This window comes from Acinonyx jubatus, chromosome E3, assembly GCF_027475565.1.
Source record: "Acinonyx jubatus isolate Ajub_Pintada_27869175 chromosome E3, VMU_Ajub_asm_v1.0, whole genome shotgun sequence".
Lineage (NCBI taxonomy): Eukaryota > Metazoa > Chordata > Mammalia > Carnivora > Felidae > Acinonyx > Acinonyx jubatus.
The window spans coordinates 18,999,208-19,121,103 of NC_069398.1; the positions used below are offsets into that span (position 1 = coordinate 18,999,208).

The following is a 121,896-nucleotide window of genomic DNA, read 5'->3' on the forward strand; positions in this document are numbered from 1 at the left end:
GTTCTCCTAGTATTACTGTGTGAATTCACTAAGTTAACTAGCACAAACTTCTTAGAACAGTGCCTGGCACAGAGTAGGTGCTCAAAAACTTATTGCTGTCCTGATCGGTGATGCCTTTCTGATCAGAAACTCTTAGAAGCAGATCTTAGAGCTCAATCAAGGAGAATGCTTACTTACATGCCGTTTGTTGGGAAGGCACGTCTTCCAAAACAGACTTTGAGGTGAGGAGCACATATCTAGTGGCACAGAAGGAAGAAGGAGCCTGAGCCAGTGAAGAACACAGATTAAGAGCCTTCTTCATCAGACAGATCAGAGTTTAAGTTTGGTCTCCACCAACCAGCTCCGTGAATTTGGTCTTTAGCTGGTTTCTACTTTCCAAAGAAAATGACAGTTCCAGCCCCCAGGTTCATTGTGATGGTTACATAGAATGATGCAGACAGAGGGTACTTAGCACAGAATCGAGTACACAGTGGACGTTCACTAAATGAGAGTGTTGTTACTGATCGCAGTGGGAAAGATTATAAACAGGTTCCTTACTTCAAGATGGGTAGGTTGACGTTCAGAGAAATTTATATGATGTATGGAGTTAGAAGAAAGACATACATATTTGGAAAGATTTAAAAAATAAGCTTGATTATTTTTTATTCTTTTTTTTTTTTTTAATTAGAGGTGGGAAGAGAGGAGCAGAGGGAGAGTGAGAGAGAATCTAAAGCAGGCTCCACTCCCAGCATGGACCCCCACGCAGGGCTCAATCCCATAACCCTGGGATCATGACCTGAGCTGACATCAAGAGTCAGACACTCAACCAACTGAGCCACCCAGGTGCCCCTAAACTTACTATTAGAACACTCTTAGATGTACAAAAAAAATGGCAAAGATAGTAAAAGAGTACATAGATTTTTTTATATCCCCTAAACTCAGTTTCCTATATTAACACCTATTAACATCTCACATTTTTAAAAAATTTTTTTAAATGTTTGTTTTGAGAGAGAGAGAGAGAGAGAGCGCATGCAAGGTGGGGGGGGGGGGGGAGAGGCAGAGAGAGAAGGAGACACAGAATCCGAAGCAGGCTCCGAGCTGTCAGCACAGAGCCCGACACAGGGCTTGAACCCACTAACCATGAGATCATGACCTGAGCCGAAGTCGGACACTCAACCAACTGAGCCACCCAGGTGCCCCAACATCTCGCATTTGTTAATCAGTTAATCAGTATTGATGTATTATTGACTTAAGTCCATACTTTATTCAGATTTCCTTAGCGTTTTTTTGTTTTTGAGAGAGAAGGTGTGAGGGGCAGAGAAAGAAAATCTCATGAGGGGCAAAGAGAGGGTGAGAGAGAGAGAGAAGTGGGGCTTGTGTTCACCCAAAGCGGGGCACGAACACACCTGAAGCAGGGCAAGAGCTCACCAGATGTAGGGCTCAAACTCATGAACCATGAGATCATGACAAGAACCAAAGTCAGATGCTTAAACAACTGAGCCACCCAAGCACCCCGGTTTTGTTTTGTTTTGTTTTAATAATTTCATTCATGGGGCACCTGGGTGGCTCAGTCGGTTGAGCGTCAGATTTTGGCTCATGGTCTCACAGGTCGTGATCTCACAGTTTGTGGATTCGAGCCTCTGTGCTGACAGCTCAGAGCTTGGAGCTGTTTTGGATTCTGTGTTTCTCTTTCTCTCCGCCCCTCCCCTGCTCACACTCTCTCTCTCAAAAATAAATAAACATAAAAAAAACTTTCATTCATTTTTTTTGAGAGAGAGAAAGAGGGCGTGAGTGAGCAAGGGGCAGAGAGTGAAAGGGACAGAAAGAGAAGAGAGAGAGACAGAGAGAATCTCACAAGGGGCAGAGAGAAAGGGAGAGAGAGAGAATCCCATGCAGCCTCTGCACTGTCAGTGTGAAGCCCGAAGAGGGCTTAACCTGATGTGATGATCAAACTCATCATGAGATCATGACCTTGGCTGAAGTCGGATGCTCGCTCAACCAACTGAGCCACCAGGCACCCCAGATTTCCTTAGTTTTACCTAATATCGTTTGTGTTCCAGGATCCCACCACAAGGATACCACATTACACGGAGTCATCATGTCTCCTTAGACTCCTTTTAACCATGACTTTTCTAGACTTTCCTTGTTTTTGATGATCTTGACAGTTTTGAGGAGTATTCATCAGGTATTTTAGAACATGTCCCTTACTTGGGCTTGTTGTCTTTCTTAGGATTAGACTGGAGTTACGGGTTTGGGGAGGAAGCAGAGGTAAAGTGCCGTTTTCATCACATCGTATGGACGGTACATGCCTTCGAGATGACTTATCACTGTGGCTGAGGGAGGGCTTATCAGCTTCCACTGCAAAATTACTCTTTCCCCTCTTCTTTGCACATTTTACTCTGAGAGGAAGTCGCTCTGCACAGCCCTTACTATAAGACTTGAGAAATTATGGTCCACCTCCTTGAGGGCAGAGTATCCACACAAATTGCTTGGAATTCTTCTGCATGGGAAAGTTGTCTCTTCTTGCTTTATTTATTTATTCTATCATGTATTTATGCTATGATGGATTCATGGGTATTTCTTTTCTGCTTTAGGCCATACTCCAGTATTACTTTACTTATTACTCCCCAGTTTTCAGTTGGCTCCTATGCCCCTTTCATTGTGGGGCTTTTTGCTTTTTTGGTATTTTTAGCCCAGACTTACTTTTTACTGTTTATCCTTTTGTATCTTTGGGTCTTTGTCTCCCAGTGTATGTATTACTTGTTCTTAAAAGTTAAAACAACTGCCAGTGTAATTAACATAAAAAGTCTTGTAGCTTGTAACAAAAGACAGAGTCAAAAGTGTCCTTCCTTCCCCTGATACCCTCCTGCCTTGCTCCATTTCTCCTTTCCAGAGATACCATGTTGATTTCCTGTTTGTTTCTCCAGCACAATTCTTTTTTTTTTTCCTTCTTTTAAACAAATGTTTACATATAGTACACACTGTTCTGTGTGCTGCTTTTCTCAAGTAACTATCTCTTGCGGGTTATAGCTCGCCTTTGTAAGGCTATACCATAATATATTTAGCCATTCTCCATTAGTGAACATTTAGGTTCTTTCCAGTCTTTTACCACTGGAACAAGGAGTGCTGCAGTGAATACCCACCTCTTTGTATACCTGAGCAAATAAATCTGCAGGATAAATTTCTAGGCAGAGATTTGCTGAGCCAAAGAGTCCATGCTTTCAAATTTTAGATGCTGCTGAGTTCCCCTGCACAAACCTTGTGTCAACTGCCAATTTTCATGCTCAGCGTTAAGAGAGGACCTGTTTTCCCAGGTTCCCAGCACTGAGTTCAAGCCCTACATCAGGCTCCATGGTGACAGTGCAGAGTCTGCTTGGGATTCTCTCTCTCCTTCCCCCTCTGCCCTTCCCCTGCTGTCCAAATAAATAAATAAATAAATAAATAAATAAACTTAAAGAAAAAAAGGATTACTGCTAATATTGGTCTACCTCCAGCACTGACTGCTTGGGTTGCCTATTTAATAGTAAGAATATAATCAATCTCACACTTATATAGAGAGGCAGGCAAGGCTGGTCTGATCATGTCCATTTTATACATAAGTACAATGAGGCACAAAGATGAAAAGGGTTTACAAAATTAGTGAAAAATTCAAGACAGGCAGAGTTTAGGGACGTACAGAATACGATTTTGAATCCTTGCTTTGCAGGCTATTTGCTTTGAGACTTTAGGCCAGTTACCTCTCTGAGCTCGAGGGACAAGGCTTCAGACCTCACAGGGCTTCAGGGATTAAGAGCTGCTGGAAAAGAAGAAGGCCTCCTATAGTGCTTGGAGCATGGCAGCTGTCCAGGAAATAGCTGCTATTAGGGTAATTGTTCTGTAAATGTTCTGAATGATTATAATATTTATGGACTGAGGCATCGCCCGTGTTAGGAGCCGAGGTCAGATGAGAAATCAGGTCTTTGCGGTCTCTGACTCTTTCCCTAATACCAGTTCCTCGCCCTCCCGAGCCCCACTGTGAATGAGGAGGAGAGGCCCTCAGTGATGCAAATGAATGTTGACTTTTCATTAACAAAACAATGAGCCCGCTGACACAGACGAGGGAAATGTTTAAAACTTTGAAAGGAGAAAAATCAGTTCGCAAATGTGTGTTGATATACTCACACCCTGCTCTACTCCTCAATAAACATTTCCCAAGACCTGCTGAGACAACCCCAGGTTGGTCTCCGGTTGAGGTCTCTAAAATGCTCTATGAACTGGGGCCTCACAGTGTCTCAGGCTAATGACGCTAATCCCTCAGGTTCGCTGGTGGGGGGCTTTGAACTGTGTAGGAAGAGCCTGGGAACTCTTAGAAACAAAGCAATTTTTCTTGTCTAAGGAAATCAGTTTATTTTACCCCAAACCTCCCCATCCCACCGTTAATTTCAGGAGAAGCGACTGTAGAGTCCCTGGAGGATGCTGACCTCAACACCTGGAGGTCACAGAGCCACTGTCAGTCTCCTGGGGAAGACCTGGGGGAGGAACATGGGGAGGAACAAGGAATGAGGACACCTACAAGCCATAGTGCGGGGGCGCAGGCCAGGCTGGTTAGGTAAGCCACAGAGAGATACTAAAACAACCCCACAACAAACCAAATACTGTTTTTCATATACGTGAAGATATTCACTACAAGTGTATCCACTAAAGTATTGTTTCTAGAACCTAGAGAATGAAAACAATTCCACTGTCCAAAATGGGAGATTGATTAAACACATCATTTGACATTCACAGAATGAAAGGACCAATATGGCTTTAAAATTTTTTTTAATTTTTAAAATTTTATGTGAGAGACACAGAGAGACAGAGAGAGAGAGAGACAGAGACAGAGACAGAGACAGAGACAGAGACAGACAGACCATGAACAGGAGATAGGGGCAGAGGTCGAGAGAGAGAGAATCTCAAGCAGGCTTCATGCTCAATGGGGAGCCTGACACAGGGCTCCATCCCACGACACTGGGATCACAACCTGAGCCAAAATCAAGTCAGACCCTCAACCGACTGAGCTACCCAGGCACCCCTGGCTTTTAAAAATATAACATAGATCTGGGCGCCTGGATGGTTCGGTCGCTTGAGCGTCCAGCTCTTGATTTCAGCTCAGGTTGTGATCCCAAAGTTGTGGGATTGAGCCCTGCATCAGGCTCCATACTGAGCTTGGAGCCTGCTTGGGATTCTCTCTCTGCCTCGCCACACCCCCCATCCCTTTCTCCTGCTCATGTACTCTCTCTCTCTAACAAACAAACAAACAAACAAATAAAGAGTTTTAAATATATGGTAGATCCTAACATGAAGATCTGGACTAATCTTCAAGATTTATTATTAAGGAAGTGGAGATAGCTTGTGTTCATGGAGAAGAAAACTCAGGATTGTAAAGATACCATTTTCTCCAAATTGATTTGTAAGAGTCAATACAATGCTACTAAACTTAAAACAGGATTTTTTTATGAAACTCAACAAGTCAGTTAAAAAATATATAGGCAGTGGGGTGCCTGGCTGGCTCAGAAGAGCACGCGACTCTTGATCTGTAGGTCATGAGTTCAAGTCCCATGCTGGGTATAGGATTACTTTAAATAAATAAATAAATAAATAAATAAATAAATAAATAAGAGAGAGGGAGAGAGAGGAGTAAAGGGCTAAGAACAGGAAGATGTTTCTAAAGAAGAATAGAGAAGGCTTGTTCTCCCAGGATTGTTAAAAAGCTATAGTAATGAAGACAAGTTGGTGTTGGTAGCAATAGGAATTCACCAAAATCGACTAATGAATGTAAGAAGCTCTGACAAGTGATGGGGGGTGGCATAGCACATCAAAGAAGGGACTATTTGGGGCGCCTGGGTGGCTCAGTCAGTTGAGTGTCCGACTTCGGCTCGGGTCATGATCTCATGGTCCGTGAGTTCCAGCCCCGCATCAGCCTCTGTGCTGACAGCTGGGAGCCTGGAGCCTGGAACCTGCTTCCGATTCTGTGTTTCCCCCTCTCTCTCTGCCCCTCCCCTGTTCGTGCTCTGTCTCTCTCTGTCTCAAAAATAAACATTAAAAAATTTTTTTAAAAAGGAGGGATTATTTGATAAGTGGAATTTCTAAAGGGAATTTCTTTCCAGACTTGGGGTAACAAAGAATCTCTTAATTAAAACACAAAAGAGTAATCATAAAAGAAAATATTAATAAATAAAAATATATTAAAATTAAAAGAATTAAATTATAAGCTACAGATTTGAAGAAGATATGTGCAAACACATGTAATCACTCAAGGATACATATCGAGATACTCTGAACACCTTCTGCAAATCAATAAAGAGCATTAAGCCCGTGAAAAACAATGGGTAAAAAACTTGAATATGCACGTGAGAGAAGAGGAAACACGGTTGAAAATCGCATGAAGAGATCCATGCTCAGCATCACTAGTAATCAAGGAAGTACAAGGCACAACAAGCTGCTTTACTGGTTTATATGCAGTCTGTGGCACAAATTAAGAAGTCAAATAACACCAGGCGTTGGAGAAGAGAAATACGTCTTCGGTACATAGGGGGTGGGAATGTATATCCATTCAGCCATTTTGGAAAGGCAGTTTATCATTTTCTTGTCAAATTGAATACTTACATACTTAAAACCCAGCAATTCCACTCTTGGGCAAATATCCAGGGGCAAGTGTTACACCTGTGCTCCATGAGACATACATATGAATAATCATAACAGCAGTGAATAAATGGCAAAAAAAAAAAAATAATAATAACACACTACCAGCAAAAGAAAGAACTCAACTGCCCTTCAACAGAAGAATGGATAAATACAGGGGTGCCTGGGTGGCTCAGTTGGTTAAGCGTCCCACTTCAGCTCAGGTCATGATCTCACAGTTCATGAGTTCAAGCCCCGCATCAGGCTCTGTGCTGACAGCTCAGAACCTGGAGTCTGCTTCAGATTCTGTGTCTCCCTCTCTCTCTGCTCATGCCCTGCTCACACTCTGTCTCTCAAAAAGTGAATAAACATTTAAAAATATTTAAAAATTGGGGCGCCTGGGTGGCGCAGTCGGTTAAACGTCCGACTTCAGCCAGGTCACGATCTCGCGGTCCGTGAGTTCGAGCCCCGCTTCAGGCTCTGGGCTGATGGCTCAGAGCCTGGAGCCTGTTTCCGATTCTGTGTCTCCCTCTCTCTCTGCCCCTCCCCCGTTCATGCTCTGTCTCTCTCTGTCCCAAAAATAAATAAACGTTGAAAAAAAAATTTTTTTAATTTAAAAATTAAAATAAAAACAAGTTTTTTAATTCAGCACAGCTGATGTTTTCCAGCAGATGTTTGTTTTAAGAGCTTGCTAATTAGTGGTATTGATGAGGGAGGGGCAAGCAGGCACCCTTCATACCCTGCTGGTGGCAGAAAAGTGCAGCTACTTTGGAGGACAATATTTAGTAGTGTCTATGGAAATCTTAGATGCACATATTCTGATCTAGCAAGTCTCTTCCACTTTAAGAATTTTCTTTATAGGGGCGCTTGACTGGCTCAGTCAGTAGAGCACGACGAGACTCTCAATCTCAGGGTCATGAGTTCAAGCGCTATGGTGGGCATAGAGATTACTTTAAAAAAAAAAGAATTTACAGATTCACTTGTACAGCTCAAGATCAAGAGTACAAGGTTGCTCATCATAGCGCAGTACAAAGTTAGCTACACACATGGTATATCCACCTATATTCAGCACCTATTTAAAAGTAAGAGATAAGTCTGTATGCATCAACCTGGAGAGACATTACACCTATTGAGTGTAAAAAGGCAAAATGTAGAACAATATATATAGTATGACATCATTTGCAGGCACAAAGACACAGATACTCATGGAAAATTGCTGAGCAAATGCAAACAACTGTTAACACCGGTACCTTCTGGGGAGTGGAATTGAAAAGGTGAAGGGAAGGACATACTTTCTGTTTTATATTTAATACTGGATTTTATTTTTTATGAACAGCATACACTTATTACTGCTATAATAAAAAAAATTTAGGGGCGCCTGGGTGGCTCAGTTGGTTAAGTGTCCAACTCTTTGTTTCGGCTCAGGTCATGATCTCACAGTTCGTGAGTTCCAGCCCCAAGTCGGACTCTGTCCTGACAGTGTGGAGCCTGCTCCGGATTCTATCTCTCTCCCTCTCTCTGCCCCTCCCCCGCTCATGCGTGCATGCTCCCTCTCTCTCTCTCTCTCAACAAATAAACTTAAAAAATCTAATTTAGAAGTTCAAAACAAAATATTATATGTCAATTATATCTCAGTAAAGCTGGGGCTAGTTCATAAATTATAAAGAAGCAATGTGGTCCACCTGGCTGGCTCAGTCAGTGGAGCATGTGACTTGATCTTGGTCTTGGGGCTGTGAGTTCAAGCTCCATGTTGGGTGTAGAGATTACTTAAAATCTTTAAAGAAGAAGAAGAAGAAGAAGAAGAAGAAGAAGAAGAAGGGTAAAGAGAAGCAAATTTTTTGTTAAGGAAAAACAAATTTAAAGAAAATACAGAAGCATATGAGGAAGAAAAGATGAGTTTTTGCCTTCTTATCCTCAACAAGATGTCACATTTAACAGTTTGGGTTATAATCTTTTAAAAATTTTGTCTGCTTGTGTGTGTATTTATATATTATATATACATATATATGTATATATATATGTATATATATTTTTTTGTATATATATGTATATATATATATTTTCAAAATGAATCATCTAGGGGGTACCTGGGTGGCTCATTCAGTTGAGCATCGACTTTAGCTAAGGTCATTATCTCATGGTTTGTAAGTTTGAGGCCCGCATCAGGCTCGCTGCTGTCAGTGCAGAGCCTGCTTCTGATCCTCTGTCTCTCTCTCTCTCTCTACCCCTCCCCCACTCGAACCCTCTCTCTTAAAAATAAATAAAACATTTAAAAAAATGGAATCATCTATGTTGTTAGTTTTTTTTTACATTTTACCATGTCCACAGTTTATCTCTACAATATCATTTATTTCCAAAACCAGAAATAATTGTACATTTTTCTGATTGGACAAGTGTGATTCACAAAGAAAATATCTCTATAACTGTGTTGCTAAATAAGAAATGCAAGTTGTAGGACAATATGTACAGTATTATCTCATTTTTGTTTAAAAAAAAGGAAGAAAACAGAACGTGTGTGCGTGTGTGTGTGTGTGAGAAGGTCTGAAAAACCAGTCTATGAGGATAGCCATTAAACTCTGTTCAGAGTATTTAAGTGTGGGGGAGATTGTAATGAGGTGGCTTGGGATATTTATAGTGCATTGCTTTCATAATAATGATGCATGTATGTGATCACAATTGTTTTAAAACTTCAGACAAGCATACAAAAATCTGAAATTATCTCTAAATCCTACCACTCAGAGATACCCCCAGTCAATATACTAGTGCACATGCTTTCTTCTTTTCTTCATTGCCTATAGAAACATATTCATCCTCTCAATTTATAAACTGGAATCCTACAAAATATACTACTCAGGAGGCTCCTGGGTGGCTCAGTGGGTTCGGTGTCTGACTTCAGCTCAGGTCATGACCTCACAGTTTGTGAGTTCGAGCCCTGTGTCGGGCTCTGTCCTGACAGCTCAGAGCCTGGAGCCTGCTTCAGATTCTGTGTCTCTTTCTCTCTCTGCCCCTCACCCCTTATGCTCTGTCTCTGTCTCTCTTTCTCTCTCTCAAAAATAAACATTAAAAAAAACCCCACACAACTCTGTGCCCTGCTGTTTTCAATATGTTCCATGTCAGTACATCATTGTAATGACTACACATTATGCCATCATAACAACCATCCCATAATTTAATCATTCGATCCCTTGCTTTTGACGTTTTGTAAACTTTTTAATTGTAAAGTGTAACACACATTAGAAGAATGTATAAAATACATGTATTTTTTAAAAAGAGTAATAATTACAAAGCAAACATTTATGTTACCTCTTCACCAGAAAATTTATTTATTTATTTATTTGAGAGAGCTCGAGGTTGGGAGAGGGGCAGAGGGAGAGACAGAGAGAGAGAGAGAGAGAGAGAGAGAGAGGGAGGGAGGGAATCTTAAGCAGACTCCATGCTCGTTGCGGCACCTGACTCAGGGTTCAATCTCACAACCATAAGATCACGAGCCAAAATCAAGAGTCGAATGCTTAAATGACTGTGCCACCCAGGTGCCTCTAGAAACATTTTAAAATTGTTTTTGGGGCGCCTGGGTGGCTTGGTCTGTTGAGTGGTTGACTCTTGGTTTCCACTCAGGTCATGATCTCACAGTTCATGGGATAGAGCCCTGTGTGGAGCTCTGTGCTGACAGCAGGAAACCTGCTTGGGATTCTCTCCACCGCCCTGCTCCTTCCCTGCTTGCGCGTGCGCTCTCTCTCTCTCTCTCAAAATAAATAAATAAACATTTAAAATGTTTTTTAACTTAGAATGCAAAGTATTTTATTTTTAAACTTCTAAATTTGAAAACAAAACAGCCTCGGTTAAATAATAGTTTTTCCAAAGCTCAATGTGCTCATTTGGAGTTCCATTTTTCTGCTTGCAGCACAAAACAACTTCCTACAACTCCTAGGCAGGAACACTACTGTTTTCGATGATCTGTGATTGGATTAAGGGATCAATCTCAGTTGGTAATATACTTTTTTCCCCCCTTGGTAAGGGCTTAAAAAATTTCCAGAACAGATGCATTTTTCTAGTCTTGCACACAGACACTTTGATTCCAAATGTCTTCTGAGAGGCATATACCATATACAGAAACCCATGTTCGTTTCTCACGTTCACATACTTCAGAAATCGGCGTGGACACACTCACCGTGCTGTGTCCATTCACTAACAGGAAGAACGCCTGATGAGCGTTGAGCTATAAAACCCTCCTAATGATCTTGAGGAGCTCACGCAGGTTGACGTGATCAGGTACAAGGAACTTGGTTCTGTCCAGTACAGGAAGTTGCTTCTCACCCTTGAATCGGGTCTATTATCACCGGGATGTTCCTAAGATGCGGCTCTCGGATAAGTCGGACATGTACTCTTTGTTGGAAGGTGCTGCGCTGCTTGAAGGTCTTCTCCGACGGCCCTGCGCGGGAGGTGAGGTGGAGGGTCCCCGCTCTTCCACGCGGCGGCGGTGGCGCAGACTCGAACTGTTAGAAATTGTTTTTAAGTTTAGGGGCACCTGGGTGGTGCACTGCTCAGGGTGGAGGGATCGAGCCCTGCAACAGGTTCTGTGCTGAGCGTGGAGCCTGCTCAGGATTCTGTCTCTCCCTTTCTCTCTCTCTGCCTACCCCCACTGCTCGTGAGCTCTCTCTCAAAACAAACAAAAAACTACAATATTTTTAAAGTTTATTTACTTTGAGAGAGAGAGTGCGAGAGAGTGCAATGGGGGAGGGGCAGGAAGAGAGAGAGAAAGAGAGAGAGAGAGAGAGAGAGAGAGAATCCCAAGCAGGCTCTGCACAGCCACCACAGTGCCCAATGTAGGGCTGGAGCCTACAGACCTCAAGATCATGACCTGAGCTAAGATGGACTCTCAACTGACTGAGCCACCCAGCACCCCCCCAATTGTCTTTTTAAAACATTTTTAATGTTTTTTTTTAATTTTTTTTAACGTTTATTTATTTTTGAGACAGAGAGAGACAGAGCATGAAAGGGGGAGGGTCAGAGAGAGGGAGACACAGAATCTGAAACAGGCTCCAGGCTCTGAGCTGTCAGCACAGGGCCCGCGGGGCTCGAACTCACGGACCGCGAGATCATGACCTGAGCCGAAGTCGGCCGCTTAACCGACTGCGCCCTCCAGGCGCCCCCCAAAATTTTTAATGTTTTTAATGTTTATTTTTGAGAGAAGGTCAGAGAGAGAGAGAGAGGGAGACACAGAATCTGAAGCAGGCTTTAGGTTCCAGAGCTGTCAGCACAGGGCGGGCGGTGGGCTCCAACTCAGGAGCATGAGATCGTGACCTGAGCTGTAATTGGATGCTTAACCAACTGAGCCACCTAGGTGCTCAAAAATTGTTAAGTTTAAAAAAAATGAGAAAAGCACAATGAACACCTGTGTACTTTTCTCCTAGAATTAACAAACATGAATTCTGTTATTTTTTACTTCCTTTTTTTAAATTAACAAGACAACAAAATATAATGTATTTTATTCTTTTAAAAATTAAACAATTTGTTTTTATTTTTGTAAGTAATCTTTACACCGTATGTGGGACTTGAACTCACAACCAAGAGATCAAGAGCCACATGCTCCACTGACTTAGCCAGCCAGGCACCACAGATTTATTTTATTCTAACACCTTTAAAATTTATTTTTATTTTTTATTTTAGAGAGAGGGGAGGGGCGGAAGGAGAGAGAGAGAGAGAGAGAGAGAGAGAGAGAGAGAGAGAGAATCCTAGGGAGGCTCCACAGTCAGCTGTGTGTTGGACTCGATCCCTTGACCCAGTATCACGACGAACAGAAATCAAGAGTGGGATGCTCAACCGACAGAGCCACCCAAGTGCCCCATTCTAACACCTTTTTTAGAATAAAGTACTTGATGTTCACTCTTTTGTGAATACTTCAATGGACCAAGCCCAGTATTGACCTCAGCTCAATAGTCTCCTTTTGAGGTTTCAATAGCATTAGAGTTGGTCCTTTTAGTGAAGGTTCTTGTGTCTTTCCAACAAGACTTCATTAATCTTTGAAAAATTCTTGCCTCCAGAAGATATTATAGACTCACCTTGTACCTTTCAGCGTTAGTCACAGACTCGGCCTTTTCTGCAACTAGCCCTTATTCCTTTTAGAGACTATAATCTGGATGCTAAGATGCATTGTTGAAGTGCAGAATTGTCAGAATAAATGCAACTTGACAAATACAGGCAAAGTTCTCTTTGCTCTGAGAAATTATTGTGATCACTTTTACATTTCCCTGTTTATCATGAGGGTAACCGTCTTTTCGACATATTTACTGGCCACCTGAGTTTCCTTGCCTCCCAACTGCTGCTTCTTTGATCGTTTTTTCTGTTGTTAAACTTTGATGTCATGCCCAGAGGCGCCAGGCTGGGTTAGTAAACACAGCATAGGACTCTTAATCTCAGGGTCATGAGGTGAGTTCAAGCCCCTTGTTGGGCATGGAGCCTAGTTAAAATAAAATTTGAAAAGTCTCATGTCCTATCCATTTTTTTCCGTTTCTAAATAATGCTGTGATGAACATCTTTGTACATGCATATTTGCTCATCTTACTGACTCATTCCCTAGAGTGAGTTTCTAACATGGAATTTCTGGGGCAAAAGGTATATATTAAATTTACAATTTTTTTCTTTTTAAGAAACAATCTTTTAAAACTCAAAAAAAAAAAAAAAAAAAAAAAGATGCGTACACTCCCCCTGCAGCAGCCTGTGATCGCCTGTCTTCCCACACCCTTTCTAGAACTGAGTGCCACAATTTTAGTTTCCTTCTTTGAGGGTTGGGGATGTTTTCAGTTGGGGTGTTTGCTTAAGATTCAACATGTAAAGTCCCTGCACAGCGTTGGCTGTGTTCTCAAGAGGTCCCAGTCCTCTCAGAGAGAAGAGACGTGTTCTAGCAGCTCCCCACCCTCTCCTAGCCTCCTGGGACCTCAGCCACTTTACAGCTGCCTTCCGGAAGCTCCTCTCAGAGGTCCCCCCGGAAGAGCTGTTTGCTAAATCTGGCAACCCTACCCCCAGGTTCCCGTTCTACTCCCACCTAAACTGCAGCAGTCGCCTCCAGATCTCACCCCTACAGTCCATTCTCGACATGGCCTCTGCTCAAAGCCGTCCTGCTACACTCAGAATTCCATGGGAACTCCTTAGCTTGGCCTTCAAAGCCCCCGCCAAATCCAGGCCTGACCCTTCACTCAGACCTCACTGCCAACTGTTCCCCCTTCCCCTGCAGCCCCCTGGGCCTCCTGGTTGTTTCCTGTTAGGATAAGCTGGGCTGGCCTCAGAGTCTTTGTATTTATTTACCTCTGCTTAGAATGCTTTTTCCCCAAAGCATTCTCTGTTCAGATGTCACCACACCAGAGAGGGCCTTGCCAGACCCCCTTGTCTAAAACAGCACCTCCCATGCCCCAAACCTGCTTTATTTTTTTTTTTCATAACACACAGTACCGCTCATTATTTTATACTTTGACTTGCCTGATGTATTTGTTCTTTGCTTTCCCTCACCAGGAATGTAAGATTGATAAAAGCTGGAACTGAGAGCATTTTCCTGGTGTGTTTTTCCAGTATTATCTCCCTGGTGCCTAGGATGATGCCTGGCACTTCTCAGACTTGGATCTGACAGGCTGTCCTGCACAGCAGTTAAGGGGATACCCGTGAGTCACTCTCTCTGGGTTCAAGCCCCTGCTCTGTTTGCTGCTTCCCAGCTGTGTCACTTGGAACAAATGACTTAACCATCCTTTGTACCATCTGTAAAACAGGGATGATAATCTACTTTAATTGGGTTATTGTGAGGGTGAGGGCAGGCCAAGCTCTGCCTTCTTTTTTTCTTTTCTTTTCTTTTTTTAAAAGTAGCCTCCACATTCAATGAATGTGGGGCTTTCACTCACGTCCCTGAGATCAGGAGTCACATGCTCTACCGACTGAGCCAACCAGGGGCCCCAATTGGATCATTGTGAGAATTAAACTAGTTAAATCATGTAAGAACATAGGCTGGTGTTCAGTGTTTGTCACTATTATAGTTTTTGAGTGGATTTAACACATGGGTTATTGCTATCATACACACATGCAAATATCAACCAATCTCTATCTATTGATATTTAGTATGTACCTGTCACTCCCCCAGACAATGGGTATAGGCTCATACACAGAAGTTAAGACAAATGTGACCTCTCTCTTACCATGAGTCTCTGGAAACTCAAGTAATTATTCCTAGTGTTAAAGTGTTGAGAGGCAACAAAGCACAGAATTTTTCAGGAGATACAACTTAGTCTGAGGGCCAGGAAGAGATTCTGGAGGCAGTGATGTTACTCTGTAAGTTCTGACTGGGTGGAGAGGAAAGAGAGAACCATGTGTGAGGAAGGCCAGAGTGGGGAAGAGCCTATATAGCAGGATGGCCAGTGTGGCTGGAGTGCAGGGGCTGGGAGAGAGGAAGCTGGAGGATCTGGCAGGGACTACCATGCGGTGTTTTGGTGGCCTCAGAAAGGGGTTTCATGGGAGCCATGAAAGGACTCAAAGTTGGAGAGTGACTGTCAGCTAAGCAGTTAGCACAGTTTCCCTGGCTGGTGCTGTTCAATGACCTCCAGAGATCACCTTGTCTAAAATGGCACATCTCCTGCTGCCCCCCCCCCCCCATCTCTGTCTCTCTGCACCTGATTTATTATGTCATAAGCCCTGACATTCTCTCATACTGTCTTATGCTGGTTCTGGATTCACCCATACTGGAATGGAAACCCCCACAAAAGCTGGGACTTTGGGGAGGGGGAGAAACTGGCTGCAGGGAGACTGATTAGGAAGTTGGTGTAGATGGCCCCAGCTCTAGAACTTGTACTTGCTAGGAGGGTTAGGATCAGCCAGCCATCTGGCTGGTAGAGAGCAGGAGGCTAGAGGACTTGACAGCTTGAAGCCTCATTTGCATAGCACTTTACAGAAGACTGAGCAAAAGGCAATTGTCCCTATCAAAGAATGGAGTGTGGAGGCAGTGGAGATAAGGGTAGTGAGGAAGGGGGACTAAAGTCCAGCAGTCTCAAGGTGCCTGGCTGGCTCAGTTGGTGGAGCATGTAATTCCAGTTCTCAGGGTCATGAGTTCAAGCCCCACATTAGCTGCAGAGCTTACTTCAAAGAAAGTCCCAGCAGTCCCAAAAAGCCAGTTCTTGGCACTGTCCTTGCTTTTAAGTCATCAAGGGCTAAGGATCAGGTGTGGGGCTGGGGAGAACTAGAATAGAGAAATATTAAGATGTAACTGACACATCTGGTGGCTGGATGTGGGGCATGAGGGAAAGGGAAGGTGATGGCTAGGTTTCTAGTTTAAGTAACCGGGTGGATACTGGTGCCATCGCCTCAGAGCAGATTTTGTGGTTCAACTCATGAGTTCAGTTATGGATGTATGAGTCTGAGGTGCCTGGGAGACCAGGAGGAATCCAGGAGTTAGATGGGAATGCAAGTTCTGAGCTAGGGAGAGTGCTTGGCTTAAGAGATGATAATTGGAATGCACAGTGAAATCATGACAAGATGCCTTTTTCTTATGAGATCTCTTTAGGCAAATTACCAGAAATGCTTACATGCAAATGCTTTCTGGTTGCAAGCTGGCTTCTCCACTTTACCTACACTGCTCTATAACCCCCAGATACTTCTAGCAATGGAGGGTACCTGTAAAGAAGGGGTCCAGAAGCTAAGCTTCCTTAGCTTCAGGGTATCTGTCTCTGCCCTTGTGGATGTGTTGGATGAGAGAAGGCAATTGAGGGGACAATCTTGAGGAATGCCTACAATTGATGGAGGGGTCCAGGAGAAGTGGCCTGTGAGGGAGACTGAGAGGGAGCATTCAGGGAGGTAGGAGGTAGAGGAGACTGGGGAAAGCTTCACAGAAGGCAAGAAGAATGGCTGTTTAAAGGATCGTTATCATCAGCAATCAACTGTCTGCCAAGTTCTGCTAATTCTTCCTCTGCAGAGTCTCTCCCTCTATCTCCACTGCCACCTCCTGGCCAATAGTCCCCATTACAACTGGGTAATTCTTTTGGCTTCTCTATTTCCAGCCTCTAGTGGAGCCTGGATCATGCCAAACCCTCCTCAACAACTTTCAGTAGCTCCCTGTCACCTCCGAGCTAATCCCCCGCTACCTAGCCTGGCATGCTGGGCCTTTGGCCACCTAGTTCCAGGTGACTTATCTGTCTCAGTCTGCTCCCTCATAAAAAAGAATAAGCTCACATAATCACTATCCCCCCAACCCTCAACCTTGTTGCGTCTATGTCATCTTCCTGAAGTGCCCACCCTGTATGCCTAAGTTTTTCAAGGCTAGACTCAAACGACATCTCATGTACCCACTGGATTGGACCTTACCTTTGACCACCTCCTTTTGTGGCATCAGAAACACTGCCCTGATTTTTACCAAGCTCACAGATCATCCCCCGATGAGACTAAATTCTTGAGAGTAGAGACTGTCATCTTCCCTCCTGTCTCTCCCATTTAACCTGGCACAGGGCCTGACACTCAGTGGGCAGAGAAAATGCTGGTCAGGAGAGCATACCCACTACCACTCGTGTGTAGAACAGGAGGTCTCAGATTCAACTGCCTCCGGGAACCAGACAGATAGGACAAATGCATGAAGTTGCTCAGTGCAAGACAATTGGGAATGGTGGGGCCTATGGCAAATAGGAGTCTTCATTTTTCTGCCTAACGTATTAATAACATTCAGAACATTATATAAATCTGAAAACTGAACTTGACCTGAAGATCATGAGTTTCAGACTCTGAAATATGCGTCCAAAATACACCCCTGCATTAAGGTGGTTCTTTAGAGCTTTCAAAGCAATTTTATATCAACAACTCCATCTCCACCTTATATGTGAGAAAAATGTGGCTCAGAGAAATGAGGTGCTTAAGGAGATATAGCAAGGAATTAATAGCACAAGGCGAGGTCCAACCCATTCAGACTCTGGCCTGGCCTACTGTCTTCTGAAGGTGTTGGGAAGAGGGTCTAAAAAGATGGGCTTCATTCACTTTTTAAAAATTAAGACTAATTTTTTTAGGACAATATTATGTTCACAGCATTGAGGGGAAGGTACAGAGGTTTCCTATATACTCCCCATTCCAACACACGCACTTTTTCTCCATTGTCAACATCCTCCATGACGGTGGGACATTTGTTATAATTGATGAACCTACATTGACACACCATAATCACCCAAAGTCCGTGACTTACATTATAGTTCACTCTTGGTGTTGTACAGTTTATGGCTTTAGACAAATGGGCAATGACTTGTATCCACCATTATGGTATCATAGAGAGTATTTTCTGCCCTAAAACCCCTCTGTCCTCCTATTCATCCCTCCCTCACTGACCCCTGACAACCACGATCTTGTTAGTCTCTGTAGTTTTGCCTTTTCCATAACGTCATACAGTTGGAATGATACAGTAGGTAGCCTTTTCATATTGGCTTCTTTCACTTAATAATATGCATTTAAGTTTCCTTCATGTTTCTTGATGGCTCAATAGCTCACTTCTTTTTAGTGCTGAGTAATATTCCACTGTCTGCATGTATCACAGTTTGTTTATCCATTCACCTACTGAAGGCCACCTTGGTTGCTTCCAAGTTCTGGTATTTGGAATAAAACTGTATAAACATTTGTGTGCAGGTTTTTCTGTGGACAGAAGTGTTTTTTTTTTTTCAACTCCTTTGGGAATAAAAAACGGACCATGACTGCTGGTTTGTATGGGAAGACTATGTTTACTTTTGAACAGTTAAAATTTTTTTTTCTATTGTGTTTTTATTTTTGAGGGGGGGGAGGGGCAGAGACAGAGACAGAATCAGAAGCAGGCTCCAGGCTCTTGAGCTGTCAGCACAGGACTCGAACCCACAAGCCCTGAGATCATGACCTGAGCCAAAGTCAGACACTTAACCGACTGAGCCACCCAGGCACCTGAGTATGTTTACTTTTGTAAGAAACCAGCAAACCATCTTCTAAAGTGGCTGCACTGTTCCCACCAGCAATGAATGAGAGTTCCCACTGCTCCACATCCTCCTCAGCATTTGCTGTTGTCAGCGTCCTGAATCTTGGTCATTCTAATAGACATGTAGTAATATCTCATGTGGAGCATCTTTTCATATGTTTATTTGCCATCTGTGTGTCTTCTTTGGTGAGGTGTTTGCTATCTTTGGCCCATTTTTTAATCAGGGTGTTTTCTTATTACTGTGTTTTAAGAATTCTTGGAATATTTTTGAATATTCCTTTACCAGATGTTTTTTATAAATATTCTCTCCCAGTCTGTGGCTTGTCTTCTTATTCTTTTGTCTTCTTGTCTTTCACAGATATGTTTTTAATTTTAATGAAATCCATATGATCAATTATTTCTTATATGGATCATGCTTTTGATGTTGTATCTAAAAAGGCGTCAAGGGGCGCCTGGGTGGCTCAGTTGGTTGAGCGTCCAACTTCAGCTCAGGTCACGATCTTGCAGTCCGTGAGTTCGAGCCCCGCGTCAGGCTCTGGGCTGATGGCCCAGAGCCTGGAGCCTGCTTCCAATTCTGAGTCTCCCTCTCTCTCTGCCCCTCCCCCATTCATGCTCTGTCTCTCTCTGTCTCAAAAATAAATAAATGTTAAAAAAAATTAAAGTAAAAAGGTGTCAATACCATAGCCAAGGTCATCTAGGTTTTCTCCTATGTTATCTTCTAAATTTTTTTAATGTTTATTTATTTTTGAGAGAGAGAGAGAGAGAAAGAGAGAGAGACAGAACATGAGTAGGGGAGGGACAGAGAGAGAGAGGGAGACACAGAATTCAAAGCAGGCTCCAGGCTCTGAGCTGTCAGCACAGAGCCTGATGCGGGGCTTGTACTCATGGACTGCGAGATCACGACCTGAGCTGATGTCGGACGCTCAACCAACTAAGCCACCCAGCCCCCCCACTCCTATGTTATCTTCTAAGAGTTTCACAGTTTTGCTCTTTACATTTAGGTCTGTGATTCATTTTGAGTTAATTTTTGTGAAGGGATGTAAGGTCTGTGTCCAGACTAACATTTTTGCTTGTGCATGTCCAGTTGTTCTAGCTCCATTTGTTGAAAAGAGTATTTAATTTTTTTTTAATTTGAGAGAGAGAGAGAGAGAGTGAAAGTAGGAGAGAGCGGCAGAGGGAGAGAGAGAATCCCAAGAAGGCTCCATGTTCAGCATGGAGCCTGATGTGGGACTTGATCCCAGGACCCCGGGATCGTGACCTGAGCTGAAATCAAGAGTTGGATGTTCAACCAACCAGGCACCCTGGTTGAGCCACCCAGGCACCCTGGACAGAGTATTTTTGCTCCATTGTATTCTTTGCTCCTTTGTCCAGATCAGTTGACCATATCAATATGGGTCTATTCTATTCCAGTGATCTATTTGGGCTCTCTATTCTGTTCCAGTGATCTATTTGTCTATTCTTTTGCTAATATCACTCTATCTTGATTACTGCAGCTTTATAGTAAGTCTTGAAGTCAGGTAGTATCAGTCTTCCAACTTTGTTCTCCTTCAATAATATCTTGGCTATTCTGGGTCTTTTGCCTTCTGATATAAACTTTAGAATCAATTTGTTGATATTCACAAAATAACTTGCTGGGATTTTGATTGGGATTGCACCAAATCTATAAATCAAGTTGGGAAGAACTGACATCTTGACAATATTGAGTCTTCATCGTTCACTTTTCATTCAACAAGATTTCATTTGGCAAATGGAACAATCTCCTTTTCACAGGATTGTCTGAAATATTTTTCATCATTCAGTAATTATCTAGGGTACTATAAACCTGTGACAATGCCCCTGTTCTCAGGGAGCTTACCTTTTGGGGGGAGGGGAAGACAATAAACAAGGATACAAATAAATCAGTAATTGCAAGTAAGTGTTGTAAAGAAAGCGTGTAATACGGAGTGACTGGCAATCAAAGGGCTATTTAATGTCAGAAACTTCTCTGAGGAGGCAACATTTGAACTAAGACCATCATGAAAAGGGAGAGCTAGCCATGAGAAAAAATGTCAGAGGGAACAATAAAGATGAAGGCTCTGGAAGCAGAAATTGATGGATGTTTTGGAGTAGGGCATGATGGCTACAGTATAGCAAACAAGGGGTAAATGAGGTTTTTTAAAAAAAGTAGGCAGGGGTCCTATCTTGTAGGGTTATTTATTTTTAAAATTTAAGTATAAAATACATGCTTTGAGGTATATAAAGTATACAAACTTTAAGCGCGCAGCTCAGTGAATGTTTACACCTGTATATATACCCATGGAAATGACCTCATCCACATTAAGATGTGGAATAACGGTCAGCAGACTTTTTTTTGTAAAGTACCAGATAGAAAATTGTTGACTTTGTGGGCCTGTGGCCTCTGTTGCAACTACTCAGCTCTGGTACTGTAGCAGGAAAGCAGCTATAGATGCCATGTAAATGAATGGGTATGGTGGGGTTCTGATAAACCCTTAGTTATGGACACTGAAATTTGAATTATGTATATTTTCATGTGTCACAAAAGGAGTTTTCTTTTGGTTTTTCCTCAACCATTTTCAAATGTAAAAACCATTCTTAGACTTGTGATTTAGACTTGTAAGCATTCTTAGTTTGTGGGCTATACAAAAACAAGTGCTAGACAGGACTTGCTCTTTGGACCATAGTTTACCAACTCAGGACACACATTCCTAGTATCCCCCTAGGGAGCTGTGGCTCTTCCCAATTAAAATCCCTCTCTCTCTCAATGGTTATATTTTATTTTTAGCAACATCAATTACTTTTGCCTGCTTGAACTTCATATAAATGGAATCGCATGTGTATACTCTTGTGCCTAGATTCTTCATAATGTCAGCCCTATGGAGATTTTGTCACGACACATAATTTGGGCTTTCATTTAAGTGAGCTAAGATGCCATTTGGGGATCTTAAGTGTGACAGCAATATGATCTGATTTATACATTACGGTCACTCTGGTTGCCATGCAGAGAATGAAGTAAAGGGAGACAGGAGTGGATGTGGGAAGCTCATGGGTAATCCAAGCAAGAGATGATGATGGCTGGCCCAGGATGATAGTCATGGAAATAGAAGAGATTTGAGGTTTATTTTCAGTTTGTGCTCATGAATCCAATACCAGTTATTTTGTTTTTAATCAAGTATTATAATACAAGTAATTCACACTAATAAATTTCCTGAATAATCTTTCTGAGAGTGGCATAGTGAATTTACATGTATAAACCATGTTCCTATCCTCAAGGGGTTAATAATACTTTTTGGGGTGGCGTGGACAGACCATGAATCCAGATACAATGCAATCAATTAGTACTCTATGAAACCCAGGAAGCTATGGGAGGAGTATTAAACCAGCCTAGGGGTGGTCAGAGCAGATCACCTGGGGCTTGTGGCTCTTGAGCTGAATTTTGGAGGAAGAATAGCTGGAAAAGGATGAGAACATTTATGGGAAGGCTCTTCCCATAAATCTCTTATGGGAAGAGATGTGAGAGCTCTTGGTAGCTCAGTGTGGTTCTATGACGGGATCTCAGAAATTTGTAAACTTGGTGTGAAAAAAAAAGACTTTGAACTGGACCTAAGTGGATGGACATTCATCCACTTTTTCAATCAAATTATCTGTCCTGGATGCTTCCGTATGTCTTGAGGCTTCAGCGTAGGCCAGAGGTAGTAAACTGGCAGCCTGTGGCTGAATTTGACTCTTAGATGTATTTTGGCCCCCATTTCTGCAGGGTGACTGGAACAGTCGTTTGAACAGCGGCTGTTCTCTCTGGACAGAGCATGTGGTCTCCAGTCCCTCATATTCCTCACCTGACCCTCTTCACTTTATTTACATGACGTGCCCGGCTCTTTAAGGTTTTTGAACTTTCTTTAAAAAAATTTTTTTTTATTGAAGTACAATTAACATAGAATGTTATGTTTATTTCAGGTGTACAGGTTTTTGAGTTTTCAACCCCTGATCATTGCTGTAAGAAAAATATGGCTCCAAATCAGTGACACAGATTCGATCAACTCTTTGAGTAAAATGGGTTAAGAGCTAAACCGGGTGGACGAAGAGGAGCTGAAGAACTTTTTCAGGGCTTCCTAACCTGACTCTTAGGGTGGGCTTTAGGTGGCAAATTGTGTGTGTGTCTCCTTGTGATTTAGGCTGTGTGGCTGTGAACCCTGGCTTTGGGCTCTGTCACTGGTTAATCTAGGAGCCTCAATTCATTTGTAAAATGGAGCATTGTTGGGATTAAAAAAGAATTAGTGCACAAAGTGGTCTCAACAGAAGGTAGCTGTTATTATTCTTTCCTGGGGTGAGGGTATCTCAAAGGAGTTCTTAACCTAGAAGTTGGCCAACAAATGGCATATAGTTGCTTGGGAGCTATTGGGGATACCACCCTTGCGCAAAACGAAGCAGCTCTCTATAAAGTGGACTGCCTTGGGAATCCAGAGGCCCAAGCTCTACTGCTAATTTGCTGAGAACACCTGACATATTGCTTCAGCTCTCTGGGTGATCTATTAAAAAACGGGGGACTGGTCCGAATTGGCAGCCGCAATGCAGCTCCACAGGAACCTTCTCCGGTGGAGGATAAAGACGCTATGCCGCGGGGCAAGCTCGGAACCTCCAAGCGGACTACAACTCCCAGTATGCTTTGCGCCTCGGGCAGCGCCCTACGCTAGCACGCGAGCCTTCCCGTTCCCCAACGTCCAGTTACTGCCTCTCGCGAGAGGACGGGCCGCGCCGGCGGTAGCGATAGAGGGCTGTGGTGGTGGTGGTGGTGTTGGTGGTGGCGGCCGAGACGGCGGCGGCCATTTTGGTGGGGCCTCGGAAGCGGCGGCGGCGGTTCGCCGAGAGTAGCGTCTCCCATTTTTCCCACCCACCGTCCGCATCTCTGTGCCGTGAGAGGAGGCAGTGGAAGCAAGGCGGCGGCAGTAGCCGCGAGCCCCAGGGGAATTTAAAGGCCGCGAAGGCGGCGGCCAAGAGGGGGCCCTCCCCCCTCCTCGGCGGGGGGGGGGTGGTGCGCACGCCCCCGAGGACGCAGGTAAGGAGAGGGAGACAAGATGGCGGACGCCCCACAGTTCCCCCTCCCCTGACGGGTGACTGCGCGCGCATCTTTCCGCCACCGCCTCTCCTCCCACCTTCCCGGGGTGCTGCGCGCGCACCTTCGGCCGGGGCCCCGGGGCCGGTGCGCGAGGCTGTCGGCGCGCGCCCATAGAGACAGGCTGAGGGGGGCCAGGCCGGCCAGCACTGGGCCCGGGCGCATCTCCTCTCCCCTCACGCCCGTCTGCGCACGCGTGCCTGAGCGAGCGAGCGAGCCCTGAGAGGACGGACCCAGGTGCGCTCCTGCCCGCCCACCAACCCCAGGCACCCCCCCTCCCCAGGGGCGCGCGGGAAGAGGAAGGGGGGCGTGGGATGAGGAGTCGGGGCGCGCGCCCACCATATCCAGTCAGTAACCAGGACCTGGCGGCACGAACCCTCCCTTATGTCAGCCTTTCGCGATCTGGTGTTGGGGGGCTCCCTGACGGGTAGGGATGAGAGACTTCCAGCCTGCGACCCTTGCGTGCGTGGGCTTGGGCTCTGGCGGGAGCCCCCGGGCGGTGCGCGCAGCCGGCTCTCTCCACTTCCAGTCGCGCACGCGCGGGCCCCTCCCCCAGTCTGTCGCGCACGTTGGGTGGGGTGGGAGTCCGGGAGGGGGCGGGGCTATCTTAGGGTTAGTGGCGACTTGGGGCAGAGGTCAGGGGTCACGTTGGGTCACTCTGTTGGGAGACAGCAGTGAAGCTGGGGGTCAAGAGTTCAAGCTTCTTGGATTCTGGTTAGTTCGGGTCCTGTGAATCTGTTGTGGAGGAAGGAGTGAATCGAAGGCTGCTCCATGGTTAAGGAATTTCCTTAAACACTGGGGAAACACTTCCGGGCCTTTGGTGGGTTTACCCTGCCTGTTTCCGGGGCATGGTTCTTTGCTAAGCGGTCTTTCTCTCTTCTGATTTCTCCTCTAATGTCTCCTGCTGCAGTTCTTGTGTTTGGGGAAGTGTCTCATGGCGCAGGTATAGGAGTTACGGGGTTCTGCCCTGAGGAAGGGTGGATTCTGTGATTCTGTTCAACCCACACTGGAAAGGAGAGCAGGCTGCCAGGCAATGTCTTTTTGAGCTTCTGGATGTGACAGGTTTTTTGTTTGTTTTGCTTTGTTATTTACTCTTTTATTCAGTGGTTGTAGCCTTTTACACTTAAGCTTTTTAAACTTTTTTTTTTTTTTTTTTGCTTCACTACAGTGCTCCTCCTCTAGCCAGAATCTTATGTCTCTAGGGAGTTCTGTTTTCGCAAACCGTGATTTTGCTTTTATTTTTCTGAAACATGAGCCTTTCTTACTACTGTTTAATTCTCTTGTTTTCAGCCTTTGATTCGGGTATGTTTAAAAGCTTCAAAAGTTACTGTAAAGAAGGTTTTGATGGATGTTGTTGGTAAATGTGGATTCGTTTCTCACTCTGTTTTCCTTCCTTCTGTTTCAGGCGTGATTTCCCTCAGTACGGCGGCACCGTGGAAGTACAGACTTTCACAGGGGGTGTGGTCTCAGCTCACACAGGTGAGGGTTCATACACCATTTTTTGTGTTGATGCTAATAGGAGAGATACTTGAGATGAGAGAAATTATAAGTCAGTATTTTTGGTTTGATGATATTTGTGCAGCAACAAAAGTGGGAGTGTGGATAGAGAAAGGCCTGATCACCCTAGCCCTACCAAGGAGAGTAGCACATTTTCCTTGGTCTTGGCATCAGACTACCTCAGCTTAAGTTTTTCTGTTAGCTTATTACTGTGTGACCTTATGCAAGTTACTTGGGTCTCTTTGTGTGCTGACTTTCTAAATTATAAAAGAGGGAAAATGTTAGAATGCCTCAATTAGGTTAGGGATCTTTTCTGTATGCTTCTATTCTCAGTATATGGAAGGAACTAAATAAAGATTTATTAAGGTGTGAGAAGTGTTTAGGTTGCAAGATAGTTGTGAGGATCATAGAACGTATCAAGTCAGTGCTTAGGAAAGTATGACACATAGTGGATGCACAAGAAATGTAGACCATAATCATTGTTCATTTATAGATTTTTCAATGTGATTGTGGGGTTTTTTTGGTTTTTTTTGTGGGTTTTTTTTTGGAGAGTTGCTTGCATGTGCGTGTGAGTTGGGGGGAGAGCAGAGGGAGAGGGAGAAAGAGAATCTCAAGCAGTCTCCATGCTCAGTGTGGAGCTTGATGTGGGGATTGATCCCACAACCCTGGGATCATGACCTGAGCTGTAATCAAGAGTTGGACATTCAGGGCACCTGGGTGGCTCAGTTGGTTAAGCATCGGACTCTTGATTTCAGCTCAGGTCATGATCTCATGCTTGGTGAGGTTGAGCCCCATCTTGGACTCTGTGCCGATAGGACAGAGCCTGCTTGGGATTCTCTCTTTCTGTCTCTGCTTCTCTTCTTCTTGCTCTCTCTCTCTCTGTCTCTACAAATAAGTAAACTTAAAAAAAAAAAATTTGGATACTCAAAGAACTGAACCACCCCGGCATCCTTTTTTCCCCAAGGATTTATTCATCTTTTTAAAACCCATTTCTACTCTTTTAACCCTACCTAAGGTGCTCCAGAGGCCGGTGGACCTGAGCGGAGGCTGGGACGCCCTAGTGGGCCCCGGGCCCTGGAAGGCGGGTCCCGGTGGCCGGTGGCCCAGAATGAGGCCAGCTCCCAGCATGCCCTGCAGCCGGACGCCAGCCCCTCGGCCAGCAGCAGTGGTGATAACGACCCAGTCATTCTTCAGGCGTCCAAAGAGGAGCCTGGGAGTGGGACCATGCAGAGCAGCCCCTCCCCTGCTCACCCTCAGCTCCCAATCCTGCAGACACAGGTTTGAAAGTGGGGAGGGTTCCTTCTCTGCTTCTGCTTTTGTAAACTATTAGCTCGGATGCAGAAGAAATACGGCAAGTTTTAGCCACATTTCCATGATCCTAACTGTGTTTGGAAAATTTTTGGTGGTCAGCTTGACCATCAAGCCTGTTAGATATGTTCTATTTGACATTTAGTGTAATGTTGATTTCTGAGTTTGGAAACCCTTTGTTACCTGAAAAGGGTTGAATTAGGCCAGGTTGGATATGGAGGTTGAAACCACGTGCTCCTAAGACTGTGAGCTTTGAGAATAGATAATTTTTTAGAAGTTGGAGCAACGTAAGCATTATGGATGATGTGTGGTATTTCTTCTTTTGTCATACCAAGGAAGTGCAGGAGTAGAAGAAACATGGATTTTGAGACCAGACATAGCTAGGTTTGCATAGAGTGGCTTTTGATGGGTATGGATTTAATACTTACAATTTTTCTGTGTACCTGGGAAATTTTGTGACATACAGTTGTTTGTCATTTAACTGAGGTAGGAATTTTAGTGGCACCCTGTGAGGCTAATATGCTGGAGTGATTTTTATGAGTGTCCTCACTATCAGCATTTAAGTGAGACCATGTTCTCTACTTATTATTGTTTGTGCAGTACCTTGCAAAGTAATAGGTGGGTGTTTGAGAACAGTTACCAGCTCCTCTCTCCTTCCCTTCCCACCTTCCTGATAAAGGAAACTCCCAAGATTGATGAGGAACCTAAAGAGGTTTAGGTGATCTTCGTTTTTGTTTTCTAAATGTTTATTCATTTTTGAGAGAGCGTGAGCAGAAGAGGGGCAGAGAGAGAGAGAGACAGAGAGACAGGATCCAGAGTGGGCTCTGTGCTGACAGCAGCAAGCCTGATGTGGGGCTTGAACTCATACGAGATCATGACCTGAGCTGAAGTTGGACGTTCAACCAATTGAGCCACCCAGGCGCCCCTGTTGTTGCTTTTTGAACATGGTGATAACTTAAATTTATTTTAATAGGTGAATCTGCCATACTTGCTGTGTAAATGAGGGAAGAATAGAGAGTTGTTTATGTGAGTGAAATCATTGAGGCTCTGAAAGGATCATTAGCGTTTGAAGTTATATGCTGTAATATTATTCTTGAATTTGGGAACTGTGTAAATGTCAGGCTCTAACTCCTCTCGCATGCCAAGTATCTGTGAACTTGGCTCTGTTATCTTTAACATTTTATGAAAAGATCGTCCCAAATATTTGTGTTTATAAAAATGAGGTTGATAATTTACTCCGTAGTTTTTTCTTGTGAAGATAGAATGAAATAATATGCTTAGAACTTCTGGCACAGTGCTAAGCATTCATTTTATTTATGTTTTTCTAGATGGTGTCGGACGGCATGACAGGCAGCAATCCTGTGTCCCCTGCCTCATCCAGTTCCCCAGCCTCTAGTGGGGCAGGTGGCATCTCTCCCCAGCATATAGCTCAAGATTCCTCTCTGGATGGACCTCCAGGGCCCCCAGATGGTGCCACAGTGCCCTTGGAGGGACTCAGCTTACCCCAGGCTGCTGACCTTGCTAACAAAGGCCCAAAGTGGGAGAAGAGCCATGCTGAGATTGCAGAGCAGGCCAAGCATGTATGTATTGGAAATGCCTATGAGAGTTTTTGGGAGTCTTCCTTCTTTAACTCCTCTGTCCCATGGGCCCTTTACATTTCTTTCCTTGTGGATTTAGAGTATAGGCTTTGCCTTAACTTACATGATCTTGAGCAAGTTGTTTGATCTGAACCTAATTTCCTTTTCTATAAAGTAAACATCATGTAATAGTTCATGGACTTATGAGGTCTGTGTTAAAGGAGAAAATACACGTAGAAGTGCTATGTCAAATACAAAGCTCTGAACATTTGCTGGTTTCTGCTTCTCATTTCTGTCCTCTAGCCCCTATTATTTACCCAGCAATAAGTGTAGTCTCTGAACCAGCAGCATCAGCATCACTTGGGAAATTAGAGATGCAAGTTTCTTGGTACCTCTCTTCTACCTATCCATTTAAAGCTTGAGGGGTAGGCTCCAGCAATCTGACTTAAAAAGCACCCCAGATGATTTTGATGCATGCTTAAATTTGAGAGCCATTGGTCTAATACCCAGGTCTTTCTTAATGTTTCCTTCACTGTCAGGCCATTTAGTTCCCTGTCTCCTTTCTGGCTGTGATTTCCTCTGATTTAGTTTTTGTCAGGAGAGGCCAAGCATAATAAAGGCAATTGTCTTGAGTTTTTTTAAGTTACTTCTGTTAAGTAAAAAAAGTTTCAAGTGCTTTCATCGTTTTGCTTATGAAATTTAACCATTATAGAAAGTTAATTTTTTTATCACAAAAACTGTTGTTAATCTTTTAGTATTTTCACAAAAAAGTGTACATGTTATAAAAGTATTTTTCAAAAACAAACAGGATTGTGTATGTGGGGCTTTGTAACCTATTTCTAAGCATGAACATACTCTTGGGCAAGCAGATTTCTACAGTGATGAAGATCCTTTCTATCTAGTCTGTAAGGAAGCATATACTCCTTGCTTCTCTGGAGGCTCCCCATGGATTTCATTTTTCTAAGTCTTTCCAATATTCAATTGTTTTTTTTTTTTTAACGTTCAGTTTTATTTTTGAGAGTGAGCGGGGCAGGGGCAGAGAGAGAGGGAGACAGAATCAGAAGCAGGCTTCAGATTCCCAGCTGTCAGCACAGAGCCTGATGGGGGGCTTGAATTCACAAACCACGAGATCATGACCTGGGCTAAAGTTGGACGCTTAACCGACGGAGTCACCGAGGTGCCCCATGTCTTTCCTATATTCATGGGGTGTGGAGATTGAGTGAAATAATGGAAAGAATATGAATTCTGGTGTCTAGAGTCATTTAGATGTATTTTGAATTCCCAGCTCTTACCACTTTCTGGTTGTGTGATCTCAAGTAAATTGCTGAATCTCTTTGATTTTTTTTTTTTTTTTTAATTCACCTGTGAAGATTGTAATACCTACCTTGTAGTATTGGTATGTGGACTTAAGACAGACATAAAACACTCAGTTCAGACCGTGCCTGTAGGTAATCAGTGCCCAGGAATTCACCTATGTTCCTGAGGTGGACTTTATGTCCAGTAACTTGATTGACCTAGCTCTTCCTCATTAGGAGGCTGAGATTGAGACTCGGATTGCTGAGCTGCGGAAGGAGGGTTTCTGGTCACTGAAGAGGCTGCCTAAAGTGCCCGAGCCTCCCCGCCCCAAAGGCCACTGGGACTATCTGTGTGAGGAGATGCAATGGCTCTCTGCTGACTTTGCTCAGGAGCGTCGTTGGAAACGGGGTGTGGCCCGTAAGGTATGTCCTCAACTGAGCCTACCTTCCATATTTTTTTTCTAGGTTTCCTTTTCCTTTATACATGGGTTTGTTGGAAGGCAACCAAACAGAACAGTGTAGGGTGCATATTAATGTCCATAGTCTCAAGAGGCAAGCTCTGACTTCCCAAATGTCTTGGACTTGATTTTTGTTTTTGTTCTTGACGTGAGGAGGGGATAGGAGACTGGCCTTGGAGTTTTCACTCTGGTTCCTCATTCCCACAGGTTGTGCGCATGGTCATCCGGCACCACGAGGAGCAGCGGCAGAAAGAAGAGCGGGCTCGGAGGGAAGAGCAGGCCAAGCTACGCCGAATCGCCTCCACCATGGCCAAGGACGTCAGGCAGTTCTGGAGCAATGTGGAGAAGGTCGGCAGCAGGGATTGGGAAAGGGAAATGCCTTAGGTGTCCTAGGTGGGTAGCATGGTAGCAGAATGGTCGAAACTTTTCCTTGAGAGAGTGAATATTCTAATTTCAAGCAACTCTAATGACATTTCTGGTTTGTATTGGATGTCTCTAGTGTTGAGTGCCAAGAAGAAAGACAGTGGAAAAATATGGCCCTGCCTTTGGGTAATATTAATAGGACTTTTTGATTCCTCTAGGCCATCTGTCCTTTGCAGGGCATTCAGCATGCTTTTTCTAAACCTCTGCTATTTACCTGCTTAAATGTTTACATCACAGTTCTCAAATTGTTCTTATATATTGTTTGTTGTTTCTCAAGTACTACCAGGTTTCTTTCTGTATTTTAGTTTTGTCTCCTGCCAGCTCCTTAACTTCTCTTTTCCACTTCAATTGTTCTTTTGTTTTGTACATTTCTGGTAATTTACCTATGGTCTTTTTGCTGCCAAGCAATGCCTTTCTTTTCATTTCCACTTAGGGAACAGGTACTTAGTCTTTAAGATTCAGCTCCAGATACACTTGTAAATCTTCCCTGCTGCCTGAAGTTAAACTGGTTCTTCTCTTTCTTGTGCTCCCTTTGTGCTTTCGTCAAAAGCACCTTTAGGGTCATTTAGCTCTTCCCTCTTGGAAAGCCAGCTCAGGGCCTAGCATAGAGGAGGCTTCCCTAAATATTGGATAAAAGAATACATGAATATTTTAGTGACCGTCCATTTCATGCTGTGGCAGGTGGTGCAATTCAAGCAACAGTCCCGGTTGGAGGAAAAGCGTAAAAAAGCTCTGGACCTGCACCTGGACTTCATTGTGGGGCAAACTGAAAAGTACTCAGACCTTTTGTCTCAGAGCCTCAACCAGCCACTAGCATCCAGCAAAGCTGGCTCTTCCCCTTGCCTTGGCTCTTCCTCAGCTGCCTCTAGTCCTCCACCCCCGGTTTCCAGGCTGGATGATGAAGGTGTGTGTCCTCTTTGGCTCTGTTACTCTTCCTCATGTACCCTTTCCAGAGCTGAAAACCCACCCTGTGGCTTGCAGGGCCCCGTGGACTTTGTGACCTTGTTCTCCTGCTATAGATGGGGACTTCCAACCCCAAGAGGAGGAGGAAGAGGATGATGAGGAGACGATTGAGGTTGAAGAACAACAGGAAGGCAATGATGCAGAGACCCAGAGGCGTGAGATTGAGCTGCTTCGACGTGAGGGAGAATTGCCATTGGAAGAGCTGCTCCGTTCCCTTCCCCCTCAGCTGCTAGGAGGGCCTTCCAGCCCCTCGAGAACCCCCTCATCTCGTGACAGTGACACTCGAGATGGGCCTGAAGAAGGTGGTGAAGAAGAAGAGCCCTCTCAAGTGTTAAAGGTATAGGGAGAATGGGTAGAGGAAGGGCTCAGAGTGGGAGCAGAGGTAGAGGTTCAAGGACTGAGTTCTGGTCTGTAAGGTCATTTGTGGTTTTCAGGAGTCCTCCCTGGTTAAGGGCGATTGGCTCTCATTTGGGGATGGATATGGAAGAGCCTGGGTTTGGGGCAAGTTGTATTTTGAGATGGGCATTTCCTAATGCTGTAATGGAAGAGTATACTGTACTCTTTAATTGCCTCATGGTCTTGAAAAGATAACTCTGGTTCTTGCCACTTCTGTGAAATGGTCCTAATACTCCCTATTGGTTTGTAGGTTTGGACCTGGGATGATAATCTTGAAGTCTTTTCTGGACCTAAGCTCTCTCTTTCTCCATATGTGTGAGCGCATGGGGATGGTGTTGGGGGCCTTATCTAGCACTTTCACAGGTCCTCCCCCAGGCAGTGGGGCCAGGATTTGGTAGCTGGTGCTGAAAGAAAACCCTTGATTGCATCTTTGCCCTGGTACTGTGCCAGTGGCAGCTGTCACTCAGTGGGACAGATAGACTGTTCTGTGATATCATGTTCAACATTGTACCTTTCTCCTGCTGCTCTAACCTTAGGTCTTCTTCCTTTTTATCTTTTGCCATACAGGTGAAGCCCTCACCCTCTGTCACACAGCGCAACAAACAACCCTGGCATCCAGATGAGGATGACGAAGAGTTTACTGCCAATGAGGATGAAGGTCAGGCTTGTTCTCTTTGTCCTGTTGCCCTTTACTCTTTGAATCGTCTGGACCTACCGTTTCATGTTTTCTCTTGTCTTGCACTGGGATTGTGTTCTATGATTCTGTTGCCATTGATTTTGCTTTATTCTCTTTCCTAGCGGAGGATGAAGAGGATACTATAGCAGCTGAGGAGCAGTTGGAAGGGGAGGTGGATCATGCCATGGAACTGAGCGAGTTGGCTCGAGAAGGTGACATTCAGCAGACGTTTACTGAACATCCATTTGGTGTCTCCTCTGTGCAGAGTGCCAGGGATAAAGAGATGAATAAGACACTTTTTATCCCCCTTGGAGGAACTCCAGGTCTAATGACAGAGACAGATGTCAACAAGTAATTATAAATAGAATTTGAGGACTGGTTGTGATGAAAGTTTGAACAAAGTGATGTGACAGCTTAGTGGAACTAATGTAAGAAGCTTATTTGACTTGAACCTCAAAGAGAGATTTAGTTTGATATTATCTTTCACAGTGGGAGGCAGCAGCATCCATGGTTCCAGCCCAGGCTGTGGGGCTTGGCTCTAGTAGCTGGTGCTGAAAGTAAACTCTTTCACCTCCCTTCAGACCTGGGCCTAGTAGTGTCTATAGAAACTTAGGTAAAATGATCTGGCACCACTCAGACCTCCCTTTCTCCTTTGCCCCCTTTCCCTTGAAGTTCCCTAAAAGCTTATTCTTCGTTTCTTCTCCAGGTGAGCTGTCTATGGAGGAGCTGCTGCAGCAGTATGCAGGAGCCTATGCTTCTGATGCCTCTGCCCCAGGCTCTGGGAGTAGTGAAGAGGAAGATGAAGATGAGGTTGAGGCTAACAGCTCTGACTGTGAACCAGAGGGGGCTACAGAAGCTGAAGAGGTTCCTCAAGAGGATAGTAGCAGTCAATCAGGTGGATGTGTGGTCATGGGCACATCGGAGGGGAGACACTGGAGGAGTAGGTATGGTGAGCACTTAGCCTTCGTTTTGTGTTTTAGAATCTGCTGAGGAGCAGAGCGAGGAAGAGGAAGATGAGCATTCAGAAGAGGAAGAAACAAGCGGGGGTTCAGAATCAGAGGAATCTGAGTCTGAGGAATCTGAGGAGTCTCGATCACAGAGCCAAGCAGATGAGGAAGAGGAAGAAGATGATGACTTCGGGGTGGAGTACTTGCTTGCCCGGGATGAAGAGCAGAGCGAGGCAGATGGGGGCAGTGGGCCTCCCACCCCAGGGCCTGCCACTACTCTAGGCCCTAAGAAGGAAATTACTGACATCGCTGCAGCAGCTGAAAGTCTTCAGCCCAAGGGTTATACCTTGGCCACTACGCAGGTATTCCCAGGCCCCAGCTTCTGTTTTCTCTTATCTTGACTTTGCTATTTCTCAGCGACTGATACCTCATTTCTACCCTGATGCCTCTCTCCCTCCTACCAGGTGAAGACCCCCATTCCCTTGCTCCTGCGGGGCCAGCTCCGAGAGTACCAACACATTGGGCTGGACTGGCTGGTTACTATGTATGAGAAGAAGCTTAATGGTATTCTTGCTGATGAGATGGGGCTAGGCAAGACAATCCAGACCATCTCCCTACTTGCCCACTTGGCCTGTGAAAAAGGTAACAAGGCAGGGCCTTTCGTCTTGGGCTGCTTGGCCAGCTCCCTGCAAAGCTTGTTTAATGGTGACCCTAGCTGCAGGATGGTAAAACACTCACTGTTTTGCTGCTGTCCTAGTAGCTTCATTGACTCTGGTTAGTAACTATAAAGATGTTCGCTTAAGTGCTAGGATTCTTAGGAAGGACCATCAGGACAGAGTGGTCAGGGTTATACTTCAGGAACCAGAACAGAACCCCAAAGTTTGGGGCACCTGGGTGGCTTCGTTGGTTGAGCGTCTGACTTCGACTAGGTTATGGTCTCGTGGCTTGTGAGCTTGAGCACCATGTCAGGCTGGCAGCTCAGAGCCTGGAGCCTGCTTTGGATTCTGTGTCTCCCTCTTTCTCTCTGCTCCTCCCCGCTCATGCTCTGTCTCTCTTTCAAAAGTAAACAAACATTAAAAAAGGAACCAAAAACTCCCAAAGTTATATTTCCTTACCATCTCTCATTCTTTTTTCTTTTTCTTTTCCTGCTTAAAATCTTTCTAAGTTTATTTTGTTTTTTTAACTGGAGGTGTAATTGACATACAACATTATGTTTCGGGTATACAACATGATTTTTTGATACTGGTGTGCATTGTGAAGTGATTAGTACAGTAAGTCTCGTTAACATCCACCACCACACGTAGTTAACAAAAATTTTTTTGTGTGTGATGAGAACTTTAAGATTTACCCTCTTAGCAACTTTGAAATATGCGATCCAGTATTATTAACTATAGTCACCATGCTGTACATCTCTCATTCTTTTGCTAAACAGGTAACTGGGGTCCCCATTTGATCATTGTCCCCACCAGTGTGATGCTGAACTGGGAGATGGAGCTGAAACGGTGGTGCCCCAGCTTTAAAATCCTCACTTATTATGGAGCCCAGAAGGAGAGGAAGCTCAAGCGGCAGGTTTGCCCCTCCATGTGATCACTTCCCCCTGAATGATTGCTCTTTTACTCTTAGGCCCTTTCCTCAGAGGAGCTTTTCCCCCTACCCTTTCTGTTGCTCCCTTCTGCTTCTGGGACTTTGTCTTTCTCTCAGTCTGATTTATGTTCCTTGAGGACCTTAGCATATCTTCCCTTTCTCCTTTCTTTTCTTTTCACCCCACTATCTGGTGCTTTCTCCTAATACCTTAGGGCTGGACCAAGCCCAATGCCTTCCATGTGTGTATCACGTCTTACAAGCTGGTGCTGCAGGACCACCAGGCCTTCCGCCGCAAGAACTGGCGCTATCTCATTCTGGATGAGGCTCAGAACATCAAGAACTTCAAGTCGCAGCGTTGGCAGTCATTGCTCAACTTCAACAGGTAGAGATGGAAATGGGGGTTTGTAGGAGGGTTGACTTGACCTGAAGGGTGGGATGCTTGGAAGGTTGGGGCCTTGCTGACCATTTTCCCTCTAATTTCCTCTGTTTCTTTGCAGCCAGAGACGCCTACTCCTCACAGGAACTCCCTTGCAGAACAGCCTCATGGAGCTGTGGTCTTTGATGCACTTTTTGATGCCCCATGTCTTCCAGTCTCATCGCGAGTTTAAAGAATGGTTCTCTAACCCCCTAACTGGCATGATTGAGGGCAGCCAAGAGTACAATGAAGGTCTAGTCAAACGTCTCCACAAGGTGGGGCCTATAACAGTTTGTCAGGGGTATTGGGAATAATGAACGAAGGGCAATACCTAGAAAACCTTTATGGAGAGAAAGTCAGTGCTGGTCTAAATTCACTGTTGTCAAGTGACTAACCCAATGTCAAATTGAGTGGCCTCATTTTAGTCATCATTTTACCTGTTTTTTCCTAATGGTGACATTTCTGTCTTTATTCTCTGAGTAGAATGACACTGCTGATCAGTCTTGCTTAGATTTTTTCGTTGCTGGGCTTTCTTCAGCTTTCATCGGGATCTCTTTTTTCTTTGTTTTTGTTTTCTTTTTTTCTTTTGTCTTCTCTGGCTCCTTTTCCTTTGTCCAGCTTTTAATATTCTCAATATTGTCTCAATAACATCTCAATATTCTTATTTTTATTTTTTTCTCAATTGACATATCTTAAGGCCTAAAGATCCTCTGTGTATTTTTATTCTCGTGACTCTCTATACCAGTCAACTTGTATTTAAATTTGACTTGATTTCTTTAATTGAAAGTTTCTCTTGAACTCATTCTGTTCTAAGTCAAACAATTCAAGTCTTATAACCTACTATATCTACTCCATGTTGTTCAATCATACCATCATTTTCGTAAATTAAACTAGAAACCAAAAGGTTGTTTTTAATTATATCTCTTTCCTTCATTTTATTCCTATTTTTCATTTCTTCCATAGCAATTTAAAGACTATGTCCTAGGGCTCCTGGTGGCTCAGTTGGTTGGGTGTCCGACTTTGGCTCAGGTCATGGTCTTGGGGTTCATGGGTTTGAGCCCCACATTGGGCTTCATGCTGGTGATGCAGAGCCTGCTTGGGATTCTCTCTCTCTGTACCTTCTCCACACTCCCTTTTTTGAAAATAAATAAATGAACATTAAAAAAATTTTTTAAAAAAAGAATAAATACACATAAAGACAATGTCCTCTCCGGTTTTACGTCTTGGGATTTTCAGATTTGCTTTTTGTTTTCTATGGTGTAGTCACTGCCACAATTTTTGGTTTCAGCTTCTCTCCTGGATTTACTTTCATAATATTGCAGATTTATAGTTATTCCTTGAAGTGTAATTTGAGCCATCCTTCTTGCAGAGTTAGTTGCTCTGCCCTCATTGTTTTTGTAATAATTTTTTTTTTAATTTTTTTTAATGTTTATTTATTTTTGAGACAGAGAGAGACAGAGTATGAACGGGGGAGGGTCAGAGAGAGAGGGAAACACAGAATCTGAAACAGGCTCCAGGCTCTGAGCTGTCAGCACAGAGCCTGACGCGGGGCTCGAACTCACGGACCGTGAGATCACGACCTGAGCCGAAGTCAGACGCTTAACCGACTGAGCCACCCAGGCGCCCCTGTAATAATTTTTTTAAGGTTAGTGTCGTCATCATCATCTTTATGCATATCTCCTTCAACAGGTAGTAAAGTCCTGGGAAGAGGGCTTACTTTTGACTCATCTTTGTGTGATTGGTTCCTGGCATGCTTCATGGCTTCATGAGTGTTTACTGAAGGGTTAAGCCAGTGCTCTGCTCGTCATCAGGCCAAGACCCAGCTAGAGGGGCTAGGTTGGGGCTCAGTGCCCATTTTTCTCCTGTCAGCCACCTGCTTATTTGCTTTTAGGTTTTGCGGCCTTTTTTGCTGCGCCGAGTTAAGGTGGATGTTGAGAAGCAGATGCCTAAAAAATATGAGCATGTTATCCGCTGCCGGCTCTCCAAGCGCCAACGATGTCTCTATGATGACTTCATGGCACAGACCACGTAAGGGAGGACAGAGGGTGGGCCCTGTGATGCTGTGTTAGAACAGATGTGACTGTCAGGGTGCTTCATGTATTTTTTTCCTCTCTCCCAGAACTAAGGAGACACTAGCCACAGGCCATTTCATGAGTGTCATCAACATTTTGATGCAGCTGCGAAAAGTCTGCAATCATCCAAACCTGTTTGACCCTCGACCTGTTACCTCCCCCTTCATCACCCCAGGAATCTGCTTCAGCACCGCCTCTCTGGTGCTAAGGGCCACTGATGTCCATCCCCTCCAGGTAAGTAGTTGCGCCCAAGATAATTGGCCCTATTCCAATCCTGCATCTTTTTCTTTAGGCTGCCGTCCGATCTTTTGCATCCTTACCTCCCTGTAATCTCAGCACTATTCCCTCAGTTTCATTGTTTTCTAGCTGTGTGATTTTTGGGCAGGCTAATTATTAATCTCTAACCCTAAGTTTGCTTGCCCTTGAAAGTACTGATTACAAGGTCTATTATCTGTGGTATGTTTGTGAAAATTGTGTTAATGTTTTTGGAAGTGCCTAGCATATTAGTAATACTTACAATGTTTTGTTTTCCTGTTCCTTTCCCTCTTTTTGGTTGCTTCCCCCCCCCCAACATTTGGTTTTGTTACGGTAAAATACACAACAGGTTTTACCATTTTACCCATTTTTAAGCATATGGTTAGTGGCATGAGTACATTCACATTATTATGCAACTACTGCCACCATCCAACTTCAACACTTTTTTGATCTTTCCAGATTGAAACACCATACACATTAATAGTAACTCTGTATTCTCCCCTTTCCTCCAGCCCTTGGCAGCCACCATTGTACTTTGTAGAAGTTTGACTATTAAATAGAATCGTATAGTATTTGTTCTTTTGTGACTGGCTTATTTCTTTTAGCAAAATGTCTTTCAGTTCCATCCACGTTGTAGTATGTGTCAGAATTTGCTCCTTTGTTTAAGTTGGATAATTCTGTTCTGTATCTTTGTGTATCTATGTGTAGTCACACATATGTGTGTGTATATATATTGCATTTTGTTTATTTGTTTATTCATCAAGGGACAGCTGGGTTATTTTCATCTTCTCATTATTACAAATAATGTTACTGTGAACGTGGGTGTACAAATATCAGTGTGAGTCCCTACTTTCAATTCTTTTGGGTACATACCCAGACATTAAATTGCTGGATCATATGGTAGTTTTATTTTTAATGTTTTGAGGAATTTCCATAGTGTTTTCCATAGCGCTTTCTCCATTTCACATTCCCACCAGCAGTACACAAAGGTTCTAATTTATCAACATCATTGCCAGCACCTTTTATTTTCTGTTTTATTATAATAGCTATCTTTTTAATGGGTGTGAGGTGAGGGTACCTCCTTATGGTTTTGATTTGCATTTCCCAATGATTAGTGATGTTGAGCATCTTTTCATGTACTTACTGTATATTTCCTTTGGAGAAAGGTCTACCCAAGATATTTGCCAATTTTTTAATTGGGCAATTTTTAAATTACACTTAGTTGAGTTGTAGGAGTTCTTTATATGTTCTGGATATTAACCCCTTATGAGGTACATGATTTGCAAATATTTTGTCCCATGCTATGGCTCGTCTTTTCACTCTGTCAATAGGATCCTTTGATGCAGTGCAGTTTATCAGTTTTTTTTTTCTTTTGTTGCCTGTGCTATTGGTGTCATATCCAAGAAATCATTGCCATATTGGTCCCTTTGACACCATGCTTTTGTGTTCCTTCTTGTACCAGCGGATAGACATGGGTCGGTTTGATCTTATTGGCCTGGAGGGTCGTGTCTCTAGATATGAGGCTGACACATTTCTACCCCGGCACCGCCTCTCCCGCCGGGTACTGCTAGAGGTGGCTACTGCTCCTGACCCCCCACCCCGGCCCAAACCAGTCAAGATGAAGGTCAACAGGTACCAGGGCTGAGGGATAAAGGGATGGGTTCCTAGAAAAAGTGGCTAAAGCTGGCTGGGGGCAGAAATTGGGGTGGAAAGGAGAGAGTTGGAGGTTAGGCTGGAATGTTTATGTGGGATTGATGCAAAATACTGTGAAGGATTTGGGGGAGAGAATAACTAGAAGAGGGAACTGGGAGGGGCCCTCATGTTTGTCACTGATCTTTCTCCATTTCTTTGCTTGGTGCTTTTCAGTCATCTCAAGTTTCTTTCCCTTTTTCTCCTTTGTGTCCTTTCCCTTTACCCCCTTTGCTTTTGTTACCTTGTCATATATTTCTGCCTCATTTTCCTTGTTCCTTTTTTTCCCCCTATACCTTATTCTCCTTCTCTCCCTACCAACTTTCTTCTTTTTGTCCTCATAGGATGCTGCAGCCAGTGCCCAAGCAAGAAGGCCGGACAGTGGTGGTGGTCAATAGCCCACGGACCCCCCTGGGCCCTGTCCCGGTCCGACCCCCTCCAGGCCCTGAGCTCTCCACCCAGCCCCCACCTGGCCCAACCCCCCCAGTGCTGCCAGCACCACTGATGGTGTCAGCCTCGCCTGTTGGGCCCCCACTTATTCCGACATCGCGGCCTCCTGGCCCCGTTGTGTTGCCTCCACTGCAGCCAAACAGTGCGCCTCTGCCCCAGGGTGAGTTACCAGGGGGCTAAGATGCTGGGGAGTACCTCATGTATATTATTCAGATTGGGGAAGAAATAATGAAATTGGGAGTGATGAGGAAGCTGGATTGGAGATAGGTGTGCTGTTTGATGGGTTGGCAGCGTGCATGGAGGCTTTTGGGAGCAGGCTAAGGCTCTAGTTAGGGTATATCTGACAGGTGTTTGCTTTGTGTCTACAGTGTTGCCATCCCCCCTGGGGGTCCTGAGTGGGACCTCAAGGCCTCCTACACCAACCCTGTCCCTAAAGCCAGCCCCACCTGCTCCTGTTCGCCTAAGCCCTGCCCCACCTCCAGGCTCATCCAGCCTGTTGAAGCCTCTGACAGTGCCACCGGGCTACACTTTCCCTTCTGCCGCCACCACCACCTCTACCGCCACAGCCGCTGCTCCCACCACGGCAGTGCCGACTACTACTCCTGCGCCACAGCGCCTCATCCTGTCTCCTGATATGCAAGCTCGCCTGCCCTGTAAGTTCTCAGGAGTCTGTGAGTGAAAGGCTTGAGATGGCAGGAAGGTTTATGTGCCACAGGGTTGGAGAAAAGCCAGGAAATGTGAAAGAAAATTTTAGGTAGCTAATGTACATAAAGCATTTTGCCATATGCTGGAAATTCATAATCAAGTAAGAGCTGTCGAGTCCTGAGGCTGATAAGGGAGATGACACAGAGATGTGTAAATTGTGATAAACCTAGCAGCAGAAAGTTATTTGAGGTAAAAGAGCAGCACAGAGTTGGGAGTGGTGATAAACTCAGCATGGTGGCAGACCATTAGAGGACGTAAAGGAGATTGCTAGGCAAACAAGTGGGATCGGAAGGAGTAGCACATCAAAGGCTGAGTTTGTTGGAACCTGATAAATTGAGGGGGAGGATTGGAGGAATTGGAGGCTTGTGCCTCATCAGGTGAAGGGGCATTAGGATGACCCTTGTTTACATTAGACTCTTTCTTTGTTCCTAGCAGGCGAAGTGGTCAGCATCGGGCAGTTGGCCTCACTGGCACAGCGTCCAGTGGCTAGTGCAGGGGGAAGCAAACCTCTCACCTTCCAGATCCAGGGCAACAAGCTGACTTTGACTGGTGCGCAGGTGCGCCAGCTTGCTGTGGGGCAGCCCCGCCCGCTGCAAAGTAGGTAAAACCCACCCCCTGTCCTGCCTTTTTTCTCCACTTCCTTGTCTCTGTTTTTGTTGCTCTTTTCAAACGTCAGCCTTTATGTTTCTTTCCCTAGCTTTTGGTGGGTGGGGCCCAGGGGAATGTTTGGAAGGGGTCTTTTGAAAAAGGGATGAGGTCATTCTAGAGAAGTTATCCCCTCTCTGTTTTTTCCTTTTCCTCTTGCCCTTGCCTCTACCCTCCTCAGGCTGATAGCTGCTTCTCTTTCTTTCTCTCTTCCCTTAACCCAGGGAATGTGGTGCACCTGGTGTCAGCAGGGGGGCAGCACCACCTCATCAGCCAGCCTGCCCATGTGGCTCTCATCCAGGCCGTGGCCCCGACCCCTGGCCCCACCCCTGTCTCTGTGCTGCCTTCTTCGACCCCCAGCACCACCCTTGCCCCCACTGGCCTCAGCCTTCCGCTTGCTGCTAACCAGGGTGAGGCGCCTGGCCTTCCTATTTACTTAGCCCTTGCTGGCCTTGGTCTTTTCAGGCATGCCCTGGGCTACTGTCTGTCCAGCCTTCCCTCAATGTTGTTTTCCCTTGTCAGTATCTCCACTATCTGTCTGCTGCCCTCTCCTGCCCCTGGACTTCTTCCATCCTTTGGGTCTCTTGTTTCTTTTCTACCTTCCCCTCAATGTAGCTTCCTCTTGCAGTGCCACCAACCATGGTGAATAATACAGGCGTGGTGAAGATTGTAGTGAGACAGGCCCCTCGGGATGGACTGACTCCTGTTCCTCCGTTGGCCCCAGCACCCCGGCCTCCAAGCTCTGGGCTTCCAGCTGTGTTGACTCCACGCCCCACGTTAACCCCTGGCCGGCTACCCACACCTACCCTGGGTACTGCCCGAGCCCCCATTCCCACGTCCACTCTGGTGAGGCCCCTTCTCAAGCTGGTCCACAGTCCTTCGCCTGAAGCCAGTGGTGAGTCCAGGTGGCTTAAGAGCAGATGTTTTTGCCAGGAATGGAGATAGGGTGGCCCCGAGGGGTTTCTTAGTCACAACAGATTCCTTGTTTAACAGCAGACTGACTTGCTTTGTAGTAGGCCCCAGAACTAGGCTGCTGAGCCCTTGCCTCATTTTAGAATTTACTTCTTAGAACATTGGAGGGAAAGGAAATGTTAAATTGTCAGATTCCTTGAATCTTTGACTTCATGGTGTGGGAGTGAATGTTTTCTGGGAAACATGTGAAGTGTGGGGGTAAGGGAAAAGATAATAGGGCAAGAAAAGAATTCTGGGGCTAACTCATGCTCTGTCTCCACAGCTTCAGCACCCGGAGCTGCTCCCTTGACCATCTCTTCTCCTCTCCCCGTGCAGTCCCCACTCCCTGGGCCAGCTTCTCCAATGCCGGTTCCCAATTCCTCTCCCCTTGCTAGTCCTGTGTCCTCTACGGTCTCCATCCCAGTGTCATCTTCACTTCCCATCTCTGTCTCTACCACACCTCCTGCCCCGGCCTCAGCTCCACTCACCATCCCCATTTCGGCCTCCTTGCCTGTTTCGGCCTCTGGCCCGGCTCTGTTGACCAATGTGACTCCAACACTGGCACCTGTTGTCTCAGCGACTCCTGGACCTCCCTCTTTGGCACCAGCTGGGGCTTCCCCATCAGCGTCAGCTTTGACTCTGGGTTTGGCCACGACTCCATCCCTGTCTTCATCTCAGGCAACTGGTCACCCTCTGTTGTTGGCTCCAGCCTCTTCACATGTTCCAGGGTTGAACTCAGCCATGGCCCCAGCATGTTCACCTGTATTGGTACCAGCTTCTGCTCTGGCCAGCCCTTTTCCGGCAGCACCAAATCCAGCTCCAGCTCAGGCTTCCCTTCTGGCTCCAGCACCTTCTGCATCTCAGGCTCTAGCCACCCCTCTGGCTCCCATGGTGGCTCCACAGACAGCAATCCTGGCTCCTTCTCCAGCTCCTTCTCTGGCTCCTCTTCCAGTCCTGGCCCCATCGCCAGGTCCTGCTCCTGTCCTGGCTCCATCGCAGACTCCGGTTCCAGTTCTAGCTTCTTCATCTACTCCAGGAACTCCTTTAGCTTCAGCTTCTTCACTGGTGCCAGCCCCAGCTCCTGTGTTGGCTCCATCATCAACTCAGACTATGGTACCAGCCCCTGTTCCGTCACCTCTCCCAAGCCCGGCTTCTACACAGACACTGGCCTTAGCCCCAACTTTAGCATCCACCCTTGGGGGCTCATCTCCATCTCAGACCCTCTCTTTGGGAATGGGGAACCCTCAGGGGCCTTTTCCAGCTCAGACATTGTCATTGACTCCAGCGTCATCCCTAGTACCAACTCCAACCCAGACACTGTCTTTGGCACCAGGACCACCACTGGGTCCATCTCAGACGCTGTCTCTGGCTCCCCCTTTGACGCCAGTTTCTCCAGTGGGCCCAGCCCCAGCTCACACGCTGACTTTGGCTCCGGTATCGTCATCTGCTTCACTCCTAACCCCAGCTTCAGTGCAAACATTGACCTTGAGCCCTGCCCCAGTTCCGGTGCCCACCTTGGGTCCAGCTGCAGCCCAGACTCTGGCGCTGGCCCCAGTCTCAACACAGGCCCCAGCTTCCCAGGCATCTTCCCTTGTGGTTTCGGCATCTGGCGCTGCTCCCTTGCCTGTCACCATGGTATCCCGGCTGCCTGTTCCCAAGGATGAGCCTGAGACACTGACGTTGCGCTCTGGTCCCCCCAGCCCTCCTTCCACTGCTACCTCGTTCAGTGGTCCCCGGCCTCGACGCCAACCCCCACCACCACCTCGTTCCCCTTTCTATCTGGTAAGTTTTATTGCCTCAAAGGAGAGGGAAGGCAGTTGGGTTTCTTTGGAGTGTTGGTAGAGTGGATGGAATAGAATAGTGTCATTTTTATCTTGGTAAATTACAAAGCCTAGTTTTGTAAACCTGATGCTTGAGTGTGTGGTTGGACAAGTCCCTGGGCCTGTACTCTTATCTGTATAATGGGAATAATAATCCATATTCTGGCATGGTGGCTCAGTTGGTTAAGCGTCTGACTTTGGTTCAGGTCATGATCTCACCATTTGTGGAGTCAGGCCCCACATCAGGCTCTGTGCTGACAGCTCAGAGCCTGGAGCCTGCTTCGGATTCTGTGTCTCCCTCCGCCCCTCCCCTGCTTGCACTCTTGTGTCTCTCTCAAAAATAAACATTTAAAAAATAATAATCCATATTCTGCCTTTCTCAGAGGGGTACCTGAGGACCTAATGTGCCTTTATTTATTTATTTTAAATACTTTTAAAATTTGTATTTATTTTGAGAGAGAGATAGCATGTGCACAAGGGAGGCAGAGAGAGAGGGAGAGAGAGAATCCCAAGCAGGCTCCATGCTGTCAGTACAAAGCCTGATGTGGGGCCTGAACTCAAAAACCATGAGATCATGACCTGAGCCAAAATCAAGAGTCAGATCCCCAACCAACTGAGCCACCCAGATGCCTCCCTAATGTGCTTTTACAACTATGAATTACTGATATGTTCAAGGCTGTCTTGTTATTATTGGGCTTTTTGGTACTTGCTCACTGTCGAGTTAGTGTTGGCATCTAATTGCCCCATCTTGTAGATGAAGAAACTAGGCCACTATATGATGTTATAAATTATAAAGGTTACATGAGTTGTGAAAACTCAGATGTGCTGACTCTGTTGCTTTCTCCTTTCCACACAGGAGGCATTCCCCAGAGATAGACTTTTTTTGGTTGCTAGAACCATTGTGTTTATTAAGTATTTGAATTTCTGAGGGAAGTCATGGAATACAGTTCCCTAAAGATGATCCTCTGAGTGATGGTCATGTTTTTTTTTTTTTTTTTTTTTTTTAAACCTTCACGGCTGTTCCCTGTCCTTTCATGAGCTTTGTGATAGCTGTTTTTTTTCCTGGTATATGTATGGTTCCGTATATGTTTGGTTAAGTTCAGCTTACAGTTCAAATGAGAGTAAATAACACAGGAACTAACAGGAAAAAAGATCTAAAAAATCGTTCCAGGCCTTCTTTGTCTTTTTCTTCTTTTCTTTCCTTTTTTTTTGTTTTCTTTTTTTAAGTTTATTTATTTTGAGAGAGATGGAGTACAGAGGGACAGAGGGAGGGGTAGAGAGAGAATCGCAAGCAGGTTCTGTGCTGTCAGTGCAGAGCCCGCTGGAGGGCTCGAACTCACAAATTGTGAGATGATGACCTGAGCTGAAATCAAGAGTCAGAGGCTTAACCAACTCAGCCACCCAGGTGCCCCTCCCTTTATTTTCAGAGCTGCTTATTCTTTGCCTTAGCCCCAGTCGCCCACTCCATCAGTGCCACTGACTCCACCTTTCATCTTTTTCTAATGCTGTCAGGTTGGTCTGGCTTGTTCAAAGTAGAAGAGAGCTAGATTCTTGCCCAAGGATGGTAACCCTATGGTCTATGTTAAATTTTGTTTGCTCTGCAAGTAGGTAGAAACTTCTTAACGCTTTTTTTCTTTAAGCAGCTTGAGATAAAGATTACATACCATACAACTAATCCACGTAAAGTGTACAGTCTAGTGGCTTTTAGTATATTCACATACGTGCAACCATCATTGCAGTCAACTATAAAACATTTGCATGTTCCTAAAAAGAAACCCCACACCCTTAGCCATCCTCTTCCAGCCATTCCATCTCTCCTAACCTTTGGCAACCATTACTTTCTGTCTCTTTAGATTTGCCTATGGAGTCGTATGGTGTATGGTCTTTTGTGACTAGCTTTTTTCATTTAGCTTAGGGTTTTTGGGGTTCATCCACATTGTAGCATACGTTGGTACTTCCTTTTTTTGTTGTTGAATAATATTCCATTGTGTGGATATACATTTAATATGTCTATTCATCAATTGATGGGGTCGCTTGGATTATTTTTACATTTTGGCTCTTATGAATAATACTGCTATGAACATTCATGTGTAAGATTTTGTGTCTTTCATATGCTTTCAGTTCTATTGGATGTATGCCAGGAACAGAATTGCTGGGTCAGATAGTAACTGTGTTTAACTGTTTGAGGACTACCAAACTGTTTTTCAAAGCAGCTGTACCACTTTACATTCCCACTGGCAGGATATAAGGGTTTCAAGTTCCCCACATTTTTGCCAACGTAGCTATCCTAGTGGATGTGAAGTGGTATCTTGTGGTTTTGATTTGTGTTTTCTTTCTTTAAAAAAAAAAAAAAAATTTTTTTTAACATTTATTTATTTTTGAGAGACAGAGAGAGACAGCATGAGCAGGAGAGGAGCAGAGAGAGAGGGAGACAGAATCTGAAGCAGGCTCCAGGCTCCAAGCTGTCAGCACAGAGCCCGGCATGGGGCTCAAACTCACAAATTGCAAGATCATGGCCTAGGCTGAAGTTGGATGCTTAACCAACTGAGCCATCCAGGCACCCCTTTGATTTGTGTTTTCTTAATCGCTATCGCTAATGATGTTGAGCATCTTTTCAGTGGTTGGCCCTTGTGTATCTTCTTTGAAGAAATGTTAGATATTCAGATCCTTTGCATTATTTTTAATTTTTTTTAATGTTTATTTTTGAGGGAGAGAATGCAAACAAGAAAGAGGCAGAGAGAGGGGAAGACACAATTTGAAGCAGTCTCCAGGCTCTGAGCTGTCAGCATAGAGCCTGATGCAGGGCTCGAACTCATGAACTGTGAGATCATGACTGAGCCAAAGTTAAGCCAAAGAATGCTTAACCAACTGAGCCACCCAGGCACCCCTGATTTTTATTTTTTAAATTTTTATAATTTTTTTGAATTACTTTTTTTTTTTTTTTTTAAGTAATGTCTATACTCAATGTGGTTTTGAACTCAAGACCCTGAGACCAAGTGTCACATGCCCTACTGACTGAGCCAGCCAGGCACCCCCGACCTTTTTAATTGGGTTATTTTTATTTTATTTTATTTTATTTTATTTTATTTTATTTTATTTTATTTTATTTTATTTTATTTTATTTTATTTTATTTGAAAGAATTCTTTATATATTCTGAATACAAATAGCTTCTCAGAAGTATGATTTGCAAATTTTTTCTTCTTTGCTACTACTCTTGAGACCCTGGCCTGTTCTGCTAGGATGCTTTCCTTTTTCACTTTGATCACCAGGAGCCAAGAGGTCAAGTTTAAAGGGAATAGTCAAGAAGGGAAATTTGGGACACTACTTTTATTCAGGACTGTCTGCTAGGATCCAGCCTCCTTCATCTGTTCATTCTAATAACAACTATTTATTGACAGCCTACTAGGTGCCAGATAACAGTTAGATAGTGGGTGAGAATAGCAAAATCAAATATGTTTTGTGTTAATATGGGGCTACAGTTTCGTGGATAGAAAACATTAATCAAAGAATCATACAAATGTGGTAAGTGCTGCAGAAAAGAGTTCTGTCACAACCTGTGAAACCGAAAACGCTAGTGATGGGGAAGAACTGGATCAAAGTTCTATAGATTCCTATCTGCCAGGGCACTCCCCTTTTCTCTCTTAGGGTGATGATACCTAGATGTCTGATTAGCTGTTGCCATCCTACCCCATTCCAGTCTGGCCCTTGGCAGAAACCTGCCATGGATTTGATTAGCCCCTCTGTGTCCTGGTCAGGAATTTGAGGAAGGCTTTTAATAATTGTTTTGGATCCACTTCAAGGAAGTAAATTAACTTGAGTGTTGCAGAGTTATTTAAGAAAATTCCCAGAAATCCTCTATTTTATAAGCTTGTTCGATATGCAGGTCTTAATTTTAAATATTCAGGCATTCTGCTTTGGTAGCGTACAAGGGAAGATCAGTTTTTTCTTGCAGAGAAGTTACTTCATTTAACCTTATGAGAGGTATAACATTCATTATTGACAACTTGGAAAACCACTAAAAACATAACGTAATTTTGAGTCTTACAGTTTACATCAGTTATGGTTAATTCGGGGAGGAATGGTCAGGTTTTCTGTGAGGATACTGATTACTTTTTCTGTGTGTGTGTGTGTGTGTATTTTTCCTCATCCCAGGACTCTCTGGAGGAAAAGCGGAAGCGGCAGCGGTCTGAACGCCTGGAACGGATTTTCCAACTTAGTGAGGCTCATGGGGCCCTGGCACCTGTGTATGGGACTGAAGTCTTGGATTTCTGTACCCTGCCCCAACCTGTCGCCAGCCCCATCGGCCCTCGTTCTCCTGGCCCCAGCCACCCCACCTTTTGGACTTATACCGAGGCTGCCCGCCAGGCTGTACTGTTTCCCCAGCAACGACTAGACCAGCTGTCAGAAATCATTGAGAGGTTGGCAGGGCTAAGTGTTAATGGGAAGCGGGTCTTGGGGCCTCCGAGTGGATGTAGTGGTTAGGGCTGGTGAAGGTGCACTTCTGGGGCCTTTCACAATTCCACCTTTTATACTGCTTGCCTTCTTTCTTCACAGGTTCATCTTTGTCATGCCTCCTGTGGAGGCACCTCCCCCTTCCCTGCATGCCTGCCACCCACCTCCTTGGCTGGCCCCACGTCAGGCAGCCTTCCAGGAGCAGTTGGCCTGTGAGCTCTGGCCCCGGGCTCGCCCCTTGCACCGTATTGTGTGTAACATGCGCACCCAGTTCCCTGACTTGAGGCTCATCCAGTATGATTGTGGTAAGTTCATTGTCCAGTGAGGATCCCTTGACCTCTTCCCCTCTTTTAGTAGCGATACTGCTACTTCAGAGAGCTGCTGTACATGAGGTCTTTGTGAATTTCATTAAACATTAGACAGTTGTTCAGGTTATGCTTATAGGCAAGACAGAGAAATGTAGGCCTTTATGCTATATTCTTGGCATTTGTGCATTTGATGAAAGTTGAAAATGTGTGCTAACTCATTTATTCATTGATTCAGTGATTATTTTGTGAATATCTGTTGTATTTTGCTAACCATTTGGGATACAGTGACAGATAAGATAGTACAACAGAGTTTTCAGATTCGTGGGGAAAGGTGTGTGGTGGTACAAGACTGCATGGTAACCAGTTTTTCTTTTGGGAAAACACAAGGAACTTTTTTCTTGGTTTTGGTTAGGATGCATTTGACTGCAAGTAAGAGAAAACCGACCAATAGTGGCTTAAACCACAAGAACATTTAGTGTTTACTTAATGAGAAATTCTGAGAATAGTGGTTTATGACTGGCTCAGCTTACTGGTGTTTTCATGGACCCAGGAACCTTCTGGTCTTTCTCCATTGCTTATCATCCTTAGCTTTTATCTTTGTAGTCTCATGTTTATTTCTTAATGGTCTTACCATGGCTGCCATAACTCCAGGGAGCACAGCAATGCTTTGAGCAAGAAGCAGGGGTTGAGACAAAGACTCTAAGCAAGTTTCTCTTTTTTGGGGGGTGGAGGGCCGAGTTCTCCCCGCTGACTGTGCTTCACAACTCATTGGTTTGAATTGGGCCATTTGCCCATCCCTAGATTAATCACTAAAAAAAGGGAAATGGCAAAGAGGAACTGTGGCTCATTTAGACCAATCATGATTTATCTTTTAGGATTGGTTGGGGCTCTCTGGGATCAAGGGCTCTCTGCCAGGTGTCCACAGTGTTAAATCAGGTTCTGTTAAGCAAGAATGTCTTTTGGACACAGGAGTGAATTGTTTCTGCCACAACGCTGCAGAGATATTTCTTTCTTTTAAAAAAAAATGTTCATTGGGGCGCCTGGGTGGTTCAGTTGGTTAAGCATCTGACTTCAGCTCAGGTCATGATCTCATGGTTTGTGAGTTCGAGCCCTGCTCTGGGCTCTGTGCTGACAGCTTGGATCTTGGAGCCTGCTTCAGATTCTGTGTCTCCCTCTCTGCCCCTCCCCTGCTCATTCTCTCCCTCGCCCTCTCCCTCTCTCCCTCTCTCCCTCTCTCCCTCTATCTCTCTCTCTCAAAAATGAATAAAAGTGTTTATTCACTTTTGAGAGCGAGAGCACAAGCAGGGGGAGAGAGAGAGAGGAGAGAAAGAGAATCCCCAGCGGACTCCTCGCTGTCAGTGCAGAGCTCCACAAAATGTGAGATCACAACCTGAGCCAAATCAAGAGTTGGACGCTTAACGGACTTGAGCCACCCAGGCGCCCCTTAATATTCCTGTAGTAACGTTTTTTGGGAATTTCTTAAATGCTTTAGAACATCAGACAACAAAATTTTTATCAATGTGTACTCAAACATTTTATTTTTTTAATATTAAAAAATTATTTTTAATGTGTATTTTTGAGAGTGGGAGAGACCGAGCATGAGTGGGGGAGGGACAGAGAGAGAGAGGGAGACACAGACTTGGAAGCAGGTTCCAGGCTCTGAGCTGTCATCACAGAGCCTGGCGTGGGGCTCAAACTCACAGACTATGAGATCATGATCTGAACTTAAGACGGGTGCTTAACTGACTGAGCCACCCAGGCACCCTTCGATAAATATTTTAGTAAAAAAAATAATTTTGTAACGTATGAACCCATTTAGAGTAGATCAATTGAAAGTCTATTAAAAGCGTTCAAAATGATTAATCAGAAATGTTATAGAAGTTAACTTTTATGTTTGATGGGAGGTTTAACTAGATAACCTCATAAGATCCTCTCTCCCTGGTTCTTATCTCAGTGCTCTTCAGTCCCTGTATGTTAGCCGTGACTGCCAGCTGGTGTTGTTGACATTTGTCCTATAAATCTATCTGTTTCAGCTGGCATAATTCATTGTAGTACCTAAGGATTGTAGTACCACCATTGAGGATTGCTTTTTTTCCCCCATGGGTCTGTATGTTATCCTACCTCTGGTTAGACCCAGAGAAATTAGATCCAAGAAAAGAGCAGACTAAAGAGGGGACTCCTTAAGGGAAGAAAATAAAGTTAAATTTTTGATCTCCTAGGCTAATTGAAACCCTGGCCTAAAGCTTTTATTATCTTTCAACTACAACCTTTCAGTACTAAGTGTTCTCCCTATTCCAGCTTATAGCAAATTCCCTGTACCCATTCATATTTCTTTAGGGAAGTTGCAAACATTGGCAGTGCTGTTGCGACAGCTCAAGGCAGAGGGCCACCGGGTGCTCATATTCACCCAGATGACTCGAATGCTGGATGTATTGGAACAGTTTCTTACCTACCACGGCCACCTCTACTTGCGTCTGGATGGGTCTACTAGAGTTGAACAGAGACAGGTAACCCAGGCATCTGTAGCCCTCAAGGGCTTACTTCAGCTACTGTCTCCCAGAAGGGGCCCCACTAAGCCTTGGGTCTGTTTTGGGGCCTCTGTCTCCTAATACTACCTTTTTTTTTTTTCTCTAGGCTTTGATGGAACGATTCAATGCAGACAAACGCATATTCTGCTTTATCCTTTCAACTCGGAGTGGGGGCGTGGGTGTAAACCTTACAGGAGCAGACACTGTTGTTTTTTATGACAGCGACTGGAATCCCACCATGGATGCTCAGGCCCAGGATCGCTGTCACCGGATTGGCCAGACCCGAGATGTCCACATCTACAGGTATTGCCTAGGCTTCCTTCATGTAGTATCCTCTTTACTGATAGGGTTTTATTAACGTATTTGGCTATTTACACATGCCTTCATCACTCCCTAGACTCATCAGTGAACGGACAGTGGAGGAGAACATCCTAAAAAAGGCAAATCAAAAGAGAATGTTGGGAGACATGGCCATTGAGGGAGGCAACTTCACCACAGCCTATTTTAAACAGGTACTAAGATCTTCCAGCCTATGGAGGAGAGAATTACTTCTGCTTATTAAAGAGGATGCTTTGGCCTCTACCTGCCTTTTCAACTAGTGGCACTTGTGACTATTTCTAAGAGCTGTCATCTCATAGTTGTAGACCGGGGCCCAGCATTCTATTGGCTGACACTTCTTCCTCTGTTCTCTCCAAAGCAGACCATCCGAGAGCTGTTTGATATGCCCCTGGAAGAGCCACCTGGCTCATCTGTACCCTCTGCCCCTGAAGAGGAGGAAGAGACTGTGGCCAGCAAGCAGACCCATATCCTAGAGCAGGTGAAAAAAGAGTGGGCAATCTATAGGGCAGAGCTAATAGTTATGATGTCTATGGTTTCTCAGCCCATTGAGCTTTTGTAGGGGGAAAGGACACTTTTGCTGCTTTCCAGATTACTGTTGACCTTTTCTTTCTTTTTTTCTTTTTCATGTTTATTCATTTTTATTTTTGAGAAGAGAGAGAACATGGGCAAACAGGAGGGGTAGGTAGAGAGAGGGAGAGAGAGAATCCCAAGCAGGCTCCTTGCTGTCAGCACAGAGCCTGATGCAAGGCTTGATCTCACAAACCATGAGATCATGATCTGAGCTGAAAGCAAGAGTCGTAAGCTTAACCAACTTAGCCACTCAGGCACACCCCTACTGTTGGCCTTTGATGGTTGGGAGTAGATTGTTTATTGGTTCACAAGATTTCATAGAAAAAAGGCTTTGGACTCCTCAGTTACAGGTTTGAATTCTAACAGTACTTGTTAATAATTGTGTTTGTTGAGTCAAGTGTGTTTAATCTTATGAGTCTCACTTTCCACTTTTTGAAAGTTAATGAGAAGGAAGTAACTGAGGTTTAAATGGCATAATGGATGTAAGAAGTGCTTTCTATGTGGTGTAACCTCTTATTTTTCAAACACCAGTGCATAGTAGAATCACTTGGAAAGCTTTTTGGTTTTTAATTTTTTTTTAAATAGGCTCTACACCCAACATAGGGCTTGAACTCATGACCCTGAGATCAAGAATCACACATTACACCAATTGAACCAGCCAAGTGCCCCGAAAAACTATTTTATTTTATTTACTTTTTTTTAAAATAATTTATTTTTCAGTAGGCTCCATGCCCACTTGAATGTGGGGCTTGAGTTCATGATCTTGACATTAAGAGTCTCATGCTCTACTGACAGAACCAGGCAGGTGCCCCTGAAGAGCTTTTCATTTAAAACTGTTTTTATTATTATTTTTTAAATATTAAAAAAATGTTTTTAATGTTCATTTATTTACTTCTGAAAGATAGTGTGCTCCTGTGCAAGCAGGGGAGGGACAGACAGAATCCCAAACAGGTTCTGTGCTGTCCACACAGAGCCTGACATGGGGCACAGTCTCACAAACCATGAGAACATGACCTGAGCCAAAGTCAGGAGTCAGACACCTAAGCCACTGCGCCACCCAGGCGCCCCTTAGTATGTTATTTTTTTTAACGTTTATTTTTGTGAGAAAGACACAGAGTGTGTGTGGGGGAGGGGCAGAGAGATTGGGAGACACAGAATCTGAAGCAGGCTCCAGGCTCCAAGCTGTCAGCACAGAGCCTGATGTGGGGCTCCAACGCATGAACTGTGAGATCATGACTTGAGCCGAAGTCGGACGCTTAACTGACTGAGCCACCCAGGTGCCCCAATATGTTCTTTTTTAATGTTTGTTTTTTTTTTTGAGCGAGTGCATGCATACAAGTAGAGGAGTGGGAGAGGGGCAGAGAGAGAAGGAAGACAGAGGATCAGAAGCAGGCTCTGTGCTGACAGCAGAGAGCCCAATGTTGGGCTTGAACTCACGAATCATGAGATTATGACCTGAGCCAAAGTCGGACACTCAACTGACTGAGCCACCCAGGCGTTCCCCCCTCGGCTCCCTGAGAGGTTTTTAAAGGATTGATTCCTGGGACCGCATCTCAGAATATACTAAGTTGTGATTTTGGGGGGCAAGGGCTGGGCATTTGTATTTTTTCAGAAGTAGTAGAGACCATGGAGATGTTTTTTCCCTACCAAGTGCCTTGCCCTCATTGCTGAGCACACTCTAGGTTGCATCCCTTGGTGACTTTGGTATGAGCTTCCTGGATATTCATTTCAAGGAAAAGACAAGATGTAGTGTGTTGTCAAGATGGATCTTGAGGTAAAGAAGAATTGGGGATTTTTGTGTATTTAAAGCTTTCTGGGGGCACCTGGGTGGCTCAGTGGGTTAAGCGTCTAACTTCGGCTCACGTCACGATCTCACAGTTCACAGCTTCAAGCCCCGCATCAGGCTCTGTGCTGACAGCTCAGAGCCTGGAACTTGCTTTGGATTCTGTGTCTCCCTCTCTCTGCCCCTCCCCCACTCATGCTCGCTCTCTCACTCCTCTCTCTCTCTCTCTCTCTCTCTCAGAAATAAACATTAAAAAAATAAATAAAAACTAAAGCTTTCTGGGACTTTTTTTTTTTAAGGTTTACTTACTTTGAGAGAGTGAGAGATCACCACTGGGGGAGGGGCAGAGAGAGAATTCTAACACATCCTACACAATCAGCACAGAGTCTGATGTGGGGCTCGAACTCACAAACTGAGATAATGCATGACCTGAGCCATAATCACTTAACTGACTGAGCCACCCAGGCGCTCCTCTGGGACTGCTCTTTAAAATTATTTTTATTCTTATTATTCACGTATTTATCTTGAGTGAGAGTGCACATGCACAAGCAAGGGAGGGGCAGACTTAAGCAGGCTCCGCACCCAGCGTGGAGTCCAGCTTGGGGTTTAGTCTCAAAACCATGAGATCACAACCTGAGCCAAAATCAAGTTGGACCCTTAACCACTGAGCTGCCCAGGCCGCCCTGGGACTTTTTTTTTTTTTCTCTAGATGTTTATTTTTGAGAGGGAGAGACAGAGGGCAAGTGGGGAAGGGGCAGAGAGGGACACAGAATCCAAAGCAGGCTCCAGTCTCCAAGCTGTTGGCACAGAGTCTGACGTAGGGCTCGAACTCATGGACCACGAGATCATGACCTGAACTGAAGTCGGCCACTTAACTGACTGAGCTGCCCAGGCAGCCTAGGATTGTTTTTTTTGTTTTTTTTTTTTTTTAAAGGAGATCTAAGGCTGACTTGAATGGAAAAGGAAGCAGAGCTAGAGGTTTCTAAAAACAGTTCGTCACTGGTGGGCCGCCAAGTCAAATCTGTTTCATCCTATGTGGAAATACTGCATTGCTTTGGTAACTCTGAGGGCCCAGAAGAGAGTTGAGTTCTGTTGTAAACCTGGTTTGGTGTAAACTTGGCTTCAGATTCTTGCCAGAATCGAACTACAGGATATAAAGTTCTTTAATTTTTGTGGTTTTTTGCTTCCCCACATCCTTGCAGGCACTGTGTCGGGCAGAGGATGAAGAGGATATCCGTGCGGCCACCCAGGCCAAAGCTGAACAGGTGGCTGAGCTTGCAGAATTCAATGAGAATGATGGATTTCCTGCTGGTGACGGAGAGGAGACCGGCCGGCCTGGGGCTGAGGATGAAGAGATGTCCCGGGCTGAGCAGGAAATTGCTGCCCTTGTAGAACAGGTCAGTGTCGGACCCACTAGTTCTTAACCTCACCCTTCTCAGCTTCTTCCTCTGGACCTTGTGATCCTCCTCCTATCTTCCCTGGTGAAAATAATCAAGGGTGATGGGCCCTGGTTGCCAAGTCCCTATGTTCATCACTGCTTCTCCTTCCCACAGCTGACCCCCATTGAGCGTTATGCCATGAAATTCCTGGAAGCCTCACTGGAGGAGGTGAGCCGAGAGGAGCTCAAGCAGGCAGAAGTGAGTATTTCTAGGGGGTGAGGATAGAAGTGGGAAGTTGCTTCTTTCTAACCAGTCCCAGTCTGCTTGCCTCCCTCTGACCACCCACTGTTCGGGCTCTGTTGTTGGTAGGAGCAAGTGGAAGCTGCCCGCAAGGACCTGGACCAAGCCAAGGAGGAGGTGTTCCGCCTACCCCAAGAGGAGGAGGAGGGGCCAGGGGCTGGGGATGAGGTTTCCTGTGGGACTGGTGGAGGCAGTCACCGGCGCAGTAAGAAGGCCAAGGCCCCTGAAAGGCCAGGGACTCGCGTCAGTGAACGTCTTCGTGGAGCCCGGGCTGAGACTCAAGGGGCAAACCACACTCCTGTCACATCCACCCATCATACCCGCAGCACTTCCACACCCCCACGCTGCAGCCCTGCCAGGGAGAGAGTTCCCCGGCCAGCACCTAGGCCTCGACCCACTCCAGCTTCAGCTCCTGCTGTAATTCCTGCCCCAATCCCTGTTCCAATCCCTGCCCCAATCCCCATTTCAGCCCCAAATCCAATAACCATGCTTCCTGTTCATATCTTGCCTTCTCCTCCACTTCCCCCTTCACAGATTCCTCCCTCTTGTTCTTCTGCCTGTACCCCTCCTCCTGCCTGTACACCTCCGCCAGCTCATACTCCACCTCCAGCCCAAACCTCTCTCTCAACTCCTTCTTCCCCTCTCCTGCTTGGTCTACCTTCTGTGCCCGTCTCCCCCCCAGTCACCAACCTCCCCTTGGGCTTGGGGCCTGAGACAGAACTGTGTGCACAAGCATTGGCATCCACCGAGTCCCCAGAGCTGGCTGATATGGCCAGTTCCGAGACTTCCCCACTTACTCTTGTGCCCCCTAAGGATCTGTTGCCAGTTGCTGTTGAGATCCTGCCTATGTCAGAGAAGAACCTTTCTCTCGCCTCTTCTGCACCTAGCCCAACCCTGGAGGCTGACAGCGTCCCCAACGGTCAAGAGCAGGAAGTGCCAGAGCCTGCTGAGGGGACCATCCTCACAGTGCTGCCCGATGGTGAGGAGGTGCCCTCCTGTCTGAGTGAGAGCAATGGGCTGGAGCTCCCACCTTCAGCAGCATCTGATGAGCTACTTCAGGAGCCGTTGGATGCTGACAAGAGCTCAGAAGAGCTGGTGGAGGCCCAGACCCCAACCTCCAGCCCAGAGAAGCCACAGGAACTTGTTCCAGCAGAGGTCACAGCCCCATCAACCTCATCTTCGGCCACCTCCTCACCTGAGAGTCCTTCACCTGCCCGGCCCCCTCGGCGTCGCACCAGTGCTGATGTCGAAATTAGGGGTCAGGGGGCTGGTCGGCCAGGGCAGCCTCCAGGCCCCAAAGTGCTTCGCAAGCTGCCGGGACGGCTAGTGACTGTGGTAGAGGAAAAGGAACTGGTGAGGCGACGGCGACAGCAGCGGGGAACTGCCAGCACCCTAGTGCCTGGGGTCTCTGAGACTGGTACCAGCCCGGGAAGCCCATCTGCCCGCAGCATGTCGGGGCCAGAATCCTCACCTCCCACCGGTGGGCCCTGTGAAGTTGCTCCCCCATCCACACTGCCCACCCCAACCCAGCAACCCTTCATAGCTCGCCGTCGCATTGAGCTGGGGGTGACTGGTGGGGGCAGCCCAGAGAACGGAGAAGGGGCACTTCTTGCCATCACCCCTCCTGCTGTGAAACGTCGGAGGGGGAGGCCCCCCAAGAAGAACAGGTCTCCAGCAGATGCTGGGCGAGGGGTGGATGAGGTACCTTCATCCACCTCTAAGGGAAAAACCAATGGGGCTGATCCAGTCCCTGGGGCTGAGACCCTTATTGTTGCGGAGCCTGTCCTGGGACCCCAGCCTAGTCCTGGGTCCCAGCCTCTTGGACCCCAGCCAATTCACAGACCCGAGCCCATCATCCTATCACCTGTGGAGAAAAGAAGGCGTGGGCGGCCCCCTAAGGCACGAGATTTGCCCATTCCTGGGACCATTTCCTCTCCAGGGGATGGCAACTTAGAGAGCCGGACACAGCCACTCCCGCTACCACCTCCCCTGCCACCACTCCCACCACTCCTAGCCTGTCCCACTGCTACTGTCGCCAACACTGTCACCAATCTCACCATTTCAACATCCCCACCCAAGCGGAAACGGGGTCGACCTCCCAAGAATCCACCATCACCTCGGCCCAGCCAGCTCCCTGTCTTGGACCGTGACAGCTCTTCTGTCCTCGAGAGCTGTGGATTGGGGAGGCGGCGGCAACCCCAGGGCCAGGGGGAGAGTGAGGGTAGTTCCTCTGATGAGGACGGAAGCCGCCCCCTCACCCGCCTGGCCCGCTTGCGGCTTGAAGCAGAGGGAATGCGGGGGCGAAAGAGTGAAGGGTCCATGGTGGTGGCTGTAATTCAGGATGACCTGGATTTAGCAGATAGTGGGCCAGGCGGGTTAGAATTGACACCTCCTGTGGTCTCGTTAGCTCCAAAACTGCGCTCTACCCGGCTGCGTCCAGGGTCTCTAGTTCCCCCACTAGAGACTGAGAAGGTGCCTCGCAAACGGGCAGGGGCCCCAGTTGGCGGGGGCCCTGGGCTGGCAAAGCGGGGCCGCCTACAGCCCCCGAGTCCCTTGGGACCTGAGGGTTCTGTAGAGGAGTCTGAGGCTGAAGCCTCAGGCGAGGAAGAGGAAGGGGATGGGACCCTACGTCGCCGGCCTGGCCCCCGTCGACTTGGTGGGGCCACCAACCAAGGGGACCAGCGTATCCTGCGCAGCAGTGCCCCCTCCCACCTGGCTGGCCCTACCGTTAGTCACAGAGGCCGCAAGGCCAAGACGTGAGTGGGCTGCCCCTCCACCTGGGCTTTCCGCCATGGCCCCTCTCCCTCCACAACCAGGCCTGACTCTGTTAACCACTACTTGAAGTCTTTTGAGGGGGAAAGCCTCCAGGGAGACATAGGGGCCTTCTCCCTTCTTTCCACCAAAGTAGGGGGTAGGCAACTGGTTGTCATGGAAACGGGGCTCTTCATATACCCCCTTCCCTTCCACCCCACAAGGCTGGGCAGTGTTAAGGGTGGCAAGATAGTCTCTGTCCCCACCCCCTTGTACTTGATTCCCCAGCTATCTTTCACAGCCCCCACCTTTAGGGGAAGGGGGAGGGGCTTCTTCTCTACCATGAGTTTTTTTTTTTTTCTTTTTTTTTTAAGAAGAAAAAATAATAAACTTAGTTTCTGTATGAGCATCCGCGTAAGGAGGCTTCTGATTTTCTGGTCTGGTGGAGGGTTGGGTGGGAACTTGGGCATCGTTTTCCTCCTCTCTCTTGTTCTTGCCAAAACCCTAGTACCTGATCTCTAACCCAGAATTATGTGTCTTTGAGGTAGAAATCACCCAAGAGGAGGGAAGATTGGCAAATCTGATCTGGTAGGGTGTCTTTCCCTAAAGTTTCAGTTTTAAGTCACTCCAACTCATACTTTTTCTCTCCTCCTATTCCCTTAGTTCTGGACTTTCCCTCAGAGCTCTCTGATGCCTCAGATTTTCCCCTGCTTTTACTCCTCTTGCTCAGGTGCTTTCACTCCTTTTCCAGAAGGCAGGCATCCTACCTCCAGTTGCTCCATCCCCCTTTTGCTTCCCTCCATCTAGCCAAACTAGTTTGAGTCAGCCACACCCCATTCTGAGCTCCTGGGGCTTTTCAGGAGGTGGCTGGCCACCCAACCCCACCCCTGGGCTTGGCTTGGAGACCTGAGTCAGCTCCTCCACCCAAGCCAAATCAAACCTGAGGCAGGAGCCGAAACTCACAGTCCCTCAAGGCCTATAGCCAGGTAAGAGCCCCTGTTCATTTTTACGTTTCCTTTGATCACTTCTGGACCCTCTCTTTGCATTCCCCCCCAGTGACTACATCTGTGTTTACCTCAGCAGTTCTTTTCCCATACCCACTCTTCAGCCTTGTGGTAGAGATTCTTTGCACTCTTCTTATCTTGCCTTTCCTCTTTCCATCTATCCTTTGTTACTTGTGTTCAGAGAACTGCAAATGGTTCTGTTTTGTGTAGGATGTAGGGGGATGGTTGGAGATGAGGGTGGAAAGGTGGTTTGATGCCAGAGCTCAGAGGACTTGAGAAGTGATTAAGCAAGGCATTGTTATGTAGGTGTCTGTGTGGGTTATGAGGTCAGACTGGTCCTGGGTTAAAATGGAGAGTAGAGGTAGCAGGGAGTCAGCATAGCAAAAGAGGCCCTGATTTACGCAGGTAAGGATTTTCTGGTGTTCAGTGTCCTCAGCTATAAAGAGAACTTGAATGGATAATTTTCCCCTTCCTTTCCCCCATCCCTGTGTTGTCATCCACCGTGTTTTCACATGAAATGATTGCTTTGCTTAAAGTGGGGTATAGGGCTTAGGGTGCTATTTTGTGACCCCTCAATATTCAGGGGCAGCCTCTGAGGGAGGACCTTCAGGAAATTTTAAGCCCTCTGAAATACAGTTTAAAGTCACTGACATATAGTCTGATTCCTAGCAGCTTTTGAGATGGTTTTTCTCCTGCTTGTCAGTGTGCTCCTGTCATTTTCCTTTCCCCTACATGTCAAAACAGCAAAACAGATAATGCGATATTCACACCAGCTTGCCTTTAAAGGCTCCAAATCTTAGGCTGAGAAAAAAGGATTCCGGCCACACATTTCCTTTCTTGGTCTATGAGTCACTGGAGGAATTCCGCATAAGGCAACTTACCTGACAGTTGGGCTAGGTCACGAGGACAGATCAGAGAGAGGGGTGGAGTCTGAGCACGCCAGGCCAATGGCTCAGTTGTTGGGCTTACAAGTACCTTGACTGTATCGCCCACAGGTGATGGAGGACGAGGAGAAGGCAGTGGACACCTTGGTGAGCAACATGGAAGCTGCTCATTCTCCATCCCCCATCCGCTGCTGCTGGCTCCGCCTCCGCTACCTGGCAGCTACTAGCATTATCTGTGGCTGCTCTTGCCTGGGAGTCGTGGCCCTTGTGTTTGCCATCAAGGTGAGGAATGCAATTCCTATGGGAGCAGGGGGGTGGGTGTAGTTAGGCAATGGTTTGGTGTATCTGATCTATATCTACAGTGATCACACAGTTACTAAGTACTTGTCAGAGCTTGGCTCTGGGCCTGCTGTCAAAGGGCTCACCGTCTAATGAAAGAGAGAACTGCGAAAATGGATAATTATGACTGGAATGCAGGTCATCAGTACTGTGACAGAGGAAATACAAGGCATTTGGGGAGCTAGGGAGTGTACGTATGTGTGTTTACATACATGTGTATAGTAGAGTAGGTGACAGGAAAATAACCTTAGGGAATGAGTGACTAAAGGTGAAAGGGCGTTCTAGGTAAAGGGAACAGTGTGTACCTGGACTATTAGTTCTGCATGACTGGACCACTGAGGAATAGTGACAGATGAAGCCAGAGAGCCCAGATTCCCAAGGGCTTCCAATGCTGTGCTTGGAGTTTAAACTTTATCTTCAGAGTACTGAGGAGTACTTTCTTTTTTTTTTTTTTTTTTAATTTTTTTTAACGTTTATTTTTGAGACAGAGACAGAGCATGAACGGGGGAGGGTCAGAGAGAGAGGGAGATACAGAATCTGAAACAGGCTCCAGGCTCTGAGCGGTCAGCACAGAGCCCGATGCAGGGCTCGAACTCACGAACCGCGAGATCATGACCTGAGCCGAAGTCGGCCGCTTAACTGACTGAGCAACCCAGGCGCCCCCTGAGGAGTACTTTCAAGAGTTTTTGGAGAGGAGAGTGACATGGTCAGGCTTATGTTTCAGTGAGATCTGCTCTCAAGGCCTGCATGGAAGATGGATTGGAAGGGGCAGAACTCGAGGCAGTTGAGCAGTGATTAGAGTGATCTGTAGCAGTTGGGAAGAAGCTGTGGAGTTTTGGGGAGGGCTTCACCATTTCCAAACACCTAACCAAAACTGCACATGGACCTTTTGAAAGGCCACACGGGATAACTTAAACATCATGCTGGAATTTTCTCAATCCTAGTTGGATATTAATTATCAGAAACTGTATTCTTATCATGAGAATTTCTGGGCTTCATTAGGTCAAAATCATAAACAGAATCCTTAATAATGAGAGAGTTGAGACTCATGGGGCTAATACGAATGGAGTGTTGTTTGACTGGATGTGGAGGTGGGGGGGGCGGGGCTAAATACTCCAAGATAGCTCGTTGTTTCTTGCCGAGGATTCCAAATTCTGAATGAACCTGGGATGAGTAGAAAAAGATAGGGAATAAAAGGATTGAAAAGTACTTTCCCATATGTGATCTTGTGAGCTAACAATGGCTACTTGGAGAAGTACACAGAGCAGAGTGGGTACTTGCTTTGCAGATGAGGCTTGAGAGATAGACATTGGAAAGGGAGGTTAGGGGTTTGGGTGTCAGGTTTTGAGCCATGACAAGGATGGAGGATTGGTGTGGGACAATGGGTACTTTGGGTCAGAAGCAGGGGGAGAACCTAACCAAAAACCTGCCCCCACAGGCGGAAGAGCGGCATAAGGCAGGCCGGTCCGAGGAGGCAGTGCACTGGGGGGCCCGGGCCCGGAACTTCATCTTGGCCAGCTTTGCCGTCTGGCTTGCTGTCCTCATTCTGGGCCCTCTGCTTCTGTGGCTGCTCTCCTACGCCATCGCCCAGGCTGAGTGACCCTGGGTGGCCTCTGCTGAGAGTCAGCGAGACCTCCTGGATCCTGCAGTGCGGCATTGCTAGGGTCTGGGGCGAGCAGTGGTCCTTCCTGGCTAAAAGGATGGTGCCTCTCTCAAAGGGCTTTGGAAGAGCTCTTCTAGACCTTTCTAAAAGGAGGCAGCAGCTGAGACTGATGAGGGGAGGCCAGCCTGCTCTGTTCTTTCAGTGCCCACCACCTCCTAATTCCCCCAGCCCATCACATCCTAGGGGCCTCAACCCAGAGGTGGGGTTGAAAACCAGGCCTGATTTTATTAGAATTTGTTTTGTAATAAAAAGCTTTTTTAGTGGTGAAATGCTCCTGTCTAATTGTTGTTCCCCTACTTTCCCCGGGTTCTTGGCGAGAGCCAGACTGGACATGTGACCGATGGCAAAATCTGCATTTCCCTTTACCTAGGCACTCCGAGAGAAAGAAAGGATTTTTTTTTTTCTTTCTCTCCACCCCCTCCCTTCTCCTGGTGGTTTCCCTTCTTGGAAACACCCCAGCTTCTCCCGTGCACGTCAACAGAGACCCTGTGGCCAGATAGGAAGAGTAATAGCAGCAACCACTATTTACTGAGTGCTTACTATGTTCCAGGCTGTGTTCTAAGCACTTTATATTTCTTAACTCCTTCAGTCCTCACAGTTAATCGATAGCAGGTACCATTATTTACATTTTATAGCTGAGGAAACAAGCACCCAATGTCATCCAGCTAGTGAGAGGCAGAGCTGGGATTGAACCCAGATAGCTTGCTTCCAGAGTCGAAAGAGGAATGGAAGGGTTGGATAGCAGTCACAGGTAAGTCTCTGCCCTGTGTGTGAAGCTTTGTAGGATTATAATGAATTTTCATATCTTGGGCCTCATGGTAATCTTAAACATATTTTATTTCAAATTTCGAAGTATACATGCAGGAAAATATCCCAAACAAATAGAGTTTATAAACTAACGCAAAGCAAACATCTGAAAATCACCATTCAATCAAGAAATTGAACATTGCCTTTACTCCAAAACCTCCTTTATATCCCTCCCAATACCACTCCCTTCCTTTTTTCCCACAGGTAACTACCATTCTGATAAGTTTGTGTTTTTTTTTTAAGTTTATTATTTTGAGAGAGAGAGGGCATGAATGGGGGGAATGGCAGAGAGAGGGAGAGAGAGGATCCCAAGCAGGCTTTGCACTGTCAGGGCAGAGCCCAATGTGGGGGTCAAACTCATGAAACTGAGATTATGACTTGAGCTGAAATCAAGAGACAGACGCTTAATCGATTGAGCCACCTAGGCACCCTCCATTCTGATTTCTAACAATGGAATTTAGTCTTGCCTGCATTTAAGCATTGTATAAATGGAATCATATGTATTCTTTTCATATCTGGCTTCTTTAACATTATTGCTGAGATTCATTAATATTTGATTCAGCTATAGTTTTCATTACTGTATGGTATTCCATTATATGAATATATTACATTTTATCCATTTCCTGTTGGTGGACTTTTGGGATGATTACAGTTTCGTGATATTATGAATCATGCTGCTGTGGACATCCTTGTACATGTCTCTTGGAGTACATGTGCTCTGGGAATTGAATTTTTGGATTATTTCACCATAATTTAGAGACCAGCAGAGCACGTAAATGAATTAGAGATATTTGTTGCACACCGAAGAGAGAAGATTAAAGAGAAGAAGAGGCACATGATGGTTGTCTTCAGTGTTCTGAAGTGCTCCAGGAAATAAAAGTGAAGAGACTCTATTGTTGGTCCCAGAGGTTAGAGTTACAGCAATGGATAGAAGCCATACCTAGGGCACTGGTGGTCAATCTTGTCTTCACAATAGAACTGCCTGGGGAGCCTTAAAAAGTACTTAATGCCTGGACTTTTGTCCCTAGGGATTCTGATTTAATTGGTGTAAGCTGCTGCCTGCACATCAGTATAACACATTTTAGATTTCATAAAGAAACTTTTTTAAAGGTAATATTTCATTAATCATTTTCAGTTTCTAGAGGAAACTATCCCATTCCCCCAAACTGATTAAATGAGGTCTTGCTATTTAAAAAAAATTTTTTTTTTTTTTATGTTTATTTTTGAGAGAGACAGAGACAGAATGAGAGTGGGTTGGGGCAGAGAGAGAGGGAGGCACAGAATCCGAAGCAGGCTCCAGGCTCCAAGCTGTCAGCACAGAACCCGACATGGGGCTCGAACTCATGAGCTGAGAGACCCAAACCAAAGTCGGACGCTCAACCGACTGAGCCACCAGGGGCCCCAAGGTCTTGCTACTTTTAAACTCAATTTTGAAAAATTTCAAGCCTACTGAACAAAAGAATAGTACAATGAACTCATGTGCTCTTCACCTAGGTTTATACTTTTTTAACATTTCACATTTGTTTTAGATCTTCCTAAATGCACAAACTGTTATTGTGGAACCATTTGAGAGTAAGTTGAAGGCCTTCTTTCCTAAATACTTACAATTTTAAAAAATGCTTATTTATTTTGAAAAAGAGAAAGCAAGAGTGGGGGCAGAGGCAGAGAGACAGAGAGAATCCCAGGCAGTTTCCTTGCTGTCAGTTTAGAGCCCAATTTCTTGAACTGTGGGATTATGACCTGAGCTGAAATCAAGAGTTGCTTAACTGGCTGAGCCACTCAGGAGCCAGTGTCAGTTTTAATGTAAGTATGGTCCCAGATTGTTTTTTAGTTCAATTTGTTAGATTCATTACTGTCATCCTTAAAATGTTTGGTTGAGGTATAATTTATATGAAGTAAAGTACACAGATCTTAAGTGTGCAGCTTGGTGAACACCTCATATGAAGACCTCTATATAATCACCACCTAGGTGAGTAGAACATTTCTAGCACATCAGAAGGCTCCCCCATGTTCCTCTCAGCCTCATTAATCTTTGTGTTCCTGGTTTTGACCAGTGGAAATTCCTTCAACTTGGTTCTTGTGTCCTGCTATGTCTCCACATTTCTTCACTTACTTTCTGGCCCAAGCCTGGGAATTGGCCATTTCTCCCAAGGAGTCCTGGTTCCTTGAACTGAGGACTATTACTTTAAAATGACTAGAGTAGAAGTGCCTGGGTGGCTCAATCGGTTAAGTGTCTGACTTTGGCTCAGGTCGTGATCTCACAGTTTGTGAGTTGGAGCCCTATGTAAGGTTCTGTGCTGACAGCTCAGAGCCTGGAGCGTGCTTCAGGTTCTGCATCTCCCTCTCTCTGTGCCCTTCACCCACTCACACTCTCTGTCTCAAAAATAAACATTTAAAAAAATTAAAACGACTTAGAGTAGCTGTACTCATTCTTCTGGGATGTTATTGCTTTTAGGCCCTTTTAGAGATTAGAGCTAGAACACATCTAATTTTATCTGTTTTAAATCTATTTTTTAAGTCATACGATTTTAATCAGTCATAAGGTTCTTTCTCCCCTTTCACCATCCCAAATTCCAAATTCCCACAGGAAGAAACTTGGCTGCCAACTACATCAACATGTTTATTCATTTGCCCAATTTCTGAATAATTATCCCATTGTGCTACCAAACAGCCTACTAAAGTTAAGTTCAAGGTTTCTTTGCGATTTTGTTCAGATTGATGGTATAAAGTCAAAGTACTCAGTTAAAAAGTTACTTGGATTCGTTTTTCTCTTCTATGGTTGTGATCCCAAAGTGACATTTCTAAGATAGTTGCTAAAGATTAAATGTGCCTTTTTTTTTGCTGGAACATAACCTCCACAAGGGTGAGGACTCCCTCCCCCCTCCCCCCCCCCCCCCCCCCGCTGATAGTCTAGCGTTTAGACGCTCAGCAAATATTGAATGAGTAAGTGAATGCCAGGGTTGAGCTATGCACTGAAAAGGCTTATGAAGTAAGTTGCTCCGGGCAGTATCACACACAATTTGGCAGGCTTAGAACAGAGTGTGATAATCCCCCAAGGCTTTTAAGGAGGCGGTGGTGGAAGACTGGGAAATGTATAACCCCAAATGGTGAGCACGAGGGCTTTGGAGATACTGAAGAGGCGCAGCAACCAGAGGACTAGGAAGCCTCTTCTGGTTGACAGGCTCTGACTCGTCCAAGTCCTCACCCAGTGGCACGTTGGGGTCCAAGCTGCATGCTCTGAGCATTTTTTTTTAAGTGTTTACTTTTGAGAGAGCAAGTGCACAAGCGGAGTAGAGACAGAGAGAAGGAGACAGATGATCCTAAGCAGCCTCTGCACTGACAGCAGAGAGCCCAATGTAGGGCTTGAACTCACAAACCCCTGAGATCATAACCTGAGCCGAAGTCAGATGCTCAACCGAGCCACCCAGGCGCCCACTCCAAGCCTTTTAAAAGCAGGGAAGTGACTTCTCAAAGCAGGCATTCCTGCTGCCAGGCTGCCAATATAAAAGTTTAAAAAAGAGCCAAATTCAGATAGTGATGCTAGAAGGAAAGGAGGGGGCCATGACCAAGTCCGGGAACCTGAGACGCAGCTAGTCCCGCGACCCAGATACCCAGAAGCCACGCTTCCGGGTAAACCTAACTTCCGGGTACCGTTGGAAGCCTCCAAGCCCTCTAGACAACGAGCTCCGCCCCCTGCTGTCCCCAGCAGATCCTGTGCACTAATTGGCTGCATCTGAAGCCCCGCCCTAGCGTCGCAGCCTTCGGTAACTCCGAGCTCCAACGCCCGCGCCAGCCTAGGGACTCCCCACTTCCTATTGGACTACGAACTTCCAATCGGAAGGGATTTTGAAGCTCAGTCTTCAGGCGGCTCTGACCACTCGCCGACAGGATGGGGGCGGGGCCTGAGGTCTTTGCCGGCGCCGCCCTGGGAGTAAGGTAAGGAACTGGAGGCGAACCCAGGACAGAGAGGCTTCGCGTTGACCCTGGCTTCTCTCTCATCACCCGCCGGTGAGCCTGCGCGAGACCCCACGCCCCCTCCCAGTGCCCGCCCAAGTGCGCCTGCGCAGCAACAGCCACCTGCCCGTGTGCCCCTTCCTTTCTTCCTTAGCACCTTTTCCCTTCCCCTCCCCCGTCCCCCTCCCTGCCCTGCCACCCTTCCCGCCCCCTAGGCCCTTTCGCAGGGTCTCCCCAGTCCTGATCCTTCCCCCACCCCGTCCCTATCCCCCAGGATCCTGGCGCCCCAGCCGCAAGGGCTGCGCCTCCGCGAGCCGCGATGTGTGTCCTCCCAGAGCCTGTGGGCCTCACTGCCCTCCCTACCCTCCGTTTCCTCCACACAGGCCCCCACCACCTTCAGAATGACGCTGGACGTGGGGCCGGAGGATGAGCTGCCCGATTGGGCAGCGGCCAAGGAGTTTTACCAGAAGTACGACCCTAAGGACGTCATTGGCAGGTGAGGCTTCATTCAGCCAGAGAGACAGAGTTCCAGAGAGATGAGGTCCTAGCCAGAATACACGATTCCATTTGAGGGCTGGATAGTTCTAAATGGGAAGGAACAGTGGTTAGTGGAGCAACATTTGGTGACTAAACTCTTTTTCTGAGCCAACCTCCATTTTTTCCAAATTCACACATTTATGTGTTCAGCAAGCATAGTTGAAGTAACTTACTGTCGGCCAGACATGAAGCTAAGCACAGGGAGGGTAGAAGAGTTGTTTGTCCTCCAAATGAAGTGACTGAAAGAGACACAAAAAACGTTCAAGTAGTATCAGGCTGTGTAAATAGTGTGATGGGGCTGATAAAACCACAGCTTCCCCCTAAAGGGGGATATTTGGGTCTTGAAGGATGAATAGGAGTTCAGCATGCAGAGAATAGAAGGAAGGCCTCACTTGTAGAGACAGTGCAGATACACTTACTCATCAAAGATTTCCTAAGCACGTATAGTGTGCTGGGTGCACTGTTTGAGGCACTAGGAATACAAGACCCACAGGTTTTCTGTTTGCCTGGAGTATATGCTAGTGGTAGAGATGGAGGATAAACACAAAAACAAGATAAACGTCATCATATGCTGGGATGATGGAATGAGAGTAATTAATGGGACTGAGACTTGAAGGATGGGAATGAACAGCTTGTGAGCTGAGATAGGATATATTTGGGGCAGAAGGAACAGCACATGCAAAGGCTCAGGCTAGAAAGCGCCTGTTCAAGCAATAGATAGAAGATCATGGTGGCTAGAATGTAGTAAGAGTGGCACAAGGTGGAGGAAATTAAGTTGGAGAGGTAAATGGACATTAGATTATGTAGGGATTTATGCCATGATAAGACATTTAGATTTTATTCTAGTGAAATTGGTGGTTTCAAACAGGGCAGTAACATGATCTGATTTACATATTTTTGATTTGGGGGTAGGAACTTAAACTTTCCATGCCTCAGTTTCTCCATTTAGATTGGTTTATAAAAATAGACCCTACCTTGTAGGTTGCTGTGAGGATGGAAAGAATATGATACACTTTAAAAAAAATTTTTTTTTCTTTACATTTATTTTTGAGAGACAGAGTGAGTGGGGGAGGGGCAGAGAGAGAGGGAGACACAGAATCCGAAGCAGGTGCCAGGCTCTGAGCAAGCTGTTAGCACAGAGCCCGACGTGGGGCTCAAACCCACTAACCGTGAGATCATGACCTGAGCCATTGTCGGATGCTCAACCGACTGGGCCACCCAGGTGCCCTGATACACTTTTTTTAAATGTTTTATTTATTTTTGAGAGAGAGTGTGCAAACAGGGGAGGGGAAGAAAGAGAGGGGGACACAGGATCTGTGCTGACAGCAGCAAGCCTGATGCAGGACTCGAACTCACGAACTGTGAGATGATGACCTGAGCCAAAGTCGGACACTCAACCGACTGAGCCACTCACGTGCCCCTTAATATGATAACTCTTAGAACACTTCCTGGCATATGGTAAGTGCTCAACACAAATGTGTTATTACATTTAAAAAAGGTTATTCTGGCTCTTGTGTAGAGAATGGATAGGAAAAGGACAAGAGTAGATGTGTAGAGATCAGTTAGGAAGCTACTGATGGATTCAGGCTAGAGATGGTGATGTTTAGAATAGAGGAGCGGTGGTAGAGATGGGGAGAAGTGGATAGATTTAGGTGATGATTTGAAGAGAGACTTGATAGTTTCCTGAAAGACTGGTTACGGACCATGAGGGAAACGGAAAGAAACAAGAGTAACGTCTCAGGTTTGGATTTGAGCGCCTGAGTACTGTTTACTGAAATGAAGAAGTGTGAGAAAGATCAGATATCTGGCAGGGGCAAGCAAGTCAGGAGTTCCATTTTGGAAATACTAAGTTTTGAGATATCTACCTGGAGCTGTCAAGTGGGTACATGTGTCTGGAATTGGAGAGAGAGCTGGGCTAGAGCAATAAATCAGAGGCGTTAGCATACAGATAGTAGTTGGTGAGAAAATAGAAACGAAAGGGGGCCTAGGCTTAGGCCCTGAGGCCTGTCACCATTAAGGGGTTACAGAAGGAGGAGTCAGTAAGGGAGACTAAGATATAAGATAGCACCTGTGAGTTAGAAATAAAAGCACAAAAAGAATGTGCCTCTGGAAGGTTGGCATGGTCTGCTGTGACCCATGCTGCCCAGGCCAGGAAAGCAGACAGGGGTGTGGCTATTAGATTTGTTCAGACTCTTTTAAAATATATCACATGGAGATGTCACAAAGGCCTTTGGGATCAGGAATTCTGGAGAGGACTCAAGGTTTGAGACAGTGCAGCAGGAGCCAATTGCACAGTTGGTATTTAAGTCCCCTGGGACTGGTTGGAGGTCATCAGTGGGGAGAGAGTGCCTGGAAGAGAAGTGAGCTGAAATCCAAGTCCTAAGCTGACATAGGGTTTCAGGACTAGATAAGGGAGGACTCACCGAGGCTGGGAAGAACCTTTAGGGAAAGACAGTGTTTCCACTGCCACAGGGTACAGAAAGACCCATTTTGGAGAAAGCAGGTCAGAGGGTAGGGCCCCTGTCATCTCATTCTGGCATTACAGTAGTAACATCATCCCTGGTCTCCACTGTCTTTTCCCTGCATAGTAAATTACCTGCATACTTTTACTGAATGACTTTTCCCAGAGTACCAGTCTATTCATGTATAAAGGCATGAAGCTTTAAAAGAGCTTGATGCATTCTAGAAATTGATAAGTTGTAAGTCACTGAAATAAAGATTGAATAGCAGAGTAATAGCCAAAGATGAGGCTGAACAGAAACTGAGACCATTTCTGAGTGATGGGTGAAGGGACTGGGATTTGACTTCTATCTTGCAGGTAATAGGGATGCAGTATGGAGAGAAAAAAAATTTAAGTGCACTCCACAGTTAACTATAAGGTTGGAATTCTTAGGTCTCATTTCAAAAGAGCACAGTTGTTCTAGGGGGTCCCACTAAGGAATGAGGGAACTGTTAGGGAATTTAAGCTGGAAAACTTCAGCAATGAATGACATGATTCTTATGACAGGACTGTCATAAGAAGCTCATTCTGGAAGCAATGTGGTGGATGGGTTGCAGTGGCTGAGACTGGCAGCAGGGAGATCGGTGGGGAGGCTGTTAACAGCTATGGGGGTGGAGAAGTAGGAAACAGAATTGAAAAAAAACACGGAATGGAGTGGACTGGTTGCATGTGGTGGATTGTGAAGGAGAGGAAGAAGCCAGGAACTGTACCAAGATTTCTAGCTTGGGAGTCTGGTTGAATGGCATTGCCATTTAGTGGAGATCAGGAAAGTGAAACTGTGAAGTGGCCAAGAGTAAGGCAGTAGGTGTGGGGAGCACTGCGGCAGCTGGACGGGTCTTGTCCCACTTAAGATGGGAATTCATTTGGAAAAGAACAAGAATACACTGACCAAACAGCGCACCTGGCCAGAGGGTCAATAGTTTATATCTCTTGATGGAACTAGAGATGTGGTTGACAGGCATTCTAAGCAAAGGGAGTTACATAAGGGCGAGGAAGCCTTGAGAGCACGGCAGTAAAGTTATGTGGAGGGCAGCCAGGGAACCAACATAGGAAATGTGGTGTGAGGGCCGATCTTGGAGAGATTTGCACTTAGCCTGAGGTACTTGTAGGGTCATATGCAATTGGTGACAGATTCCCAGCAATGAAATACCTGTCTAAGACTTTCTCTTCACCATGCCAAATGGGCTTTTCTGCTTCTATCTCCTTAATGTTTTTCAACATCTCTTCAAGATGTTTTTGGCCACGTTTCAGAGCCGGCAAAGTGGAAGCCCAGAGACCTTAGGTCATTAGGTTATGTGGAGGTTAATTAGTGGCAAATTTGGGGCCTACACCAAGGTCTCCTAATTCACAACTTTGGTCTTCCAGTCAATGGTCCAATATTTATTTGGAGCCCCTTGCACTTGATGTATTTTAGGAGAACTTTGGGATTTGGGTGGGGTAATCAGCAAAGTGTGAGTAAAATTTGAAGTTTAGGTCATTTCTTCCCACTTTCTCCTTGTGGGGTTCCAGGGCAAGCAAGAGGCAGGCTCTGGAGCTCAGTGTGGAAAAGACTTGCCTAGGCTTATCCACGGAGGGAGTGGCAGAAACTGGGTTCAAACCCAGGACCTCCACCTGCCTTCTCTGTGAGATTTGTGTTGCACCTTGCTGGGTATCCAGGTTGCTTGCTGAGGCTACTGTGAAGCTACTGTAGATCAGAGCGAGCTCCTCGGGAGGCAGCCTTGTCGCCCAGATGGATCTTCGGAATCTGGTGCAGTGGGTAAGGATGCCGAGGCACCACTCTGCGTGAAAATGACAGAGCAGGAGGCCTGACTCTTGTGCTGTCTTACTCTGGCAGAGGAGTGAGCTCCGTGGTGCGCCGTTGTGTTCATCGAGCTACTGGCCATGAGTTTGCGGTGAAGATCATGGAGGTGACAGCTGAGCGACTGAGCCCCGAACAGCTAGAGGAGGTGCGAGAAGCCACGCGGCGAGAGACGCACATCCTTCGCCAGGTCGCCGGCCACCCCCACATCAGTGAGGCTGCCTTCCCTGCTCCTGTTAGCTGACAGCCACCTCCTGCTGGCCCTGCCCATAGCCCCGTTCCCCCCACACTGCCTCCATGCCTCTGCTCCCTTCGTCATGGCTCTGCTCCACCGCAAAGTGTGGCCAGCCTTTGGGTCCCTACTGCCTCCTTTTGGTTCTCCTTCCTTCCCAGTAACAGCCCACTGCCACCTTGGGGTGGAAAGCCCCTATAACATGCATCCGCTCCTTTCCATCTCCGTATTTCTACCTTTCTGCCTCTTTCCCAGTCACTCTCATCGATTCCTACGAGTCTTCTAGCTTCATGTTCCTGGTGTTTGATCTGTGAGTATCTCCCTGCCCTGATCTGAGAAGCCTCCTCCTCCCCTGCACGCGTGGCCCCAGCCTGACAGCGCAGTGGGCTAAGACTACCTTGCTCACACCTTCCTGTGCTCCTGGCTTTGGCCCCTCTCCCTGGGTGCCCTGATTGGGCAGGTTCTTCCAGAATGTTAGTGACCAGCCAATTAAAAAGGGTCTTCATGACCCAAGGGGCCACTGTCCCAGTCCCCCATGGTCGAAACGTTAGCAGGGAAGAAAAGGCTGTTTTAAGAGCTGGCCACTTATCAGCAGGTTCTTGCTCATCTGTCTCTCGCTGTTTAACACCCTACCACCTTACATGGTGTTTGACTCTGCCCGTCAATTCGTTTTCTGGGTAGTCTGAATCTGAGTGTGAGATGTTAGAAAATATAATGTAAAGCAGTGCAAAGGTACCTCAAAAGAGAATGGTTTAAATAGTAAATATTTAAGAGAGACCCTTGGAAAAAATTCACAAAGTCTTCATACAGAAAATGACCCTCTGCAAAAGTTGGCCGGCGGGGAGGGGGGGGGAGGTAGGAAGTGTCTGTTACCTCATCACACAATGTTGCAAAACACTGATATGCCCCCAGTCAACTCCGGATTTCAAGGACTGATGCAGAGTTGCAGTTAATAACCTCAATTTTTAAAGACAATATAAAATAAGCAAAATTCAAAATAAAGTCCTATTCAACTTTTTACTACTGTTAACTGTAAAATTTTGGTCATGGTCTAGATTCACTTTAAAAGGTCTTCTTCGAGTTTACTCTTACATAATAAGGACCTCCTATAAAATAATTGTTGCAAGAAGGTACTTATTCTTGCTAAAATAACCCTCTCATGGCACAGTGCATATATTTCAACTACCAATCCCCTGGGCCAAGCTGCCCCGGGCATCCAGTTCACTCTTGGAGCACTCTGTCTCAAGACCCTTTGTTTGTCTAAGAGGAATCTCTTTACTGGCCTCTTCTGTGGTATTTTCTGTGAGCCACTGGCTTATTTTCTCAGCCGCTTGTAAGGTACACCTACCTCCCAATCCCTCCTATCCCTTAGGATGCGGAAGGGAGAGCTGTTTGACTATCTCACAGAGAAGGTGGCCCTCTCAGAAAAGGAAACCAGGTAATGGCTGAGCCTGCGGCCGGTGGGGTGAGCAGGGGGGCGGGGTGGGGCCGGGCAGGGAGAAGCAGAGGAGGAGACTGCACCTCCCTCAGGTCCATCATGAGGTCTCTGCTGGAAGCAGTGAGCTTTCTCCATGCCAACAACATTGTGCACCGAGACCTGAAGCCTGAGAATATTCTCCTAGATGACAATATGCAGATCCGACTTTCAGATTTTGGGTTCTCCTGCCACTTGGAACCTGGCGAGAAGCTTCGAGGTGAGGGGTCCTGGTGCCCTAAAAGGCTTGGGAGGGAAGGAGACCCAGACCTGAGGCTGGTTAGCTGGGTCTGATAATTGAGTACCCAGGTAACCAAGCAAAGAGGAAAAGACAGTGAGCATTTGCCAAGTATCCTCTAGGTGCAAAGCGTTGTATGTATCTCACAGTGGGCTTCCTGATCTGGGGTGGGGATGGGTGGAGAGTCATTTTCAAATGAGGTAGGCCTAAGATTTCCTGGAAGTATGCCATGGAATACAGTTTGGCAGTTGCTGGGATGAAAGAATTGGTACCTGAAGTGATAGAAGCAGCTAGGATCAATAATAGGATCAAGTCGTGGAGGACTGTGCTTTAGGAGTCTAGACTTGAGCCCGAGACCACAACGGGGAGCCAAGGAAGGGTTTTAAACAAGGGACTTACTCAGTATGTGCCTTAAGAAATCCTATATTCCCACTCGTTCTCCTTGGTTTGAGTGGTGATCCTGCCACACGGAATAGAGTTTATAGGAGGAGGAGTCCACTTGGGCAGGAAGGAACGTAGAAAAGATTGAAGTTTTGCTTTCCATTTATGTTATACATGTAAAAACGTGGTACATGTAAAAACGTGGCACAAAGTTGTGTAAGGAGTGGGTAGGTTTGGTTGCAGGTGGCAAATGATATGCTTGGGGAAGACTTTGAAGTCCATCCAAAAATGAGGTTTTCCCCAGGAAGGCCACCAGGAACCTTGGTGGGTATTTGGGTTGTGCAGCAAGGTTCGGGTCTAGTACTGCCCTCAGTGGAGGGCAGGCAGGAGCAGAATGGGAACACTTATGGTCCTGGCAGCGTTGAGGCTCCAGTAGAGGTCTGGAGTTAGGGGCCCTTGAACAGGCCCTTGAGTTAGGGGTCTGGTGGCATCCATCAATCTCAGCTCTCTCTCCCCAGAGTTGTGTGGGACCCCAGGGTACCTAGCACCAGAGATCCTTAAATGCTCCATGGATGAAACCCACCCCGGCTATGGCAAGGAGGTCGACCTGTGAGTTTATGGTCTCCCCCGCCTTCCTTTCTCCTTTGTGTCTTGTCCTTCAACACATTTGCCTAGCCCTGCCTGACTCTGGTATCTTTCCCAGCTGGGCCTGTGGGGTGATTTTGTTTACACTCCTGGCTGGCTCGCCACCATTCTGGCACCGACGCCAGATCCTGATGTTACGCATGATCATGGAGGGCCAGTACCAGTTTAGTTCACCTGAGTGGGATGACCGTTCGGACACCGTCAAAGACCTGGTGAGCTGGGGCCATGAGAGGGTGAGGAAGGAGGCCCAAGAGCTGCCTCTCATGCTCTGGGGTTTCCCCTAGATCTCAAAGCTGCTACAGGTAGATCCTGAGGAGCGCCTGACAGCTGAGCAAGCCCTACAGCATCCCTTCTTTGAGCGCTGTGAAGGCAGCCAACCCTGGAACCTCACCCCCCGCCAGCGGTTCCGGGTAAGCCTGAGAGTGTCAGCATCTGGGCCTGTTCCTCTGTCCCATGATCATTCTCCTATGGTGGATGCCCCACTGGAGCTCACATTGCCTCTCCTTCCCAGGTGGCAGTGTGGACAGTGCTGGCTGCTGGACGAGTGGCCTTAAGCACCCAGCGTGTCCGGCCGCTGACCAAGAGTGCACTGTTGAGGGACCCTTACGCGCTGCGGCCGGTGCGGCGCCTCATCGACAACTGTGCCTTCCGGCTCTATGGGCACTGGGTGAAGAAGGGTGAGCAACAAAACCGAGCGGCCCTCTTCCAGCACCAGCCCCCTGGGCCTTTTCCCATCATGGGCCCTGAAGAAGAGGGGGACTCTGCTGCTATCGCCGAGGACGACACCATGCTGGCACTGGGCTAGCACCTCAGCCCAGGGGACCCCCAGAAAGCAGGACTCTCCCGGAGGAGGATTTTTATCATTCCAGCCCTTACGGGCTCTGGCCTCAGGCCCCCCTGCCTGGCCATGCCGCCACTGACATATGACCATAAAGACCAGCCCTGTACACCTGTCCCCACCAGCCAGGGCTTTGGGATCAGAACTAAGGTGGAAGGGCACTGCTGCTCGCAACACCATGCCTAGCCTTGTCAATGCTGCCTGTGCTGCACCTGCAATAAAATCTGCTGCACGCCCGAGAGAGCCAGTGCCCTATGTCTGCTGTCTGGCTTCAGTGGGGAAGCCCAGAAGGTGCTCAGGAGGGGTAGGGGGGCGGGGATGGGGCTGCTCTGCCCCAGGCCTTTATTGGGGAAAATGCTGGGGGTCACTTGGTCTTGTTCTTGCCTTTGCCAGGAGGTAGCTGGAAGGGCCGCTCTAGGATGGTCAACTTGCTGTTGAGCCTTTCCTCGCTGGCTTTGAGCCGCTCCTCTATCAGCTGTTGGAGCTGCCCCAGCTCCTTGCTCATCTGGGTCTTGATGTAGGCTTGCAGGATGGAGACCTGGCCTGCAGGGGCAAGGAAGAAGGGGCAGGTCAGCAGAGATGCCATGGGGCTGAGGGATTGCCCCTAGCTGGGCAAACACAACCTCCAAGGTGCACCTGGGGCTACACAGGTAGCAATCAGGAAAGGCTTCAGTTCAGGAAAGGTCAACTAGCCCTTCTGTGGAGAGAGGTGGGTGGACTGGTCATGCTGGACTCTCTGGATTGCTGATGAGCAGATAAGTGGCCTTACACAGGTGATTTAATCTTTGCATATCTCTGTTTCCTCCTTGTACAATGTAGATAGTGCTAGCACCTAGTGCCTAGGACTGAGGGAGGGTTAAATGTAAGATGCTTAACACAGGGCCTGCCTGGCACCCTGTTACTGCTAAATGTGTGCTGGTTGTTACTGTCATTGGTTTTATAATTATCCTTTTCTGGAGCTCCTCTTCCGTGCCCCCCCGCCCCCCGCAGCTGCACTTTTATTACCTGGTTTGTCATCTTGAATTTCTGCGTAAGGAATCATTTGGAGAAAGGACACTGTGCCTAAAACAGACCTGAAGTCCTGATGTGGTCTAACCCCTTCATTTTATACTTGCTCCAAGTCACAGGGGAACCTAACCCTTCCAGCTCCTCACTTGGCTCTTGCTCTGGCTGGACCACTGTTTCCAGCTCCTCCTCCTGTGGGGTGACTGCCTGCTCGCCCACCTCCTCGCCTTCTTTCTCTGCAGGCCAGAAGCAGGAAGAGGCTTCAGCTTCAGCCCCAGCCCCAGCCCTAGCCCCAGCCCCAGCCCTCTTCCTCACCTGTCTCATCCTCTGGCCAGAGCTCAGACGGCTGTAGCCCTATGTAAGTCAAAGATAGGTCCAGCCTCACCTGGGAAGAGGGAGGAGGAGGGAGGCTGAGAGGAGGGCATCTGCACTGAGTGAAAGGGGGAGATGAGAGGTGGCCTCTGTACCTGGGGTGTGAAGACATATTTGTAGAGCTTGAAGTGGCGGAAGTAGGTGTTGACCACATAATCTGCCAGGGCAAGCAGCTGTTCCTCCCTAAAGAGGTTGATACTGAAGGGAGGCCGCTGTGGGGATGATTGGGAGTTAGGGGACTAACCACCCCCAGGAACCCTGACCTTTTCTCCAAGTGCCTGGCAGTCCAGGAGCAGGGAGAGCCCCTTGCAGCCTTCAGAGAAAGATGAGGGTGATGAGTGTGAGAGAGGGTAGGAGACTGGGCTAGACTTTATCTGGGGGGAGACTGAAGATTCCATTCCAGAGGAACTGACCCTGACTCCATGGCAAAAAAGAACACTGGTGAAGTAGCGGTAACATTCCTCCACGTTGCCCAAGGGGGTTGCTGAGGGGGGAAAGCAAGATGTGACAGTGAGTCCCCTCCCTGATATTCATTCATTTCACTCACTCACCAGCTACTTATTGCACTTTAGAAGTGAGCAAATCTAGGTTTAAGTCCTGGCTTATTTCAGTAATTCACTCAACAAATACCGAGTACCCCGTGCACTGTTCTAGGGCACTGAACAAAACAAACAAGGTCCTGTCTGTAAGTGACATACAATAAAATGAGAAATATGTGATTTCACCTCTTGTTAAACATTGTGCAGAAAAACACAGTTCTAAGAATAAAGGGGGGGTGGTGGAGGAGGAGCTGTTTTATTGAGCACTGTGTGTATATTTACATCTATTACAATATTTCTCAGAACAGTCTCAGGAAGTTGGTGCTTTATATAAAGAAATGGACGGTTTCAAAGCTGAAACAACTTGTGTGTGGTCATATTGCGTGTAATGACAGAACAAAGATTCCAAGGGAATCCAAAGATTCCAAGGGAACTACTGCTTCCCTTGGTCACTTTTGCCATCCCAGTCTCCTCTGTCCCCTGGGCTCAAACCCTTAGGTAGCCTGACCCTCTCACCCACACAGGCCTTGTGAAGATCTTGGAGCAGAGCACAAGCTGTTGATGTCTGTTCCAGTGAAAAGCCCTGCTGGCGGCAGAAGATGAGTGCATGGGAGAAAAGGTCCAGGATGATGGCATCCCGCAGGCTCTGCTCAGGAGAGCCTAGCCCCAACAGCTCAGCTAGCACCCTTAGGAGAGAGGAAGGAATGAGCAAGCCTCCCCACACCAATGCACCACATGCTCTGGAGTTGGGCATTCTTCCCGCCCTCCCAGCCCAGCCCTCTCAATCTCCCCAGGAGACAGCTTCTCTGCCCTTCCCTCATCCCCCCATACTCCCTCATCTCCTCAGTGTTGGTGGTCTTCTCCAGCCTGTGCATGGAATGGATGTCCAGGTACTTCCTGTTGTAAGAAAAGAGGTGAAAAGGTGTTGGTGGTCATTGTGCATTAGTCTCCTGGCAGGGCTATGATGGCTAGAGCATTGAACTGGGAATCAGGAGACCTGAGTTTGAGGATTAGCCCTTCCACTACTCTCTCTGGATCCAACTTTCTCCACCTTCAAATAAGGAATATGGCTTAAATGAACTCCTTTGGTCCTCTTCGTTTATAAAGCCAAGGATTAGGAAATTTAAGCCCTTGTCTCTGCCACTCCTCATGTGGCTTCAGTGTCCCCATTTATACAGTGCTCCACAGCAGTTGATATTCCATTTACATCCTTAGTCTTTGGCTCCCTTCTTCCCATCCTCCCTCGTTGGACTGGGGAGGCAGGAAAGCTGGAGATCTAGTCATCTTGGGTAATTGCAGTTTCCTCATCTGTAAAATGGGTAATGCTCTAGCTGTTTGACAGAACTTTGGGGGAAGAATAATGCAAATGTAAAGTGTAACTTTTTCCCCAAGGCTCTTCACACTCACCACATGCAGATCCGGGGCCGGGGCAGCGGCGGCTGCGGAGAGAAAGCGGATTGGGCAGGCAGAGCTTGTCCCTGGCCCCAGTCCCTGACCTGTCGCGGATCTCCAGCTGGCCTAAGAACCCGCTAACTTGCCTTCTCATCTTAAAGATTATGTACGAGCAACGCCGGCAGGCCAGGCTTTGATAGGCCCTAAGTACCATTCATGAGCATTTAACAGTCGGAGTTACACACCCCCGCCTCTTCACCAAGGCACCCAGGAAACGTCTTGAACTTTAATAAACATAACAGCGGGTGGCGCCCTGCCGTGGAGCCCTTTTACAAACATTCATGAGCGGACCACTCTGTCCCGCCCTCACCGGGAACAAGTTGGCTGCAGGATCTTCATCCGCTTCTACCGAGGCCGCGGTGCCGGACTCAGGCCGCACACCTGTTGCTATACGCATGACGGACTCATCCAAAGAAGTGAGTTCCCTCTCGGGTTCCCGCTGCAGTTCGGAGGGCTGTTCAAGCTCCGACTGCATCTTCAGTCCTAGGAATTGGCTGGACTTCTGACGGATCATCTCGTCGCTCCTCTTTGCCGTGGGTCACCACTGGCTCTGTCCCGCCCAGGTCCTGGGAACGCCGGTCCTCGGGCAGCTACTGCCAAGGCCTGGCTCTCTAGCGACGCCTCAGCCAATCGGCGCCGTAGAAAGACAGGGTGCAGCCAATCCGCAGGGGGCGTCTCCCTCCGTTTCAACGGCGACCGTTGCTAAGGGAGCTTGTGGAGGGAGGGAGGAAGTGTAGGGCGCTCGCCAATCAGTAAGAAGAGAATGCGCATGCGCAATAAGTTTCAAGCCCCGCCCCCGCGCCCTCCCTTCAAAGTGGCTGACCTGAGGCAGGCGATGCCCTTAGGACTAGGGAATGTAAGTGCGGTGTCAGTTGCCACGGGAACTGTTTACTGGCCAATCGCCGAGAGAAAGAGGAGGTGTTCAGAAAGAAACCAAACGGGACCCTAGAGGTGGGACAAAACGCGACCAATAGAAACAGGAAATGAAGTTTCGCCACATCCGGCATTGCCTGCGGCGCTTGCGCTCTGGGCTGAAGAGGCCGGTGACGTCCGGTGAAGTCCAAGATGGCGCTAGGCTGATCCTGCTGCAGGTGAGGGGCCCGGGGCTGGCGGGGGCGAGATCCAGCAGGTGTGTGCGGGGGTGCTTGGGGCTGCGGAGCGCTGGCAGCCTCCACATCTATGCTCTCTGTCTTCTGCAGGTGACAGAAGTGCCACCCACGCCTGCCCGACGTCCCTCGGGAGACCCTGCGCCGCTCCTCGTCTCCGCGGCCATGTCTGCACCCGGCAACAAACGCGCCGCCGGCGACGGGGGCTCAGGGCCCCCAGAGAAGAAGCTGAGCCGTGAAGAGAAGACCACAACCACGCTCATAGAGCCCATTCGTCTTGGGGGCATCTCTTCCACGGTTCGTGGCTCCTGCCCCAGTCCTCACAACTTGCCAGACTCCCATCTTTGTTCTCCGTCCAAATCGTCCAGAATTTTACTCCCAGTTGCCCAAGCTTGGCACGGTTCACTTTACAGAACACATTGTTGAAGGAAACGGAGGACACGATTTTTGCCTTCCTTTTACAGATAAGGGAAACATGTTCCCAGGGGGCATATGACTTGTCAAAGACTTGAGAGTTAGAAAGAGGTAGTAGCAGAACTCACAACCAAGATGCTTTCTCTGTGGGTGTCTGAGCCTCTTTAAATCCTGTTAGCGGTTAGTCTGGGGATTTTCTCTTCTCCATTCCAGTTGCTGTCCTTTGTTTCTCTCTGTGATTGGTTTCTTTGGCCCTGCTTGACCCTCTCCTTGGCCCCTTTGTTTTCCTTGGTAGGAGGAGATGGACCTGAAGGTTCTGCAGTTCAAGAACAAGAAACTAGCAGAGCGGTTGGAACAGCGACAGGCTTGTGAAGATGAACTCCGAGAACGAATTGAGAAGCTGGAGAAGCGGCAGGCCACAGATGATGCCACACTTCTCATTGTCAATCGCTACTGGGCCCAGGTGGACGCCCCTCTGCTTTCCAAGACCTGGCCTTGATCCTGCTGCCAATCCTCAGACTCCTCTGCTGGGAAAAGGGGTATCATGCTGGGAAGCACCTGAGGGATTTGTAACATCTTTGGTGCTTTCTCCCTTCAGCTGGATGAAACCGTGGAAGCCCTTCTCCGACACCATGAGAGCCAGGGGGAGCTGTCTTCCGGGACAGAGGCGCCTGGGACCCAGGAGGGACTGACACGTGATGAGACCCCTGTCACAGAGCCAGGGACATCGGAGCTGAGGGGTAGGACCGGAGCCCTAGGATCTGGGGAGCTTAGTTAAGCTAAGAAAGGTCCTGGAATGGAGGGGACTTTTATATTAGTCTCTCGAATTTCCCGCCTGTCTTCTCACTCGTGCACACACACACACACACACACACACACACACCTGATTTCATGTTTGGGTGGCAAAAGTGCAGTGGATAAGACCCCAGGCCCCGGGCTTTGGAATCTGAGTGACTTGGTTCATAGTGTGTGTCATGTTTGACACTCATTTAGTTGAAAACTATTATCATTGAGTACTGGTACAGCCTCAGAAGAAACAAAGACAGGAAGAAACGTTGGCCCTGACCTCAGGGAGGAAGTGATTTTAAGCCATGAGTAAAAAGTACAGGGGCCCTTGAGAGGGAATCAGTGTATGCACACATGTGTGTGGTTCTAATTTAGATGGAGAAGGCTTCCCTGAAGAGTGATTTGGGAGCTCTGTGGTCTTGAGTAAGTTATCTCTCTGAAATAAAGTTGTATCACTTTGAGGATGGGGATACCAGTGTATTACAGGCATTGCGTGTGTCAATTCAGTGAGCCGTAGAGTGAAGGGCTCGGGCTGGAACATCGTATGGAGTGGTGGTAATTGCTGCTGTTATCCTCACAAAGGTCTGTCCATCCCTCGCAGAGCCTCTGCCGGTGCAGCCGCGGCCCCCTCTCAGTGAGCCAGCCTTGGCTTTTGTGGTAGCACTGGGCGCCAGCAGCAGTGAGGAGGTGGAGCTCCAGCTGCAGGGCCAGATGGAGTTCTCCAAGGCAGCTGTGTCCCGGGTCGTAGAGGCCTCAGACCGCCTACAACGCCGGGTGGAGGAACTCTGTCAGCGAGTATATAGCCGAGGTTGGTTCTTCCTTCCCCATCGCATGGGTGTCTACCCCCATTTGCATCTTGATTATATCCCCTCAATGCCCCAAGCCCAGAGGCAGCCATAATTCTCCAAGGAATAAATCAGCCACGTTCTCAGGGAAAGGGGTCGGTTGTAGATGGGGCCCTGGCTCTGATTCCTGGGGTTGAACTCTAGAGAGATGGGTGGGAGGAGTTGTCGATGCTTATGGGGCCCCTGCCTTCCAGCTGGAGACCTCTTTGGAACACTTTGCGCAAATTTTGGTGGCAATTGTTGATCCGCAAGGCATAGTAGCAAGTGCCTTGGCTTTGCAGGTTGACAGGCTTCTCCCAGCCCTAGTCCTGTTGTTCTAGCCTGGGCGTTCTCAGTAAATGGCTCTCTTCTCTGAGCTGGTTTCCTCCTTTGTACAGTGGGGATAAAGACTCCTGGCTTTGTCATGAGAGATTGGCAAGACAGCTGGTGGATCACATGGGCACTCACAGAATGAGTTAGTACTTTGCCCCATTGCCTTGGACTTCGCTCTTACCCGAGCCCTGCCTTCCCAGGGGACAGCGAGCCCCCCAGTGAGGTGGCTCGGGCGCGCACCCGGGAGCTGGGTCGTGAGAACCGGCGACTGCAGGACTTGGCCACCCAGCTACAGGAGAAGCACCACCGCATCTCATTGGAGGTGGGATTAAAACCGGGGCAGGATTTGGGTTAGATGGGCACCCAGGATCTCAGGGAGCCAAGTCCCTTGCTCTAAGCGTCTTCCCTATCATTGTCTAGTATTCTGAGCTCCAGGATAAAGTGACGTCAGCAGAGACCAAGGTGCTAGAGATGGAGACGACGGTGGAGGACCTGCAGTGGGACATCGAGAAGCTGCGCAAGCGTGAGCAGAAGCTCAATAAGCACCTGGCGGAGGCCTTGGAGCAGGTGGGGCTAGGGTGCTGGGTCAGATGGAGCCAGGGCTAAATACTTGGAGTCTTGCTTCTCTCCTCCACTCCCATCTATCTGTCTCTCCACAGCTCAACTCTGGCTACTATGTGTCTGGGAGCTCCTCAGGTTTCCAGGGGGGCCAGATCACACTCAGCATGCAGAAGGTGAGCAGCCGCCATTCTTGGCAGCCCCTCCCATAACCTTTTATCTACCTTACCCATGAACGTTCCCTCAGAATTAAGGACAGACCACCCACATGGTCTCTGAGGCCCTTGCCTGTACTCATGCTGCTTGGTCTCATTCGTTTACATATTCAGTAAATACTGTTGAATGCTAAATGGTAGAGACTGCTAGGAAGCAGGCATATCAGAGGACAATATAGACAGAAATCAGAGGTTTTTTTGGAGTTTGGGCTCTGGTTGAGGGAGCAAATAAGTACGTAGTACATAAGGTGGCGATAAGTGCCTCAAAGAAAAAGCATAGAAAAGAGACCAATGGAAATATGTTGGAGCTGACTGGCGTTCTTAGCTGGGTAGCTGAAGAAGGGCCTCACTGAGCGGGCTCTATGAGTTCTTGGTCGTTGCACTATTTTGTGGTCCTGTGAGGGTCACTGTTTCCTGTGAACTCTTTATTTCAGCTTTTTCTTCAGGTGTTTCAGGAAGTCTTCCCTGACTCCCTGTCAGCCTTGGTTGCCAGCACTAACCGTGCAGTATTTTCTCCCACTTACCTGGGAGCCCTTAGGAAAGTGCTTGGGTTTGGCCTGTCCTTAGGGCTTCAGAATCCATCATTGTCCCCGTGTGGTGGGGATGGGAGGGAAGCATGCATTCTGGCCTGGCCCTACCTGCCATAGTCCCTCCCGCTCCACAGTTTGAGATGCTGAATGCAGAGTTGGAAGAAAACCAGGAATTGGCCAACAGCCGGATGGCAGAGCTGGAGAAGCTACAGGCCGAGCTTCAGGGGGCTGTGCGGACCAATGAGCGCCTCAAGGTGGGCTGTATTTAGGCCTGGTAGGGCCTGAGCCTGCCAGGTAGTTGCTGGGCCCTGAATCCTCCTGCTGATCACTTTTGGGCACCTTGCTCCTAGGTAGCCCTGCGGAGCCTTCCTGAGGAGGTGGTGCGGGAAACAGGGGAGTACCGGATGTTGCAGGCTCAGTTCTCACTGCTCTATAATGAGTCTCTGCAAGTGAAGACCCAGCTTGATGAGGCCCGGGGGCTGCTGCTGGCTACCAAGAATTCCCACCTGAGACACATTGAGCACATGGAGGTATGGCCCTGGAACAGACCTTAGGGTCAGGGCCTTTGGAGGCCTTGTGTGCTACCAGGGATCCCTTGGGAATAAATTCTTCCTAAGCCACTGAGGCCTGAGGTGCGGGGGGAAGAAGAGAGGGGTTTGCCAGGGGATAAAGGGTTGTGTGGGTCCTTAACACCTCAACCTACAGAGCGATGAGCTGGGGCTACAGAAGAAGCTGCGCACAGAAGTTATCCAGCTGGAGGACACGCTGGCCCAGGTACGCAAGGAGTACGAGATGCTGCGCATCGAGTTTGAACAGAACCTGGCGGCCAACGAGCAGGCGGGTATGTGGTGAAGACGGGGTGGAGGTGGGGCCTTATCTGGGATTGCTGGTCCCTGGTGGCGGGCTACTGCTTATCCAGATGCAAGGGGTTAAGCCCCTTCCTTTTGCAGAGCCTCCTGTCCCTGGCCAAAACAGGGATCATAGCACCTGGCTCAAGGGCACAGTGAGGGTCACAACCAGCTGAGGTGGCTGATGGAGCAGGCACAGCCAGAACATGAGCTGTTGGCCCTGTCTGTGGTTCTCTGGCCTTACAGTGTCTCTCTCTTGGAGGTATTCGTTCATTTGTGGATGTATTAAATCTGGCTCTCTTCCAGGCTTTGGGATTATATTAGTAAACAAAATTCAAAGCATCTTTGCTATTGTGGCCTAGTAGCGTAGTGGGGAAAGACAACAAAGTAAAAAATAGAAGGTGTATGTTAGATAGTGGCAAATATATCAAGAGAAATAAAGCAGGGGAGAAAGATATGAAGTGTTAGAAGATTGTGGTTTTGGATGGGGAGGTCAGAGAAATGAAACTCAGAAGATGACATCTATTTAAAAATATGAAAGAATCGGACTAACTTACTTCGATGAATGTTACAGTCGTGTGCTCCTTTGAAGGAAATTTGGAAATACCAAAAGTCTACATTAACAGAAATAACATAAACAGGAGGTTTGAGAGTTTTCTTCTAAGCCTAGGTTATTACTTTGATAAGGTCACACTCCGTACAGGGCCTCAGTTTCCCTCTCCTTCACAATGGGAGTGATGGCTTTGGCTCCTCTTCTCCCACCACTGAGGAGTTGGGCTCTTAGCCCAGAGGCCAGTCTAACCCCTTACTTTCCAACCCTTCCCCAGGGCCCATCAACCGTGAGATGCGCCACCTGATCAGCAGCCTCCAAAACCACAACCACCAGCTAAAGGGGGATGCCCAGCGATACAAGCGGAAGCTGCGGGAAGTGCAGGCTGAGATTGGCAAGGTGAGGAAGGGGATGCCTCGGAAAAGCCTTGGCTAGACCCCAGTAAGCACTGTCTCACCTCAGCCCTGTTCTTTATCTTTGCAGCTCCGGGCCCAGGCCAGTGGCTCAACCCACTCCATTCCGAACCTGGGCCACCCAGAGGACTCTGGCCTCAGTGCCCCAACCCCAGGGAAAGAAGAGGGTGGGCCAGGCCCTGTCAGTGCCCCTGACAGCAGAAAGGAGGTGGCTTCAGTGCCTGGTGCCACCACTGCTGCTTCCTCAGCAAAGAAAGAGGAGCTGGCCCCCTCTGAGGAAGATTCCCAGGCCTTAACTCCTGGGTCCCAGGGCCCCTCCTCCCGGAGCCGAGAACCTGAGGCCAGGCCCAAGCGGGAGCTTCGGGAGCGGGAAGGGCCTGGCCTGGGACCCCCATCTGTAGCCTCAGCTCTCTCAAGAGCTGATCGGGAGAAGGCCAAGGTGGAGGAGGCCAAGAGGAAGGAGTCAGAACTCCTTAAAGGTCTCCGAGCAGAGCTCAAGTGAGACCCTGTTTTTGTCTCCTTTCCACCCCTGCCAAAGTGGCCTCCGGCCCCAGTCACCAAGCCTTCCTCCTGTGTTTCTCCAGGAAGGCCCAGGAAAGCCAGAAGGAGATGAAGCTGCTGCTGGACATGTACAAGTCAGCACCCAAGGAACAGCGGGATAAGGTGCAGCTCATGGCAGCCGAACGCAAGGCCAAGGCTGAGGTGAGGGCAGGTAGGGCCTGTGGGGCATACACAGAGGCTGCCCTGGGGGGTTCTGACTAGAGCAGGGCCCTAGGTCAGCAGGAAGCAGTGAGAAGAGCTAGCTCGCTCTTTCTGGTGGCTGTAGGTCGATGAACTACGAGGCCGCATTCGGGAATTGGAGGAGAGGGACCGAAGAGAGAGCAAGAAAATTGCTGATGAGGACGCCCTGCGGCGCATTCGGCAAGCCGAGGAACAGATCGAACACCTGCAGCGCAAGTTGGGTGCTACCAAGCAGGTATGACCCCCTTGTGGTCCCCTGCTTCTGAATATTGGGATACCCTTAACTCCTTGATGGGTACTCCTAGCAGATGCTCTGGGATCACTCTGTGATCAGTCCTTTTTTCCTGTGGTTTGCCCACGATCATCGTGTCCATCTTCCGTTTTCCATCTTGTCCCTGTCCACCTGCTGCAGGAAGAAGAGGCTTTGCTGTCGGAGATGGATGTGACAGGTCAGGCTTTTGAGGACATGCAGGAACAAAATGGGAGGCTGCTACAGCAGTTACGGGAGAAGGATGATGCCAACTTTAAGTTGATGTCAGAACGGATCAAGGCCAACCAGATTCACAAGCTACTGCGGGAGGAGAAGGATGAGCTGGGCGAGCAAGTTCTTGGCCTCAAGTCCCAGGTATGGCAGCCCTGGGCTGTAGGGTGGAGCTGGAGAGGCACCAGCTCCCCAGCACTGAGTCTCCATCCCTGACCTCAGGTGGATGCCCAGCTGCTGACCGTGCAGAAGCTGGAGGAAAAAGAGCGGGCCTTGCAGGGCAGCCTCGGGGGTGTAGAGAAGGAGCTGACGCTGCGCAGCCAGGCCCTGGAGCTCAACAAAAGGAAGGTGAGGCCAGGCCCGAGGGCAGAAAGCAACCTGGGATGGTGGCTCACAGCTAAAGCCCTGCTCTACCTCCTCTCCCGGCCCAGCTCACGTCTCCAATACTTATTGTGTTCTAGTTCCTGTGCTAAGGCCTGTCTATGCTGGGTTGCATTTTGGTCTTATAACAATCGTAAGATGGTATTTATCTGTTTTTCATAACTTAGGAAATTGAAGCTCAGGCAGAGCAACTGACTTGCTCAAGAAAGAGTGGACCTGAAATTGGGGCCTGGATCTCCTTGGCTCCAGAACACACCTTTTTTTTTTTTTTTTTTGAGAGCACGTGAGCAGGGGAGAGGGGCAGAGGGAGAGAGACAATCTTAAGCGGGCTTCATGCTGAGCATGGAGCCTTATGTGGGGTTCGATCCCATGACCCTGGGATCGTGACCTGAGCCAAAATCAAGAGTCTGACACTCAACTGACTGAGCCACCCAGGGATCCCTAGAACTTGCATCTTGAGCACTAAGTTGGCTAGATGTAAAGTAGGGATGCTAGTTCCTGTCACATAGTTGAATTGAAGTTCTGGAATGTCTAGGTCGTGGGAAAGGCTTAAGATCAATGTTAGTTTTAGTTTGTTTTCCCTACTGTGCTTCCCCCCCCCCCACATTTAATTGATTCATTAAAGCAGTATAATTCATCCCCTTGCCATGTACCCCCGGCACTGAGTGCTAGAGAGAACCTGGAATAAGAGGGTCCTACCAGAAATGGGAACTTCAGTCTTGAGGAGGTAGATAGCCAGATATCCCACAGGTAAAATATGTTACTGCAGATTCCAGTAAATCCTGTGAAGGAAACTAAGGTGCTGTGAAAGAAAAATAGGGGGAGCCTGTCTCCAGAACCGACATGTAAGCTGAGGGCTGAGGGAGCCACTGGAAAGAAACCTGTGTGTTGGGGCTGTTGAGGGGAGAAGAGAGAAGAGCCCTGTGGAGGTTCAGAGATAGGAGAGAGAGTTATGCAGGTAGGAAGTGAGCGTGTCAGGAACTGCAGAGATAGAGGTGAAGGTGGAGAGGTCAGGAGGCAGAACTAGCTCCAGTGAAGATCCTGGACTTGATCCCAAGAGCAGGAATCACTGGAATGTTTGACACAGGCATCTGTAGACCATGGCTCCACATGCCTGACTCGCCAGGCTCAGGCGAGCCCACCCTTAACCTGTTCCACCTACCCCAGGCTGTGGAAGCAGCTCAGCTGGCCGAGGACCTAAAGGTGCAGCTGGAGCACGTACAGACGCGGCTGCGAGAGATCCAGCCTTGCCTGGCAGAGAGCCGGGCCGCTCGCGAGAAAGAGAGCTTCAACCTCAAGAGGGCTCAGGTGTGTGCATGGGGTAGGGACAGGGTTGTTCAGGGTCACTGATGTGGCCTAGGGGCGGGTGGTTCAAGATGAGGACCCTTGCACTTAGCCTAGCCCTTCTCCTGCCCCAGGAGGACATCTCCCGACTGCGGCGCAAGTTGGAGAAGCAGAGGAAGGTGGAGGTTTACGCAGATGCCGATGAAATTCTCCAGGAGGAGATCAAGGAGTACAAGGTGGGGCCGTGGGGCTGAGTTGTGCCCCAACAACCCAGGAGTCTTAGATGGGGAGTTGGCGAGGGCTATAGTGGATAGCCTGGGGACCCCAGAAATAAGGTTAGATAGAAAAGGTGGGCAGGGCCCTAGTTGTGGAGAATCAAATAGCTGACGAATGTACATGTGCTCATGCCAGGCACAGTGCCTGGCCAGGTGTGGGAGGGCTAGGAACTAGCTCTAGTCTTTGATTTCTTGAAACTGACCGTCTGTTGAAGGAAGCAGCCGATATTCTCAGTGATGAGCGATGTGATGGCTAACCCTACGGCAGCTCTGGGGGTTAGCAGGTTTCCTGGAAGGAATGTCCTCCAACGGAAACCTGAAGAATGAGGGTTGACTGTGAGTAATGAAGATGAGAGGGTTCCAGCAAAGGGAAAGGTAGAGGTCCTTCACTGAGAGCGGTGTGCTGGAGCACAGATTGCTGGACACTGTAATTGGAAGACAGAATGTAGGTTTTGTGATGAGCAGGAAAGCTGAGGGTCTTGAACAGTGTCAGATCCTGAAGGGTGTGGTGAGTCAGGTTGAGACGCTTGGCTTATCCTCTAGGTAGTATGGAGACATCAAGGGGGTTTAAACCAGAGAGTTATATGGCTGGATTTGGGCTAGAGGGGGTAAAGACTAGAGGCAGAGAAATCTCTTAAGCAGTTGCAGTCATTGAGGCAAAAACTGGTAGGGAGCTAGCCTCGGGTGTTAGAGACAAATAGAAGAGGTGAGGAGATATTTAGGAGGCAGGAGTGCTTGGACTCAGGGATGGATTGATTCATGGAGTGAGGGAAAGGGAGATCCTGAGAGCTCCTGGGTTCCTGATTGGAGAAACTAGTGGCATATGGTAGGATTAGGAAGACCTCAAAGGAGTAGGTGTTGGTGGACAGTGTTGTATCTCAGGGATGTTGAAAATGTGCCTTTGGGAGGCTGGCAAGGCATTGGAAGCAGAAGGACTTTCTGGATGATGAGGTTGGAGGATTGTCTGCAGGCAGAGGTAATGGTGGAAGCCAAATAGAACTGTGGTCACCCAGGGAGGGTCTGTGATATGATACGGGGTGGGTTATTCTTTTCCCTTAGGAATCTCAAAGCTTAAATGATAAAGGAAGAGAAGCCTGCAGTTTGGCCTTGAAGGGGCAGGGGTAGCTGGGGGAGGCCATGGGGAGGCAGAGGAGGGTTTCTCCAGAAAAGATGGACTTTGACAAGGATGGTTTGACAGCTAAGGGAAGAGGTGATGCTGGGGTGTGGGCTGGCCTGGGCTTTCAAGTGGGGCAGAGGAAGAATGTCGGGGAATGTTGAGTTGAGGGAATTCCTGGAGTTGGACATGAGACCTGGTGGCCGGTAGATGTTTCAGGAGGTTTCACTCTTCATAGAGAAGAGTGAGTCCAGGGACCCAGCAGGATCTCTGGGCAGCACCAGGGGTGGGCCCAGTTGAGGGTGGAGCTGGGAGATTTCTAGTGGCACTGCTATGCCCAGCAGGTGCAGATGAAGAGAAGGTAGATCGTCAGCTTCAGCCAGGATTGGGCTTTTGCCAGAGAAGGCCAGAGCGGCAAGAGATAAAGCCCCAAGGCAGGGGAGTCCCGGCTGGGCCTTTGGGTTATTGGCTTTTGAGCAGGGCAGGGAGAACATGTTGCCCACTGGCCACCACTGCCTGGGTTAGAATCCAGATTCTGCTACTTTCTGGTTTTGAGACCTTGGCCTCTGAGCCTCAGTTTCCTCATCCGGAGAGTGCCCATCCCCATCTCTCAGGGTTATGGTGAGAGTTAGATGCAGTCTGCTGTGTGGTGGGCTTAGCCTGGACCACCTCCTGCTGTCAGCTTGGGGTCTGGGGGCCATCAGGACTGTCCCGAGCTGATGCCTTTGCCTGGCCCAGGCGCGGTTGACCTGCCCCTGCTGTAACACCCGCAAGAAGGATGCAGTCCTTACCAAGTGCTTCCACGTTTTCTGCTTCGAGTGCGTGCGGGGCCGCTATGAGGCCCGCCAGAGGAAGTGCCCCAAGTGCAACGCAGCCTTTGGTGCCCACGACTTCCACCGTGTCTACATCAGCTGAACCCGTAACTCAGGGGACTTTGGAACACCCATGGACCCTGGGGGCTGTGCCTCCAGTCCCTCCCCTCCCCACATTCAGTGGCCCTTACCCTCCATTCCGGAACTTGGGGGCCCAGCCCCTCTCCATCTAGTTGGTTTGGGGGTCCCAGTGCATGCTAGTGGGAGTGAGATCTGGCAAGCTCAGTTACACCTTTTCCACACAGAGCTACAGCCTAAGGGGCATCTGCCCTGCAGGAAGGGTCAGCTGTGAGAGGCCTGAGGGTCCAGAGCATTCAACTGAGCTTCCTGGAAGCTGACCTTAATCCTTCTCCAGCTGTCTCCCTGGGCCCATTCCTGTCCAAAGGGTGAAATCCCCCAGGCTGTGACCTCCCACTCAAGAGGAGGCTCACTACCTGCTTGCTTATACACCCACAAGTGAGGACCAAGGGTGGGCCAGTTTCCCCACCTCCTGAACTCTTGGGCCCACGGAGACTTTTCCACACTTGGGTGGGACTTCCCTCCTGTGGATTCACTGGGCTCTTGGCTGAAGGAGGTACCCCCCTGTAAGGGGGGGGGGGGGGCGGGAGCACTGTCCTCTTCTGGGAAACTCTGGCTGTTGCAGTCACCTTGCCCTCATCTCAGGGGTGCTGAACCAAGATCATCAGTCTTTATTCTAATCAGCCTCCCCCCACCCATCTGTTTCTCTCCCAAACCCACTTACCCCCACCTCATGCTTCCCACTTCCCAAACTCTGACCCTGCTTTCATCCTGGTGGCCTTAACTTCATGGAGGCATTATGTCCCAGGAGGGGAAGGGACAGACTAGCGGCTGGGCCAACTTCCGATCATTCCAGGTAGAGGAGCTTCATCTAACACCCTGTGACTGAGCCTGTCCCCATGATGCTACCTGTGCTGTCTGCCCAAGCAAACTCCCATGGTTGTGAAGGCAGCAGGCAGGGGCCTGGAAGATGGAGCTGCTGACAGGTGCAAGGGTCCATTCAGACCCACAGGCCCTGCTCTGGAGATGTCTTGTATAGGCTGTTAATGTTATGAATAAACATCCAACCCTCAGCCTGCAGTCCAAGTAGCCAGGCTTCCTGCCCTAAACGTGGTCCCAGATTTTAGCGGCTACACTTCCGGCGCGTCCTGCCTGGCAGGTAAAACCCCCCCCCCCCCAAGGGCATGCACAGCAACCTCGCGTTTCCCACCCCCAGCATCTAGTTACATTTGGATTGCCGTCGTGGATCCTAAACTGGGCTCGTGGGAGGAGCATGTCTGCAGGGAGAGAACATCGTTCTCCACTGTCACCGGCCTGCCCCTCCTGCTGCTACGGGGGAGGGCCGACACTCCCACGATCCCGGCGTCTCTGCCGCCCTGTCTGCAGGCTCTCGCCACGCCCCTCTCAATAATTGGTCGCTGGGATGCCGGGGGTCTCGTATTGCATCCTGGGAAATGTAGTCCCTTAATCATCAGGTAACAAGGTCCTCCGTGGAGAGAGCCGGTTCTAGGGTTGTACCGGCCAAAGGCAGACCTGGACGCAATCTGCGGGCTATCCCTCCCCAGCGGCTTCACCCGCCCCTCCCCTCAGGCGGACAGAGGAGAGCAGCGCAGCGGATGACTTCCTTCATTGTAACTTTTTCTGGTTGCTGGCCGTGTTCTCGGGAACCGTGTGTCGATTGGCGTCTGTGGGTTCAGCTTGCTGTGAGGTCTGCGGCTGGGGCCATCGCTGCGGCTGTGGCGGGGCTCGCGCCGGGGCCAGTGCCGACTGGGCTGGGTGCCGGAGTTGGGCGCGGGGTGACGGTAGTGGCCGCAGGCTTGGCAGCAGTCCCGCCTTCGCGGGGGCTCGCGGCCTTGTCAGCCTTTGGGCCCCACCTGGCGTCCAGCGCCTCGGTGGGGCTGCAGTGGCTGGACCAGGTCGGACTGGAGACGGAGACGCGGGCCACAGTGACTTCCGGCGCTGGGCTGGCCGCGGTGGGCACGCTGGCGGAGACCCGGGCCGCGGCGGGGGATGGCATCGGGCCTTCCAGGAAGTGTCCGCCGCCTAGGGGCAGCGGACGCCAGGATGGGAAAAACGCAGCATATTGCATCATAGAGACGCGGGCCGGCTCTGAGAGGGCCGCGCCCGGGAGAGGTCGGGGTCAGCCAATCCTCTGTGAGCACTACTCGCTTTTCTCAGGAGTCCCCTCCACACGGGCTTTTTAAGTAAATACAAGCTAACTACACATCACTTTCTGAAAAGTCTCTTCTTGACCAGTCTCCATACCCTGAGAAGTAAAAACTCTGTGAGTCTTTAATAAAGTAGGTACCAAACCACTTGCTCAAGCCCAATGTGTGGGATAAAGATGCCAGAATTTCAGTGGCAGGATCAAGCACTGATGTGGTGGGAGGAAAAGAGTATTCCCCATGAATGTTGGTTTGCAATCAGTCTGCCCAGTGCTGGGAAGCTCTGTCTTTGGGGTTGGTCAGGTCTCTCCACTCAGGAAGTTTGACCCCTTACAACTCCCAGTAGCCCCAAGTGGCTTCAGTGGCTGTGAAACCCTGGGCCCCTGGGATGGGCAGGCCAAAGTTCCTCCTGAACCAACACTGACCTTAGCTGGCCTCTTAGGGGTGAGCAGATATTGGCCTCAGTGGGGAAGGTGCCTGTTTTAACCAGAATTGGGGCTACTGTGTGATTGGCTACAGGGTCCAATGGAGCATTTGACACTAATCACTCTCTTTAATCTTGGGCTTGTGGTGCTAACTGTCCTGACTGTCCTTATACTTACTGTCTTCTGTTGGTCCTGTTCCTCCACCCCTAAGCTACATCCTCTCCTCTCTCTGCCACTCTTCCTGTGTGTTCGTCCATGGTTTTGGCTACAGCTAAGCTGCTAAGACCCAATCCTCCAGCCCAATTCTCTTTCCTGAGCTCCAGACCTAGAAAAACACCACCAGTTGTTGGGGAGCAGGAGGGGGGTGAGGTCATGTCACTCTCCTTAAAATCTCCTTAAAGATCCCAGTGGTGCTCTACCCCCAAGTTCTTCAGACAAGATGCTCTATACTCTGGCCTGTGTTCTCTACCTTACCTTAATCTCTACCCCCTCTGTGATCTAACTGCCCACTCCCTGCCACATAACTGCTATATACTCTCTATCCCCCACCCCACCCACCCCTGGCCCCTGTTCTCATGCCTCAGGTCACTTCCTCCAGCCAGTTTCCTGACCCTCTGTTGTGGCGGGCACCACATCTGGGTCCACAGCCCCTTCTGCTAAGTCTCTGAACCAATCACTGTGCTCCAGTGCCTGTTCTTTCCCCCGAAATCCCCTCACTTTACTGAAGACCTCTGCGCTGGAACCAGGGCAGGGAACACAGAATCCAGGAGAGCCTTCATTGCTCACCTCACCCTCCTCCCTTACCTACTACTCTACTCCTCGTTTTCTACATGGGGAAAGGGAAGGCAAGACAGTAAGCCTGCCTTGCGAGTCAGGGTCAGAGAGGCATGGAGAAAGTGGAGAGAAAGCTTCTTGGCTGGGGCAGGAGGCTCCCTGCAGGCTGGGACAGAGGCAGGCTACAGGTTAGAGCAAGTGCTGACCTCAGGTGGCTGCTCGGGGAGCCATGGCCAGGCCTAGGCCCAGGAGATAGCACTGAGGCAAGCCTGGCATTGAGGATTCATTAGAGCAGCCCCACCTGGCCAGACAATGTGGAGCCCAGGCCAGGCCCAGGCAGGCCCAGCGCTGGGGGAGGAGAGGCTTGGTTGGGTGCAGAGCCTGCTCCCGGTCATTCTGGTTTCCCTCACTGCCGTCCTGTGGATCTTGGGCAAGTGGCTGCCCTTCTCTGAGCCTCTTCACACAGTGAGGGCTTATGGGCTACCTCCTTGGGGATGAGAGGACAAGCCAGGCCTCCATCCAGGTCTCTTCAGGTCTCTCCTAGACAGGAGGCTCTGGCCCAGAGGAGGGCTGACCGGGCCCCAGGTGAACCAGGGGAGGTGGCTGCCAGCTTTTGGAACCAGAGCTTAGGAGCTTTCCCTTGTGGCAAGTCTTGGGAGGAACGCGGTTGCCATGGTCAGAGAGGCCCCCCTGGGGCTGCATGGCTGGATGGGAGCCCACCAGTGCCGGACGCACCAGGCAGCCACCCAGGAGTCAGCATGTCATGCTGGTGCCAAAGCCAGGCACCAAGACCTGCTTGGCTCTGCCACCATCTCAGCACATTTCTCCCCCTTTCTCCCAAGGATATGGATTTTTGAAATCCACAAACCCTCAGGCTCCTATCTGCAAGCACCAGATAGGGATTTGAGGGCATCTGAATGAAGGGTGCAAGGGTGGCCTGGGCTGGGCTGAGCTTTTGAGGTTACAAACGGACCTGGGCTCTGGGAGAGGACAGGCTCCTTCAGCTCTTTCCAGGCTCGAAAGGGAAGACAGAAAACACCCGGGAAATCTTATTCCCTTTATTCTCTTCAACTAATCAACATGACCACCGGTGACACAACACTGTTATTGACACACAACACTCAAAAGTGGGGCCTCTCTTCACTCCACGGAGACAAGTCAGGTGAGTGGGGCTTCCCTAATGGGGGCAAAAGAGTCTGGGGGCTGCTCACCTGAGGAGCGGGTGTCATGGGATCCCACCTCTTGGTCGTGATGGTTTCAAGTTTCCCCACCATTCAGGATTCATGCCTGCTTCTGTTGAGTTCCCATGTGACCTCCGTAGCCATAGCAGTTCCAAGTTGTACCCTAAGCTCAGATCAATGTCCCCTCTCCCCCCTTGCTTTCACCAGTGACTCTGTGACCCTGTCTGTTGGGCTCCTCCCCCAGGGCACTTCTGAAGTCAGGCCTGCGTGGAGCTGGACAGAAGGGTTTGGGGACACCACGCCTTCCGGACTAAGTTCTGGTGGCAAGTGCCACGACCGACCCCTGGACCTTTGCCTACTCTGGTCAGAGAGACTCTGGACACTGCCACCTCCCCAAGCCAGCTCCCTGCTTAGTTCCTCCTAAGATGTAGCTCACTCTGGGAGGGAAGCACCTGGGTAAAGGTGTTTGGGGAGGTGGGCAAGAGAGAACAGGTCACCCCCCAGAGGTCTCCGATTCTGCCCCTTTCCTGCTATGAAACCCCAGACCCCACCTAATCGTGTCCACGTCATCCATTCAGTACCGGAGCCAAGACCGCTGGCCCTCACCCATCCCTACAACATGCGAGCATCCTACTACGTGTGCTACACCCTAGTCCTCAATAGGCCTACAGTTGGCCTTTGACCATACTGACCACCTCCCCTCCCCCCCGGGACCGGCCCCTGAGCCCCAAAGGCTGCTCTCCAGGACTCTCCTGGAGACAGATTCCTCAGACCTGTTTCCGAGGGGCGCTGCTTCTAGCTTTACAAGGGGTTTGTCTCTACAACTGAAGTTTCTTTCTACTATCATCTTAACAAAAAATCTTTGACTTGGAGAATGGTCTCTTCCTCAGTCTCATAGGGACACCCCCTTTGTTGACGCTTCTGTCAGTAGAGATTCGTCAGGCAGGCTCCTTCTCCCCTCTCAGTAGTGCTTTCTGACCTGGCACTTGGGTGGGGTGGGGCTTTACACAAATGGCATAAGGGTCTCCCCACAATTATCCAAGACCTGCCTTTTCCTTCTCCCCAGCAGGCCTGGGTTTTTCCTCTTGCAGTGTTCTAGATTTTGATCCTTTGAATTCAAGGTCATCCCTTTGGGGGCAGGAGAGATGAAGGGTGAAGGGCTTTCACCTTTTGAGCTTTTGGGTAATGGAATTAGAGGTCTCTTCCACAGCTTTGAGGAGTCCGGTCGCCCTCTCCAGGGATGCGACTCCTGAAGGGCCCCCTCACCCGGCATCTCAGTTCTGACTCCAGGACCACAGTGCGTTAGTGGTACCAGCGTGGGTCAGTGGGCACTTCTTTTAGACCCAGCACTGGACAGAGTCCTCGCTTTCCTTAAGGGTCTCCAGGGTGACGCTGTGGGGTTCTTGTTACAGATGTTTGAAGAGTTTTCACTCAACCATTTTATAGGGCAGCAGTCTCTCTCCCCTGCCACACACACTCAGTCACATTAGCGGGTCTGGCGGCGTTAATGAAAGAGTGGAACTGTGTGGTGTGTGAAGACAGGAGATGGGTCGGGCCAGGGAATGTGTTTTTATCCTCCCATTTCCCTCCGAAGGTTGCTGGCTGAGGAGGAGAGGAGCCAAGTGGGTGGGATCTGTCCCCATCCAAGACCATGATCAGGCCGGGGCGTCACGACTTCAGAGAGCTCCAAGTACCAGGGGGAGGAAGGTGGCCAGGCCTCCGTATGCTCTTCAGGGACCCATGGCCCAGTCTGGGAGGGTGTTTGGACCCCCACCACTACGTGCAGGCTGGCTCATCCCGCCAGCAGCCTCGCGAGCAGCTCAGATGAATAAGTGAGGTTTAAAAGCAGGTTGCTGGGTAATGAGCGCTCTATTCTGTCGACTTGCTGTCCCTCGTTGCCACAGAGAACCCACACATGACTCTCACTGACTTGGAGGAGAGACGTCTAGGGAGGATTTAACCACACACAGGCCTTGAGTCTCTGAAGGGCTTTATTCTTTGGAGGTCGACTAGCAGCAGCTCCCCCTCTCCACTAAGGACAGAATTCGAGGAAGTGAGACCTGGTGGCAGTTAGATTTCAGGAGAAACCTCCTGACAGTGAGACCTGAGAATGGGCAGGAGGGACCCTCCAGCCCCGGAGGCCTCTCAGACTAGAAGTTCCCCATCCTGCCTGGCTGCGGGGAGCCCCGGCGGCCTGAGCTGGGATCTGCTTGCACTTGTAGCTTAACAAGCTCCCGGAAACAGAGAGGACTGGGCAGCCCCGAATTGGCTGGGTTCCATCCACAGCTTCACCTTGGTTTGCTTTCCTCAAAGCACGAACAGAAATCTCCCTCCTGCCCCCCAATTTTTGCGGTGGCTTCCCAGTATTCTTAAAGTTTCTATGCACCCCAGATTTCAGCCTTTAAAAAGGCTTGCCATCACTTTTTTCCTTCCCCATTTTTTGATTCTTCCCGATAAGGAATTCCATGGGCCTCTTCCTCTAACACACAATCACCTAAGATTGGCCTCATATCCCAAGGAACCCCCAGTGCAGCGAGCTGGACTTTCTCTTCCTAGTTTCTTGGGTCGTTTCTTCTCTGTGGGTCTGGGGGCTCCGCATCACTTATTTTTCGCCTCTCCCCACACTAGTCCCCAGCTGAGCATTTTCCTCAGTGTCACTGTCCAAGTCTTCTGGTGAGAGAGGCTCCCTCCCGTACTCCAGGGGGAGAGAACACTGTGGAACAAGTTCATGGGAGGCTCTTCTACACCTTCTGAGGGTCACTCCTCTCGAGTCAATGCCATTGGATTCCCTGCACTTCCCCGACCCTATAGTTTCACAAGGATTTTGATAACAGTTTTATAGGGTTGTCTAGAGACATATTAGGACCTCTTCCTACAATTAATAGGGCTTTTATCCACTATGGTTTATAGGGTTTTTCTGCTACAGACTTAAAGGACTTTTTTTTTTCCTACATATTTATAGGGTTTCTAACCCAACAGTTTTTCTCTACTGCCTCTTATAAGTGGTTCCCACCAACAATTTTATAGGGTTTCTCATTACTGATGTAAAAGCACTATTTATACCCAGGGTTCTTTATGCTCCGTTTCTCTACAATCTGATAGGGTTTTCCTCCTTTCCCCACATAACTTCTGGGGAGAGCCAGTGTTCCTCTCAGGAGAGAGAGGCCCCTGGTCTCCAGACTCATTTCACAAGGTGACCCCTGGGTGGCAGCTCCTATGGAGGAGGAGGGCCGCGACTTCTGCGAAGCCGTCTCCACACTCAGGGCACAAATAGGGCTTTTCTTCTGAGAGGGTCTTGGGGTTTTCCCCATCCCCATGGCTGCTGCTCCCTGTGCGGGTGGAGGCCTCTCCCTCATCTTCCTGGCTTGTGGGCAGGGTGGCTGGCTCTGGAAGGGACTCCTCGGGGGTGGGGGACTTTTCTTGGGTGTGGGTCTCCTGGTGCCGGACGAGCGCCAGGCGATCGAGAAAGGAGGCCCCACAATCTGAGCAGCTGTAGGGCCTGGCCCCCAGGGGGCTCCTGAGGTGCTCCAGGAGGACAGAAGAGCTCTTCCCCAGCTCTGGACTCTTCTGGGGTTTTCCACCTGCATGCACTTTCTGGTGCAGCAGCAGCTCAGAGCTGAGGCCAAAGCTTTTTTTGCATTCAGGGCATTTAAAGGGCTTTCCACTTAGGAAGGGACTGGGCCCTGCCCCTTCCCCTAGACCAATCCTATAATCAGGAAAGAGAAAGGGCTTTTCATTGCCGTGGGTGAGCTGATGTTGGAGGAGCACAGCCCGATCCAGAAAACTTTCTCCACAGTGGGAACAAATGTAGGACTTGGAGGAGAGCAGGCCCAGCCTTTGGCCAAAGCTCTCCTGCCCTTCAGGCATTTTAAAGGGCTGTCCTGGGGGTTCGGCTCTGCCCTCCGCAGCACCTGGATAGGAATTCCCTCCGAAAGGGAGCCTGGGGGGTCGGAACTGAGGCGCCTTGGGGGCTGGGTGTGCGATGAGGCCATCTGAATTTTTGTAGGGGTTTTCTCCAATATGGATGCGCTGATGCTGCATGAAAATGCCCTCGTCGTTGAATCCCTTTCCGCAGACAAGACACTTGTGTGGTTTGGCTCCGGGGGGTGGCGTCAGCAGGGCAGGGTCGCCCAACCCCAGCAGGGTGTCGCCCTGAGCTCTCCGGGCTGGGGTCTTGCCCCTCTCGTGAACCACCCGATGCTGCTCCAGCTCGTGCGCCTCCAGGAAGGCCTTCCCGCAGTCGGAGCACACGAACAGGTTCTCATCCATGTGGGTGCGGACATGGGTGATGAGGTTGGAGCTCTGGCTGAAGCTCTTGCCGCACTCGGGGCACTTGTAGGGCTTCTCGCCCGTGTGCGTGCGTCGATGCTGGATGAGGTGGGAGCTGCGGATGAAGCTCTTGCCGCAGTCGGAGCACTTGTAGGGCTTCTCGCCCGTGTGGATGCGCTGGTGGCGGATGAGGGTGGAGCTCATGATGAAGCTCTTGCCGCAGTCGGCGCAGATGTAGGGCCGCTCGCCGCGGTGGATGCGCTGGTGGTTGATGAGGTTGGAGCTGACGCTGAAGCTCTTGCCGCACTCGGGGCACTTGTAGGGCCGCTCGCCCGTGTGCGTGCGCTGGTGCCGCAGCAGCGTGGCGCTCAGCGTGAAGGTCTTGCCGCACACCGGGCACTTGAAGGGGTCCTCGCGCAGGTGAGTCCGCTGGTGCTTGATGAGGGTGGAGCTGTGGCCGAAGCTCTTGCCGCACTCCAGGCACTCGTAGGGCTTCTCGCCGGTGTGCGTGCGCTGGTGCTGGGTCAGCTCCGAGCTCTGGATGAAGCTCTTGCCGCACTCGGTGCAGCGGTAGGGCTTCTCGCCGGCGTGGATCTTCTGGTGCTTGAGGAGGTTGTGGTTCTGGCCGAAGCGCTTGCCGCACTCGGGGCACTTGTAGGGCTTCTCGCCCGTGTGCGTGGCCTGGTGCTGAATGAGGTCCGAGCTGCGGTAGAAGGCCCGCCGGCACTCGCCGCACTTGTACGGCTTCTCGCCCGTGTGCGAGCGCTGGTGCTTGATGAGGTTGGTGCTCTGGGTGAAGGCCTTCTCGCACTCCGTGCACTTGTAGGGCTTCTCGCCCGTGTGCGTGCGCTGGTGCTGCACCAGGTTGGAGCTCCAGCTGAAGCACTTGCCGCAGTCGGGGCACTTGTAGGGCTTCTCGCCCGTGTGCGTGCGCTGGTGCTGCACCAGGTGCGAGCTCTGCGTGAAGCTCTTGCCGCACTCCGAGCAGGTGTTGGGCCGCTCGCCCGTGTGGATGCGCTGGTGGCGCAGCAGCTTGGACCACTGGCTGAAGCTCTTGCCGCACTCGTTGCAGATGTAGGGCTTCTCGGCCCCGGAGGGGCGACCCTGCACCAGCTCCCGCAGGCTGGGCTCGTTGGCCGGGACCACGGGGGGGCTGTTCCACGTGGTCAGAGTCCCCCACTGCCAGCTGGCCTCACAGGCCTTGGTCCAGTCAGACGGGGTGGGGACTACCTCGGGGGCGGGGGGGTCCAGGGGGGTCTGGTGGTCCAAAGGGTTGGGGTGACCCGGTGGGGTCGGGGGGTCCCCGGGGACTGCGGGATCCTGGGAGGGTCTCTCCAGGGGCATCTCTGATGGGTCCTTGAATTCTGGACTCTGAGCTGGATCTCCCAGGATGATCTCCTCCCCAGAACTTTCCTGCTGAGGGCTCTCCTCTTCGTTCCCACTCTCGGCACCTACAGAGAGAAAGGGAGTCTCCAGCCCCCATCTCCTTTCAGAACGCGGGGTCGGGTCTCTCTTCCCTCCCCTGGGTTTCCCTCAGAGTCTGGGCCCCTCCCTGAACTGGGGCCGCTGTCTTGTCAGGACTGCAGTCCCTTCTTGTGCCCCTCACCTCTGTGAGCATCGTTGGGGCTCTGCTCAGGACCCTGCAGATCTGGGCCCCACAGCGCCGCCTCAGGCTCCATCCCAGAGCTCAGGACTGCCCAGTGTTCCAGGGACCCTGGTGGGGGCAGGGGTGGGGGTGGGGGTGGAGAGAGGAACACACAATGGAGTTCATCTGCTTTTCTTTACTCCCCAAGTCCCCACTCCTTCACCTGCCGGCCCCAGGCCTTATTACTCCTTGTGTGAACTTCAGCTTCCCACCTCCCCATTTTTCTGGGCATCCGTTCTCACGTTCTCAGTTCTCACCGTGGGCCCCCTACCCCTGCAGGCCTGACTCCTGCTCCAGATCTTCAGTGCACAACTAAGCCAGTAGGTGAGTTTAAGAGTGTAATTAAAAGCTCATCAGCCATAACCCTTTGAACCCAGACTGGGGGCTAGAGAAGCATCTGACACCCACAGGGGAAGGAGGCTCTCACCCAACCCCTCTGATGCCCAGAGGCTGAGAAACCTGTTATTTTGCTAATCAGAGGAAGCTCATTAAGACTCTAATTTTCCTCCTTAATGGGGCTGCTAATTGGGACCAATAAACTTTCCTTATGAGCCCAGAGAACTGACAGTGCCTGGAACACAACACTTGAAGAGTTAAAAAAAAAAAAAAAAAAAGCAATCAGATTTCCCTGAGGGGACAGGGGCTCTCCAAAAGCACTGGGGCATTTTCCCGTTATCTGTTATCCACACAGAAAGAAGGTCAAGCAGCCGGGGAGGGGTAGAGCAGCCAGGGTGGGGAGGAGGGGTGGGGGGCGGTGGTGGCAGTTAAAAGCCATCGGGGGCTTCAGCAGGAATGACCTTGAGAGGGAAGTGGAAAGGCAAAGGGAGAAGGGACAGGTGTGTGGAGGGTGCCCAGCAGCTGACACGGTGTCTGTGGTGTCCTTGTTATCTCTCCCAATCCTCCCCACAGGCCTGCTAGGGGCCCCAGGAATCAGGTTGTCCATTTTACAGATCAGGAAATCAACACGCAGGGAGATTTCTCCAAGGTCACAGACTGGGAAGTGGCAGCACTAAGACCAGAAATGCAAGGTTCTGTGTCTGGCTTGCCCTGGCCTCCGAGAGGGAGATGACCTTGGGAGTCACGTGAAACTCATAAATGTGGGCTGCTGGCAGGAGATGGTGATGAAGACAGCTCAGACAGAACCTGCTGGCCACGAGATAGAGAAAGTCCCAGGACCAAGAGGTTTCCGTGACTTGCTGAATCCAGTGACTAGGCCTGATAGTCTGCACCTGTGATCTCAAAACAGTACTCCCCACCGAAGCCTGCCATTATCACGCCCATCCTGGCACCCCTTCTTCTATTTCATTTGCTCTGTTTTGTTGGTGCCGTATCCCATGCCTAGGACGGTGCCTGACACATAAAGAGGTGCTTGCTAAGTTTTGTTGAATGAATGAAGGTGAAATGAATGAGATGCCCCTGTTCCTGGAAAACCTGGGTGGCCTAATGCCTTTAAGGGTCAATTTGCAAGGGGATGACAGCAAAGGAACAGGAGTCCAGAGTGGCCTCCAGGTAAAACATAGGTAGCTATCACTCCAAAAAGGGTGATAGGATTCCAGGATGAGGGCATAAGGCCACGGGAGCTAATTTCTAGGTTCCCACAATGTTTAGAGCCTGAACAGAGTCCCTGGGGAGGCCCGGGGCTGTGAATGGCTGTGTGGGATGGGCACTGCATGTATGGGGGCAGTGGTGCAAGAAGACGCGGAAAAGACTCATGAGGAGGCAGCTGGGAGACAACCAAAGTGAAGCAGGAGCTAGCCGGACCCTGCCAAACAGCAGCAGGAGGGATGGGAGTTAGATTTTGGGAAGTAAATTAATTTCTTCATCTCTGCAGCAACGTAGACTATGAGGATGCCCCCTCCCCCATCTGTAAGTGTCTTTGGAGTGGTGGAGGCAGGGAGCCTCCGCTGAGCTGGGGGCTGCCTATTCTGAAGAGGCCTGCTGTGCTCGCCTAGGACAGGTAAGAGCTCATGTACCTTGAATGTCCCGAGAAATTCAAGCTCAGCTGTCCAGAGCAGAAGGGAAAGGGTTAAAGCCAAGGCCGCCATGGAGTAGGAAAGTGGGAACACCAAGGGAGACAAGAAGTGCTGAGAGCCCACCCAGGCCCAGACCCCAGGGCACCGGCCTTGGACCCCGCTCCAGCCGAGCTGCGGAGGGAAGGAGAGAGGGAAGGAGAGAAGCAGGAGGCTGCCTCACAGAGGTGCGGAGAGCGGCCCAGGGTGACCCTGACATGGAGGCAGCTGCGGGAATGCAGCCGCCCTGGCCCCGGCACCCCCCCACCCCAACGCCCGCACCAGCCCGGACCCTGGACTTCTGCTCGGGCCGGTACCCACGACCCTGTTCCGGCTCCCGGGCCGGAGACCGGCATCCCGGCCTCCCCTGCCCGCGGGGCCCCCAGGATTCCGGCGCTCCGCGGCGCCCCGGCCCGCCGGCGGCCCAATTCCCTCTTCCCAGAATGCTCACGCCCTCCCTCCCCTCCCCCACAGCCAGACCCTCGCGCTCTTCCCAGAATCCTCGGCCCCTCGCGGCCCCGGCCCGGCCCCCACCCCACCGGCGCCCGGGGCGGGGAGGGGGCGCAGGCCCGCGCGCCCCCGCCTCCCGCGCCCCATTGTTCCCGGCGGCCGTCCCGGGCCCTCCGGGCCACCCCCCAGGAACCCAGGCGTCCCCAACTCACGGCTCTGGGGTCTGGGGAAGGCCGGAAGGCAGAATCCAGCCCCAGGGGACTTAACCCCTTGAATGCCCTGCCTCGGGGGGCGGGCTGGACGCCGAGGACTCTGGGGTCCTTCTCAAGGGGTGATCCCAGGCTGAGGACCCGGGGACCAGTTCAGGGTGACTGGGACGGAGCAGGAAGTGACCCCAGCTTCCCGGGCCCCTCTAGCCTGGAGTCAGAGCATCAGCTCTATGGGATTTAACCCTTCGCCTCCCGCAGCCTGGGAAAAAAAAAAGAGGACGGGGAGCGGGGAGGTGGCCGAGACGACGCCCTTCTGTCTCTAGCGGGAGAATCTCGGGGGAACCCAGATGCCAGTGGGGGTCTCCAGATTGCTGGCCACTCTCCATCTCCAAGGGACTCTGCCAGCCACTCCCAGAAAGCCCTATCTTGGATTTGGTGGCTGCTTGTCCCCTGGGCCTGCCTTTGTTGGGACTCAGACCCAGGGATGGGGCTCAGATGAGCCTGGGTTGTGGTGTGGGAGGGAACATCCTACAGACTAAAAATGGCTTAAATGAAATCATAAGTCATGGCAACAAGAATTTGGGCTGAAAGGACAAGCGCAGCCAGGAGGGATTTCTAGCATGCTTCTTTCCCCCTTAGCTGCCCTGGTGGCAGGAGGGAAGTCAATGGGGATTCCCTGACCAAGGAGGGCCTTTCATAGCTCATAGCTAGAGAGACCTTTAAAAACCTGAGAACACTAGGGGCCTCCCAAGGCCCAGGTTACCTGGGCTCCCAAGTTTTAAAGCCTTCATCTCCTCCCTCCTCACCACAGTCCATGATTATTCCCATTTTGCAGGAAAAGAAACTAAGATGTGAGAAGTGCGGTAACATGCTTAAGATCAGGTCATTATTTCACTTGCACACGTTTGTACTGTGGGGAACATAGAGGTGGAGAGATCTCAGAGCCGAACAAGAATCGGGCTTTCCACCCTCAAGAACTCAAGACGTTTGATAGTGTGTATGTTATAGACACAAAAGATTCACAGGAGAGTGTGAACAGGGTTATCTGCCCAGGGATGTGAGGGAGCGAGCACAGGAACAAACTGTATGTCAGAAATCGCTAAAGAGGACGGCAGCTCCTCTGGGCCTACATGTGGGGTTCAGAGAATGTGGTCACCAGGAGAGAGAGCCCCACTGGGCCCTGCCCCTGCTCACTTCTCAGCGCTGACTCCTTCATGCACCTTCCGTTCAGGCATGTCTGCATCCTATCTCTGGCTCCCATCACCTTTGACAGACACCTCACTCTCACCTCAGGGCCTTCGCCCCTCCTGGTCTCCCTTTCACTGCTCCGTTTCTCACAGCACAGCATGCATCACTCCTGATGGAATATTTGCATGTTTGCGTCTGTCTGTACTTGTGCCTCCCTCCTGTGCGCACGCACCTTAATGTCCGTGCCACCAGGGGAGGGGCTGGCCTCTTGGACTCACTGCTGTCTCTCCAACTCCTGGAACAGTGACAGGCATGTAGTAGGTGCTCAATTCACACAACACGTGGGATGGTCATCCTCCCATCTCTTCCAGCTGTTTCTGGGTCAGATGTGGCAAAGTTGGGCAAAGCTGGGCTCTGGCTGCACAATCACGTTCATAGTTCAGACACCCTTGCTCTGAGACAGGTGCAGAAGAGGAGGATTTGGGATCTGAGTGGCTTGCAGGGCAGATCCAACCGTCACTACCGTCTCCTCCCCTCCAAGGGCTGCAGAAGCCTGACCTGGCCTGGGGGGCGGTAAGTTTATGGGAAAGCTGTGCCCTGGAGGCTCACAGGAGAGTTTAAATTGGCCTACGCCCTTTTTGTTATGTGTGCAGTTTTTTAACCAAATTAATTGCCACTTTTAGAAATTAGTACTTTTAGGGGCACCTGGGTGGCTCAGTCGGTTGAGCATCCGACTCTTGACTTCGGCTCAGGTCATGATCTCGCGATTCATGGGTTCCAGCCACCGCGTTAGTCTCTGTCTGCACTGATGGTGTGGAGCCTGCTCCGGATTCTCTCTCTCTCTCTCTCTCTCTCTCCCTCCCTCCCTCCCTCCCTCCCTCCCTCCCTCCCTCTTTCTGTGCTCCTCCCCAATTGCTCTCACTGTCTCTCAAAATAAATACATGACTTAAAATAAACCCAACAAGTTTAAAAATCAGTACATTTCATATACAAATCCAAATTTCCCACTTCTTTGGAAAATCCAAAGATATGGCCACAAGACCCAAATTTTCACATGACAGCAACTGGCTGGGCAGTAGCTTCCTTCCTTACAAGGCCAGTGGCTTTCTAGTTTGTCAGTCCCTGTGGCTCCTATTGTGACTCCAACCATGCAGCTGAGAGGTGGTCTCAGTTTATCAATGATCATCCATTGTGGATGCTCCAACACCCATTTGACCGTAGGTACTGATTCTGTACCCCTTGGTCTGTGTCCGCCAGGTTTAGAGTAATAAATACAAGGATGATGTCCTCTGAGTAGTTACGTTCATTGAGTATTTACTGCACGCCAGACCTATTCCAAGGGCTCCATGAAACTTCACAACAACTCATGAAACCAGTATTATCAGCCCAAGGATAGAGGAAATCACTTGCACATAGCTTATGAGGGACAGAGCTGGTTTCACACCTAAGCATGCTGACTCTAGGGTCACATGGCCCCTAACCACAACTCTCCGAATGGCTCAGGTGTGTCTGGAACCAATCAGCCCTGCTGTCCTCTCCCTCATCTTGCTCCAGGAGCTGAAGAGAGGAATCTGCAGGGTGGAGCACGCCTGGTCAGTCCAAGCCGTCCTCCTCCGGCAACAGTTTGCTCGTCCTGCTCCTAGGAAAGCAAAAGGTGCTCTGACTGTAGGTGACAGTATGCTGTCCTGTTACTTACAGGCAGCTGGCACAGCGGCCCGAAAGGAGACCCTCCTGGCAGGGGAACTCCTAGAAAGATGAGGATGACCCACCCCCCTTTGCCTTTCATGGACAGCCCACCGCCGTGTTGTTCTCGGTCAGGGCTCAGCAGCCTTCCACATGGCCCCTGAACGCACGCCCTTGTATCCCAAGGTCCAAGTTGCTGTGAGAGCAGTGAGGTCCTAGAGGTGGACCCTGGTCCCCACCCTGCTCTGTCCTCACCGCTCATTGTGGTCTTGGGCAACTCACTTTGTCTCTTGGGGATTTGGCTTCTTCCTTAGAAAGATGGGCCTTGGTTCCCCAAGGGACGGGAGGGGTAAATGAGGTGATACAAGAATTCAGAGGTGATCAACTCTAGCCAGGGCTGCCTCCTTCTTTCTCGTCAGAGCACACAGCCCTCTGCCCAGCAGGAAGGAGAATCAGGAGCCTGGAAACTGTGTCCTGAGAGACACAGGGAGTGTGTAACTTGGGACGACCCAGGGCCTTGAGCAGAGGCTCCAACCATCTGCTGTACGGAGGGGGCCACTCTCAGGCTGAGAGTGTGGAGCTGAGAAGGCTGCTCAGTAGGACGGCTGTCTAACCACAGGCAGGGGAGGCTCCAGCAGATGCCAGCAGGAAATGCTTCTTCCCTGGCGATGTGCACGCCCACAGGGTGTACTGGGGGCTGCTTTTTTAGGAGTGTGGAACTCAAATGTGGAACAAGAGCAGGGTCCCAGAGCTAGGAGATCCCTTCCACCTCTGAGATGCCAGGATCAGTCAATCCTCTGCTCAAGAACCTACAGCGGCTCCCTAAGGCTGCTCCCATCAAGTCCTACCCTCCTGGTGCCTCCTAACCACCATGTCCCTAAGGCTCAGAGCCACGACCTTCCCTTACGTTCTCTTCCTCAAAAATCTCCAGCTCAACGTGGTCAGTACCAAAAATCATTCGTGTCAGTGGCTAGCCCTGTTCCTGTCATTGCAGGCTTGTTCTTTCTCTCCATTTGCCTACCAGACCTGTCCACGTCACAGTCATCCAGATTCACCAGCTCCATTTCTCTACACGATACCTAGTCATCTGCTCCCCAAGGCCTGAAGGGCCGTCCTGTGAACCCCGTTCCTCAGTAGGTCCTCAGGCATACGGCACCCCTGCTGACTCTGCCCACTTCTTCTGTCCCCCCTGCCCCAAGCCACTGTCACCCCCTGGTTCTCATCCCTGAATTACCACAGTGACTTCTGACAGGTTCTCCAGCCTCCTGTCCCCCTGGCTTCTTCCCACCCACCTGGTCCCCCGCGGTTCTTCTGAAAAGCATCACTTTGTTCACCCTCAGAATGCCTCTCCTCCGGCCTCATGATCAATAGCGGGTTTTGTTTGTTTGTTTTAATTTTTGAAAATTAAGAACTTTTATATTTTTATTTTTGTTTATGTTTTTTAGTGTTTATTTATTTTTGAGAGAGAGAGAGGCAGAGTGTGAGTGGGGAAGGGGCAGAGAGAGAGGGAGACACAGAATCTGAAGCAGGCTCCAGGCTCTGAGCTGGAGCACAGACAACACGGGGCTCAAAACCCACAGACCTCGAGATCATGACCTGAGCGAAAGTTGGACGCTTAACCAACTGAGCCACCCAGGTGCCACAATAGATTTTTATATTTTGACAATAACTTTGACTAAGCTATAGGAAACCACATATATAGTTGGGTAAGTAAATGTAGATATATATAATTTAAATACAAATAAAAGTAAATATGGGCACCTGGCTAGCTCAGTCGGTAGAGCATGCTACTCTTGATCTCAGGGTTGTGAGTTCAAGCCCCGTGTTAGGCATGGGTCCTGGTTAAAAATTTTTTTTAAATAAATAAAAAATAAAAGTACATAAATATATGTATACCGTTTTGTTACCAAGTATCTGCATGAAGGTATGAGCTGAAATAGCTCTAGTCATCACAATTCTGGGCCTCAGTTATCTCATCTGCAAAATGACACGTCAGATCAAATGTTCTCAATGGTAAGGGTATTACTCTCTGAAATACTTTTGTGTATGTTTGACTATTTGGGGAGGATACATATGTGCCTATAAACGATAGTGGTTTCTGGGCAGGAGGACTGAGGATCTGGGGTAAGAGGAAGGCTTACCTTTGGATTCTTGGTTCTGTTTGATGATTTCCAATTTTTAAAAATCACTTTTTACTATTTATTTGTTTATTATAATTATAATTCTTGCAGAATATATATTATTTTGTTTAAGGATGCATTTTTATTTTTTTAAGTTTATTTATTTATTTATTTTAAGTAATCTCTATACCCAACATGGGGCTTGACCCTGAGATCAAGAGTTGCACACTCTTTTGACTGAGCCAGCCAGACCCCCCTCAAAATCACTTTTTAAACGGTAAATATTGAGTATAAGGTTGGAATGGAGATCGTGGGGTTAAAACAACACGTTGATTTCCTTTTCAGGTTTGTCCTGATCCAAGTCACGTTAAATCAAATTCAAAGGATTTCCTACCCATATGTGACACGTGGGCTAACCTTCCAGAGAGGTCTCCAGCACCCTTGGAACAGATGCTCTACTGTAGCCTAAGCATGGGAAAGGAGATTGAAGACAGATGGAAGAGAGGATTATATTGTCACACAAGGTTACAACACTTAAATCAGTAAGCTCTCAAACACTTGAAGCCTGATTCCACCATTGCCACACTCTAGGGAACCTAGACTTGTGGCTGGAAAAATGAAGCCCCAAACCCCCAGAGCGTTGGGTCCCGTCTGAAACCAGCCTTTCTGCCTCTTTTCTCAGAGCCCTCTAATGTGATCCCACCGACACACTGGGTCATAGGCTCCACCCCAGCCTTCTCTAGAATGCTTCCCCTTCTCTCTCCACAGGGCAAGTCTCACCTGTCATCAGGGTCCTGTTCAAATGCCAGCCAATGTGAGTCTCGGCCCTGATATCCACCCCCATTGACTGTTTTATAACGTATACTCTCATTCACATTAAAGAATTTGTTTCTCTTGATACAAGGCAGTTATTCTCACCCCTTTTTTTTTTTTATTCATAAGGGAACAGTCGGACTTCAGACAGGTCAGTTAACATGTTCCAGTCACAGAGCAACTGTGAGAACTTGGGATCTGTAGGTCTTGGATTTTCTGACTCCGGGTCTGGGGCTTCCCTTCTTCAAAATCCAGCTAAATCCTACCCCTTCCTTCCTGAACTACAGTGTCTCCTAGAGAACCTCCCTCACCTTTTGTCACAATCTGACTGCAGGGATTCCTATGTTTTACCCGCCATCTTGGCCACATCCGGGTACCCCCTGCACTGTTATTTATTTGATATTTTTCCTCTGTTCAGTGCATTTTCCTTCACTGAAAGAAAAATATCTGAGAAGGAAACTCAATGTCAGTGTGATGAGTAGGAAATTGCTCCTTATAAATCGTAAGTGTAAAAATGAATGCAATGCAAAAGTAACTCCAGATGGTTCAAAGACCTAACACTGGAAAACTTTTAGAAGAAAACTTAGGGGTAAATCTTCATGACTTTGGATTTGACAATGGTTTCTTGATATGACACCAAAAATACAAGCAACAAAAGAAAAAATAGGTAAATTGGACTTCATCAAAATTTAAACATATTGTACATTAAAGGAAACTATCAAGAAAGTGAAGACAACAACAGAATGGGAGAGGAAACGTTAGCAAACCATATATCTGATAAGGGACTTATATCCAGCATATATAAAGAACTGTAACAACTCAACAATAAAGACAAACAACTCAATTAAAAAATGGGCAAAGAACTTGCACATTCTCCAGAGAAGATCTACAGATGGCCAACAAGCACATGAACAGATGCTCAACATCACTGGCTATGAGGGAAATGCAAATCAAAACCACAATGAGATCCTACTTCGCACCCACAAGAACAGTTATAATAATAATATTTTCTAGAAACCTGAGAGTAACCGGTGTTGGTGAGGAGGTGGAGCAATTGAACCCTCATATACTGCCAGTGGGAACGGAAAATGGCACAGCCACTGTGGAAAACAATTTAGTGGTCCGCAAAAAGTTACACATAGAACCATCAGCAATTCCACGTCTGTACCCAAGAGACATGAAAACATAGGTCCACATCAAAACTTATATACAAATGCTCATAGCAACACTATTCATAGTAGCCAAAAAGTGGAAACAACCCAAATGTCCAACAGATAAACAAAATGTGGTGTCTATTCATACAATGAATTAAGCCATACAAAGGAATAAATTACTGATATGTCCTACAACACGGAAGAATCTTGAAAACATTATGCTAAGTGAAAGGAACTAGATACACAAGGCTGCGTATTTTATGATTCCGTTTCTATGAAGTATCCACAACAGGCGAATCCATGGAGACACAAAGCAGATGAATGGTTGCCAGGAGTAGGGGGAAGGAGGATTGGGGAGTGGCACCTTAATGGGTACAATATTTCCTTTGCGGTGATGAGAATGTTCTGGAACTAGATAGAGGTGATGGTTGCACATCAGTGTAAATGTACTAGATGTCACTGAATTGTATACCTCAAAATGGCTGAAATTATAAATGTTATGTGAACTTTACAGTACAAAATTCAATCAATATTAAATTATGTTAATAAATACCATTGATATATTGTTGCATAATTAGGTGAAGACTCTGGGTCTAAGGGACTCAGTTTTTGCATTGTTTCTGTTTTCTTTTGTAAGGTTTATTTATTTTTGAGGGGGGGAGGGGCAGAGAGAGAGAGGGAGACAGAATCCAAAGCAGGGTCGAGGCTCTGTCAGCACAGAGCCGGGTGTGGGGCTCGGACTCACAAACTGCGGGATCATGACCTGAGCCAAAGTCAGAGACTTAACTGATGCCCCTAAGGGGTTCCTTTTGTTGTATGTGAGAAAGTGCCAGAGTCGGAGGCACAGAGAGAGCTGAGAGGGGATAAAGGCCTAGCACCAAGATGAGACTCTCCCCTGGGTGGAATCAAAGGGCCTGAAGGAGAACAGGGAGGGCCACCTTTCTCCCGGGGCTGTCCCAGCACCTGGGCACCACCTTGCGTGCTGCCCGGACGCTGGTACAGGTTACGTTGTACACAAAGGCGCCGGCCGGGGACAGGTATGATCGCATTTCAACCCTGGCTTCATCCAAAAGCCAAAGACCATGTTGTAGAGGCTGCCTGCCCAGAGAAGGAAAATTTCAGCAGTCCGTCTGTCCCGAGGGGGCACCCGTCCGTAAATCACCCGAAGGTACCATAGATTGGCAGCTGTCCTATGTGGTGAGAACCCTTGTAGTGAAAGCCGAGGAACTGGAAAAGCCAGTCAGACTTTGTTTCAATTCTTGTTTCTGCCACATTCAACTGTGAGACCTTGTTCTAATCACCGGACCTTCTCTGAATCTCTGTTTCCTCAGCTGTAAAATAGGGAAACGACCGCTCGCTCCAAAGAGTATGAAGATTGAATGAAGTGTGTGTACATACTGACTGTTCGTTTTTTCCCCCAGTAGTTAGCTTTAGCTTTCACCTTTGGCTTAGATACTTTTTTTTTTTTTTTTTTTTTTGGTACTAGAAAAATAATATAGGGGCACCTGGGTGGCTCAGTCGGTTGAGCGTCTGACTTTGGTTCAGGTCATGATCTCATGGTTCTTGGGTTCGAGCCCCGCATCAGGCTCTGTGCTGACAGCTCAGAACCTGGAGCCTGCTTCGGATTCTGTGTCTCCCTCTCTCTCTGCCCCTTCCCTGCTCATGCTCTGTCTCTCTTTCTCTCTCTCAAAAATGAATAAACATTAAATAAAAAATTTTAACAAAAATAATATAACTAGGGGTGCCTGGCTGGCTCAGTCAGTAGAGCATGCAACTCTTGATCTCAGTGTCATGAGTTTGAGCCTCACATTGGGCAAGGAGCCTACTTTTAAAAAAATAATAAAATAAAAAATAACATAACCATACTAATGAACATATTAAAAAGCGAAATTACTCATTTTTCATCTGCTCCCAGTTCAATTATTTTTGCCCCTTGCTGTATTTCCTTCCTATATATTTTTTCTAAGCTTTTTTTAAAAACTTAGTTCTATGTTTTTGGTGCTTTAATGTCTTCCCAGCCAAAATTTTAATGGCTGTCTAGGGGTGCCTGGGCGGCTTAGTCGGTTAAGCATCTGACTTCAGCTCAGGTCATGATCTCACAGTCTATGAATTTGGGCCCCGTGTCGGGCTCTGTGCTGACAGCTCAGAGCCTGCCTGGAGCCTGCTTCAGATTCTCAGATTCTGTGTCCCTCTCTCTCTCTGTCCCTCCCCCTCTCACGCTCTGTCTCTCTCTGTCTCTCAAAAATGAATAAACGTTCAAAAATTAAAAAAAAAAATTTAATGGCTGTTTGTATGATTCCTGCTAGATACACCATATTTTTCTGAGTCATTGCCCTGTTGTTGAATATTTACACTGCCTTTAGTTTTTGCTCTTACAAATAAAATTCGGTGAACATCTCTGAGAGTATATCTCTGAAATTTTGATCATTTTCTTAAAAGACAGTCCCAGAAAAAGAAACAGTGGGTCAAATCTATGAGCATTTCCCTGGCTTTGGTGGTCCATAATCTTGTAATTTGTTGTGACTCCAAATGCAGGATTTCCAGCCTATATCTATCTTGTCTCAAGGATGTGAGGAGAGATTTGATTCCATGCCTTGCTGAAATCCATATAAATGAAATCTAGAAAATGTCCTTCATCTGTGAACCTAGTAACCTTATAACCATAGAAAACAATTCTACATAATAGGTGGGTGTGAGGATTAACGCATTAACACATGACAAGTCTTAGACCAGGGCCTGGCATGAGGGAGCACTCAGTCCCTATTCTTGTTTTCGCTGTGTAAAGGAGGCAAGACTATTCTGGGACTGCAGTTCTCTGTGGCCTTCTAGCCTTCCCTGCTTTCCTCACAGGCTCTTAGGCTGTGAGTTTTGCAAGGTTGTTAACACTTGACTAATGGCTTCTGATTACTAAGAGGTTTTGTTTTGCTTTGTAGATTTGTTCATTTACAAACAAAGGTCCATAAAGAGGACCATGAAGTCAAAGATGGACAGCCTTTCTCTAATATATACGGCCTCAAATATTAAAAAGATACCTTTGGGGCACCTGGGTGATTTTTTTTTTTTTTTAGTTTATATTTATTTATTTTGAGAGAGAGAGGGAGAGAGAATCCCAAGCAGACTCCACGCTGTCAGCACAGAGCCCAACGTGGGTCTTGATCCCACACGGGGATCGATCCCATCACCAGCGAGATCATGACCTAAGCCAGTATCAAGAGTCAGACACTTAACCAACCCAGCCTCCCAGGCACCCTTAAGCGTCTGAGATTTGAGCACAACTCAGGTCCTGATCTCAGGGTCATAACTTCAAGCCTGTGTTGGGCTCCATGTGGGGCGTGAAACCCAGTTTAATTAATTAAAATTTAAAAAGACATCTTTAAGTGGCTACCATAAAGGAGATGAGGGAATCTGGCAGTTGTATTTGTTTCTTTATTTATACCTTGCTTGGTTTTGAAAAGGACCTGAGGCATTTATAGATAGCCACATATTCTATGACAGGTGCCTGGCATCTAGTAAGACTCACAGCCCCTGGGGTGCCTGGATGGCTCAGTCAGTTGGTTAAGCCTCTGACTCTTGATTTTGGCTCAGGTCATGATCTCATGGTTTGTGAGTTCGAGCTCCCCCTCAGGCTCCATACTGGCAATGAGGAGTCTGCTTGGGATTCTGTCTCTCTCCTTCTCACTCTGCCCCTCCTGCACTCTCTCTCTCTCAAAAACAGAAAAACCTTAAAAAAAAAAAAAACTTAAAAAAAAAAAGACTCACAGCTGCTCAACATTGGCTATGATCACTGATAGTAGCGGAAGTAGTAAATGTCATTAACAAGACAAAAAACAAACAAACAAAAAAAGCTAAAGGGAGTAAAAAGGAGAGAATGATGACATGAATCCAGGTGGGTAAGAAAACACATGACATACGGCTATTGCTACAAGTGTTACAGATTTGCTGAGTTTTCTAGAGATCCAAGCATATGGGTACATAGTCCATGTGAGGCTAAGGAGAAAGTTCTGTGAGTCCTCATCAAAATGACATTTTGCGATGCGGAGGACCATGTCTTCAACCCCATCCCCTAATTCTGAATCCAGTCCAACACAGAGACAGATGGGGAAACCAAGCCCCAGTGGTGTAGGAGATATTTCATGGCTGTGCTAAGTTCATAAATCCAGCCAATCCAGCTTTTAAAGCCACTGTTAACGAGGCGCCTGGGTGGCTCAGGTCATGATCAGTTTGTAAGTTCCAGCCCCGAGTCCGGCTCTGTGCTGACAGTTCAGAGCCTGGAGCCTGCTTCAGATTCTATGTCTCCCTCTCTCTCTCCCCTCCCCCGATCCTGCTCTGTCTCTACCCCCCCCCAAAAAAAGAATAAACATTAAAAAAATTAAAGGCACGGCTACAAATCACACATCCCACTTTAAGCAATCCCAGTAAAGGGATTACCTACAACATGTATCTTTTGGCTTTAGCGGGTTGGTAGATACACAATATTATCTTCTCCTAGCCAGCTCCAGCAGGCATTCACAAAGAATGAAACCCCGTGGCTCTAGAAATACACAACTGGCAAGAAGATGGCTCTGTTTCACATTATCGTAAGGGGAATAATACGTGGAGGTTTTGTCGTTTGGTTTTTCACCCTTGAGATCTGACCACTAGGTTTGGACAAGCCTGCTTTTTACAGGGGCGATCAAGCTCTGCCTGCTTCCAGCTGTTCTGTGTCCAGGTGATCTTCCTTTTGCTCAGGGGTCTAGGGCCTGTAACCCCACAGGGCTTGGATTTGACCTTCTTCCTTCCATTTTAATGAATATCTTTTGTGTCAAGCATTTGATGTGAGTTATTTTAAACTTTTTACAATAACTCCGCCAGTGGCTATTTCTGCCTCGACTTTATGCTGATGAAATAGAAGTTCAGAGATACGTGAAATAACTTGCCCATGGTCACCCTGCTAGTAAGTGCTGAGATTTAATGCAGTCCTTAGGACTCCAGACCCTTATTCTTCCCCGCGCCTTACCAATCATCTGTTTAATGGTGTGATTTAAGATTCCCGTTGAGTTAAACATCAAGTTTTCTGCTTTGGCTTGTATTATTAGTATGTTTCTCTTGTTTTGAAAACTAAGACTTCATTTGTCTCTAGATTTTGTGTCTTTTCTCCAATGGGTCACGTGGCTTAAAGCGTTCATTGGCAAATTTTCTTTTTCCTTCTCCAAGTCAGATCAGGAGATGAGGATTAATTCAAGGTGCACAGTGCTTTTTAAAAATTTTACACCTCCAGGGCACCTGGGTCGCTCAGTCGATTAAGTGTCCAACTTTGGCTCAAGTCACGATCTCATGGTTTGTGAGTTTGAACCCCACATTGGGCTCTGTGCTGACAGTGTGGAGCCTGCTTGGGGATTCTCTCTCTCTCTCCCTCTTTCTCTGTCCCTCCTCTACTCGCTCTATCAAAATAAATAAATAAACTTTAAAAAATTTTTACACCTCCAGTGGTAGGTTTCAATTCCCTCTTACCAGTGTTTGTTACAAAAGAAATCTCATAATGCAAATACAAACAACCATGAACTACTATTTTTAACCTAAGAGGCTTGCAAATATAGTTTGCTTATGGACTATGTGGAAGAAAGAGGCACTCTCAAACATTATTAGTAAGAGCATATATCTACACTGCCTCTTTGGGAAAAGGAAAATTTGGCAACCCTGATCAAAATTCAGAATGTGTACACCCTTTGACCTGACAAGTCTACTTCTAGATTCTACAGGCATGGTGTGCACAGTGATATTCAGCAAAGTGTTGTTTCCATCACAAAAGACTGAACATAACCTACATGTCCACTAACAGGGAAGTTGACTAAATAAATTATGGCATATCTATATAACGAAATACTCAGCAGATGTGGGGGAAAAAAATGAAGCAGATATGTACAAACTGACATGAGACATTCTCCAAGATACGTTGTTATATGAAAAAAGCAGGGGGGAAAGCAAGTGACTACAACGTGTTCTCATTTTTGTGATTTTTGTTACGTATATTTATTTAGTTTGAAAGAGACAGAGACAGTGTGAGTGGGGAAGGGACAGAGAGAGAGACAGAGAGAGAGAGAGATAGAATCCCAAGGAGGCTCTGCACTGCCAGTGCAGAGCCTGATGCTGGGCTCGAGTCCATGAACCCTGAGATCACGACCCGAGCCAAGATCAAGAGGCCAAGACCAAGAGTCAGATGCTTAGCGGAACCACCCAGGCACCCCATATTTGTGTTTTTCTAAAAGGAGACACTTGCATATGCATAGACTATCTTTAGAAAGACGCACAAGAAACTGGTCACAATGCTCAGGGGATGATGGTAGGGGCTGGAGACAAGCAGAGGCAGGAGGACAGCCTGTTTTCCTTTTTGTCTTTTTATACCATATGATTTTTTTTTTCAGAATACAAAAAGAAGTTGAGGCGCCTGGGTGGCTCAGTTGATTAAGCATCGACTTTGGCTCAGGTCATGATCTCATGGTTCATGAGTGCGAGCCGCGTGTTGGGCTCTGTGCTGACAGCTTGGAGCCTGGGAGCCTAGTTTGGATTCTGTGTCTCCCACTCTGTCTCTGTCTCTCTGCCCCTCCCCAAATCGTGCTCTGTCTCTCTCTCAAAAAAAAAAAAATTTTTTTTTTTAAATATAAAAAGAAGTGAAAAAGAAAAACATAAAAGAAATCTGATTAGAAATCATCTACCCTGTGTTGTAAGACTGGAGGAAGCGTGTATGGTCATCAGACCAGGGTGGCCCCATACTCCACATTCCGCCCTTGGGTTTGTTGTGTGAGACACCCGGTGCCCTGTTGTGACTAAACCACTGACTTGCAGAATGACTCTGGGAAAACTCGAAGCTTTCTTGGCATTTCTAGGGTGCAGAATACAAGATGCACAATGTCCTGCCCGCTCAAAGCTTAAACCGGGTAGAGGGAGCAGCGTGACCAAGGGCCTGGAGGTGAGAAACTCTCTGGTTCCTCATCTCCCGTGGCCAGCCAGCCCTTTTCCTCAGAGCTTCCATGCCTGCACCCTCCCCCCCGCCCCCCCCCCCCCCCCCCCCCCCCCGCTGCCTTCTTGCATGACTGTCAGAGTTGCTAAATCCCTAGGGAATGAAAGACAAGGACAGCCTGACTGTATTCTCCAGGGTTCCACCAACTCAAAAGACCTTTAGTACCAAATGCTGGAGCCCACTAGAAACTGCCCAGAGGGACCCTGAGAGTGGAAGCAGGAAGAAATGGCCGGTCTGACCAGCCACTGAGGTTTCCACAGGTTGTGTCAAAGGTTGGGCTCTTTGGTAATTGTTTTTGCACCTGAAAACATGGTTTTGTTTTATCCTTAAACAAATAGGGGCACTTGGTTGGCTCAGTCAGAAGAGCATGCAACTCCTGATCTTGGGATTGTGAGTTCAAGCCCCAAGTTGGGTGTAGAGATGACTAAAAATATAAAAAAATGAATTAAATTAAAAAAAAATTTGTACATACACTCAGTGCCTTTCTTTGGATGCCTGCAACTTGCTTCTTTGGAAGGTCACAAGATCCTTTTCTTTAAGCAAGGATAGCGTCTATACTGGGGCAGCACTGTTCATTATTATTTTTTTATTTTTTTAAACATTTATTCATTTTTGAGAGTGAGAGAGACAGAGCATGAGCAGGGGAGGGGCAGAGAGAGAGGGAGACACAGAATTTGAAGCAGGCTCCAGGCTCCGAGCTGTCAGCCCACAGCCCGACGCGGGGCTTGAATTCACGGACTGCAAGATTATGACCTGAGCCGAAGTCAGATGCTCAACCAACTGAGCCACTCAGGCACCCCAGCACTGTTCATTATTTTCAGCCTGTTGCAGGAGTTAGGTGGTTTTGCACAGCCTCCTCAAATCTGGACTAATGGGACATCCATGTCTGACAGCACTATTGGCTTTGATGGTTTAGTTCAGAATTCCCAGAAAATGTTTCCAAAATCAGAGCTGCAGTGTGGAGAAGAAAGGCATGCACTCTGGAGTCAGAAGGGCCTTGAGTTCAAATGTGACGCTGACATCCACCCATTTCCTAATTTCATCCATAAAATGGGAATAATAGTACTGCTTTCACAGAATTGCCCTAAGGCTATAGAGACAGGTGTATAAGGAACCTAGCACAAAGAAGGCCCTCAATAAATAGTAGCTCTTAGTATCATTTCTATCATGTTCTTCATTCTCATGCCACAAAACTGACCCTCTTAATACCTGTCCGTTTTCCAAAGGTAGCAGTAAAAATCGAAACAATGACAACTAGCATTTACTGAGCACTTATTATGCGAATGGCCCTCTCCTAGGTCGTTTACATGTTCACTGAATCCTTACAGCAAACCCTTGAAGTAGTTACGGTGCTTTTTTACAGATAGGAAAGCCGAGGCTCAGAGAGGTTTAATAACCTGTCCGAGGTGGCTCAGCACCTTCGTCCAGGGCACATGAACCCAGCGAGCTGGGCGCTGTCCTCTTGATAGGGGCACGAGAATCCTCCAACTGTTGTCGGGGAGAACACAAGACAACTCAGCGCTTCGCAGGGAGAAGGGGACGGATGCCGCCAGACGCGGCTTTGGCCGGCTGGGGCCGAAGGGGTTATTCCCACTGAGACGCCGGCGCCCGGGGCTGCTAGAGCGGCCCCGCCGGGGGCGGGAGGAAAGCGCACTTCCGGCCGCGGCCGGACTCCGGGAATCCCACAGGCCGGCTCCGGGCTCGCGGCGCTCGGCCGGGGCCTCGGGGCGGAGAGGGCGGGGCGGGGACCCCCGACCGGCGCTCCTGCCCCGCGAGTTCCGGAAAGGAGCGCCGCGCGCGCTGGGCCGGGGAGGGCCGGATGCCGCAAGCCCAGGGGCGCACCGGGCCGGGAGGGGAGGCGGCGGCTCTGAACGCGGCCGCCGGGTGGCGGATCGGGGGAGGCACGAGGCGGGCGGGCGGTTCTCCTGGAAGGGCCGGCAGCTTGGTCCCCTAGGGACCTCGAACCTTGCAGAGCCCGGGGTAAGAAAGCACCCGCTCATTCCGCCCCTCCCGAGTGCCGGCCCGTCCGCCTTCTCCACAATCCCCACAGCCGCCCGGAGAACCCGGAGGCATCATCCCCGTTTCGTAGGCGACTCGCTTGTACGGCCTGTTTCATAAACCGGCTTGTTCCAGGCGCTCGACGGGCCCGGAGCGGAGCCGCACTGCGCGGTGCTGGTTAGGCCTTGCGCTCCAGACCCCTTCCGCGGTGGAGCGGAGCGTCGGGCTGGTTTCTGTAATCTCAACGAGCTGCACCCGACCTGGCTCGCCCTTCCCTTTCTGCAGGCAGACGTGGGTCACATTGGAGCCATCTTTTCTCCTGCCACTCCCCTCCGCTGCCTGCATCCTCTCCTTTTAGACTTCATCTTTTTATTGTCCATTCTGTCCTTCCAGTCCCACTGCCACCATCTTTCAACTTCATTGTCGCAAACCCGCCTTACTGCAGTCACCTTACATCCAGAATGCTTCCTTCTTATTTCATAGGTCACTCTACACCCCACCGGTCCCCAAGGTCTTGCATCAAGCCACGCCCCTGTTCCAAGAACTTTCTTGGTCAAAAACTAAAACCATCTGTAAGCTCAAATCAAAACGCTTTAGCGCAGCATTCAAGGCCACTTAAAACTTGGCTTCAGCCCATCCTTCTAACCTGATCTCTCTCTTGGTTCCCGGACTAGAAGTTACAGACTGGTAGTTACAATTTGAAAGCGTATTTCAACTGGTGGGCAATTTCTTTCCAAAATTCGAGTTGCTATTTACCTTAAAACTGGGAAATTTCATTTAAAAAACAGTAACAACCAGATTTCTAGCTTTTGATGCGTCGGCAGAGCTGGAAACAGTTGGCTTATGTTCTTAGACTAAGCAAGTGATTCAGACTGGGAAGTGGGTTCCCCTTTCAGATAGGACTGTGCCCCTGAGCTTCACTCTCCACCCCCAAGTACGCTCTGTCTCTGAGCCCGAGTACCAGCTGCCATGCTTGCATTGTTTTTCCTGTAATGGGTTCTTGTGTCTCTATCAAAAGTGCACAAATGGATCATAAGTCAAGAGGCATTCATGTGTAAAGACAACAGAAGAGGAAGCACCCAGCCTCCATGCATTTCCTGTTCTTTCTTGGACCCTATAGCCATTTGAACTTTCCACTCAAGAACCCTCACATACAGCCAGATTAATGACCTCAAGTCCTCTCAAATGAACCTGAGGACCATATCTTCGCACACCCTCTCCATTAGTAAATTCCATTCAGCAAGTCCTTGGCCAGATCTCCTGCTGTGTGGAACATTTCCTGACAACCAGCCAAGTAACCAGCTCCATCCACCCATGCATCTCATCAGCGTGTCTGGAGGCTGCGCTCTGGGCCTGTTACACAACATACACATGGTAGGTGATCAAGAAATAGTTACCAGCTGGGTAAGTGGCATAGTCACACATGTATTATCCCCTTAGGTTATAAGATCTTTGAGGGAGGGGTCCAAATCGTATCCATCTTTGCACTGCCCTGGCAGCTAGCACACTGCCTGGCACATAGCAGGCATTTGGTAACATCTGAGGATATACGTGCCATAAGGAAATGCCGCAGAGAAGCAGTAGATACCGAGTTTCAGTCCAGTCCTATGTCTGGAAGCAGCACCCCCACTCCCCCAACCCTGAGTGACGCAGAGGGGTGGAGAGGCAGCCCCAGAGAACAGAGAGCAGAGCCCTTACGCAGTCCTGAAAGCCAGGAGCACTTCACAGACCCCTCGACCTGGCGGCTCTGCTCAGGATTCAGCCGAAGCTACGTCTAGGACCCAGCTGTATCCATGTGACCTTGTGAGTGAAACCCAACCTGATTCTGATTCTGAATTCCAAGCTCTAGAATAACAATGGTTAACATGTACTGAGGCACTCTCTGAGCCAAGCGCTGCCAAGTGCTTCATACCCGTGGCCTCCTTCCAGCCTCACAACGCTGTGGAGTCAATACTGTATCTCTTTGCAGATGACAAGGCTGAGGCTCCAATGCCCAAGTAACTTGCCTAAGGCCACATAGTAACAGGATGAGCCAGGAGTTCAAGTCCATGTGGGCTGAATCTAGGGCTCATGCTTAGCTCTGTGCTCCCTCTAAACATCTGAGGCTATATTGAACACCACTGAACTGTACATTAAAAATATTAAAACGGTAGGGGCACCTCGGTGGCTCAGTAGGTTGGGCGTCTGACATCAGTTCAGGTC

The 121,896-nt window shown here is 48.4% G+C and overlaps 6 protein-coding genes, 1 long non-coding RNA gene, 1 other non-coding gene and 1 pseudogene across 20 annotated transcripts; 6 read left to right on the top strand and 3 right to left on the bottom strand.

The window, feature by feature from the left end:
* Positions 1–10,393: 10,393 nt before the first annotated feature.
* LOC106979081 (microtubule-associated proteins 1A/1B light chain 3B-like) lies at positions 10,394–13,716 on the bottom strand (annotated as a pseudogene).
* Positions 13,717–23,546: 9,830 nt separating this feature from the next.
* Positions 23,547–58,615, top strand: SRCAP (Snf2 related CREBBP activator protein). 4 transcript variants are annotated; one of them, XM_027051660.2, is made up of 34 exons: positions 23,547–23,615; positions 25,078–25,151; positions 26,185–26,447; positions 27,806–28,057; positions 29,587–29,772; positions 30,015–30,155; positions 30,912–31,134; positions 31,250–31,530; positions 32,157–32,247; positions 32,388–32,477; positions 32,972–33,160; positions 33,246–33,574; positions 33,677–33,854; positions 34,645–34,781; positions 35,009–35,178; positions 35,294–35,486; positions 37,103–37,239; positions 37,331–37,517; positions 39,001–39,170; positions 39,572–39,837; positions 40,046–40,330; positions 40,815–40,979; positions 41,252–41,437; positions 41,656–41,922; positions 42,262–43,760; positions 47,952–48,217; positions 48,354–48,556; positions 50,897–51,066; positions 51,194–51,390; positions 51,485–51,599; positions 51,785–51,904; positions 54,982–55,176; positions 55,333–55,416; positions 55,528–58,615. In XM_027051660.2, exons 3-34 carry the CDS (start codon positions 26,394–26,396, stop codon positions 58,216–58,218), a joined length of 9,717 nt encoding a protein of 3,238 aa, XP_026907461.1. In that variant the 5' UTR covers positions 23,547–23,615; positions 25,078–25,151; positions 26,185–26,393; the 3' UTR covers positions 58,219–58,615. The 4 variants fall into 4 exon arrangements, with proteins under 4 accessions (XP_026907461.1, XP_053069441.1, XP_053069442.1 ...); XM_053213466.1 differs by lacking the exon at positions 23,547–23,615 and adding an exon at positions 24,008–24,386; XM_053213467.1 differs by lacking the exon at positions 23,547–23,615 and adding an exon at positions 24,008–24,386 and having other exon boundaries at positions 40,818–40,979.
* On the top strand, positions 31,938–32,066 carry LOC113596826 (small nucleolar RNA SNORA30/SNORA37 family). Its single transcript, XR_003417659.1, has one exon. It is a non-coding gene; the product is annotated as a small nucleolar RNA SNORA30/SNORA37 family (small nucleolar RNA).
* Positions 58,616–58,650: 35 nt separating the features above from the next.
* TMEM265 (transmembrane protein 265) lies at positions 58,651–63,993 on the top strand. The gene is made up of 3 exons (XM_027051671.2): positions 58,651–59,195; positions 60,209–60,379; positions 61,875–63,993. The coding sequence occupies exons 2-3, from the start codon at positions 60,212–60,214 to the stop codon at positions 62,034–62,036; spliced, it is 330 nt and encodes a 109-aa protein (XP_026907472.1). The 5' UTR covers positions 58,651–59,195; positions 60,209–60,211; the 3' UTR covers positions 62,037–63,993.
* A 2,695-nt stretch (positions 63,994–66,688) lies between these two features.
* On the top strand, positions 66,689–75,744 carry PHKG2 (phosphorylase kinase catalytic subunit gamma 2). 2 transcript variants are annotated; one of them, XM_015076863.3, is made up of 10 exons: positions 66,689–66,842; positions 67,244–67,356; positions 71,732–71,907; positions 72,183–72,237; positions 73,300–73,365; positions 73,458–73,621; positions 74,539–74,629; positions 74,724–74,877; positions 74,950–75,075; positions 75,177–75,744. In XM_015076863.3, the coding sequence occupies exons 2-10, from the start codon at positions 67,262–67,264 to the stop codon at positions 75,468–75,470; spliced, it is 1,221 nt and encodes a 406-aa protein (XP_014932349.1). In that variant the 5' UTR covers positions 66,689–66,842; positions 67,244–67,261; the 3' UTR covers positions 75,471–75,744. The 2 variants fall into 2 exon arrangements, with proteins under 2 accessions (XP_014932349.1, XP_026907466.1); XM_027051665.2 differs by having other exon boundaries at positions 66,765–66,914.
* An 89-nt stretch (positions 75,745–75,833) lies between these two features.
* Positions 75,834–79,589, bottom strand: CFAP119 (cilia and flagella associated protein 119). Of its 6 annotated transcripts, XM_015076865.3 has the most exons (9): positions 79,182–79,589; positions 78,827–78,858; positions 78,251–78,316; positions 77,936–78,105; positions 77,294–77,364; positions 76,976–77,092; positions 76,824–76,893; positions 76,658–76,744; positions 75,834–76,046 (listed from the first exon to the last, which is right to left on the bottom strand). In XM_015076865.3, the coding sequence occupies exons 1-9, from the start codon at positions 79,383–79,385 to the stop codon at positions 75,868–75,870; spliced, it is 996 nt and encodes a 331-aa protein (XP_014932351.1). In that variant the 5' UTR covers positions 79,386–79,589; the 3' UTR covers positions 75,834–75,867. The 6 variants fall into 6 exon arrangements, with proteins under 6 accessions (XP_014932351.1, XP_026907468.1, XP_014932350.1 ...); XM_027051667.2 differs by lacking the exon at positions 77,294–77,364 and having other exon boundaries at positions 77,940–78,105; XM_015076864.3 differs by having other exon boundaries at positions 76,824–77,092; positions 77,940–78,105.
* Positions 79,590–79,709: 120 nt separating this feature from the next.
* On the top strand, positions 79,710–91,694 carry RNF40 (ring finger protein 40). Its single transcript, XM_015076867.3, has 20 exons — positions 79,710–79,962; positions 80,071–80,274; positions 80,687–80,854; positions 80,990–81,131; positions 81,779–81,985; positions 82,535–82,656; positions 82,755–82,901; positions 82,994–83,068; positions 83,772–83,891; positions 83,988–84,167; positions 84,343–84,478; positions 85,313–85,434; positions 85,519–85,946; positions 86,033–86,150; positions 86,275–86,424; positions 86,602–86,814; positions 86,893–87,018; positions 88,219–88,359; positions 88,470–88,571; positions 90,463–91,694. The coding sequence occupies exons 1-20, from the start codon at positions 79,855–79,857 to the stop codon at positions 90,637–90,639; spliced, it is 3,186 nt and encodes a 1,061-aa protein (XP_014932353.1). The 5' UTR covers positions 79,710–79,854; the 3' UTR covers positions 90,640–91,694.
* Positions 91,695–95,021: 3,327 nt separating this feature from the next.
* Positions 95,022–121,469, bottom strand: ZNF629 (zinc finger protein 629). 4 transcript variants are annotated; one of them, XM_053213470.1, is made up of 3 exons: positions 121,393–121,469; positions 101,035–101,142; positions 95,022–100,879 (listed from the first exon to the last, which is right to left on the bottom strand). In XM_053213470.1, exons 2-3 carry the CDS (start codon positions 101,105–101,107, stop codon positions 98,346–98,348), a joined length of 2,607 nt encoding a protein of 868 aa, XP_053069445.1. In that variant the 5' UTR covers positions 101,108–101,142; positions 121,393–121,469; the 3' UTR covers positions 95,022–98,345. The 4 variants fall into 4 exon arrangements, with proteins under 4 accessions (XP_053069445.1, XP_026907462.1, XP_053069444.1 ...); XM_027051661.2 differs by lacking the exon at positions 121,393–121,469 and adding an exon at positions 103,745–103,947; XM_053213469.1 differs by lacking the exon at positions 121,393–121,469 and adding an exon at positions 103,375–103,523.
* Positions 101,857–113,156, top strand: LOC113596823 (uncharacterized). The gene is made up of 3 exons (XR_008294675.1): positions 101,857–103,030; positions 104,577–105,502; positions 109,078–113,156. It is a non-coding gene; the product is annotated as an uncharacterized LOC113596823 (long non-coding RNA).
* Positions 121,470–121,896: the final 427 nt, after the last annotated feature.

What these genes read in the sequence shown, in the direction of transcription:
- SRCAP (XM_053213466.1), top strand. Translation starts at nt 24,106, where the DNA reads ATGAGAGACTTCCAGCCTGCGACCCTTGCGTGCGTGGGCTTGGGCTCT. An exon ending in GCAGCCCCGCCCGCTGCAAA is followed by an intron (nt 40,980 to 41,251) that starts GTAGGTAAAACC and finishes CCCTTAACCCAG; the next exon opens with GGAATGTGGTGCACCTGGTG. An exon ending in AGACCCATATCCTAGAGCAG is followed by an intron (nt 51,905 to 54,981) that starts GTGAAAAAAGAG and finishes ACATCCTTGCAG; the next exon opens with GCACTGTGTCGGGCAGAGGA.
- TMEM265 (XM_027051671.2), top strand. Translation starts at nt 60,212, where the DNA reads ATGGAGGACGAGGAGAAGGCAGTGGACACCTTGGTGAGCAACATGGAA. An exon ending in CCCTTGTGTTTGCCATCAAG is followed by an intron (nt 60,380 to 61,874) that starts GTGAGGAATGCA and finishes CTGCCCCCACAG; the next exon opens with GCGGAAGAGCGGCATAAGGC.
- PHKG2 (XM_015076863.3), top strand. Translation starts at nt 67,262, where the DNA reads ATGACGCTGGACGTGGGGCCGGAGGATGAGCTGCCCGATTGGGCAGCG. An exon ending in CTCTCAGAAAAGGAAACCAG is followed by an intron (nt 73,366 to 73,457) that starts GTAATGGCTGAG and finishes CACCTCCCTCAG; the next exon opens with GTCCATCATGAGGTCTCTGC. An exon ending in ACCTGGCGAGAAGCTTCGAG is followed by an intron (nt 73,622 to 74,538) that starts GTGAGGGGTCCT and finishes CTCTCTCCCCAG; the next exon opens with AGTTGTGTGGGACCCCAGGG.
- CFAP119 (XM_015076864.3), bottom strand. Translation starts at nt 79,385, where the DNA reads ATGATCCGTCAGAAGTCCAGCCAATTCCTAGGACTGAAGATGCAGTCG. An exon ending in CTGCAGCCAACTTGTTCCCG is followed by an intron (nt 78,859 to 79,181) that starts GTGAGGGCGGGA and finishes TTCTCTCCGCAG; the next exon opens with CCGCCGCTGCCCCGGCCCCG. An exon ending in AAGATCTTCACAAGGCCTGT is followed by an intron (nt 77,365 to 77,939) that starts GTGGGTGAGAGG and finishes TTCCCCCCTCAG; the next exon opens with CAACCCCCTTGGGCAACGTG.
- RNF40 (XM_015076867.3), top strand. Translation starts at nt 79,855, where the DNA reads ATGAAGTTTCGCCACATCCGGCATTGCCTGCGGCGCTTGCGCTCTGGG. An exon ending in TGGCGGAGGCCTTGGAGCAG is followed by an intron (nt 82,902 to 82,993) that starts GTGGGGCTAGGG and finishes GTCTCTCCACAG; the next exon opens with CTCAACTCTGGCTACTATGT. An exon ending in GGCGGCCAACGAGCAGGCGG is followed by an intron (nt 84,479 to 85,312) that starts GTATGTGGTGAA and finishes ACCCTTCCCCAG; the next exon opens with GGCCCATCAACCGTGAGATG.
- ZNF629 (XM_053213469.1), bottom strand. Translation starts at nt 103,438, where the DNA reads ATGCCGGTCTCCGGCCCGGGAGCCGGAACAGGGTCGTGGGTACCGGCC. An exon ending in GGCCCGAGCAGAAGTCCAGG is followed by an intron (nt 101,143 to 103,374) that starts GTCCGGGCTGGT and finishes TGCCCCCACCAG; the next exon opens with GGTCCCTGGAACACTGGGCA. An exon ending in CCCCAACGATGCTCACAGAG is followed by an intron (nt 100,880 to 101,034) that starts GTGAGGGGCACA and finishes TTCTCTCTGTAG; the next exon opens with GTGCCGAGAGTGGGAACGAA.